General features: G+C 37.0%; 3 protein-coding genes across 4 annotated transcripts; all 3 read right to left on the minus strand.

Annotated features, from left to right (window-relative positions):
• Positions 1-4,840: 4,840 nt before the first annotated feature.
• LOC100892552 lies at positions 4,841-9,355 on the minus strand. The gene is made up of 4 exons (XM_030995304.1): positions 8,077-9,355; positions 6,821-6,962; positions 6,162-6,247; positions 4,841-5,035 (listed from the first exon to the last, which is right to left on the minus strand). Exons 1-4 carry the CDS (start codon positions 8,292-8,294, stop codon positions 4,882-4,884), a joined length of 600 nt encoding a protein of 199 aa, XP_030851164.1. The 5' UTR covers positions 8,295-9,355; the 3' UTR covers positions 4,841-4,881.
• A 4,485-nt stretch (positions 9,356-13,840) lies between these two features.
• LOC584902 (sestrin-1) lies at positions 13,841-78,676 on the minus strand. Of its 2 annotated transcripts, XM_030995229.1 has the most exons (11): positions 78,602-78,676; positions 73,923-74,338; positions 63,130-63,195; positions 49,860-49,892; positions 44,343-44,513; positions 30,136-30,318; positions 28,952-29,149; positions 27,167-27,299; positions 23,364-23,604; positions 21,376-21,601; positions 13,841-21,043 (listed from the first exon to the last, which is right to left on the minus strand). In XM_030995229.1, the coding sequence occupies exons 2-11, from the start codon at positions 74,229-74,231 to the stop codon at positions 20,957-20,959; spliced, it is 1,647 nt and encodes a 548-aa protein (XP_030851089.1). In that variant the 5' UTR covers positions 74,232-74,338; positions 78,602-78,676; the 3' UTR covers positions 13,841-20,956. The 2 variants fall into 2 exon arrangements, with proteins under 2 accessions (XP_030851089.1, XP_030851090.1); XM_030995230.1 differs by lacking the exons at positions 73,923-74,338; positions 78,602-78,676 and adding an exon at positions 66,674-67,151.
• A 2,478-nt stretch (positions 78,677-81,154) lies between these two features.
• LOC580480 (armadillo repeat-containing protein 2) lies at positions 81,155-101,814 on the minus strand. The gene is made up of 17 exons (XM_030995231.1): positions 101,507-101,814; positions 100,349-100,421; positions 99,491-99,647; positions 98,710-98,944; positions 98,058-98,146; positions 97,324-97,422; positions 96,804-96,991; positions 93,480-93,582; positions 91,975-92,147; positions 91,206-91,399; positions 89,981-90,221; positions 89,152-89,311; positions 88,377-88,499; positions 87,803-87,916; positions 86,531-86,663; positions 85,833-85,993; positions 81,155-85,296 (listed from the first exon to the last, which is right to left on the minus strand). Exons 1-17 carry the CDS (start codon positions 101,734-101,736, stop codon positions 85,109-85,111), a joined length of 2,661 nt encoding a protein of 886 aa, XP_030851091.1. The 5' UTR covers positions 101,737-101,814; the 3' UTR covers positions 81,155-85,108.
• Between the last annotated feature and the right edge of the window lie 42,365 nt (positions 101,815-144,179).

Raw genomic sequence — 144,179 nt, forward strand, 5'->3', positions numbered from 1 at the left:
AACGATAGATCTGCATTAAACAAATATGTTATCTCAAGAAATTATGGCAAACAGTTATCATATTCCTATTTATATTTTTGGTTTTGATAATGTGTTTTCTCATTCTTCTTTGGAACTATAATGGTGAAAAATACATTTCTTTCAAAGATTTTTTTTAAATTTACCTCTGCCATTATTTTTTTAGAAACAGTTAATCCGGCCCTTTTGGTAGACAGGAAAATATACTGCGTATAGCGATAAGTAGGTCTACTCTGCGTACATGTATGTACTGAAATTATCAAATATCTGGCAGAAAATGCTTATGATATAGCAGCGAGGGTGCAAGTCTGTTGCCCTTCCAATTCTTGCAGATAGACAGGAAAAGACACAGTATACCGTATAATGCGCTTCTTGACACCATAGTGACCAAAAAGGCCCCCCCCCCCCCGCAAAAAAAAAAAAAAAAAAAAAAAAAAAAAATTGGTTGTCCTCGATTGCTTTTCTGGAGTAGGGGCGGGCGGGCAGGCGGATTTTTTTTTTTTTTTTTTTTTTTTTTTTAAATATATTTTTATATATATATTTTCATATATTTTTTGTCCATAAAAAAAATAAAATCATTGGGATTGTCAAGCATTTAAACAAAAAAAGTCTATAAAACACTTTAATGTGATTAAAGACCAGTTTAATGTACAATGAATATCAAGAGCAACACAGAAAGTATTTTGGGCTTTGAAATACAGCACCTTTTAAATCTCCATTGTACTACTTACAGCTACTTGCGCCCTCTATGTAGCAAACAATGCCTAATCGGTGACCATTGGTCCCCATGATCCTCTTTATCTTATATTAACTGAGAGCTGATTTGATGGGATAACCACCTGTCCAGTGACCTTGCAGGGTGGTCTAATCTCTCCTGTAAACTAGTACATATGGGCTTTAAAATGATTTTAAGAATGCCCAGAACCTGATTTGAATGAACGGCATTTTGACATAAAAAAATAAAAATGGCAAGTTTAATAAATACCTAATTGCGTACTGTAGAGACCAAACTGGCAACGGGACGCATTTTGATCCTTGCAAATGCATAAAATGGTATGTTTGGCATTTAAGATTGCCCCCCCCCCCCAAAAAAAAAAAAAAAAAAAAAAAAAAAGATAATGACGAGCGGGCGGTCGAGGACAACCAAACAATTTGTTTGTTGGCCTAAGCGAGCACCCAATAAGGATTTCCACACCTATCCATGAAACCCATAAAATATCTATATCAGTGGGTGTTTACAATGGCCCGAAGTTGAACACCTAACAGGAAAAGAATGTTATGTTTATTTTGACAATTACAACAGATTTAAGCCCACATAATATCTGAAAAGAATAATCTCAAAATCTCGCCGATGAATTAAGGTATATTTGCCATACTCTGGATAATATTTAATCAGAAGATTATGAATGCTAAAGAAGCCAGTATGATTCTACGATCTTGCAGACAAAGATAAAAACTGCCTTGGACTGTCTTGAAATGGCACATTCACACATTTTACCCCAACCACAACCCGTTCTACGATTTTCTAGGACGGTTCTAGAACGTAGTAAGAACTAGTTTGGTGTGATACAACACTATCATGTCAAACGTGTTACAAACGAATGCGAACTTTCGCGAACGTACACCGAATTTTTCCTAAACGCCGGGCACACGTTAGCTCTATACGTTAAGATGTGACACTGCACCACGATACTACCCCACTTGCTCACTCTTTTTTTCTTTATTTCTATCCGTCTGCAGTTTTTCCTTTCTTCCTTCCTTTCCATATATATATATATATATATATATATATATACATATATATATATATATATGTTTATATATATATAACCCTACATGGTACATTAAGTGGACATCATAAAAATCCTAACCCTAACCCTAACCCTAAACCTAACCCTAACCCTAATGTCTACTTAATGACTCATTTTTTTCACTCCAAATGTCCCTCCAATGACGCCTTTAGTAAAATTACATATAGAGAGAGAGAGAGAGAGAGAGATATGTAACAAAATTGGGCCTTCTATGAGAAATAAAACGTAAAAAACGTTAAGAGGACACCAAATTGTCCTCCTAATGACAATGTCTACTTAATGACTCATTTCGTCACTCCAAATGTCCCTCTAATGACACCTTTAGTTATATATATATATATATATATATATATATATATATATATATATATCACGCTCTCTCTCTCTCTCTCTCTCTCTCTCTCGATTGCCATTACATGTTCTACATCTTTCTTTCAACATTAGCACTATTCAGACTATCTGTTTTGTTTCGAGTTACGCAACAGATTTGTAATGACTTTTATAAACCTAAGACGTTATGAAATATGAACAAATATAAAATGTTTTTCTATTTTATATCCAGACTCCTTTCATTTCGTAACTTTGTTACACATGTTGATTTTTCGAATCAAAAACTGCAAAATGTGAACATTTTATTAGCTGTACTTTTAAAATAATATACATTTAAGACACTAAAAACACTTCTTGATAGGAAAATAAGATTTGTTCGCTAAGAAAACCTTTTGATATACCAACAAAAAACACCCTTTAAATAATATTGACAGAGTTAACCGTTTCCAAACGAACTTAAATAAGCCCACTAGTGTTTAACACGTGACAATATCATACATGTGGGTAATACGTTGTTTTTTTTGGTTGTAATGATGGGGGGGGGGGGTGTAAGGATGTGGCGTTATCTTCTCTTGAATTTTGTTTTACACCCTTGAGGAGGAATGTAGGTGAAATATTTCTAAATATTCCTGGGTCTGATACTGATTATGTGGATAGGGGAATTGAACCCATGACCTTTCATATGACGGTTAAGAGCATTTGGCAATATACCACTGCACTCTCATAATCAAGGATAGGACCGAGAACTACGAATAGGGGTCACCAAATCTCTTGTCTTGATCATGTTGATCACACGGATTCTAGATTATGTTGGAGAAATTGTTGTTGCATTCCAAAATGTAGAAAGTGATATCTACAGTCTTGCCTAACCAATAAGTTGTTTTGTTTACCCAGGGGCAAGGCCTGGAAGCCTCATAACTACCAATACTGTTCTCTACGAAGACCTTGCAACTATCATCACCCTAACATTTACCAAATAATTATGTACTCCTGAGTGAAGAGTGGTACATGTAAATGTGGATAAGAGTCTTGGCAAAGAAAGTTAGGGCCGGGCTCGGATTCGAATCACGAACCGTAGGATTTAGAGTCAAGTGAATGAACTACTCACTATACTTTGATACCTCAACCTATTCATTACAACCACTACCCATTTTAAGAGAGGACTATGACTACATGTGGCTACAATGTTACAAATTAATGCAAAAACACATTACACAGGAATTCATCTCCTAGCTTTCGAGCTTCAAATTCCTGTTGCTGGGGATTCCCCGGTATGAGGAAAGGTGAACAGTTTTTATTGTTTCCATGTTTACCGCAGCGTGACCCTCATACTGGGCAGGTTGCTGGTTCCAGACAAAGGGTCTACAGAACAAACCATGTAGAATCATATAATGTGGGCAGCAACAGAAATTGAGCTGTATAAACAGGCGCGTACGCAGGATTTTTTTCGAGGGGGGGGGGGGGGGGGGGTTAACATTTGAAGATCACGCCCAAAATAAGAGCACATTTTTGTGTGTGTGTGAGTCTCAAAATTTGGGCGATCGATATTTTGTGTCGTTGGGGGAGGGGGGGGGGGGTAAGGTCAGCTTTTGGGGTCACTCATTATCACATTTTTTTAATATTTAAAAAAAAATAAAAAAAATTATTATTATTATTATTTTTTGTTTAAACAAAGGTGGGGGGAAATTATCGACATGAAAAATATAAAGAGTTTCGAAAGGAGGTCAATCATGATTGAAAAAGAGTTAAGCATTTATTTTCAATACAAAAATTTGATAACGCTATGGTTGCAATGAGAATCGAATATATTTTAAGAAATATGAAGTGCAAGAATAAAAAGAACATTATACTGACATATCACTTGAAAATAAGGTTGGTTCAAAATAAAAGTACAACCTCAGAAATTGATTGATTATTTTGTAAACATCGATTACGATTTAAGGTGAAATGTGCAATATTCTGATGTAAATTACAATTACAATGTGTATGAGTGCGTGCGTGGTTGTTTGTGTGTAGTATATGGGTATAATTGTATGTGTTTAAGTATAAGTCACGTTTTTTTATACTTAATTTCAATTTTAATGTTGTAATTTATTTATTTTGTGTACCTTTTTGCTTTGATAACCTACTATGAGCATTTATACTTTTGTTATCCCTCAATTTCGTTTGATTGTTTATGCATCGTTTCGTACACTTTTATTTCATGTTTTGTGGAAATAAATTCAAATTCAAATTCAAATTCAAATATTCAATGTGGTACGCCTGATTTACAAAAAATATTAAGTGCCTTGAACTATATGTTAATTTTCTTTCGTTATAGAATTCATTTTTATTTTTTCAAACCAATTTGGATTACCTAGAATATAAATTGCCGCATTAATGTCATATCAAACCAGGTCATATAAATAATCGAAATAACCGTTATTGCACAAACACAAAGAACATGTAATAATCGATTTGTTAAGGTTGTCTGATAACTCTTTTCGGACGTTAAGGGAAAGACTTCACCCAATCGTATTAATAACATCGCGGTATTTGTTTAAACATAATAGTAATTTTGTTTACTCAAGCCTCGTCAGTACGAGCACTGTACTTCGTGAGGGCTCTGCAATTGTTATTACTCCAGCAATTGCAAAATTACCCCTGGATAGAATGTGGTATATGTGGATAAATGTCTTGTCCAAGAACGTCCGTGCCGGGATGGAGTTTTTACTAATAATATTCACTCCGAATCAAGTATGTCGTGAAGAAGTGATTCCTCAACAAAAGTGAAATCGTCTGTTCGTTTGCCCCGAGAGACGAAGCGACGGCTTGAAAGACGTTGTTCCAATTCCCGACCTCCTTCAACTGGCTCGAGTACGAGATGATAGACGGTACTAAGGTTAGAGAAAGTATACGGTGAAGGAAGAGGTCAAATTTTTGTTGTTGTTTCTGAAGATTCATAATTCCGAAGGCTCATGATTCCAAAGATTCATAATTCCGAAGATTCGTAATTCCGAAAATGAAATAGGGTTCGTAATTCCAAAATTTTAGAAACAAATGCATTGAGAAATGAAAAAGAAAGAGATGTGAAAGAGGGTGTAATGAGTAATGTGGGTGAGAATTAGAGGAACATCGCCCGATGCATTTCAAGGAAATGGAACAGATTTAGTTAAAAGAAACGATAGAGAAGGAGAAAATAAAAAAAAAATTAAGAAATCTTAGGAGAGACAGAGTAAATTATTTCCAAAATGTATATATTTAGATAAAAAGCTGATAACAATGATAAGGTATAATAGTTGATTATGATTGAAATGCCTAAAGTCTAATTTAAAAAAAAAACAATCGTCGTAAATAATCAGTGTTCCGGTTTACCTTTTCATTATATGGGCCAGGCGCGTACGCAGGATTTTTTCAAGGGGGGGGGGGGGGGGGGGGGGGTTAACATTTATAAATCGGTCCGAAAATTTCGTAACGACTCAGCCAGCCGCTGAATAAGCGGGGGGGGGGGGGTAAGAGGTCACTTTTTTTTTTTGGGGGGGGGGGTCCCAAAAAAATCGCAACGACTCAGCCGACCGCTGAATAAGCGGGGGGAGTAAGAGGACACTTTTTTTTTTTTTTTGGGGGGGGGGGGGTCTCGAAATTTTGGAAATTTGACATTTTGCTCAGTTGGGGGGGGGGGGTAAGGTCACCTTTTTGAGGTCGGCCGGGGGCATAAGTTTTTCTTCTTTTTTTTTTTGTATACAAAAAAAAAAAAAAAAAAATCAAAAGGGGGGGGGGTTAGGTTTTTTTTTAGGGGGGTTTACATACATAAAATTACCAAAGGGGGGGGTTAACCCCAAAACCCTACCCCCTGCGTACGCGCCTGATATGGGCTATCAACTATTGCAAGAAACATGGAAGACTTTATTTAGTGTTATCGAGAAGAAAAGAAACTGCTGCTTTTATCGTGTTTTTATCTTGTTTTCTTGAGCTACTTTAATCTTTGAACTGTAATTGTTCAAAGGTCGTTGTGATATTTACCTTGCATCGTCATCTTGCACCAGTTCTTTGATCTGAGAAAGCAATGATTCCATTGTTTTGATGCAAGTTTCTGGTTGCCACTTGTCCTATCAAAAAGAACAAATAATATAGATTCATAAAATTATTATATTTATATATTGCTTACAGATATTGATATAAGTTTTGTTCATACTTCAATTCAATTCCCATATATTTATTTTTCCTCTTTCAATCGTTCATATTTACAATGATGGTACATTTTAACATATTTATATATTTATATACAAATAGATCAATTTGCACAATACAATACATTAAAAAAATAAACATGAAAATGAAAGAATACTCACAGAATAGACGTCCTTAGTGGTGCCGACAACGGTAAAAACATAAAAAAATATTTTGAATTTTGCCGACGGATCTCGAAAACCTTTTTCAATTTAGATAGAAAGGGTCATATTTCCATAAAATTTACCGACAAGACTCCAAGGCTCTTAAAAGATCTCAGGTTTTATTTTTTTTTCACCTTTGACATAATTTTAATGTCTGGTGTTTTCACCTCTGACTTTTTAACCTCTGAAATTTATCTCTTTCATTTTAAACTCTGGTATTGCTACCTCTGGCATATTTATATCTGCATTTGTATCCAGCACCATAGTAAAGCCCCTGTTGAAACTCACCTGAGCATATTCTGTCGGTAGATTATTGGTTTTGATGTACTGAAATGTTTGCACGATTCTGCGTTTGTCATCTCGCAATCCACAGACTATCTCCGGAATATCGGAAAGGGCGTTGGCAGCCCACCATCTTAAGGCCTTCATCCTGTCGAGTGAAAAGTAAATGGTGTATTTATCTGTATGCACCACGTACGGGTGGATTAATGAAGGTATACGTGTATGCGTGTCAGGCATGACACTACAGACCTTCTATAAGACTCTCCAGGATCACATTCAACTACGGCGGATGACTGCCCCCTGTTGCATAAACGTAAGCTAGGTTAGAGAGGAAAACACTCCATCCCTCGGATAGGGCGTAAAATGGAGTCCCCGTCTAGGAATCTAAGGAGTGTGACCACCTTGCAAGTGAAGGAGTCCAAATAGAGTGATCACCTTGCGAGTAATGAACCCACTGTACTTTTCGGGAGAAGGGGGAAATCCGGGTAACCACCTACACGTACATCCCCAATTAGCTATACCGGGAGGAGAGACTTGAGGGTCACAAAATGCCAAATTCTGAAAAATGATGCTGATAATAATAACAAATTAACTGAACAAATATCTAACATTAAATTCGAAATGTTGTAGAAATAAAGGATGGAGAACAAAAGAATGTAAAAGAAAATGATAAGAATGGTGGATGTGATGGAGGTGGTAGAATATACCATGGGATAAATAACAATTCAGATGGAGAAGGAAAATCGATGACATCAAGCATTGTTTTTTGGGGTCTCAATTTGGATCATGTTTGTTCGTCATGATTGCTATGCCATGTGTTTTTTAATCTTCATCTTCATCATCTTCTTCTTCTTCTTCTTCTTCTTCTTCTTCTTCTTCTTCTTCTTCTTCTTCTTCTTCTTCTACATCCACTGCCCTGATTAACATCTCACCCGCATAACCAGTGGCAGATTTAAAGAGTGGGGACGAAAACGACCTGTCATCCGATTGAACCCCAACAATTGACAAGCCTCACGTATACAATGAAAATAGTATCAGAATAAAATATTGTGATTATTATTTGTTTTGCTTTTTTTTTTGGGGGGGGGGGGGTCCGCCCTACTTATAAAGGCTACAATTTGTATTACCGCTAGATTAGGAGAGGTTATACACTCGATGAATTAAAAAAATGGGAAGAAAGACAGAGACAGAGTGATATAAACACATACAGAGAGAGAGAGAGAGAGAGAGAGAGAGAGAGAGAGGGGATGAAATTATCTTACGGATGTATAGACTGGCCGTTCGCCGTGCGTACGTTCAGGTAGTTCCACGGAGGGGACGCGATCTCATCCTTCCATTCTGCCTGCACCTCAAAGCTAAAGAGCAGCCGATGTCTGCCGCAGTTGGCGCTCATCATTGCGTAAAAGGATGCATTGTCGTTCACGGGAGCAGGGGTGTCCGGGGCGCATTTGTCATCTGATTGAATACGAATAACATTCATTAAAACAAACAAAAAAGAATTTGCCGATACTGATTTAAGGACAATTTTCTTTTCGGGCACTTAATAAATTAAAATTAATTTCGGAAGCAGGACCAACTTCTGGTATAGATCACAACACTAAACCTCCCAGTATGACCGAATGCCAGATGCATATATTTTGACCTTACATGGTCATACCTATTCATGGCGTAAATATTTTTTATTCATCAAATTTGATTTCCATCATTTTTCATTGTGGGCTGGAACACCCTGATCAGCAAAAAGTTGTTTTTCGTAGGGATCCTATACTTATCATAAGGTGAATACAACGCCCTCATTTTAAGATACCATATATACATTCGCCTTTTCATTTAACTTTACATATCATTATACGACATCGATATCATCCTTTTTGGCAATGAAAAAATGGTATAGGACAGTAATGTATTTACTAAATCTTATACTAAATGTTTGATGTAATATGGTTGTCCAGCATAACACCTACAAATTCAAGTCATGACTTAAAATAACCTCTAATTATGATCTATTTATTTATTATTTTGTAGTTTTGTTGTTGTAATATATACTTACTGTTTAATATAGAGAACTAGTATTTATTTTGAATTGTACTTACTGCTTGTTATAAATTTGAGAAATGTTTTTGAAGAAGCCCCTAGCATCCGATCATCCCTGTTTTGCTCTCTCTTTGTTTTCCAGAGACCAGAGAACTCTGTGATAAAATAGGTTCCCCGGTAAAGGGTCACCACAAGTCGGATATCAATGTTTCTGTTGCCTCCAGCTTCCAAAAAGTTCTTGAATGTCCCACGACGACCAACAAAATCCACGTCAAGCCTGATCAAAATTGGTTTAATAAGTAAATAAGCAAATACATAAATCAATCAATCAATAAATAAATATTTAACACAAACAAATCAGTTCGCGTAAATAAAAGCAAAGAAATCATGGGAACATATTGAGAATTTAAAACAAAAAGAGAAAGCAAATATTATTTTTGATAAATATTCAGATAACTTATGATGAGGGAAGTCGACCTTAGGCAACGGGATCATCGTGATTCTATGTGATGTCATAGAGGATTGCATTGGCCATGTTGGATGAGTGCGTTTTAGAATGGGTAGTGACTTTGAAAGATGGCACATACCCCGAAGTGGCGAAAAAGAAAACGAGAACAAACATGAGGAAAACATGGGGAAAATATAATAGACCTACTCCCATACATGCATCCCCTTCCCAAACCGATACCATTGCCTTGTTTTCTCGCATGTCATCCACCTTGAACAGCCGGGAGATCCCTTCCCCACGGCACCAGAACCCCCCCCCCCCCGCCCCCTCAATGATGGGGTCCAACAGTATACACCAAGGTACACAATTTCAAAATCAAATTATTTGAACATGTGTCTCACCTCGATGCCGTGGTATCCAAAATCCCACTCTCTATTAACAAGCTCCGATGATCACGCATCCAACACAAGACATTCGTCAACGAAGTGACTTTTGGATCTTCTCCCAAAGCAACATATTCCTCGAAGCCTTTCGTGTAGTCAAAGTCCACTTCGTTATCGGGTTCGAGGAAGAATCGTCGGTTTCGGTCATCGTTGCAATATTTGCGATCTGCGTCCGTCGAAAAAGTGCCCAACACTTTTTGGCTATGTATGCGGTCTTCTGGCGGATTTGACTGAAAAATAAAATATTCGTACCTTCAAAAAAATCCCGGGGGTCTCAGTAAAATATAAATACTGTAAGCATGCGTGACCAAGAAAACGCGTATAAAGTGGTGTTTTTGTTAGCTTGGACGCGGTCCGCGCGGTGTCGCATTAATAAAAAGATTTTAAAAAACGTCCATTTTGGGCCACTTTTTCGAGAAAAAGGGTAGTTTTCGAAATAGTTCAAGTCCTGCTGTATGCGCTGGTATACGCGTTTAGGGGGAAATTTCTAGCCTCCAGGGCCAGCCCGGGGGGGGGGGGGGACTGGGTAATAATGCCCATTGGCGAGACTATACCGACCGCCGCCTGCGCCAACCGGTCTTTAGATCTTCAGTAGATCAAGATGGATGCCCAATTGCCCATGATACCGACCCAGACCTACCAAGTCTCACGCACATAGCTGGACTGTTCCCTTATACATACTTAGTTTTGCATAGTAGAATAGTAAGTGTTCATTGTCACCTTTGTAAACACTAAATGTACTTTACATAATATAGATCAAATTTGAAATGTAATTTTTTTTTTCTCACAGAAAGGACTTTTGATGTCTGCCTATTAAACCCATTTGAAAGTGTACATGTTGATGTTTTACACTGTGTATTTTACATCAAAAGCCCACTTTGATTTATTTCACATTCATGGTAATCTCTATCGCACTTCAAAATGCTCATGGGGTTACAATTTTACAATATTTGTTTAGAAATACACCTTTTTTGTGAAACACCTGTTTAGGGTGTGATTCTGGGGAAAAAACGCAAATTCCTCAATAAGGTTGTATTTTGGCTTCATAAGAATTCCTCGTTTAGGGGGTGTCTGGAAAACCTACAGTCACGCATGCTTACACTATTTCTACATGACCGAGACCCCCGGACAAAAAAATCTTAAGGGAATTTGAATCCAAGCATCAAAACACGGATTACTGGCACCGTTAGGGCATGGCAGCCCTATTTTCCAGTATGCCATCAAAAATGAGAGAACGCAAATTAAGGCGAATGGTAACAAATTAATGAATTAAACCGTTTCAGGTCATTCAATTAATCTGTTATGCCATAAAAAATATATATACTTGGTAATGTGTTTCTAGAATCACAAGACACCAGGTTGAGAGGAGTGAGTAGGTAGCTTAGGGGGGTAGAGGGAGCTTATCTCCTCACTCTGGTGAAGAACCAGCCCATCACCATGCGGATGCTCTTTGAATAATGTTAACATTTTTTAAAGCTCGATTTTGATAGGTTTACAACGACACATAACTCATATTAATAACTGGCATAATTAAATCTAAGTACGTTCGGGAAGGAAGGGTGAGGGTAGCGCCCGTATCCTTAACGGATACCTTCGGTCATAATAAAATATGCTTCAAGTTGTACGACAAAAAATGGCTTTCAAACTGGTTTAAACTTCATTTATATGAAATTTCAGGATCATCATCTCGACAGAATGTCAATGTATCATTTTGTTTAGTATAAGGCCGCATAAGTCATTTATGATTTCTAACTATCTTTGCAGCCCCCCCCCCCTCTCTCTCTCTCTCTTTGTCTCGCTCTATTTTCCTGTTTCCCTCTGTTTTGGCTCTGTCTTCCCCTGTCTCACCCTGTCTGTCGATGTCTGTCGATGTCTCTCCCTTCCTCCCCTCCCACACTCTTTCTTAATTTCTACCCCGTCTCTCTTTCTTTCCAGCTGCCGTTTTTACCTCAACCCTCCTCCCCCCTCACTCTTAGTTCCTCACCCCATCTCTATTCGTATATTTTCTCTATTTCTATATGGTTTGTCCTCACATCTGTGATAATATCACTATGCGTCAGCTCGGGGAATTCCACATTTAGCCGTTCATATTTTGTTACAAAATATACACATTTCCCTTTATTCCAATTGTGTAATATGTATAGAGAATGCTAAACTGATTTAAGAAAACGCTACATTTACGTTACAATCATTTTAAAGATATCCTTTTAAGAAATTACAGCAAATAGTTATCATGGGCCTATTACTTTTTCTTTACATTCTCCATTTTCTTTCTATAAGGCGTTTTGTCATTCACCTTTGTAACTATATACTGTGAAAAATAAATTTCTTTAAAAACTGTGTTTCAACTTACCTCTGCCATTCGGGTCAAAAACAGTAAATCCTTTCTGGTATACAGGAAAATAAACTGCGTATAGCGATAAATAGGCCTACTCTGCGTACATGTATGTACTGAAATGGTCGTACTTCCGTCAAAATATTAAGATATTTCCTTAATATGTAGGATCTGTTTGAATTCTATACAGCGAGGGGACAATTCTGTCAGTCTTGCGTCACAGCAAGTATGTAGAAAGCGACATTGCGCAATCCGGGAAATTAGTGTAGTCAATCGGACCATCCACTAGAGGTTTACAAAATACTTGGCTGAGGAGAGGAGGGGACGAATTACCGTATGAATTTTTTCTTCATTTTAATCCCTTTCCTTTTTTTTCTTCTTCTAAAGCTTTCGTGATTATACTTGTTTGTTATTGATTACACTTTAACTTAAGCGAGGGACAAAATGAAAGCAAGAGAAATAGATAGAAAGATAGACAAAAATATAGATATATAGAAGGCGATACATGTACATTAATATTACATATACATAAATACACAAATAGAGGGATACATACATACACAAATACAAACATATACATGCACCAGAGAGAGCGAGAGAGAGAGAGAGAGAGAGAGAGAGAGAGAGTGAGAGAGTGGGAGATTTTATTTTGTTATTTATTTTAGTTATTTATTTTTTATTTCTTAATTATTATTATTTTTTATTTTCATCATTTTTACTTTTTTATACATTTATATATATTTTATTTTTTTGGAGAAGGGAAGCAGGCTTACACAACATCACCATTTACCACCCCTGCGTCAGCTCCTTGGTCATTTAAAATGCTTGTTCCTGCAGTTTTGGCAGGATAAAATTTAAAATTTGGTCAGGGTTCATAAACTGTTCCAGAAACATGAAACCGATAGCCCTTTCCCTTTTAAAATGACAAAACTCCCCCGCCCATCAACCCTCTCCTCACGAACAACCTATTTTCCCTTGCCTTCTTTCTTCCTGTGTGGGGGTGGTGCGTGCAGTGTATGCGTGTCTCTGTCATGCCGTCTCACTCACTGTGCCCCCCCCCCTCTCTCTCTCTCTCTCTCGATCTCTTTCTCTTTATTGTTGCATTCTCTTTATTTTTCCTTGTCTATCAGTACAAAAGCACCTTGGTGCCCTTCCACTTCTTAAATTGTCCCTCGTGGAGCACCCTATAAGTAGTAGAAGTAAAGTAATCCTCTATTGATGTAATTGTAATTGTATTGATGTAATTGTAATGAAGTATACTTATCGTTATTGTTTATATGTCCTTTTTGCAATATTCAGTGGTGACAGTTATTTGATATTTTAACTTATGTAACTTATTTATGTAATCGTTACTGCTATTTTATTATGAATACTTGATTTAAATTTTATATTGTACCCAAGACAGGTGTCAGTCTTCGGATTGTTTGTTCATGGTTTTTGATGTGAATTTGGTTTCAATAAATCCTACATATAGTACATCATCCAGCAAAGTTTTCAACAACATCCATCAGTCACGTCTATGATTCAGACAAATAACAAACTCAAGACACACACAAAATGGAGGCGCTGGCTCAGTGGTAGAACGATTGTCTAATTATAAGCAGGAGGTCCATTTGAACCGCTAGGGCCCTTTGGTAAGCCATTAATCTTCATTACCAAGTCCCTCAGAGAGGACTTAATGCATTCGGTCCTCTAGTTGCTTACTAACAATCACACAAATGCTTTCTTAGTAGTCAGGTAAAACAAACAAACAAACAAACAAATGCTTTAATTTAGTCACCATGAAGTAAATACTTTTAATGTCTTTGGATTTCAAAAAGAACAAAACAAAAAGTTCATATCATGGAAAAAATATATTCAGATAAATATAATAACTAGATCACAAGTCATTTAGTTACCATTACATCTCATTAATGGGCAACCACTTTATCAACTCAAAGTATGATTGTCAAACATGAAACACATCAAATATCTATATCAATAGGAGTTTCAAATGGCCTGAACTTGAACACCTAACGGGAGAAGAAGTCTATGTTTATTTTGACAATTACAACAGATTTTAGCCCGCATAATATCTGAAGGGAATAATCTCAAAATCTCCCCAATGAGTTACGGGATACTTGCAAAGCTTGAAAAATATGTAAAATGAACAACATGAATGCTAGAGAAGCCAGTATGATTCTAAGGTCTTGCAGAAAGAAATAAAATATCTTGCTTCCGTTGCAAAGCAAGGCAACTTTGCAGATATATATGTGTAGACTGAGATGGGGGAGAGGGGGGGGGGGCAAACATAATGTTTGCCCAATTATAGCTGATAGGAGCTATACATGTATTGCATGTACTTGTGGCAAAAGGGAAAATGAGCCAACCCTGCCCACTATGGGATGACTAACTTCAAAACAAGTACATAGATATGTATGTATCTCTAAAGTTCACAATCATCTTTATATAAGAAAAAACAAAACATCAGTGTACCAACCGTAACAGCCTAAATTAAAGATTAATTGTCCACATTTAACTAATGCCCACAATTTCATGTGAATGTCCAATTATTTTGTTGTAAGTAATACATTAAAGGAAACGATTTAACTAAACCAAGCACAAGGGATGACCATGTACACTGTAAAAGGGAACATGGATTTGATTGGGGGATGTGTTTTTGGTACTAAGTTGAAATTACAAGTACAATCAAACACCAGGGTATACTGGGTGTATCTGGCCATTGCCTTGATGCAGCCTGTGTAATTACAATGTCAGGGAAAAGGAAAGGACCTATTATGGGGCTATAAACCACTGTATGATTTGGGTGATGTGGACATGAGTAGATAGAAAACCTACAATGATAGTATCGTCTGTTTGCGGTACCGTCTGTTCGGAGCCAGAAGGGTGTTAACCCATATACTTTTGTATGTAGTTAACACCCTTTTGGGTCTCAACAGATGACATCAACTCAAAGTCATGTCCTTTCATTACGAAATACACCTCATACAGTAGAGTCTTCTTCTTTTGTATGACATTTTGTATCTAAAGCGACTTATCAAGGTTGGAGAGCCACGCAAGGGCATCATTATCTGTAGAGTGGACGGAGGGAACAGATTCATATAGGAAAACAAAGTATGCATGACAGTCTGTACCAACATCAAATTGAACATTCACAGCCAAGGTTTGAACTTGCATTCCCCCCCCCCCCCCCCCCTCCCATACTGGTTCCTATCTATACATACACATACTTCTTTCTACAATTATCAATACATGAAAAAGCTTGTCAAAGGGATTACTAGCATAACATTTTAATGACCAGGTCATTACCACTATTTTCCATTCCTTCAGAATAAACCTTGTTATCCATCAAACATGGCTGAGCTTCATACATAACATTGCCTTTAACCAGGGATACGAGAGTTACATATATTTGGTATGATTGATTTGTATATAAATTAGGTACATTATTTTGACAAATAAGGACATCCACGATTTCAGTAGCTTATAACAGTTACTGTAACTTGTTATTGATAACATGTTTTATGAAACTGGGCCCTGGCATTGTAAATTACTTCTATGTGTTCTATCATGGAAACAGAGAGACTTACAGAAAGGAATAAACAATATTATCGTTCAGATTCATCTGCACCATAAAAAAAAAGTAGAAGTTCATGCATAGAAAATCAAAGAGAAAGAACAGGAAACCAATTGTGAATGTTTTAAATTACATATAAAAGCTACCGTAAGCAAACCTATATGTCTAGAAGTTTGTGTCTCATGAGAACTTTTCATTCACAGCCCCTACAGAGAATTTTAAACATTTTAAACTTTGCTCCACAGTTTAAGACCCTAACCCCAGTTAGCCAATTGTGTTGAGCTGTGTTCTATTGATACCTTATTGTTAAGCACCCGTTTCCAATTTCTACGATATTATGAACTATGACCTAATATCTATGACATATGGTACATGACATGACCTTTTATCTTGCAAATGAGGACATTATTCAGTAATTCAAATTAAATCATTTTCAATTGCTGTCTGGTGCAAATGATCTTCAAATAACATTGGACACTCACAAATTGTTCCCTGTCTAACAGCCAGGTGCATGTGGGGTGGGGTGGGGTGGGGTGGGGTGGAAAAGGGGGAGAGGGGGGATTTGCATTTAAAAATTGGGAGAGGATTGGCCAATGAGTCCCTCTCTAGGTTACTCCAATCCTATTTCCCCCTTTTTCTTTCCTTTAGGAATCCTCGATCAAATTTACCATACTTATCACCACTACAGATCAAATCCAAAAACACAACACAGACTAACTATGAGATGTGCAAGGAGAAGGCAACTGGGACAAAATTTTGAAAATATTCAATGGCGGAGAAGAAAAGGAGATGCCATAGTAATTAGGCAACGTTCTACAACGATCAAGATACAGCAATTTGGCACCATACATTACTTCATATACAATGTGCAGAAGGATTTTTGCAGCAAACATATACATGTATATTTTGATATACTTTGTTAACAATGGTGAAATTACTTCAGCTGCTTTCATCCCTATCCTTCTAAAGGAGAAAAAGAGTCCTAAGATCGCTCCTGATTTGGTATTATCAAAAGGTATTTATCGGCTGTAACAAATTACAAAATAAAGTTGTCTAAGATTTCCTAGTAATGGGTCATCCTTTTGTTATATTGTGAAGCTGAATTGTGACATTGTCATACACCCCAGCCTACTTAAGAATCCACTTCCAAATGTATGTAAGGGCCACTTGTCAATACCCAACTTTATTACTGATTGAGACTCTGATAGGAGCTTGCATATGAGAGCTTGAAATGAAAATAAACATACAATCAGTGCATCTACAAATAGGAATAACTTTAACTGTGTATTCAATCACTAATACAGATATATGCCTTAAAAGGCAGATGGGCTATGCCCAGATAATTACGGTGTAAACAGTGTATTTGGAATCAAGATGAGTTTGACAAACATAGAATCAACAATTATCATCATGGATTTTGAGGCAGTGTTTAGCTTACATGAAAATGAAGATACAGTCAAACTTGTCTATTAAGGCCACCCAATGGAAACATAATAAGTGGCCACTGTTGACAGGTGACCTTTATAGCCAGGTTCTTCAATATACAAAGCTCCTGCTACAGAGAGCAATTTGAGTGACCAATAGTAATGTGGCATTTCTGGAGAGGTGGCCAATAAAACAAGTTTGACTGTATTTTGAAGTGGTTTAATTGTTATACACAAAATCATGTTATTATTCAGTAATGAAATATTTTCCACTGTTGGCAAATATATATATATATATATATTCAAAAAAGTATTTGTAAGTACATGCATGAAGTCTGGTTTCTTATATCTAATGTACAGTGGCAATACCATCGTCTCTTCTCATTTAAAAAAAGGACAAAGGCATTCATCACGGTAAAAAGACAAACACAGCCGAAAACATTGTACATAGCAGACTGCACACACAATGTTTATATTGATTCAACGGTATTTTACTTTACTTATAACTTTGTGGAAGAACTAACGTGACAGTATTTTGACAGTACAGAATGATGAAAGTGTAGTGAGGTATGGGGATTGCTATCGTCTATTTCATGCCCATAACATTGTATTTTTCATTTACATGTATATTATATAAAGAAGGGGGAGGGGAGGGAGGGGAGGGAGGGGGCACAAGAAGAGAATGTCCAAGACTTCTTCACTAAATATTTCTACACTCAATATCCATTACAAACAACTTACGAAGTACCATAAGTTAACACAATTTTTGGCATATACAATGTACAGTTGTACACACATAATATCAATAATGATGATCATCATATAAAGCGTAAGCTCAATAAACAAATATAGGGCAAGCGAACAAGATCACTTTCACAAGGGATCCCAGCATTATTAATGCACACCTTCACGCGAAAAAGGGGTTGCACACGAGTAACAATTGGCACAATTTAGCAGCAACCGAGTACATGGACATGAAATGTGTGAACTGTCCCCCTATTAACGAACAAACCTCAATCCTGAACTCAGTCGCCAAGCATCAGACTGTAAAGTGAAGACTATTAGGGCCTGGTGAACCATGTAAAATGTACAGGTATTGTATTTTACTTTGTTACTTAAAAATACGGCCTGTACAAAAAGGGGTGACCAGTTTGCAAGTATAAACATGAATATACAGTTTTCTCTTGAGAAGTGATGAAAGATGCTTTAATAGTTTTACAGCGCGCTCATATCAAATGATACATGACTTTCAATGGCAATGCCCGTTAGTGTCAAATACTGAAGGTTAAATGTTTGCAAACAATGGGTTTAGTTTTTATACCTTGGAAAGCTCATAATGATGCAAGACTTTGTTCACTAGAGGATAGACGCTATCCTACGAAACAAACACATCTTGTCTTTTTGGAGCCAGTATGGTTTAAACTCTTATACAGTCAAACCTGTCTTAGCAGCCTTCTCTCTAGAAAAAGCAACCTGTCTATATTGGCCAGTTTTCCTATTTCTCTTTGGCGGCCGCAATGGACCATCAGACAGTACTTTAACACAAACTAAACATCCTTCTGGCCTGGTTCTGTACAGAGTTACAGACAATCTGCCCAGCAGATCGGGGGGGGGGGGGGGGGGGGGGGAGGGCAATCAGATGCCTGAACAATGGATGTGCCTTTTGAGAAGAAAAAAAATCTAAATTTCGATGGTACTTGACTACGGTACATCTATGCAACATATTTAGGTCAGTACATCTTCCAAGTTATAAAAGTAATGTTACGTTAATACTGAAGCAATAAAAAAATGAAGCACAATAGATATGTGACAAATTCCCGTCTGCCAAATACAAAACGGTATGCATATTTCCTAACTTTTCAATACCCTGCCCGATCAATGAATAGCCAATAGTTTCAATTTTAATTGACCATTACATAGATCACATGAATTCATGATGATATAAATAAAAAATAACTAAAGAAATAAATTAAAAATGAAGAGTAGTATACATTTCATCATCCCAATGTAGAAATGATATGCAGTCAGAACCAAGATGTCCTCTTTGACCCCAATGACCTTTCCGGGACCTTTCCGTGACCTCTATGACCCTTCTCCACATTGTGCACTACAAGTAACAGGATATGAAGTCCACAAGAAACCCTGGCTGAGCCAAGTTTGGCAGGACTTACAAATTGAACATTGTAATACTTGCAGGTCCAATCCTCCTCCACTTCACCAAACTGTTGCAGCATGCGCAATATAGTCTTTGTATCAGCTGCCTTCTGCTTCTTCATAAGAGTTAGAAATGTACTGTACATGCAGCTGGGGTGAGACTGAGTGCAGGGTTAGACAGAGAATTGATGGTCTGACTGCATTCACTAGCTCGCCCTCGAATTCTTTGGTATACAGATATGGTGGCCGGTATTACATCCGCTCGTATCTCTCAAGCAACTTCTTAATATATTTAACAGATTAAATACCACTACACTCGCTTTTTCCTGACAGTTTGCATTGTGGTGATTTTACTAATCATAAACGCTATGCAAGCCAGAAAAAGGGCTAGTATCAAAAATTCATCAGCACTGTTTGACTTTTGATTTGATTTGATTTTTTGTTTGTTGATGAAAGCACTTCTTTGATCCTTTTTCTTAATTTTTTGAACTTGTTGAACTTGTAACTTGTGATAATATCAAAATACTTCTAAAAAACTGTTTCATAAAAACCTTTAAATACTGCAAAAGATATTAAATTCCATATAACAAAGCCGTAACAGTACAAACATATTATGTACAAAGTTCTCTTCTTCTTCAGTCTCTCTAAAGCTCCATTTGGTTGCCTTTCACAGCCCGGTCGATGTGCACACTTAATAGCGACAATGCCATATATACATACATAATGCTAAACAGATGCAGAACTTAGTCAGCGACTTTCATTTGGTTTGACAGTTGGGAAAAGAGCAGCAATAGAAATGCATTAAGCTAATAAGAAACTTTGATAACCATCAGCAACATCATGCATACAAATGTATGTCCACATACATAGAATTTTATTGGGTTATGGGATTCCAAAACGTTTTGGAAATGACACCTAATTCTGGCAAATATAGCAAATTTGAAGATTTTTTTTTCTATGTGCAATAATCAACATGATAAGAGCTGACACAGGATGGATAGTAAAAGGTAAGTTTTGCACAAAGCTGGGTTGAAAATGAATTTAGTGATTGCGAAAAGTAGTCTAATCATTTAAGAGGTGGGGCACCAACTACATGCCCATATATTGTAACTTTTTAACGGTTATTATCACCCACAAGACTACATGTATATTGATAATGGAGTGATTACTACAGACAGTGAACACCCATCAGTTCAATTCCTGCTCTTCACAAAACCATCTCGACCTCCCATGCAGCATTAAGCACACTACTTTCCATTGTGTTTTGAGTACACATCAGCAATCGTTGCCAGGCATGGCCAATTCAATACAGCACCGCGCCCATCACAAGTTATTGCCAAGTTCTCACCAAGTCACTCTCTGATCAAAGCGTTCTCGAGCACTCCAGTACATCGGTATCCTACACACATCATGAGACTTGATATACAGGAAAAGCACCGCTACAAAAATTTGTTCAGGGCACACGTTTGTTTTCTATACAGGCTCATACACACAGGAGAGAGCAGATAGTGGTCCTCGAGCGTTGCCTACACTGGCATAAAGACAAGCGGGAGTACGACAGCGAGAGTTGCAGGGGCACGGCATGAGTACGGGACGGACAGCATCAAATGATACAAGAAATATTTATGCAAATTGTTCGGTACTTTGCACTGTACAGAGCATCATGAAGAAAACTTCAGAGATGTATCTGACCTATAGCTGCTGTTGACCTCAAGGAGGTCAGAAGGTCATGTCATGTATCTCATGATGGCTCGTAAGCAGTAGAGTAGACTGGCCTGTATTCTGGCTTCTAACACCATCACGTTGACATGGACCTGACACACAAAGGAAATGAAGAAAACAATTAATACATTAGAAAGAACAGTCTTCATATTTGAATGCCATAAGTCTCTTTTGGGAAAAGGGTGCATTAATAGCTGCACGAACTGGTCAATTGCGGCATGAACTTTAAAAATGATTGCAAAGATGTTCAAAAATTCAACTTTAGGGTAAGTTCAATGCTAACATATAAATAACAAAAATTTAACACGAAAATGATTATTATAACCAATAGAATACGTTACTGAAATTGCCAATTAGTGGATTTCATGGAATTCTTTGCGAATGTTATCTTTAAGAATTCAGGCCACAAGGTTTCATTGCTCACCTTCTCTGAGTGCTTGAAATCAAGCCAGAAGCTGTCGTAATCATGTTTGGTGGTACGATCTGGATAGCAAGCGATCGTCTTGATGTACGTCTTTAGTTGCCTATCGAGCAGTTCGTTGATCTCTCCGTAGTCGTAGTCGTCGTGCCGTATGCCATACAACGAATGGATGTAATTCCAGATGGCTCGCCTCAGCAACGATGTGTCCACTTGCTTTTTATGGCCCATTCTAGTGAAAGAAAGAGAAATATTCTAAATCAATTTGTCTGAATTTTTACGAGTGTCAAATCAATAGAAATGAAGAGTGCTTATGTCAATTTGTTTTGCAGCCCAACCAAGTTAACACATTTGTGTAGATTGTCAGTTTCAAAAAGATGAACAACAAAAAGGAATTTAGTATTTCTAAACTCTTGTGTCTTTTGTGATTATACAAAGCTTTTACCATAACAACTCAAATACCGGTGTGTTGGCTCAATCAGTAGAGCGTCCGCCTCACAACCGGGAGGTCGTGGGTGGAACCCTGGCTGATTCATACCAAAAGACGTTAAAAGACGGGAGTTGCTGCTTCCTTGTTTGGAGTTCAACAATAAGGGATAGAGCGACGTCGATTTGGTGCTGCTCAGTGGCTGCCGGGCTCACGATCAATTGGGCAAAAAGAATTTCCATTTTTGGTTTAACTTAATAAAATTTGGAGTGGACTTTATTAATAATAATAATAATATTTAATTTGTATATAGCGCTTAATACAAATGTCTCTAAGCGCTTATTATTCTTATTATTATTATTATTATTATTATTATTATTATTAAAGTAAGATTCTGCAAGATGTAAAAAGCATTGTGAAAGTTGCCAATCTCTATTGACAAACAGAAGCAAATTTTGTTCAACCTTACAGTGATGCCTACCATGCATTAAAGCATGGGTGGCCAACCTGCGGCCACGGGCCGCATGCGGCCCGCGAGCTCTTCTGGTGCAACCCGCGGAGCAGTGAAAAAATACTTCATAAATGAAATGCAGCCACATATAGCAGCGATGAAGTAGGGTAAAACATGTACACGCAGCTCTAATATTTCCATAATTTGATTTCATCTTTCACAACGCATTGACTCGTTACTTGGTGATACACTGACTCCTCAAATTCCCTCTCATTACATTATATTAACGACATTAATACCCGCATTAATATCACTCGCCGTGTAAATTTCAGTTTCTAATTTCCACATGCAGTAACAACTGTTGTGATACACTGACTCCTCAAATTCCCTCTCATTATATTATATTAATGACATTAATACCCGCGTATCACTCGCCGTGTAAATTTCAGTTTGTAATTTCCGCACGCAGTAACAAATGTTGTGAATCAAGAAATAATGTTTGAAATGCCATACTTGTTTTCAAACTTACAACTCTTTTCTCCCGCCGTACAATTTTCTCATGAATCTTAATCGTAAACTTTATAGTCAGTCCCCTTCCCTCTACACCGCATTCAATTAGATGTACAGTGTACAAGTAATACATTTAGGATATTCTTTCTGCTGTGTCCTTGATTTTGATTGAAATAACAACCAACATGGCAACGACCTCGAGACCTGCGAAGAAAAGGAGAGTTTCTGATGAAGGCAGAAACTTTAAATCAGATTGGTCTCTTAAGTATTTCTTCATAGAAGAGAAAGGTGGACCACTTTACCTCATTTTCACCAGAGTATGTAATGGAGGTTAACAACATAGTAGAAAAGTGCAAGCCACAGAAATCACACTAAATATAAGCCTGATTTGTTTTTCTCTCTGATCTTGTTGTTTGCTTGTTTGTTTTTGCAGAATTTCAGGTGTGTACACGTATTGCATGAGTGTGTGTGTGGGGCAGGGGGGAGACTAGCTACGGCCCGCCAAGTTATGACAATCGTTAGCTGTGGCCCGCGAGCTTTAAAAGGTTGGCCATCCGTGCATTAAAGCACATCCAAGAAAACAAAGAACAGAGCTTCTAAACTCACGTGTTGTAGGTCATGTTGTAAGCCACACCGAGCTTGTCATCCATGAGTTGACTGACATCTGGATAGTACCTATTGACCAGCGAATAGCCCTGGTCCTCCCAGGTGTAGTCCTGGGCCCGGAAGGTCTGGAACTGGGAGTTCTCCCCCCGTCTGGCAAAGTCCTCGTAGAGGAAGCTGGGATCCTGGACAAATGGCGTGATGTCCTCCCTCTCCCCGCATGAACCAGGACTCCTTGGCAGTACTAGGGTTTACAATGAGAAATAAACGTATATACTTTTTGATTACTACCAATACTTTTCCCCCTAATTGCATGTACTTTAATAATAGCTTTTTGTATGTGTAATTATGTATACAAATTGTGATTATTTCCAATGTTTTTCCCGCTACCTGTGTGTACTATAATAGTAGCTTTATGTATATGAGGGGTAGTGTTTCATATTGAAGATCAGGCAAAAACATTATTTTTTTAATTCAAACCAATTGAAAAAACTCTGAAATTAAACTGTATAAAAAAGAATCATTACACTACTAGTCAAGTAACTTCAAATTTCATAAGAAAACTCCCAAGATGGCACAATTTTCAAGAAAAAAAGAGAGAGAGAAGATAGAGAGTGAAACAAATTGAGAGAGAAAGAAAGAGAAACGGGGTGGGGGAAGGGGGGGGGGGGTACAAGCAACTTATATCATTAACAGATTACAAATCCTGGAAACAACCCTCCACAATGACCACATTTTTTCTTTCCAGTTTCCACTTGTCCCATGCATAGTGATGTAATCCTGTAAACACCATATCCCCAGATTGACACCCACCATTGCACCTGTTACCACACCAACAAATGGCTTAAACCACTGGATTATCATCTCTTTGAATTTCTTTCAGTATTCATTAATCCCCAAATTTGTTTTCCCCTTCAATTTGGAGAAAAAAGTGATTAAGCTACCTCCTTTTCAAGTCAATATTTTGACAGCAATATTGTTGCCATGGGAAACGGCAACCACATGAGGGTTAAGGACCAATTACGGTTGAAAATTCAATTTGATGAGCTTGGTTTTCCAAGCATTTATCCACTCTCGTTATACTAATTGGACAATGCCGACTGTGAATCATGCACCCTTCATATACCCTCCCCCCCCCCCTTTTTTCTTCAAATCGTTACTTTCTTTGTCTAGGTATTACGATCAAATGATATGGTACACCAACTTTTTAAATGAGAAAACATTTAAGTACACCGATCTTTTCCAGTATGACATCATAATTCATGAGCATAAAATTTTGATCTACATTTGCCACTCTCCACCCAGGGGTTAAATGATACTGGTAGGAAGGAATTCCTTCAATGAATGCTGTGAGCACTATTAGTGGCAAAGCAGGAGCCAGTTAATACTGCAGTGCCTTGAGCACTAGCATGGAGAATATGAGCGCTATCAGGAATTCATCTTGTTGTTCACTGTACCACCCTCTAAATAACTAGATTTCTTTGTTTATGTTGATACATACCATTATTGTTGTTATTGTTGTTACAGACCATTATCTTTTCTTGTTCATTATCTCTTTCTTTCTTTCTTCTTTAGTTTTCTGTGTTAATGTTGGTAAATTGTTTGATATATTCCCCCCCCCCCTCCTCCTCCTTCTATCATTCTTTTTTGTCCCCCGCTTTTTTTTTTTGGGGGGGGAGGGGTATAAATATTTAGGCCTAAGCCATGTTTGTAAACATACACCAGGTGAGGTGCTACACTTGGCAAGCCTTCAACTTCAAGTAAAACCGCAATGTTTAGGAGACCACAATGATACAAAGGGGAATTAAGGATGAGGTAGGCTGAACAGGCAGCCAATGCCCTTGGTACTACACCGCCCTCTCTTATTGGCTGCCTAGACACTTGCACAAAGATGCCAGGTAGTTGAGGATTAAAGAGACGTTGAGTTCTGGTTAAATTAAACAAATAAATTTGTGAGCCTTCTCATTCTTTTAAATTTAGTTTGGAAGAATATCATAGAAGTAATATTCCTGCAAATGGTTGCTATTCATATGCCCCTATATTTGGATGGCGAGAAATACAGGAAAAATAGATGAAAATTTGGACCAGACATTCCTGACACATGTGTGCATATTACCTCCGAGAGGCTTACGAACAAGCATTTAAAATGCTTTCTTAGCAGTCAGGTAAAATAACCACCACTCCTACTCCTACTTCCATGTAGCTATTACTGTGTGCAGTATATGCGATATAATAGAGATTGAGTTGATTTCCAAAACCCTAAAGTTTATACCGATTCCTATGTCCTACATGCAACCCTTCCAAATTGCTTTTAGACAGTTCCTTTCACAACCTCATTGCATGGCCAGAACTTAGATTCATCTTTAATGGCAGCCTAGACACTTGGTCCAACCAACATGCCAATGGAGGATTAAGCAGGCATTGAATGTTTTGGCAGCTTTGAATAAACAAGTCAGCCAAATGTCAAGTGTCTAAATGCGGCTCAGGGTCTGGATGGAGATGCTCAGCGCAGGCCCCTGAGGCGATTTGCGGCAGATAGGAATATCGATTGGAAAACTTGGCCATTGGCTATTTGTACTGTATATCATGCTTGATACAATTTTAACAATGTTCATGCATGCTACTTCAAGAGAACCAACCTTATTGATCAATTGTCACTTCTCTATATATCTCTACATAATTTTTCAAGAGTAAATGTACATGTATGGATGATAATTGCATCAGGATGATAGGAGAGGGCTGTTCATATTTGAGATGGAAATATCAAATTAAAATGCACTTTCAATATATAGTTAAAGCATGATTCCTTCTTGCTTAATTAAAGTTTCTTCATTTATCTGAGCTGTTATCTTAATACTCATACAGTATGCTCATGTTCTGTTGCTAATGGTGTTAAGTTATGCTGTTAAAGCCTTTTCAACTATATGATGCGGCCAACTGCTTTAAAGACCCCCCCCCCCCCCCCCTTCCCGGCATAAATAACATGTGATGACCATAGCGCAAATGCAAATCTGCATGGCATACCACACAGATAACAGAATACCCACCCTGGTAGGTGCCTTATTGCCAGCAGCTAACTCAAATGCTTACAGCACCACTTGCGAAGCACTTACAATGTACACGGGACGGTGAAATGCTCTTTTCTTTTAGCCGGTTTACAGTGCTATATCTGAACGAGGCGGACTGGTGTAGCTAAGTTTACATTGCCAATGTTTTGATGCTAGTAATAATAATACTAATGTGATGTTGCTAGCCATGTGCACTCCAACAACCTCCCTTGTACTTTTTCAATCATGACTTCACAGATGACATCATCATGAGTCGGCATGTCAACAAGGAATCCTTTTCTTCTTTATGATGCAGAATATTTTATTCAATCTTAATCATTCTTTTCTGTTAGGTCCATTGCCAGGTTTCCGTCTGAGCTATTACGGAATGACTGACAGGTGTTGCCCTTCCTCAGATTTAATCGATAAAAGTTTTGTCCATTCATCCTTTATTCTAGATGCTTTACTTAGCATCTCCCTATCTTACCTTTAAAAGATAATGAAGGCATCTTTAACACTCTTGCTTTTCCTTGCCTTAGTTACTAATTACATGTAAGGCTAAATAGGTTCGAACAATACCCAATATTTGTAATAACATAACTATACATTTGGCTTCGGGGCTACCCCTCCTCCATAAAGAAATAATAAATAAATGAATAAATAAATAAATAAAAAGAAACTACCCACATAGGGCTTTACCACCAAAGACAATCCCCACCGTGGCCAGCTACACCTACAATGTATGATTGATTTACTTACATTTGCCGCTCTGTTCCCTGACTTTCTCAAACTTCTTGACTTTCTCCTCTTGAGAGTCCTCTGTATCGCTCTGCTTCTCAATGTTCTTCATCTTCTGAACCAGCTCCTCTACATTCCCTCCAGCTGACTCCTCCTGAAATGATTACAAAAATTGGGACGGTTATTTTATTTATTTTTATTTATTTATTGTGGTATAAAAAAAAAATCGTACATGGCAGCCTATCGGCCGAAGTGAGTGCAATTTTATGATGATAAAATATCATTATTCATTTGCATTGCTTTAATTTTTCTTTTATATCATACATGTACATGTATGATTGTTTCCAGTTTCATCTCTTTTAATTGTAAACGTTATCTATGAATGGACAAAATGCCCTATCTCAATATGTCATATATATGTATTTGTTTCTTATTCCTGTTTATTCCTGACAATGTTAATGGCAAAAATGTTGTTGTTGCGTTTTTGCACATTCATCTATAGATATTGATTATCACTTTGCAGATAAACGTAGGTCCCAGTTTGGAATATGTATTTCTTTTCGAGATACCACAGAAAAAAAGAGGTCATCTCAATATAGGTCATGACTGTTAGGGCAATGCTATAGAAGGTGGCCCTTTAATAGAGAGGGGTGGCCACTATAAGACAGGTCATTCTGACACACCATGATTACTGTTGGGTCATAAACTGTGATAGCACTTCTAAAGAAAAGCACTATCAAGCCATAAGTGTCTGCTACAAAAATAAGGTCCTCTTTAGAAGGTGACAATTCCCACAGCTCTCTGGTAAACCTCCATCTTTCATAGGTGGCCTTTCTAGAGAGGTGGTCACTATTTAAGACAGGTCTGACCACTTGAAACTATTCTTAAGAACAGCGTGACCATGCAATGATGACCAGCTACATATAACAAGGTGACGATAGAAGGCGAACATTTTCAGAGCCCTCTGGTAACTCTATATCTGTCAATAGATCATTTGGATGAGGGGAGACTGGTGTTGAGTTTCTCCCGTTGAGCACGTACACGCCCCAAGGGCGATACTCTCCCACCTATTTTGTGCACTTCAAGGTGGGGAAGAGAAGGGTTGACTTGTGGACCGACTTCTCTCTTCATATTTAAAATTGTGAAGCATGAAATATTATAATGTAAAATATGTGTTTCCTCTGCCAATTTCATGTGTGAACAGAATATGTGTATAGAGAATGTGATAGAGAAACATGATCAAACATTGAGACCCATGATCTCTTATTTCTGCATGTACATGTACAAGTATGTAGCACCTGAATATGATGCATAATGATAAGAACAACACTGTAATTTTGAAAATGATTGTCGAAGCCACAACCATCACTTTAGCAGTCTTAACTTCTTGAATTTTAATTAGTAAGAAAAGCATTCAGCCTCATGTTTTGTTTTCTACAATGATGTACACACAGAAGCCTATTTCTTGATCACTGAAAGCAATTTATAAAGAAAGAGATCAAAAGAACGTAATCTGTATACCTTGTTCATATAGTAAGACTAATAATAATAGTAATACATGTAGTTGCTTTCACACATGCTGTGTAAATGTTGGAAACAATTGATTTCTCTTCTCTTCTCTAACAACTAAACACTACTTTTTCAGGGATGCCAGTTAGAATTGCTCAGAGGGCTTGAAAATCACCTAGAATGAGCTATGGTCTGAAAATAACTCGCCAGGGACTGAATTCAGGCTATTGCCTGAAAACTGGCATCCCTGGTTTTTGATGAGATTTCTTTACACCAAACTTTCTACTTCAGACTTACATTTGGCTTATTGTTATTTGAAAGACCGGACTCGTCCGTCAGAGAGGGCGGTCTCAGCGTGTGACCTCCGTCCATGTCGATTTCAGGGTTGATGCCGCAGCCGTAGATGAAGCTTGGTAGTGATGTGAAGTGGGAGATGAGGACACACGCTTGGACTAGTTCCGATAACGTCCAATTGTGGGGACCTTTCAGTAATTTCTGTCGGAGAGAGAAAGAAATTATAGGTATATTATAATGTTGTTATTATGCATTACATGTATGTTTACTTTACACACATGATAACCTCTTTAAATCCCTGAAGAGTTGAATGGGGAATAAATGCTCAAACCTAGTGTACATTGTACTTCATCTTTCTCCACATAATCTTTAGAAATGCAATCTAAATAGACCAAATGTTGTGTTGACCTTACTAAAATAATAAAAATGAATAACATTTTGCATAACAATCAAGTACATATCGTCTCTTAGTCTTTGGAGTCATTAGAGTAGACATTTTATGGGCAAGTTTATTTGGCAAATATATGCCTACATACACCTGTACACCTGTATATGTTACAGCCTGTGAATAGTCAAGGCAAAGAGGCCAGACACTTCATTTCATTAGCTGAAGAAATATTTGGTAGTAGTACCTCTCAAGGTTTAATGAGTGTTGGTAAAAAAAAATCTGATAGAAAACCGAAGCGCTACAGGCAGCAAGTGACAAGAGTCTTTAACATCATACCCGTCACTACTATGGTATCAAACAGCAGCCCCTAGTGGTGTAATAATGTTGGTTGAATCCTGAAGACTTTCACAGGTCTCATGGTCGGCACTTTGCATTGCTATATTTAGACTTGCTGTCTGGCAGGTACACATGGGATGGGTTTTCACGCTAGAAGGGAACTCAAAATACTGCTGGGTTTATCAACATATGAACCACAGCGCTAGACTCCACACATGTATATGTTTCTATTATACAATCAATTGATAAACTGGAATTCACATTTGTTCTTTTGTTTTATATCAATTTTATTTTTACATTGTTAACCTTTTTTAATACTACATGTTATACATGTAGGTCATAAATGATAAGGGGGGGGGGGAAGCTTTCCTGAGGTATTTCTATCGTACCTGTTCATTTCTTTCAATAGGTCCTTCACAGAGGATAGGTTTTTCTCTGGAGATTTTTGTATCATAAAATTTACCTCTATTAATTCTTGTGTGATGAGCCACGGCCGATGTGAAAGGAGTTTGATGAGCTCGTAGAGGTCTTGGATTTTAGGAGGTACATGCTCCAGCCCCTGCAGCCACTCCCGATCTCCGCCCTGCGACAAGAACTCGCTCTCTTGTAATCCCATCACGTACGAGCATCTGTGACGAGCAGCTGTCTGCAGGGGGTAGATGAGAGAGAGAGAGAGAGAAAGAGATAGAGAGAGAGAGAGAGAGAGAGAGAGGGAGAGAAAGAGAGAGACAGAAAAAAAAAAGAGAGACAAGATGTGTAAAAGAAAGGAGAAAAGGACAGTGAAATGAAAGAGAAAGAGAAAGAGAGAAAGAAAGTTGGGAGAAATTATCAAAACATAGATTTTAGTCAAAGTGAGCACAAGCAAAAAATACATACCGGTACATACAATAATAACAACAACAACTGTTTATTGAAGCTGCATGGGATTTAATGAGATGTTTCATGAGGGGAAAATTGAAGTGTCTGACATGTCCATACCATGCATCTGCTTGAGTGGACTCCCCAACAACTAACAAACAAAAACAGAACAAATCAACTCTTAGCCATAAATAATCTAACTTATAAATATGTCACGATAACAGAATAATATCTTCTCACCCACCCTCCTTCTCTAAATAATATCAGATAAAAAGCCCTGACAAACAAGATCAAACCACACGTACAAATACATCAATCAAAATAATCACATTATCATTAAAAAATAAAGGGCCAAGTGCATGCTTATATGATAATACATGTACATGATCCACTTGATCTTAATAGCTATTTGCCCTGTGAGATAACAAAAAGAAGCTCTATGTCTAGTAATCAGTCCTACTCCTTTATATTTTGCTGAGATATTAGTAACTCCATCAGTATATATCATTGCAGCAATAAACAGTGTTCTTTTTTATTTCATAGTTTCTGTACAATGTCTAAATTCTCTGAAGCAGCTAAACTACAGAGCCAATGCAAGGTTATCAGCATAGTGATAGACTCAGTGTTTTTTCTTGAGGGTATTTATAATTTTAAATTTATGCTTTTATGGTGAGGTTTTCATTATTCCAAACTGCTTGATGTCATAAATGGATGATTGGCAGGTTGAAATTGCCAAAATGAAAATTGGCAGGATTGCATATGGACAAAGAGAGTTACATGAGCATAAGTACCTGGCGGATACCAGCACTCACTGTATTAATATCCATATTTAATGTAGAGTGATAGATTCAATACTGAAAAGCTTGTTCACACTATGTGCTTAAAGGGATACCGTAACTTTGTCTTAGATCCTTTACAAAAATCCTTGATTTAGCTCATGCTGCAATGATAATTATAAACCTTTAGGTCAGTCAGGAACACCATGACTTTTTACAAGCCGATCGCCTGATTATCAAAATATTTATGATAGAAAATCGAAATCAAATTTTGCGTCTGCCAAACGGTTTTCATAACACTACAGTCTATTAGGGAAAATGAGTATGGTAAAACCGGTCACTCAAAGGTTTTTACTTTTTTGAGGCACTTCTTGATATTTTGAAGCGCTTTTTTAGGGCACTGCATGATAACACGTAGGGCCATGCATCTCATACTAACATTGTTAAACGATCCCTTTAACAGTGGCATGCTCTTTTTTTCTAAAATGTAAATGAATGGCAAGTCGGGATGAAAAACAGTGGATGCAGTGCAACCAAAGATGGGTATATGTTTTACCACGATGCAACAATGGTCTTATGTGAACCCACTTCTGCATGTTATAAGATACAGTTGAAGCTCACTACGTTTTAATATTTCATCCCAGAAGTTTAGCAAGGCCTACAGTATGTGAACAGGGCTTCATATACTTGACAGCAATCAATTAAACTAACTCCAACACCCTCTCCCCACCTCCAATAAAAAGCCAAATTTTGCTTAGTCATGCTACACTGTATCTGTAGATTGCTATGCAGGCTGTCTTGACGATTGTTCACTGTTTGAGTAAGTGAGTAAACATTCAAATGTTTGCTCACCATAAACACAATTGTCACTCTTGAGCTAAAATAGCTCATTATCTGCTTCATCATGCAAGATCATATTACAACACCACAATAATGCTGATTCAGGGTCCATCCTTTTAATTCATTTATTTCGATTTATTTCTATTTATTTCAATATTAAGGCATCAAGTAAAAGCTAGATGCATGCACATAACTGATTATTAATCTTGACAGGTGTTTGAGGTATGACAATTTAATGATTTTGGTTAACGCCCTTCTGGTTCCCGCAGAAATAGAGTAACACCCTTCTGGCTCCAAGCAGTTAATACTATAATCATCTGAGGCCAAATATAAAAAAACATTTTAAGCGTCCCGTTTTGGAAAAATAGGAAGGAGGAAGCCCTTTATTTTTTTTCTTTCAAAGTGGCCGCCCAAAATGTCCGCTCGGTACATTTTCCCTGTCAATCAGGCTATTTTTCAAGACGACCGCTGACATTTTTTTTTTAAAATCAGAAATAGATCCATTTTAGCAGTGTTTTTAATGTTTTTTTTCTTTTAAAAAAATAAATAAATCCAAAAAAAATAAATCAAAAAAAAATCAAAAAACAAAAACAAAAAATAGGAGGCGGCCCCCAAAATGGAAGCGGGCGGGGACGCTAAACATGTATATTTTTTTACATGGCCTAATCATTCTTTTGTTGTATACAATGTACATATAATTACAAATCAATACACATGTTGTGTTAAAAACAAACACTGTTAAATACCTCAGCATAGCACTGCAAGGAATAACAATACATCATACATGTATTCAGGCAAAACAGCATGTTGTCTTCGAGTCGATTGCCCTCGCATAAAAGATGATTGTTAATGTACATGTAACTGCACTAATGAAGCCAGTCACATGTGCAATATCAAATGTGCCGTGTAAATACACATTCAAGTTCATGGACCTGTGCGCATGTTTTTGTCCATTATTTTTGTCGTACGTACACCATGGATTTTTTCTTGTGATTATGTACTCACAAAAATGAATTTGAGATACATGTTGGTGTGCATGTATGTATATGAATTCACTTTATCAGACTTTATTTGTTGTTTCTTTTGCTTTGTTTTATTTTGTATTTGTCTTTAATAATGTCAGAATGCATGTTTGCACACATTTAGTGCACAGTGTTCGACACCAACAGGAATCATATGTCAAATGAATATTGAGCTCTTTATGAACCTGCTGGGAGTTAGAGGAACTTAGAGAAAATAAAATGTAAAACTGTAAATGCCCATTGGTCTCTATAATATAAAAACTATGACCATGCAAAAAGACCCTACAATTTTAACTATAGTTTGATTAAAAGAAACAAGAGGACCCTTATATTTGTACTGTATCTTTAAAATGAGCAAATAAACTATTTTTCCAGTCATGTACTACATGTGTTGCTATGTCAGGTCAACATATGGCATTTTTCATATAATAATGAAAAGCAATATTAAACTCATTAAAGCATTGTCTAATCTGTAATCTATTTTATTTATACAGAGAGAAACACATGTGTATATTAATTGCATTGGTATATGGAGAGGCATCCCGAAACTGATAATACACCTGAAAATGCAAACTGAATTGCCAAACAGGTGCAAGACATATGCCACAGAAAAGAAGGAGAGAGGAAAATTAAAGATCACACGAATCCCACGTGAATGTGATTGCCCACTTTATGGGGCTTCTTCATTTAGAAAGTGGTTGCCGGTATGGGAAAATGAATACCGGTACAGAAAATGAAGAATGGTTTTATTCAAAATAAAAATGAAGTCCCAGGTTTATTCAGGTTGATATCTTCTGTTGAGAGCTTGAAGGGTGCTGTAAAACCAGATTTTTGTTGGTGTGTGACTTTCGCGAGGAGTCCAGATTTGCGAAAGTTAAATGCTGCAAAAAAGGCTATCGCCTATCGGCTCTGATTCTCGAAGTTTCAGGTCGCAAAACTTTCTGGTTTTACAGTACCTCAGCCACATCAAAAGACTAACCCCAAATTGACTGATAACCGACAAGTGATTGGCTTTTCAATAACTGTAGGAAGGGGGATGGGAGAAAGGAAAAGGAAGGGGAAAAGAAAAACCCCAAAAGAAGAACATGATCGAAGCAAATCTAGACCTACGTTTACCAACAAATGACACCAGGGATATAAGAATATAGTAAAGCAAGATATTCAACCATAAACCTACAAAAGAAGTATGTACATGTACGTGAACCCGACTGTGACTCATACTGCTCTCGAAAGATCAGGTGATGGGGGGGGGGGGCACAACACAGGAGGCGTGTACTGGGCCGGGTCATTGCCATCCAATAGGAATAGAGAGCGAGAGAAGGGTTGCCCTGATCCAGGGCATGAGGGTAGAAACCAAATATTGTTTACAGCTTCCAAACATTGGAGAAGTGACTCCATTGTATACAGTTGGCCTCTCGTGTTTAGGAGATAACCCCTTTATCTCTTTATTGAATAGCGATATTTTGTCTGTCAGACTCTGCTAACAGTCAATGTTTGGTTAATGCTGGTTTCATATTTCCCACTTAAGAACACAGATTGCTGACATGACATAAAAAGTTGATGATAAAATATGCACCGTCTCTGATGACCTACTTGCAATGTGATGAAAGGGGGTTGAACTGTGAAAAAAATGAAAATGACGAAGTAAAGAAAAATAGCAAAGATATCATAAAAAGCAGGTGGTACTCAAAAGGACAATACCAACTGCAGGAAAATGCAAACTAATATCCCAAATTTACAATGAACAACAACAAAGAAGGTGCCATTTCGGCATATAAATAGCAGAGATTTGTTCATAATATTTCTTTCTAAAACTATGTTCTTATGAAGTGTAAATCTAATCTCAATTCAGGTATTATTTGACTGCTTCAACTTCAAGAACAACTCTTGAGACAAAGCTGGTACCCCCCCCCCCCTCCTCCTCCAAAGAAGAATCTAGGCTGTGTACATTTGATTTTGATGCAAGCAATTTGTGTTCATTTCAGTTGATCAAAACTTTGAAAGTTGACACTTCACATGGCAACAGAGATTGGTGGAGGGAGGGAGGAGAAGAAAGAGATGGAGAGGGGGGGGGGGGATAAAGGATGTCAAAGGTTACACAGGGGTCCATCAAGGTCCCTGGACGTGTTGGCAAGCTCATCTATCACCTGGTGAGCCTGTTACCTTGGTAACGATGTGTGACAACCTGACACTGCTGCAAACATCAACTGTGTGGATCAAATAAATGGCTCAGTTTACACTGACTTGAACTTAGCCGCTTTCAGAGAGACTTTTCTTAACTATTTTTGGTTGTTATTACCCAGTTACCAAGGCTCCAACAGATCCTATAAGCCTACAGTATGTGTACATGTATGTAGGCCTATATTATTTTCAAGTAGGCCTTCACAATACCATCTCTACATGTCCATACACCCTGCAGGTCAATTTGTTGTAGATTTCTTTCTGAAAAATAGTGAAAATATTACGATCAATTACCAATGACACTTAACTCCTATTATATTCAACTACTGTATGTATTGCACTACATGTAGCCTTACTTATCAATGTTCCTTTATTAACCATGCTCAAGTTTACTATCACCCCTGAACAGTGCAAACATTCAGTCTGAGCATTTAGACTAGAGTTTTAAAGTAAAAACAGACCCTTCTGCATGCATCTGAATGCTGTCTTAAAATAGTATAAGCCAAACACCTTGGACTCATTTATTTTTATTAGAAATGACATCCAAACATACCTATGCTCCTAAAGGTGATAAGAGCTGTCTGTCAAACAGTACAATAATAATCTTTTTCAAAAGGCCAGCAATTACATATCAATATCATGTCCACGAGCCAGGCCTAGATGTTTTATGCTGGCAGTTCCCCTAGGGTATGTACATGTACATCCATTCTCGACATTTACCAGATATAGAATCGGAAGGGAATGAATTTTATCCCTGAATGGAAAAGTACCATGTAGAAAGATTTCATCCTGCACAAAGTTCTCATTTTCAATGTAGTTCGACAATGTCAGGTATGGACAGAATTGTTATTGATTCCAGGTCATGGCTCCCTAGGTCAGTGGGGGATTTAATTATTCAAACTGTACTCCATGAACTATTAATATGTCAGTATATCTTGCGGCAATTAGGAAAGTAGTGACACGGTGAAGCTACTACATGTAGTACTAGCCCCTCCCCTTCATACAAGCAACAAATCAACACTGTTACACACTGATGTCCATGTATTCAAGCCACTAAAAACAGTGGAAATTTCCACCATGCATGCCACCTATCTGACTTATTTGTCCTGCAAGCGCCTGCAGTTGCACAGGCATCTTCAGTACGAATAATTCTAGTCTGCCGGTACAGACTCTATTCAAGTTAAGTCTAAGTCAGAACTTGAGCCAAGCCTAAATAAGACAATTAATAGATTAATAGATTAAATTAAGAACAAATCAGTCTATACAGTCATGTAGTAATTAGTAATATAGATAGTCTACAGTCAATACTGTTCAGACCCTAAAACGACCAACAAGACTTTACTGGTACCACTCACACTGAATATGAATATTACTGTTTCTTCGCAATGCCTTTATGTCATTATAGCAATCTTTTGTAATATTTGTCAGGGGCAACGTGTCCAAAAGAAAAACAGAGTTAAATACAAGTAACAATCTAAGGGTGCGTTTAAGCTTAAATTTTGAAGGCAGAATGAGCGATTTGTAACGCTCATCATAAACGCTCATCGTAATCGCAGTTCCACGGTGTACTGTTTATGCTCACTTTTCAGGCTCCTCTAGGCAATTCTCCCTGTGTGGCCTTAATTGGTCTTCCAGCTGGATTCGCAAACCTTCACTGTGCATGCTACGTAGACCCACTAGAGGTCAGTGCGTTGACCCCATTTAAACGCGTTTACAAATTGTAAACACATCTTTTTGTGAGTTTACGATCGGGGATAGTGATCGCCGTTTTTTCGGTGATTCTACAAAAGTGAGCATGGATGCAACCGTGTTTTAAACTAAACGCGTAACAGATGCCTGATTCTGGCCAGAAAAAGTTAAGCATAAACACGCCCTAAGTGAGGGGGCAGAGGGCTTCCTAATGGCTATGTATGAATTTCATGAAACTCACTGAACTGCTTTGTTGACAAACATATTTTCATTAGCTACATCTCTTACGAATAAAACCAAAATTGGAAAGTTAAAGAACTTGTTGAAAATTGAAGAAAAAAGTACAAAGTTTTGTGAAACCAAAAGAGACATAGCTAGATTTGTTGTACTCTACCAATAAACATGCTCAATGAAGGATGGGCAAACTCTTTTAGCCTGGTAGTCAGGCTATCCCAAAGTGTTAAATACCTTATGTAAATCCAAAAAAGGGGTTAGATGTTAAGCCTTTGGGCAAATATTTTCGATGATACCATCTACACCTTTGCTAGAGTCCAGTTTTCAATACCAAAAGAAAGAGAAGCATCAATCCTTGGAAGTACCAGTGCTTATGCATGTTGACAGAGTCACAAGCATTTGATTCATAGATTGTACATGTAATTTAAGAAAATGTCCAAACACTAATGAAACAGCATTAAAAAAAAAAAAAACTGTGACATTGAATTGCCAACAAAATATAAAAGAGACATGCATACATGTGCTAGTAGTATAGTAGAGCAACTGTGCAATACCCATTCTAAACATAATTCATCACACATGTACTTAATTTTGAATATAATTCGTCATTCTCTTATTCCCCGTTTCGTATGTACTTTATTTGTTCCTTCATTCATACATGTACTTCATTTTTAATAGATGGGACTTTATCATTCTCTATCTATTATGTCAATCCCTATTTCCCCCACTTCACAATGTAGCAGATCTGCATTCATATTCACTACATAAACATTTTGTACGTATGTACAGGCATGCTAGGCCTGAACAACAACTTCACAGGAGGTTATTAAATCAATTTAAACCCAATGTCAAAATAATCTGTTCACCTAGTGGCCTACATTGTGATCATTATACTTGAGATAAGTTTATGACAATGAATGATGGCTGACCGATGACTGACAGACAAGCTTGACCAACTGACCTATTTCTATGCAGGCCCAGATATGTAGATGTATTCAAAATATACATCATGAAGATAAAATTATAACATTGAATATTAAACACAATATTTATTACTCATGAAATAACATTATATAATAAATACTTTTTTTTAAAGGAAAAGAAGAAAGACAATTCAATGGGACTACAAAACAATCTACATGTTCATGTAATCTAGCATTTCAGAGCTCATTTTTTAAAGCAAATAAAAAATAGGAAATACAGAACAATTACAATTTTTACTCCTAAACTTAAAATAGGTACACACAGCTTCCAATAGTCAATAATGAAAGAGCAATCCTTATATTCTTACAGATTTATATCACAAAATTTGTCCTTTCTTTTTTACGAGGCATTTAAATGCCTGCAATATTCAATCCCTGTTCCCATTGTAAACTTTTCATCCAGGGCAGTTATAAATCCCAGGTTTAACTAATATGTTTTTCACAAACGTTAAAAGGTACATATTTAAATCCCAGGGTGCATGGAATCTGCTGTTCACACTTCATACAATACATTTTTTTAGTTCTTCTATATTTTTTTAACTTGGTGAACATAACCTAATTTTAAAAAAGTTCATGAATCAATCACTTTTAATGATGACCTTTAATCAATAAGCTTATCTCTTTGCAGTCGTGCATTGGTGTTTAACATAATTGTGTGCAGTGTTTGAATGCTGATCAGCGTCTTTACTATTATCTTGATTATTGAATAACTATTCTATAAATGTGAAACAGTGAAATGCACCTTCAGTCAACTATGCCAGTAAATGTTTAGACCAGGGGATTATTATTATAACTGTTTTTTTTTAGGAAGTTACAGTCAGTTCAGCCTAAAACTTCCACAAATCGTTATACCAAATCTAAACCCCCCAAACAGCCATATCCACAGCAATAAACTTGCAAAAGTGTAGTGATTGTGACTTAATTATTTCACAGCTAGAAACTCTATTTGACCACTTCAAACAATTGGACAGTTTCTGGAATGATATTTCTGGTTTTACAGAAAAACCACTCCTTTTGTTGCTATATTTTCAACATAATCCTCCCCTCCTTCATCCTCATATTTTCTTCTTCCTTCAACATGATACAAGCATATTTTATTCATGAATGTTTTTTTTCAATTCTACTTTTTTTGTCACTCAGGAACTTGAGGGGCCTTTAAGTTCCAGGTTGAAAGAAGGTTATTGTCCGACAGAAGCTTTGTTCGGTTTAGATGGCATTCACATTGAACTTGTTTGTAACTGATGAGAGGAAATGTTATAGCACGTGGATGTCACATGCAACTTCCCTCTACACATAACAGCTAATGCACAAATGCGCTCCACAGTAAAATGGGGGGGGGGGGGGGGGGAGTTAAAGAGCAAAGACATGAAATAAACTAGTGCTGTAGTCAAACGTTTAACCGTCCGGTATCCGACCGCCCATGGCGGATTCCGTTTTCAATTGGACGGTTTCGTTTTCCCGATTTTTTTTTTTTTTTTTTTTTTTTTAATATTTTTTTTTTTTTTTTTTTTTTTAATTTTTTTTTTTTTTAAAGTTTCGATTTATGCCCCTCCACCTGGCACTATGCCTGGCAATGTCTCCCAGCTCAGTAATCCGTGTGTTGACTCACCACTCTAAAACTAGAACAACACTCCAATTTGTCTGTCATCTTGGTTTGAAAGTAATCTTTGTAATAGATCTCATCATCTCAATATGTAGTTTATAATAATAATTCATCCAACTTTTACACAAGGTTCTGTCCTAGGTCCTCTACTGTTTTTAATTTATATTAATGATCTTACACATTCTTCTAAAAACAACATTGTTACTATTATTTGTGACAAGTTCACAAGCACAAATCGGCCCCTTTAAATGCACCTCGCAGTTAAATGAAAGTTGCCGACAGAGTCGGTAAAAAAAAATTAAAAAAAACGATTTTTTTTTTTTTTTTTTTTTTTTTTTTTTTTTTTTTTTTTTTTTTTTTTTTTTTAAATTTTTTTTAAAAATCGTTTAACCGAAAACCGTCCGGTTTTGACTGGCGGTTAAACGGAACTGGAGATATCCGTGATGTTACAGCACTAAAATAAACAGACAGTTCTTTCTTGGCAGAGACTTCATCATAGAGGAAGGGGAAAGTGCCTTAAAGATAAAGACCAGTTATGGTCATGCGATTGCATTGTGAAAGAAATGTTGTGAAATTGATCAGAAAAGGTTGATCATCTAGCATACATGTAGATGTACTGCAAGGTTCTGGAATCATCAAAATGATAGGAAATTTGGCCCAGTCTTCATAAAGTTACAAGCACGGTACACAGAAAGATGGGACTACGCACACGTGCGTTTTTTATCTCCCACATACCAATAGATAAACTAATTTACCAAATATATCAATTAGTAGGTGGTTTCCCGGCAAACTTGTTATCATCATGTATTATTCAAAACATAGTCTTTCACATGAATGGTAATATATAAGAGCTTCCATTTCTTTTTTTGAAATTGGGGCATTTCCAATACTGGTTTTTACCTTTAAAGAGGAGAAGAAAAGAAAAAGGAGGAAGAGAAAGAAGAAATGCAGAGGGGGGGGGGGGGGCAATGTACAACAGAAATAGACTAAACTAGAAGAGCTAACCAAGCAAGACAGGTTTTATATCCAGGCCTGTGTGTATAAGCTGCATCTCTTTTACATACAAATATCAAGCCTTATCAATGTTGGCTGAATTAATCCAGCTATTAAAAACCCTTTGTCTGACATTGCCTTCATCAATTCATCAATTCATCAATCAATGCTTATCCTGGACATTCAACTTGCAAGCTGCAGTCAACATACCATATGGACCTCCACTCCATGTAACTTGATCTACCATGTAGTGGAATATATTGCTTGTGAGGAGCGCTTGCTGAAAGATTATAAATCTAAATTTTGCATCTAGTGATAATGATGCATCCAGTTGAGCAACTCTTAATTGCCAGGGCTTGACAGGCACACTACCTGCAAAAACTGCAAGGACTTATTTATGTTCTTTTTCTCTAACGCTTTCAAGGCTGACCCAGGAAGGCTTGTAGGAGTTGGTGACCTATATTTCCCACATATCTACATTATGCAAACAAAAATCTAAGCTCAAGTACATGCATGTACATGCATAATTTGACAGGCTTGTTGGCATAAGTTTTTAAACTACGTGTGGGCCTCCATGTCCATGTACGAATGGACTCCCAAAGTCAGAGATAACCCTAGAATATTTTCATTTTGACATAGAACTTTAGGATACAGCACTGAAAGTTTGCATGTATATGTAAGCTGTAATCTCTGGTAAAAAAAGGGCTAATGTTTAAAGGGATATGACAGACTTTAACAGGAAAGCACAACTTCTCTACATGGTTTTGTTTTGAGGCATCCTTCTTGTGGGTGTGACTTCAGTATTAGGATTAGGGTTTAAGGTATTTGGTCCACTACATGTCCCCAAGGCATGTGTAAGTGTTGTAGGCTGGCCGGCCATAATAACCCCCTCCCTCCCCATCCCCCACCCTACTCCTCAAGTTCACAACATAACCTTGACCAAACTAAACTTCACTAATAACTAGCTGGTAAACAGTTAAGGTCACCAGCCTGTCAACTGTTCAAACACAACATTCCCGGGCAAAAAACCCAGGGCAGCCTATTGTATGCCATCCCCGAGAGCAATACCCTGCTACAAATTACAAATTGCTTGAGTAAGTTACCAAAAACCTATGCAGGAGTGACACGTGATGTGACAGATAAATTAGTTTAGAAGGATTAATTGACTGTGTTTTCTGCAATAACATCATTTTCACCTTTTTTCAAACAGAGAAATTTCTTGAATATACACGTATACAGTATCGAGAACTGGTGCATTTTTATCTAATTTCTGGAGAATAGATGACTTGAATATCACATGTATGGATGACCATATATCAAACTCATCATACATTATCTCTAGGCCACATGTAGCCTAGAATCTACAGTTTAATGTTTTTAATGATCATTGATATTTATGTGAAAGTTCACTATCAATGCACTTTGTGAAATCCTTCATCGATATCCTTGCACAAATGGGCCACACAAATATGACTATCCAGGCACATCGACCTTCGTGAACTACATGTAGATGCAATCTTGCATGAAGCAATATATTAGTTGAGTACTTGAGTTGAACGAGATCAAAGCGATACTAAAAACTGGCATTGAAAAAGACCTTGTCCAACCATGAAAAACTGTGCCCCATTTCATACAAGTTGAAACCAGTATAAATTTTTGTGCAAATGCACCTATAGAAAATCATAAGAGAAGTTCATATTTATAGGAGTTTGTTCAGAGCCCATTTTCAAGCTGTACTTATCCTGTGGTAGATTTCCATACATTAGGTTTAATACCAAGGTGAGAGAATATATTGTTGTACTGTTATCTTTCATATGAATTTCATCCGGTTTTGTTCAGATCTGGCAAAAAGCTTGCTGAACCCCTTACTTACTAGACCTTTTTTTTTTGGGGGGGGGGGGGAGGAGGAGGAGAAGAAGAAAAGTAGATATTCCCGGGGAAAAGATTGCCACTGTAAAAGCATCTAGCAGAATTCATATTTTTCACTTGAGTGATGGCAGCTAGAAAGGGGCTTTTAATACAACTTATAATTACTCAAACTATTCACATCTTCCTACATGTACCTCTCTCTCCTAGCTCCTCCTTCTACTCCTTCTCTCTTTTTCCCTCTTCCTCTTTCTCACCTACTCTCTGATCACATCAGCTTGATGGTAGCTAAAAAAGGGTTATAATTAACCCTGTAAACGATCATCGGATCGGTCGCCGATACCGATCCGATCAGGGGTGATCTGATAATAATTTCCGATCGCCGATCAATTAAAAAGATCGGAAAAAAAAAAAAATCGGCATTTTAATGCATACCTACATTTTAATCCAAGATCGCATGTTTTGCCTCTGCTCTTAGACCAATATTATTAATTTCAAAGTCATGAAAAGGCACTAAATATCAACAAACAGGGTCTACAACAACTCTAAATGACAAAATAATCCCAGCCATGATTTTTTTTTAAGCATTTGACAGCCAAAAACTTGAAAATTTTCGTCATAATTTTTTTTAAAATTTTGTCGATCTTCCGATCCGATACCGATCAAAGGTGCAAGGGTGTCGCTCCGATCTTCCGATCCGATCAGAGCCCCAACTTACAGGGTTAGTTATAATTACTCCCACTCTTTCCCTCTTCCTACCTCTCTCTCTCTCTCCTCCTCCTCCTCTTCCTCCTCCTCCCCTCCATCTCTCTTCTTCCTCTTCCATTTCACTTTTCCGCTCCTTTTCCCATATCCTGATCTCTACACCTTCCAACATCGATATATGCCCATCGGAGAGGCATCTAGCTGAGCATTCTTTCACTGCGCTTGTTATTAATCCCTTAAAAAGCGGCAACAAATTGTCCAGCCATGGAGCCAGGGAGGGATTTTTAATTTCCTCTCCATTGATTGGCCTGGATCTAGGTTGTATAGTGGCAAAATGTGAAAATAGTAACAGGGAAATGGAAGTGATGGAGACGTTTCTACTAGAAAAACAGCCTGGAAGGGATATTGTATTTTCGTTAATGAAAGAGAGGAAATTATCTTGTAAAACATTCATTATTCTCTGCCATAAGTTATTGAGCAGAAAGAAATACACAGCGAAAGACGTTCAATTACATTGGCCGACATGTGTAGATGCACCGATACAAATTTGTGTTGAGTCTTGATTTGATGTGTGAACTGTATTGTGAATAATTCTTCTTCCTTTTCTTGTTTGAAATCGTATAATGCAACGATCAAAACTCTGGAGATTAAAAGTTGAGCTTGCATGTACCTGCTGGACTGTGTACAGAGTAAAGGCTCTGTAGGCTAATCATTGTTGCCATATCAGGTAATCCTAAGGAAATATTCAGGTCATCTAGACCAAGTCTATTCAAAGAAGCACGCTTTTCATGAAACTACAAAATAGTACACTACTAAATTGGTATTTTGTAAACCATTCTTTTCTCCAGACTTCGGTGGTAAGCACTTTATAAGCACTGTTTATTATCGTTTTCATTATTATTACATCATTAGGCACTTACCAGAATGGCAATGTAATTCCTGTAGTCGTAGGGAAGTGGTCCATTCCCTCGCAGCATGAAGTCTTGAGTGCGGCAGAAGGCAGCTAGGTACTGCGGGTGTAGGCCCATCACCGCCGTCAGGTGGTCCAATCTTTGGCTTTGTACAAATACATCTGTGAAGATCTCCCGCACCTACAAGAGATATAATGTGAGAATCAATTTAAATCCCCACTGTATTACTTGTAGCTACTTGCTCCCTCTATAAATATAGAAAGCTTCCCTGATCGCTTCCTGTTAATACCCCATGATCCTCTTTTTCTTATGTTAATTGAGAGCTGAGTTGATGAGATAGCCACCTGTCAGGGACCTTCCTGCGTGGTCTAATCCCTCCTGGCCAAACTAGTACAGACAGCCTTTAAATAGAAATGGAACTTGCAACTGGATCATTGATTCCAGTGATGGGTTGTACCACACTTCTCATGCGACAATACTTCTGCATAAATTTCCTACACTAACCAATTTCTTAACTTCAACTCTGAACCCAGCTCTGTTCCTAACACTATCCCTAACCCTATACCTGTGATGAAATAAAGCCAGGAGCAACTGCAGCAGGCCGAGCAAATGTCGGGTCACCCAGTGAAGACTTAAATGTAATAAAAACACAGGCAAAAGTATGGTGAACTAGTGATGTGGTGAGTGACTTAGCATTGAGGAAACCCAACTTTGGTAGGAAGTTGCTTTGAGGTAAAGAACAAAAATATGAGAAACAGAAGACAAAAGTTTGCAAACATATGACCAATAACAAGGAAGATCTCAAATTGAAGAATCTTTGAACCTACACAATGTATCTCAGAGACCATTGCAATGGATTTGAATTGAATGTAACTTAAAGAGAAGGTTGAGTTCTGGGAAGAGGTGTAAAATAATTTGTGAGCATTATCATTCTTATTATGCAAGTGTGGAAGAACATCATATAAGACATGTTCCCTGAAAAGCATGGCTCTTCAAATGCCTTCATATTCGAAATATGTCATGTAACATCGTAAAACTCGGGGGGGGGGGGGGGGGGAGGATTTTTACGCCACATGTTCGTGTAGTCCCATATACATCTTTCTGTGTACAGTGTTTGAAACTTACCAAGACTTGGCCAAATTTCTTATTATTTTGATGATTCCAGAACCTTGCAATGCACACAAATTCTTATATGCTAGATGATCAACCTTTTCTGGTCGATTCCACACCGATGCTTTCACAATGCAATCGCATGACCAGAACTCAACTTCATCTTTAACTCCAATCACAACTTAAGATAGGAGATGATAAAGTAACTTGTAATTGACTGCATTGAGGACTTGATATTGATTCAGATCAATAACAACATTTGGTACTCTTTGTAAGACAGAGCCCAATATTTTCTATCAAAGTTTCTGTCATCAATCGTTGATCTTGTTCCAAATCCTGACAGAAAAACATTTTGGTCACAGATACATGTAGGCCTACGACCATATCGCCCATCAAGGCCTACGACCATATCGCCCATCAAGACCTACTACAAGTCCTCTATAAGACTATCTTTTACCACTAGTAGACCAGGGAGGTGATAGAGAAGGAGTGGAAACTCTTGTAATTTATTCAAACGCATGCATGAGTTCTAAAGCGTAACAATGGTAGACTGACCACAGGCTAGTATTTCGCAGGATATTGTAGGTCTCAGACACACGTACTGCTGCTTGACAATGCAGGAGCAGGTAAACCTTCAAGCAACTATTCTCTATTACTTTAGAACCAATCTATATGCCCCCTTCTCTCTCTCTCTCTTTCTCTTTCTCTCTCACCTGGTAAGAATCGTCAACTCCCATGTCTTGTAAGGAACAAAGCAATGTCCACTGAAAGTTTTCTTTGAGCAAGAACTCCTCTGAAAATTATGCAAAGCTATTGAAAATAGCACTTAAAGAGGGACACTATAATGCAGCAAAAAAACAGACATCACCTAAAATACTCTCTTCCCTATATCAGTACGCCCCAAACATGGTATTGCAAAATCCAATGTTTCAAAATCCCCTCCCATTCAAGAATGGTACAAAGTCTGTCGACCATGTACCGATTGCATTATCTGGAAGAGTGTGAAATATAAAATTGTGAATAGATATCTGCTATTGTGTGGATCTTATAGTTGAATAGAGAATGATGAAAATAAAGGCAATAACATTTTGCAATTCTCTTTATATCATTGATCAGGTACTTCTATTTTGTAGTTTTTATTCTCTTCAATTTCTGTTTCCAGAATGATACAAATACATCACAACATACACTGCAGTTTGTGTGAACTATCAAGTCAATTGCCAGATTTCAAGAAAGAAACACAAAGTTTTGGTTGATATCCATCTAATTTGTAGGTACAGGTACAGTTCATGGATGTGTATAGAACAATTATAATTAACTACATCTGATGGATAGTAGACGGACCTCCCCCCACACAAACATGAAAGTAATACATACACTAAAATAGACAGGTCTCACTTTCTTTAAAATAGATTATACACTTTCTATAGTTTTGTTTTCTATCACAAGCTGAGTCAGACACAGAAGAGATTAAAACAGATATTGGTCACAGTATGCAGGTCATGTAAAAATAAATAAAGAGAATCTATGTAAAGTGTACATACTTCTTATTCGAAGCGGATATCATAATCAGGCAAAAGAAACATGTGTTCTTTTACAGATCAAAGAGAGTGAGTTTTGAAGAGGAACATGACTGTCATTTGTAACTTTACCGAATGTGTGTAATCTATCCGAGGAGCAACAAATCTTGTTTTATGACAGATAGGTCTTACGCAATGGTTACATAATCTACAAACCATGTCCGATTGTTATTTCAGGCAAGGATGTACAGAATCAAGTGATAAGCCAGGCAACCACATATCTGACTATTTTTAGAAGTCTCCACACATGGGTCTGTATTAGAAAGTAGGTCCATGGCATGCTTCAAGCTGACTGCAAGATCTACATGTACATGTACAGTATGTGTTCATGCAGGAATGGCAATTTTACAGTCTTGTGCAAGCTAATTGAAAGTGAAATCTTTTGATACAATCATTATAATCATGTTTCTGTCTTGTATCAATCCAACAACAAAATCATCATCACCAAGTCCCTCAGAGAGGACTTAAAGCTGTTGGTCCCTTTGTTTACTTACAAGCATGCTTTCATAGCAGTCAGGTAAAACAATCAAACAAATCAAACAACGAAGTACTCCCTAACTTTTCTCCTTTGGAACATTTTGTTTTGCTGTAAAAATATGACAAAGAAATAAAAAGGCTATAGGCAGCAATGCTTCAACAAAGTTTCACTTAATTGCCAACTATGTATTCATTTAAATAAATATACAAACATGCAATGATAAATGAGGAATATGTATGCGATGATTTTGACCACCTACCATATTCTGAAACTTGTACGATTCATTGCAAATTTCCCAATTCACCGGCTCTGTTTCAGCCTCTGTGCCTTCCATTTTTTGTTTTGTTATACTGACAAAACCCACAAAGATTTCATCAAACTTCAAATGTTTTTAACAAAATTACTCTTGCAGATGCACGACACAGGATGCAGTATAAGTGGCCTTCATCGAAATGGGTTTGTTGTGTGATGTTTTCAAATAAATAGATTATCTCAGATTTAACGATGCAGCAAAAAACATAACAGTACGGAAGTAAACTTTGTTCATTAACATTGCACAGTTATGTCCTTGATAACGATGGTCTATTTTCAAGAGTTAGACAGATTAAGCTCAGGGAGGAAATGTCCTAAAAAGTTGGAAGATATAAAGATTCACAAACTATAGGTCCTTCCCGTTAGAAGTTTCAATAAACCATTTGTTTATATCGATCCAACTACCGGTAGAATGAAAACCTGCAGCTAGCAGCAATAGTAGTATGGAACTTCAGCAAAGTAATTGTTCGTTGCTATGCTAATGAAAGATGTTGGGCCATATATCCTAAGATGACTGAAGACAGTGCCTGTAAAATACCAAACACGGAATTCTTTAGTCGAAAGAAGGTGTTCTCTTCTTTAAACGGCAATACTTGGGCCCGTCTCACATTCACTTCAATTTAGAGTTGATTTGAGTGGCTATAAATCAACTTAAATGATTCAACTTCAAAGACATCACTGAGTCCAAGAAAGACGAGTCCATGTCCGTTGTGCATGTGTGCTTACAGTACTCTCCTCTAATCTACGAGACCAAAACGTGACGACTCTCAACAACACCGATGTACAGTACATGTAGGCCACTGAGAAATAGATCTACCTCATGGCATGGAAAGATCTAGTGGAGAGATGTTGTTAGATCTGTTACAATGTCAGCAGTGAAACCTGACATCGTAAGACAAATAAACATTGCAGGAACTTTTGTCATCCGCGATGATCCACCAACAGAACACTGAAGCCCAACGTGTCCGGGTGGCACGCTTTTAAATCATTGAGTAAGATCATATACCAAAACATGGCAAGACAAAAACAACGAAGGGGGGGGGGGGGGTTAAAGGGGAAAGAGAGTGATCGGCATGTAAACTGTTGCATTCTTCGATCAGAGTGACAACTTCCTCTCTTTCTGGGACAGATTGACGCAAACTGGCGACTGCTTTCTCTCGTAATTCTGGTTTTGGGTAAATTGTGAGTGACGCATACTGGGCTACCCTGGATCGAATCCCAAACTCAGTTTGGAAAACTGTGGTTATTCTGTGAAACCCTTTCAGAGAAAGTCCCAGGGTGACACGCATTTGTATAAAGAAAAGTTTTTTATTTTAGGAATGGGTCTTTACGTAAATCAAATTGGATGTAGTGATTTGTTTAGGTGTGTCATTTCAGAAAAATAGAAAGAGAAACCATGACATTGATATATATTTATATTCCCTGAAACAACACTAAAACAGCATCGGTCATTTCAAACAGCTGGGCATAAAATGACAGGTAAAAAAGAGAGAATCTTCTTCACTTGTATCATGCACATTTACTCAATTTCTTCCACATATTAAACATAAAGATATACATTGATGAATTCTGCCTAAATGTAGCTCTAGACCGACTGGCAATTAGAGTTAGACCAAACGTGCGATAGACTTATTAGAGATTAGACCAAATGGAAATTAGATATGACTATAAGCCTAAATGGTCATTAGACCAAATGATATTAGATAAAATGATTATGAGACCATGTGGATAGTAGATTAGGGCCGGGTGTAAAACACATGAGACTAGACAAATTGGTTGTAGACCAAACGACAAATTCACCTTTGTATAAACTCTACATTCATATCATATTTAGAAACTTGATTTATCTTGTTATTGTAAAAATTTGGTTTTGCATCAGTTGTGATGAATGGATTGTGAGGCATTATACTGTTGCGAAACTGAACCATTCACTTAAAATGATCAATCAGCATTCATGTCCAAGAAAGTTTCTTATGTTACAGTACTTAGTCCTAACTTCTATTGCAAGGCAAAAACATTATTGTAAAGAAAACAAAAATAACTAACCTGTTCATCCGCTCCATTCTCAACTCCTTGTATCTGTGAAGAAAAATAAACAGAACAGAGAAGCACCATTAGTAATATTGAAATTTGAATTTGAATTCGAATTTATTGTCCAATAATTGGAAATTTGTTTCGCTCACATTTTACAAACATACGAAGAATCAAAATAACTGTACATACATAATATATATCGTATACGGTACACGTACCATGACATAGAAATCCTTCAGAATATTGCTGTACAGTTGTTTTCTTACGTTAAACAAAATAAATGAATTATTTTAAGCGTTTGAGTGAATAGGATGTGTAAAGACGTAAAAATACAGTAAAACCTGTCTATAGAGACTAATCAAGGGAGACATATCGTCCTTGGTTTCACGAAGTGACGGTAGTGAGGAAAATCGTAACACAAAGTGAATGCAATTTTTTTTCACTACCGTCACTTCGTGAAAACAGCGACGATATATATATATATATCTGGTAGTCTCTCTGTATAGGTCACTTTAGAACAGGCTTAAATGAGAAACATAATTTCATTCTTTTGAAAGGAAAACATAGCAGAAAGAAAATGTGGTGATCTTTCTGCGAAAATGTAATCAGAAGGGCAGCTTTCACAGCGCATTACAATGTGCTCCGAATGATGACTATTTAAATTATTGATAATTTATTCATGGGTCTTCTGATCCTGGAAATTTGATTTCCATTTTCCGCCAGCCGTATTCTGAACGATAATGAAATCGGGAGGAGCTGGTATCAATATGATTGTGGTCTAGAAATCAGTAGCTCAGACCAATTCATCATTATCAACTCAACATGATTGATTCTGTCTCTGTACACGTTGCAGATGCAGGGGAAAGGGTATTGCACTTCCAAACCACATTCTCCTATGGGTTATGGCTACAAGGTCTGAATGTTATTCCTAATGATATGAGGGCTGGCAGGACGATGTGAATCATGTGATAAAACAAAACTCTTAAGAACGAAAACAAAATGGCTACAACCGATCCTCACTGTAGCTCTTTCCATCAACTCTTACATGGAAGGTTATTTTGGTGTGAAACATAACTGAAGTTTATAAAGTGATAAATATGAGTAATAAATATGCAGGCAGCAATTATTCTAATGGCTCGACACATAAACAGCTTTATTTCATTTGTTTGTTTTCTAGGTGTGTCTATGTCTGTGGGTGTGTGTGGGGGAGGTGGTGGGGGAGAGTTTATATGCATTGGGAAAGAGATTAATGTTTTAATATGAAGAAGTTAAAGCAAACAAGTGATCTGTATAGAATTAAATGGTTTACAGCATTGAAATCCCAAAATATATTGCCAATTATAAGTAATTAAAGTACATTGTTAATCGGTCAAATTGTTGGTCTGCTGTTGTGACTTGGGTATCAATTCAGCTTTTTCAAACCACATTGGAAACTTGGAAAATTCAAGTTATGTACACATAGTCACATACAATTCGTAATGGGTATGAATGTTTAAAAACAAATTCCTTTATAATTCAGCCTACACTCGTAAATGTCAAGTATTGGGATACTGTAAATAATATATTGTTTTGATGACCACGTCATTGTCAATAGATGAATAGCATGTATGTCAATCATCCCAACATTTGGGATTGAGCATTGTGACGTAGGACAAAAATTGTAACTACATCTTAAAAAGCATTTTCTTTGATTTTTTGAATAAATAAATCCCTTTAATAGCCTACAACTGGAAATGTCAAGTGTTGGGATTTATTGTTTTGACGACCAACGTCATTGTCAAAAATGGAATTGCATAGGTCAAGCATCATATTAACAAGACACTGTGGGTCAACTCCCACTCAAAGGGCAGACCCTCTGGGGAAATCAAGCCAAAATCACACCTCAACTATTTATAATGGAGTTATATATCCAGTGAGCGCCAACTGTACATGTTTTATTGGGCTATAATTGATGCATTACAGTCGTATATCATATGTACATGTACCTGCCGCATAGGCCGTCAATATATTTTATCATAATTCATTAATTATACAAATAATGCCATCAGCACCACCTTCATAATGTCGAAGGAAACCTTGAGTATAATTACAAATGTATCTAAAACATGTAATTACAGAGCTATGTTACATGTAATTCTATGTACCTTTCAAGGATATGTTTAACATCTTTTTTAATTGGAACTGATTTCCCATCTGTAAACAAAGTTTGACATGAAGAATAAAACGTGTAAATGAGTGGGTGTGTATACGCTGGTATTTCTATACCAGCATGCAACAAGGTCTCCAGAGCGTTCTCAATTGTCTGTTTTTTTTTAATGAAAGCCTTCAAGAATGTGAAGCACTTGACAAAATGTGGAATTTTGTATTGCTATGTAGCATCTGAGGCAGTTCACTCCGTCCAGTGTGAAGAAAGCTCTAGCCGGCGGTCCCATTTCAAGGAGTGACTTGGTAATTGGAGCATTAACAATGTGATTTAAATTAAGTGGGGAAAGGCATTGGATCGCACTATGGTCAACCTGGATATCAGTAGCATTACAATATTGTTCATAATCCAACTCTACTGTCCCGATAGGCCATCACGCCATCAGCTTCTATTCAGAATCAATGCTTAATGCATATAAATCTGAAGGCTATTAAGGCCAAACATATTACTCCAGATTTGTGGTTTGGAATACTGGCATATATTAATCGTCCTTGATTAACTGTCCTAAATTTGAAATACCTACTGTACATGTACATGAACATGTATAGGCCTACTATAAATGAGCAGAGAAAAAGCAAGATGTCTGAATTATTTTGTCTCCATCTGAATTGCATTACCAAATACTGTTTTGTTTTGTTTAGTTTTGTTCTTTGGCCAGGAATTTGAGAAGAATTATCAACATCAAGAATATTAAAATTGGCAATATCATATTGAGTTATTGACAGATTGAAAATCATTGACTTCCCATAAGATATACCACTCAGATAATACTGTTTTATGTAATCTAATTCGTATCCAACTTTCTGGTAGAATAGTCATCAAATATGGCATCTCTAATGAGGACAATTCATCATTCAAAGCCTTAATAAAATCCTGTGTATGAACCCCATGCTGTGCATCCACAATGTGTACATGGTGATATTCTTCAGCTGATCTGGTTGCGTTGTATCCCATGCAGTGATCTTTATCATCTTATTGACAACTCTATAACAGCATGTGTTTGCTATCTCCCTCTGATGTGAACAGAGTGGCAGTGAAAATGCCTTTCAACCCCTAGGTTTGCTATCTATTATTCAAGGAACCTGTCCACACTTGGTAAATGTGTTTGTTACAAGTTATGACTAGGATATTGCCTCCCCAGGATTAACATAAATGTTGAAGAGAGGGGGGGGGGGGGGGACAGAGAAACAGAGAGAGAGAGAGAGAGAGAGGGGAGAGAGCTAGGGGGAGAGAGAGAGATAACGAGAGAGACAGACAGGTGGAGAGAGAGAGAGCGAGACAGACACATATAGAGACAGACAGAGAGACAAATAGAAACAGAGGGAGACAAGGACAAAGGGGGAGCGAGACACAGAGACAGAAGGGGGAGAGAGAGATACACACAGAGACAGACATAGGGAGAAAGAGAGACAAACAGAAACAGAGAGAGAGAGAGAGATTGAAGGGAGAAGAGACAGCCAAGCAGAGCAGATGGACTGAGAAGAGAGGGGTGGGGGATGAATAAACCCTACAAGACAGGATTGCTATCCACAGATTGCTCCCCCACATCTGTTGAATGAGTGTCGAAAGTTATGACAAGTATGTTGCCTTCCCTTCATGTGATCAATCATTAGAAGACATTAGAAACCCTAATGGTTGACATTCATTACTCATAATTGCATAAACACACCAAGTGAAAGTTTAAACAAAGAATTACGACCATCGTGCTGTCTTCAACAGATGTGAACAGAGTCACTGTCATGCATTGTAAATCAATACAATTACTGTTCATTATGAATGGCTGCATTCACATGCAGTTGTATTCCCATGATTAAGACAATCTTCAATCCCTTGAAGTTGCTAATCAGTAAAATAATGGCTATATTTAAATTTCAAACTCACAGGATATACAGTACATACTGCATGCACATGTGTAGCTGTACAGTCCTTGATGAGAATACAAAGGCATCTCATCAGTCTACATACATGTAGGAGTGTTGTTGATTAATGATTACAAGTGACTGCAATCACTGAATAATCACAATAGGGGAATAGTTCGGTTGAAAATTTGACATTTATTTTTCGCTTGGTCATAACAGAGGGTCTTATCAACACACAGGGTGACTGTCCATTTTGGACATATCATGCATTATTTGTTGTTACCTGTAAATGTGGCAGTATCAATTAAGGCTTAATTTGCAGTCGGTACAAATTAGCTGAGCTGTCAATCTTAATTGCTCACAGCTCATCACATTTAAGAAAATGTAAGAGGAAATTAATGTGGTATTTTATTGATGGGAATGGATTTTGTGTGCTTGGATCACTACATGTCCTGTACCTACTAAAAAACTGTGGCAGTACACTTGGCTACATAAATTGACACAATATTCAATGTTTTTGAAACACCTGTATTTGTTTTTTGACATTACGGGTAATTTTTCAGTTTCCCATAGCTTTTACTGTAATAACCAACCCAATGCATTATCATCTTTATTACTCTTAAATTTTTTCAGTACATGAACAATACATGTACATGCATATTTGAGAGAGAGAGATCATTTTAACTTACATAAACATACTAAACTGAAAATGTACCAGTATGTAGTTTTCAAAGGTGATGATAATGATGCATTTAACATTTCTAAATGACTAAAACTAAAAACATATTACTTTTTTTCTTCAAACAGGTTACAAAGTTTTAATAATGCTTGTCTGAATAGACCTTCAATGTAGCAACTTTGGCCTTTCTCTCTACTCAAATCAATAGCATCTTCTATTTCCATCCCAACCTCGAATTTGACACAGACAATGAATAAATCTCGTCTAGAGTTTGACGCAAGAGCCGACCATGCCGTGCCGGGACAACAGGACCCTGTAAATTATCAGCCCACGCGATTCATTAAGGACGAAGCGCTTCCGGATGCAGTTACGGGATGATGAGGGCAGGGCGCATTGAAGCGGTAGTGCTACCGTTAAATAGGATCCCGTAATGGTTGATTGCTCGGGGATGGTTGTTTGTAATAGAAGCACATATTGCATTACCTAATGGAAAAACAGTGGTAGGGAACGGAAAAACAGTGGCAGGGAATGCGAAGACGGCCGGGCTGACTAAACAATTTGTTGATGGGTTCTATTGGACTCTAGGTCACGATATAAAATAAAGAGAGGAAAAGGGAATCAATCCTGCTTTGAACAGTGTGAAGGAATGATGGTATGTTCATGTGGATATCTATAGATAAGCTTTGGCTTATACACATGCTCCACTGATGATTGCTCTGGGCTTTACTAATTGTCTAAAGTTATAGGATGTTTGCAATTGGGTTTTCAGCTAGGTGATGAAGTACTAAGATAGGATAAGTGTTCAGCTTAGGGTACTAGTTAGGTTTAGTGATTGATCAAGGGTTGAATCAAACTAAGAATTAAGTTTTAAAAGTACAAAATACTGACAGGAGAATAATTGTTGCCGGAGCACGTGATGCCCAACTTCTATTTACTATTTACTTTTTTCCCCTTTGAAACATGTTCAAATGCCTTCATATATGACCATTTGATAAAATAGAGGGCATGCATGTAGGGGCTAAAAATTGTTGAGGTCGCCGTGTTCATGACTTGGAAAGAAAACTGGGAAATAGCTGATGGAATTATTGAAGGAATGTTTTTTTCTATCTTTATTGGAATATTTATTTCAGTTGATAGTTGAAGTGAGGAGACAAATCATGCTGGCTTTCAGTTGATTCCCATCATTTATTTTTTCTTCTTTTATTGGGTTGGCTATTACTGCCTTTCTGTAGGTAAACAACGAAGGACCCACTTGCTGCCTTTTTAGTCTTGTAAGAATAAATTCATTACACGTAGGTCATCACACATTAAATGCTTTATTACTCATTACATAATGAAACCTTTATTGTATCAAAAGATAAGCTTTGTTTTTTCAGGCCAACTTAACTTCCACAAGCCGAATTAAAACATTTAACACATGTCTTCAGTGACTCATTACTATCACATCCTACACCTGTACATGCAATGCCTAGATAGAACCATTCAAAACAAGGAATAGATTACATCAATGCCAGGTTGTCATGAAATCAACAATCCTACTAGCAATTGCATGTTTACATTACCTCTAAAAAAACAATTATTATGGTTCTTGTTTGCTAGTGGAAAATTACCAGCCCGACCCCTGGGTATCGTGCAGCCTGACCTGGATGGGAAAGCCAGGAAGTAGTTACCAAATCCCTACACTCAGAGTGAAAGCCAGAAACAATGACAGAGAGGGCGGGTGAGGTAATGGAGAGAGACTGGACAGAGAGGGGAGAGTGAAAGAAATAGAGAGACAGGAACGGAGAGGGGGAGAGTGAGGAGAATGGAGAGTCAGAGACAGAAACTGCAAGGAAAAAAGAGAGAGAGAGAGAGAGAAAGAGAGAGAGAGGGGGGGGGGGAGAGGGAGAGAAAAATAGACAGACAGACAGATGGACAGACAAACTGAAAGAGAGAGAGAGAGATGGGGAGAAGATGGGAGAGAGAGTGGGGAGAAGGTAGGAGAGAGAGAGTGGGGAGAAGGTGTGAGAGAGAGGGGAAGAGAAGTTGGGGGAGAGGGGGAGAAAGGGGGGCAGTAGGGAAAATGGAGGTACATGTGTAAGGGTAAGACACTGAGAGAAAATCAAAAACAAGAAGAATGGAGGGAAGGAAAATAGAGATATAAATGTACATGTACATGTGAAGACAGATTAATAATAATAATAATCTGTTTTTTTATATAGCGCACAATACACCGATACAACAATGTGCCTAAGCGCTTTACAGATATATTATTACCCCAGTCATCGGATTCAGGCTGAAACTTGAAAGACAGAGAAGGAGAGAGTATGATTGAAAGGAAAGGGGTGCAACAAATTGTTCTTGAGTTTGTTTGATTCATCATAATTAAAAATATAATAGGCATTTCATGTTTCATTATGAAAGCAAAAGGCATACTAGAGATTTAAGAAACTTCCACTGACATTTTCTTCATGGTGTCTACAGAATAACTTGAAAGAATCATATGTCAAATGCATGACATAACTAAAAAAAGACTAAAGTCCGTTGACAGATGAAATTGTACATTATAGAAGTAGGTCACAGTATGACAGCCTTTTGACAGTCACATGGTCCTAAAGCATGACAAAGCTAGAACCACTGTGGTAAACATCGTCAAACATAAACATGAAAGCAGCAAAGTAGACCGACTTAATGACTATTCCAAATGGATTGTTCTTTCCTGTTTATCATGTGCAAGCTCGGACCACCTGGCCTAAAAACCTTGGTATTTTTCCCTTCATGGAAAGACATGAAGACATCAGGACATTGTGATAAGAATTAAACAATAGCATACAACATCCTCTAGTTGATATCTTGTACCGGCATTGCCAGGGTAACGTGTCACATGGGTCCAGAAATGCATTCCAAGATAGGGCCAAAGTTTCCAAAGAGTTGAATCTTAAATCGCCTATTACACCCTTCATTGGAAATAAATAAAATTGTTTCAAAAATCATGCCTCCCCTGCATGTGCAGGCATGGGAATCGGTTACTTGTGTAAATGAATTGTAATCAAAATTGTAATTGTACATGGATCATTAATTTATCCTTGCCTTGCCACTGAATCATTCAACAATGTTCTTTAAATAGTGCAAATGAACGTAAATGAACAATGATTTTCATTTTCCCCTATTTCGCTTGTGCTTCTTTAGCATTCTATAATCTAAAATCTCAAAATTGGGTATGGAAACAAAAGGCACATTTTAAACCATGGGTGAAGAGAAAAAAACGCATTCAACTATTATGGTGTATCTGCTCTATTCCTGTACATGTACACCTTCCTTTTTCCTTGGGCACCATGGAAATGCACCCATCTCCCAAAAGATCTACTTTGATAAATTAGAAATACTCCAAAATAAGGAATTTGCAGCAAAAGTTTCTTCAACTATCACCTATTCGTTTGAACTCCAGAAACAGGTATGCACACACGAAAACAGGTTGCGGTATTTTAACTGGCCACTCAAGCCCTGTTTACCAGTAAGTGGCTAATCTCTCGTTCACCCACTTAACTTTTCCACGTGAAATTACACAACTTTTCCAGGTAGCGGGACGCTCCTCTTCCATTGGGGGGCCTACCGACTCGTACCGAGCGGGATTGGTTAAGTGCCTGCTAGATCCGTTCAATTTCCAACAATATCCTGAACTGATTAGAGCGTGCAAATAACGCCCCCAACCAGGCAGAAGCATGCCGCATCAAAGCAAGGAATCTCCGCAAATATCTTGGAAGTGCAACAGCTTGTTTAAGGATGAGGATCTTTCAGATGCCTGATATAGAATTCATTTGATCTTAGGAAACATGTTTTCTGAAAACTCAGTTAAGGATGCTTTGCTATTATGAGGAAACATGTTTTCAGTTTGTGCGCTTGAAGATCATTGTGTTGATTAACGGGGGCTATCATACTGAAAGGGTATCAAACCATGATCTATAATTGCTCAAGAGCTAATCAATGATCTCTTATGTGTTAATGTACAAACTACAAAATAATCTGCAAGCTCCAGAGTGATACTCTTTGTTTTTTTTCTTTCAAATAATGTTTCAAGAATAATTATTTGCATTAATCCCAAAAGTAATGGAATAGAAATACAGGAAAAAAGAAAAGAAAAGCAAATACAACGATTAATTTCACAAATTTGACAGATTCAAGACAATGCTTGCAAGTAGTCTGGGGTGAAAGCATGGACCTACTTGTCCATGGTGAAAGGAAGGAATATTTTCCTGACAGCGACCTTGTTATCACATATACGACCATGCTACATGACAGTGACATAGCAATAGGAAACATTGAAGTAATTCTAACTTCCTCATTGGGTCACCTTATACTTGAGAGTGACACTCGTATTACATCACTCGTTTCATCATATTCTCACGTCCTCTCTACATGTACCGGCACTTCCAAAATGTTCCATTGCCCTTTCTTTAATTGTAGATTTAAAGGGAGGGTAAACCCTAACATACATTTTAAGAGACCAGCGCACTTCATTTTTGTTTGTACATCTTGTTTTGTTTTAACATTTAAAGGGATGGTAAGCCCTAACCTAATAGACCAGCACACTTCACTTTAGTTTGTATGTCTTGTTTTGTTTTAACCAATACTGACGTTGATCTGTACAGGTGAGAGATGACTTTTCTAAAGAAAAGTCAGGAATGAGAAATTGAACTTTAAAGGGATGGTAAGCCCTAACCTAATAGACCAGCGCACTTCACTTTAGTTTGTATGTCTTGTTTTGTTTTAACCAATACTGACGTTGATCTGTACAGGTGAGAGATGAAAAGGATAATCTCTAAAGAAAAGTCAGGAATGAGAAATTGAACTTTACACCGGTCCGTTTGATGAAGGTAAAGTTACCAAAAGATCTGGGCTTAGCTTCTTTTTTCCTCTTTTCATTTCTACACGCATTCTGCCCCTTGAGAAATTCTTAACCTTTTCTCAAGATAAATGATTTGCATAGGTGGGCACAGATTCAATCTTCATGGAGCCCTGTTATAGTGTTCCACAATATGACTGATGTCTATCAATCAATTATTAACTTCTGAGAAGATCAATTCCAAGAAGATCAGTCACTCCCAATATGCAATCCTTGCACGGGGCATCACAAAGTTCTATACACTCCTTATTTCCCCTTTTTTACTGTTTTTTTCTTCCGGTTTTCTATTTCTATTGTGCAAAATGTATGTCTCCGGAGAGTCTTTGCATTTAAGAGTTCCTAGATAATATGCTTTCCATAAGACTTTTCAATTCAATGGACTTGAAATTTCTCTGTGCATTAACCTGTACAACTATAATTACTTTTACCTCATTTATCTCTAATCTTTTTTTTTTGAAGAGCACCTAAAAAGATTGTAAAATAGGTGTTTGTAGTAATATTTTAATCATAAAGTTTGTATCGTTATGCACATAATCAAGAAACTAAGGTTACCTGTTTACGATTCTATTCCATATGGTGTTTTAATTATTATGATAATCAGAAAGGTTTGATTGTCATGCACAATTTTATAATCAAGAACCTAAGGTTACCTGTTTACGATTCTATTCCATATGGTGTTTTAATTATTATGATAATCAGAAAGGTTTGATTGTCGTGCACTAATCAAGAACCTAAGGTTACCTGCTTACAATTCTACTATTCCCAACGGTGTGTTTATTGTAGCTTGTTTTATATGCTAAGGAGTATCAATCCATCGGAGTGAAAACATGATTGGAATTAATTACAATCCATGATTGTGCAAATCGATATCTGGGGGCAGGCAACGTTCGGTCAGATTTTAGCTTTATATTCAAACAATGTTTTGCATAATTTTTTAAAGTTTTGTTAACAAAAAAAACAGACGCCCTGTACCGGAATATATTTGAAATGTTGGTTTATTTTGCCGAGAGAATATAAAAAATTGTTGCTGAGACATGTTGAAGAAAAATGGTCTAATGGAAAAAGGAATAGATTACACTTTTCTGCTCATTATTGAATACAGGGAGGGGAAGTCCACCCTGATATTAAGTTAGCTTCATTAGAAGCAGAACAATAATTTGGGTTTTCTGTTGTACGCAGATTTTTGTTTTATTCTTTCATCAATATTTGACTTTAAACGCATTTGTTTTGAAAACCCTCGCAGCAATATGTCTTAAATTAGATCCTCTTTCACATTATGATACAATTTGAGTCAAGTTTTACCATCAAACTTTGGGGCTCCCAACGCTTGAGAGGCTCTACACCAGGCGCGGATCCAGGATTTCTTAGGTGGGCCCAAATTTGAAATTATGCGACCCAAATATCGGTATGTAATGGTGACCTGCATTGACGTAGTGGGGGGGTGCAGGGAGGGGCGATTTCCCCCTCCCTCCTCCACAAAGCACCGAAGCTTTGACGTTTCATTAAATTATTAGACAAAGAAGACGATTCGTTGTACCGTTCTCGAAAATAATCCTGAATTCAGTTTACCCCTCCCCCTCCCGCGCGAAGCGCCCAAGCTTTTACGTTTCATTAAATCATTAGAGAAAGAAACCGATTTGTGGTACCGTTCTCGACGGGGTTCAGGGGGCAGATCCCCCCGGAAGCTCAGGGGTTTTAGGCATTGATTACGGTCAGATGAACATATTTTTATACCTTATTTGTGCCACTGGCAAGACACTAATTGGCGTGGGGTTCAGCGGGCGGAGCCCCCAGAAGCTCAAGGGTTTTAGGCACTAAATTACGGTCAAATGAGTATCAGGGGGCCCGCCTTAGGGCCGTTGGTTGAGTCCAGGGGGCAGAGCCCCCGGAAGCTCGGGATTTTTAGGCGTTTAATTACGGTCAGATGAACATATTTTTATACCTTATTTGTGCAACTGGCAGGACACTGATTGGCGTAGGTCCAGCGGGCGGAGCCCCCAGAAGCCTAAGGGTTTTAGGCACTAAATTACGGTCAGATGAGTATCATCATGATACCTTATATTGTTGTGACACTGGCAGTTAACTATTCTTTCTTTCTTGCTCTTTTTCTTTCTATTTCTCTTTAATATACTTTGTCAAAAAAGTGTGAGGGGGGGGGGGTTGGAAGCTCCCGATCCCCGCTGTTTCGCGGGCCCTGACATGTAGGCACCTCAAGAAGCATATTTCTTGCCTGGCTGTAAATTTAGGAATTGGTCATTTTACAACAAACGCATAAAAATGTATAATTTACTAAAAAAATGAGGAAAATCTAAGAAAATTATGTCATTTCAGCATTATGTGTAAACCACCACCGTAACGGTTATGGAATCAGAAATAAACCCCCTCCCCGATGAAGACGCCAGAGCACCCCCGGTGAAAAAAAAGTTCCCAGGGCCCTGCACGAGCTCCCCAGTTTACCCGCGAGTTCGCCACGAGCTCGCCAAGATTTTGTAAGATCGTTACTAGCGTCCTGGAAGCGTGTTACGAGCTTAAAGCCTAAAAAACGATCTTATTAAGCTTACCACGAACTTAAATTTGTATAGGGGCTGTGAGAGTGCTTTGATGTGACTGATGGGGTATAGGTAGGATTCTGTCACACCATCAAATAGGCATCAATGGATATTTGTACAGATTGATATTGTCTCCCTGTAATTGCTGCCCACTGTGCACAGTATGACGTCATATCAAATCTGATTATATGGCATGAAAAATACCATAACAAGTAGGACGCACCAATATTTCTGAAATGTATCGTAATTTCATTCACAACAATGTGGCAATGACACATCAAGAACATTTCTGAGAAAAATTAAAGGATGCAGTGCACATCAGATGTTGCTACCGCATTTGAAATTTCTTTAGGGCTCTTGATATATCCTGTTTAGTTTTTTTCCACAGGAAATTTGTTTTCTTGTATATGAATGTACTGTAATGCATTATGTATTTGAGTACTTTATACCCATCCTGTTCCCTTATCCTTTCATACAGTACATGTATGCAATTTCATACAGCCCTTGAATGCTTTAAAAAACCTCAAAATACAATAAACTTCAACTATGTTTTTGCTGACAAGATTTATTGAAATAATCCCAAAACTTTTTCTTATTGAGTGCAAAAATTTTCATTGAAAATTTCAAAGTGAGAGACTTTGAAATGAGTTCCCAGAGACAATTGTGATATTTTAAAGTTTGCTGATCTCAAGCAGGGATCTATGACAGATCTCTACTTTCCGAGCAGAGTATTAAGTTTACATCCTTTTCTCTTGCTCCTAAAGCAAATGAGAGCTAGATTATTTAGTCCGAAAACTATATTCCCCCCCCCCCCCCCCCCACATACAGAGTGTGGAGAAAACTAGGAAAGGTTGATATCTATAGACGTGGTAATTTTCTTTCAATTTATTAAACTCCTTCTGATACTGGAAGTTAGCACTCACTGGACATGAGTTGGTCTAGTGGCTGGCTCTCTGGTCTGCATACAAGATGACCCAGGTTCAAGTCCAGGTGCAAACATAGGATGGTGATTTTAACCCTTCTCTAAATCTTGATAATACAAATCTGAAGCCATAATAACACTGAACATGGCAAAAACAAAAAATTTAGCAAGCAGAGCAAATATCTTACCTCTGAGTTTGGAATGAACGAGCTAGGTCCGGTGCCACACTGTCGTGGAATTTTCCCTCCTTGCTCCTGGAAGAGAAAAGGTGAAGGTTTTGTTATAATTTAGATTGAAATGTTATGACAGAAAGTCGTTCTTTCATATAATGTACATATACATGTAGGCATACTTGTACATGTCTTTTGTTGGGATATAATGAATGCAAAATCCAAGTGACAAATTGAAAAAGAAACTTTGCAAAGTTGCAAGTGAAAGAAATACCCCAATCATCAACAACTTCACACAGAGGGTAAATACTCTACATACGATTGACTATTCAATCCAAATCCATAAAAATGACATGTTTTGAAAGAGAATGCACACATGAGTAAAGGTGCAACTAAGCAAAACTAGTATTTTTGCATCTCATTGTTCGACACATCAATGTAATGCAGTACAGGCAATGTCACTCGGGTCATTATTTTTTAAAGTCAATGTAAAATACACAATTTTACTCTGCTTCCAACAATCTAAACATACAGTGTACATGTAATTATACATTTTTAAATTTCAATTTCTATGAATCAACCCAAGTAGGCCTGCTGATAGGCCATCTACAGTATGAACATGTAGTCTACATGTACATGTACCTGTATAGTGGGGTCCTTTTACAAGCCCAAGTTTAAAAATAACCCCTATAAATAGAAAGATAAGCTCCTATTACAGAATGCACGGCAAAGGGTTGTACTGTACTTGTTACATGTAGGTATTTAACGAGGAGGCCAATTATAAAACAATCATGTTTACCTTTAATAGTCACACACAATTATAAATTGTTATTGGGAAAAGTGAATTACAGAAAGTAGAGAAAAAGATATCTACATGTACATTGTACTGTATTCTAAACTGCTAAAAGTAAGAATATTGCCCCAAAATGTGACAATTATAAATAAAAATAGTGAACTACTTGTACACAAAAATATGTTCTGCACATGTAGAAATGTATGTTCATGTACATGTATTTAAAGCAAGAAGGACCTCCATGAATGCAAGAATCCATCAACTTCAACTTCAACATCAAAGGATGCGAAGGATGCCAAGGTGGCATTATGCACACAATCTAATGACTGAAGTGATTACGTGATAGGGTCTCTATTCGGAATGGCTGACGGAATGAATGAATGAATTAATGAATGTCATACAGCTGCTTGATAGTCTAGAAACCAGACACAAACTAGCTCACTTCTGACACCATTCGCTGTTACCATTCACTGTACACATGTAGTGAATGGTGACAGTGAATGGTGACAGAACCACACAAAGAAACAAGTCTACAATCAATGTAAAAGGTAATTTGCTACATTTGTATGAAGGCATACTAACATTAAAATATTTTTCTTACTATATACCCTGGTACATGTATTATAATGCATGTTGTGTAAATGTATAATTTTGTCAATTGCATATAATACATGATCTGATACTGGAAGGTATTTGTATCATTGTTCACTAATTACTAGAGTTATCTTTCCAGCAATCTAGTTCATACAAAATACAGCATACAATTACAAACCACATCGCATGTGGAGGATTACAATGTACATGTAGGCTTACACAATCCCATTACCTACATGTACATGTACGTGTATGCCTACATGTACATGTACAGTTTATATCAGTATAAATAAAAGGATTTCCTCAAGATTGTCATTATTTTCTTTCAACAGTCTTCTTTTGCAATAAAGCTCATTTCGTTTCAGAGATCTGTGTGTAATAGAGGGAGTACCAGTATGTCAGAGAATATGTGGACTTGTGCCCCCCCCCCCCCCCCCCACTCCAAAAAATCCTTAATCCGCCACTAACACTGTGTACATGTACATGGAGTAAGAAAGTGATTTGTCATTTTGTTATGATAAATCTGCCAAACTTGTCCATGGAGATAGCGAAGGCCAATACCACAAAGTTTTGACAGTCGTTGTGAAATGTTGACAAAAGGAAATAATCCGAGTAGATCCTAGAGGTGGCTCACCTCCATATATCTTACAAATAATAATAAACACAACACTTGGCTTACACAAGTCGATTCTTGCCACCAACTTGAATAATAATTAATAATTAATAATTGAAATATATTCATTTTGAGAACACATTCATGTAATATGAAAAAGGGTTTCTGGTTCTTTGTGTGCACAGGGCTTGACCCTAATAGGCGCCTGGGACAAATGGGTGCCCAAAATCGAATTTAGGACCCACACAATGTTTACATTTTAGAGGCTCATGCATACCAGTATCAAGAATCTTAATCCGGACACCAAACAGTATATGAAAAAAGTTAATGTGGAGCCCTGGTTTACAATGTTCAGTGTACAGGTGTACGTGTACATTTTTGTAATACTATTTCATCAAACAAGGTATTCTGAGAAACAGAGTGTGGTTATATTGGTTAGTGAATAAAGTGTATTATTACCAATTTGTTTTCTTTTTTATAATTAGAGCATATCATATCCTGTTCTAACTTCTTCCTCCTTGGAAAATAGTTTGAAACTTACTTTCTTGGAACCACATACATGTACATGTACAGGTAGGACTGTGGTTTTGGAGTACATGTGATCATGACTATGAGTGAATTTTGAAAAAAATATATAATTTTTTTTGTTCTCTTTTCTAATATAGTTATTCATAGTGTACTGTACATGGCAATAACATATTTCCCATGTACATTGTACATGTAAATGTGCATGAATACAGGACATAGATTAAAGAGGCATTTCCTAATTAAATGTACAGTACATGCTCAAATTTGCCCTTTCTGCGAGAGATAAGAGAACAATGCCAGAGGAAGATGACTTGCTTACAAGTGACCACAGCCAAGGACCAAGGTCAAACCATGCCAATTATGGACAATGACCGCTAGCACATGACAAGACCGCAGATACAGATATCATGGTCAAGTATTGCTGGTCAGGAGTGCAGTGTGAGTACTCCTAAGTAGTTCAACCAATATGCAAATTTTACACTGGAGAATTTAGTGATTTTATCAAAAAATTTGAGTAAAAGATAAACGTCTATTACTATACATTGTACATGTACATGTACATGAAAAAGTGTACCAGTATTTGTATTTTCCAACATGTCAAAATACACACATACAGGGCTTAAATTAATCCAAGGCCACCTAGGCCATGGCCATGGATGCCCCTTTGATTGGCCTCAATGCCCCCATCATTGGCCTTGGAGATTGGTTGTGCCCTTTCCAATTCTTCCTATTTGTGCTGTAATATAGGAATGTACCCTACAGAAAAGTGGCCTTGCCCTAAAAATACTGAAATTTAAGGCCTGCACATAATGTACATGTGCACATACACAATAAGTAGGATACTACATGTACATGTCTTCATGTAATTTGATATCACAAATTCTCTTAAGCACAATCTCAATGACACTTTGGCTGACAAAAGCATCCTAAATTTACTAGTACAGTACACACTGAACATCAAAAGTTTGCAATCGTGGGCTCAGTGCCAAGATTTTTCGTTGAGAAAGGACCCCCAATCTCTGTGTCTCACTGACCTGTGTGGTTGCCGATGATCTACAGCGTTTTCCTGTCATTTTGGTTTCTGGCACCACGTCTTCCGTCGCTTCCTCCTCCCAAACTTTCTCCTCCATCTCCCGAACGGAGAGCAGTTCACGCCTTACACAGTCAAGACTGGCATGTTTCCCCATCGTAGCGTCGCTGACTTTGGACGTATTGGAGAGGTTCAAATCGCAACCATCCACAGGGGCACAATAACAGTTTGATTCACCAAGCATTTGGCTGTTGTGTTTTGGTTCCATGGGCCTAATAGTAGAAGCCTTGGATAATAGTATGGCTTATGCAATCGCAAATGGACACCAATAACAAATCTTCCTCAACAACAGATATCACGCCTGTACAGTACACCTACATGCAGTACATGCAAGTACCGGTGCATGAGACGGTAGTATGTTGCATGCAGCAACTTCTCTAGGATATTGCATCACACTGAAAAACAGCTGCCTGCAGTAATGAATATGCATGATCTGTATTCACACACTTCACTGGCTTGCACACTGTACGTGTTGTGCACTGTAGAGTACTAGAGTATGAACAGTGAAGCACACACACACAAATACACACAGTCAGCTCATACCCAATCTCAGCTATGATTGGCTACTGGATGGGGGTAAGTTGAAGGTGTGTCTCCTCATGAATATGCATCACTTCCTTTCAGCAAACCATGTGTAGTCTATACTCCATACACTTCCTGGCCTGTTCTTACATGTAGTATAGAACATAATCATGCCAAATTCATGTATTTTCAAAGGTTATCATTACATTAATACAAAAATTAAATATACCTTCTTGGTAGTCTTATTCTAGTCTTTCCTCAGGAAGGTCACACTCTGAACAAAAGCGATTCCACAGGATATCCATCAACTTAATCACAAGTACTGTCCTTCAGAAGACTATCCTAAAACCCTGAAAAGTCACCTCTGGGCGATGTAAACACTTGCTGGTGACGTCTTGTTGGCCAGAATCCCAACACAAGAGAGATAGGGTATGCTAGCTTGGCTTGAACTTGATCAATAATTTCCATGTAAACATAGCACATACCAAGCCTGGTCACGAGCATATTGCTTGCGTCAGAGTGGCCTCAGCATGCACACTTGAGTAAAATGAGGCATGTTTATATTAAAACTATATCTACAGTACTTCAAAGAATTTACCACATGAACTTGATAACTGCTACATGTGAAAATCATACCTGGAGCAAGAAAGAGAAAGTGATTTGTTGTTTTGTTTTGGTTAATCTTTGGACATGTGCACTATAAGAAGCCACAATTATTATTATCAGCAATAACAACTATGCTTTTAATAATCAATACAGTCTCAAGATTATCACTGGTATCGTTTACTCCATTCTACATACCGGTAGTAGAGAATGGAGAGGCAAAAATGTACCAGTGTATGATTGAAATGTAAAGAATCTGCCTACTTGACCTTTCTATCTTGAGTACCACATTCTGAGTTCTGACAAGATTGGGTTTGATCATGGAGGAAGTAAAAGCTGTCATGTATAAATATTGAAGTTTTCAGTATTATTGAGAATTTAAAAATGTCATCTGTTCAGAGCCAGAAGGGCATGCATCTGTGTTAAACTTAAAGATAAAGGTGAGTTCTGGTAATGCGATTGCATTGTGAAAGAAAAGGTGTGGAATGGATCAGAAACAGTTGATCATGTAGCATGTAAGTATTGGTGTGCACTGCAAGGTTCTGGAGTCTTCAAAATCATAATAAATTTGGCTGAGTCTTGATAAAGTAACAAGCACTGTACACAGAAAGTTATATATGGGACAACACAAATGGTGTCGGGGCTAGTACTGCATGTACCTTGATTTCCTTGTCTTTCTATGCTCATTACTCAGCCAGTATACATTTTCTTCCAAAATTGTTTGGCACATGTCATTTATTTTCAATCTTGAACATTCAGTGTAAGTTTCGTTTGATTCTGTGAGATTTTAATTTTCTTTTTTTACCAGAACTGGAGTTTATCTTTAATGTATGTGTATTGTATTTATATCCTTCTGGCTCCAATCAATTATCCTAAAATGATACTTGAAAAGTAAACTATGATTCAATGGAGGTGTGGATTACATATATGGCCTCATAATAAAGAATTGTATTTTTAAAATGGGGTCTTGACTCCAGTCACACTGTGAATGGGTGAGAGGCATGAGGCCTGTGTACATGTACATGTATGTATTGTACATGCAACACATGTGTGTAATATGTAGAAAGTGCATGCCTTCGTCACATGATCCATTGTACCGTTGTGAACATTGTCACTATTTATCATAACATTTGGCCCAGTACATGAACCAATACAGTAGTTGAAACTGTTTTTAATGATCTGTTCCATGTGTCATTCTATGCCATCATCTGTCATCCCTTGACACCTATTATTTAATTCAACAATTATTCACCTTTTGTTTAAAATGTCTCTTGCTTTACAATATTTTTGTCATACTACATCAAAAGCATTACCGGTATTGATTTCAATTTGATAAGATACCGGTATTGATTTTTCTCATCCCTGGAGAACTTTCATTATTCACACAGCTGATGCTTCTTTTTCAGAGGCTCTCATTGTGTTCATTCACATTGTAGACATTGTCTGCTTCTTCCTTTTATTCCTTAATCACTTAATCTTCTATTGTGAAAAGTTCTCCTTTCATTTGAGAAGTAGCCTTGTATCCAGACAGTGTACTGTATGTAAATGGCAGGGAATAATTTTCCTGGTATCGCATCGCAATTTGCTATGCATTTTTGCATGACTGCTATACAAAATATCTTTTGTGTAGCAGTTTTCTTCCATAGAAATGTACAGAATTTCATTTGACATATTTATCCATGGCCTGAAATTGCTAATCAAAAAATTTGAGGAAAATTATTCCCTGAATGGGGTCAGGGACAAACTCACTCTCTGAAATCTTCAATAGCGAGAACCCCTAAACACAATTTCTATTTGTGACCGAGTGCTTCAGAAGTTTTAAGCTTGAAGGACCTACAACATGTGCATGTACTCTATGTGTACTGTACATGTACACATGTAGATTTGTGAGCATATTTGAGTTTGATTTTTCATTGAGCAAGCATTATTCATGCTGTACATGAACACTCTTTTTTGACAATCATGTACATGTCCAGTATGTGTATACATGTAACTTTTCTTGCTTATTGCTGGTCAACTATTAAAAACAAAATCTACTTTTACAGCATACAGTGCCGTACATAATGCACATGTACATGTATGCCCTCATAATAATTAAAAAACCAAACTTAAAATAAAAACAAAACTACATGTACAGTACATGTATATGTACTAGTGTATTTATGAAAGCTTAAACTATAATTTGTTTGGTCTAAATTGAAGAATAACAAAATACACACAGGTAGACCTACATGTACTTCATTAACCCCCATCCCCCTCCCCCTCCTCCCCTCCTCCCCTCCCCCTCCTCCCCTCCCCCTCCCCCTCCAACCAACAAATTATCTCTCTCTCTTTCTCTCTCTCTTTCTCTCTCTCTCTCTCTCCATTTTCATCAACATTTACATGTACATGTACATACTGTACAATATACCGTTTTTGCCTCTGTAAAGGCCGCAGTATTTTTGGAAGAGAAAATATCAAAAAGTCGGGGTGCGGCCTTTGCGGCGAAAGAGTAAAAAAAAATATTAAAAAATCGCAAGTCAAAACAATGAAAAACAGCACAAATCTGTACATGTGGGACAACAATGAAAGGTGATGGACATTTCTACAATAACTGTCTAGAATAACACATGTCTTACCGACAATTTTGTGTTATGAAGGGCAAAGTTTGTCAATCTCGTAAATAAAATTCATAACTTCCCAACCAAACTCTACTGGTAGTGGTAGATCTAGATTTAAGTTTTTGCCATAGCTTAAGCAACCTCAATCCTCTCAGCTCGCGCGAGCAAAGCTATGGCGCAATACACAAGAGAAAGCTGAAATAACCGGCCATCTGGCTTGTTGCCCATGGTGTCTCAAAAAAAATATATCCATATTTAATAAATATTTTTAAAATAAATGTTGTTAAAGTCTAAAAAATGTCAAAATCGGGGGTGTAGCCTGTGCAGCCTATGCGGCGCAGCAGCCTTATCAGGCTTCCTCCTAATCCTACATTTGTATATCAGTGTAAATGGGCTTCAATATCTGAGAGCAAGACTAAATGTTTTTACCAGTACAATAGAACAAGAAGCCTTTTATGATGTACCAGTATTGCTGTCAAGCAACCACTTGTTCATGCGACATGTAGGACTGCTGACTTGATGATGCAATAACTACCCCCCTTTATACACTGTAGACCCAACCCCTCCAGAGCCTGGGCAAATACAGTAATGTATTGTATTCGGTGAAAGTATTGTTACAGTAGTATTGCCGATATAATTCATCAAAGGCACTTCAAAGTGTTTTTGAGATACTTGTAGAGGTACATTTACAAGACACAGGTATACATGTTAGTATATAAATGTCATGTACTGTACATAATAATAATAATCTTTTAAAGTCCACTCCAGATTTTATTAAACCGAAAATGGAAATACTTTACTTGTACATGTACATGTACATGAACTTGTGCATCCAGAGTTTAAGATGACAAGATTCCCTCTACTTCTTGAGAAAGAGTTGTCTGGAAATTATGTCTTTAACATTTGACAGTTCTATTATTATCGGATAATGGACTCATCTCTATAATGATATTAAAAACTCAATTTAAAAAGGTAATTGTGTTTGAAAGAAAAATCCAACGCACCATTGCATTTCCGTGCGGTGGGACCTGCAAAAACATTTCCCCAAGTTTCAAAGGGGTAACAAAGATTATGTGCAAAACAAAAGCACACCTACATGTATAAACACATACAGTAATGGAAAATTCCATTGTGACACACCACCCTATTTCAGCCAATCACAGGTGAGTATCGGTACTGCTTGTGTTCCAAGTGCACGTACACAGTTTGCATCCATAAGCGACACATTCAAGTTCATCTGATGTCATAGAAAGTGCATTACGACAAAGTATTGCACTCATAAAATATCCAGTTACCAAAAATATTGAATGCATCCCTCGATCAGTCCCTACTCCCTCACCCATTGAATCTTTCTATTGATTTACCCCATACTGTAAGTAGTGTACAAGTACAAAGTTGTATTATAACTAAACATATAAACCTGTAAAACGTATAAACCTGTAAACAAAATGTTACAAATCAAGGATATCATTTCTAAAATCATAATTCAAATCATGAGAATCCTCATTTGATCTTAATGCGCAATTTTTGATCCCCCCCCCCCCCCACAAAAAAATATATATTTAAGAAAAATGAAATGTGTACATGTACATGTACATGTACAGGTGTATGTATACAATTTTTTTTTAAATGTAAGAAATACACATACATGTAAATGTACAAGTACATGTAAGTGAATTAACATACTAAATTTGAAACCAGTTGCCTGTCCAGGTGCCTACATGTACATGTACATTGTAGATCACCCAGGGGTGCGAGTGGAGCATAACAAAAGAAAGATTACCCTGTTTTGTATTAAATCCATGATCTGAATGGCTTTTGAATGGAGACTGGGTACACCTGCAAATGAGGTCTGTGATTAAAGGTTACTCGTATTTAATAAGGCCATCATGCAGTTTAAATGACCTGTGTCTTTCAACTTCAACTTCATGTTGATTTTAAATTTGAGGTGTTGTGCGAATGTGAACATCTCAATCACAACAACCCCTTTATACTTGTGATGGAGGCTGATTCCTTTAGCTTCCATTCACTTCCAGCTTCCAGTCCACCCCTACCCTCATACATGTATATGTACCGGTACAAATGCACACCCTTTGCTTTCGGTCTGACTTCATACGATGATGGACTTGCTGGTAAAATACTGTACATGTGTATGTACATTTACATATGCACATGTATGTACTGTACATCTCACTACAAGCATGACAATCATTCAAATAAATACAAAGGCAACAAGAAATGAGAATATTTAGGGCTTTTCACCCCCAACAGTCCCATACAAATTTGCTCAATAAATGCTAAAAAAATATACTATTGAAAACATTGTACATGTACATGTACTGTACATGGTGATGATATCAAGCATGAATAAAATGACCCAAATGCATTGTACATGTTAAAATGAATATTTTCTTCTCTATTATGATGATTATGAGTGCACCTATTGTTACATGTACATAGTGAGCCCCATACCGTCCGCCTCACAACCGGGAGGTAGTGGGATCGAACCCCGGCCGCGTCATACCAAAAGACATTAAAAGACGGGAGTTGCTGCTACCTTGTTTGGCGCTCAACAATAAGAAATAGAGCAACGTCGATCTGGGGCTGCTCAGTGGCTGCTCGGCTCACGATCAATTGGGCAAAAAGAATTTCCAATTTCTGTTTAACTTAATAAAATTTGGAGTGGACTTTAAAAGATTATTATTATTACTATTTATCAATTGCATATACAGTCCATGTATATTTTTATCTCATTAATTTCCCTTTTTTTCCCCAAAAGATTGATTTCCCCATGTCTTTGCCCAGGTTATACACGTATGATTTTTATCATATTGTAGAAAACAAGCATACATGTACTCCAACGTTTCATAAATCTTTATTTCTAATATTATTGTCTTTTTATATTGATTTCTCCTATTTATAGTTTATTCCTGTAGCTACATGTACATGTACATGTACACGTATCACACTTCACTGTCTGTTTAAAATGAAATACAGGGCAAAAATTTGTGAATTCTGACACTTGGGGTAATTTAGGGACAAACATTTAGAAAAGTTTACAGAGATCATCTTACAAAAATCCATAATCATCAAAAGAAATGATCATAAAAAATACATAATCATCAAAAGAAATGATCATAAAAAATACATAATCATCAAAAGAAATGATCATAAAAAATATATAATCATCAAAAGAAATGATCATAAAAAATACATCAAAAGAAATATCATCAGAAGCAGGGTGTGCATCATTGCATGACAGTGACTCAAAGTGTCATGTAAAAAAAACTTTCCAAATCTACATGTACATGTAAAGTAGTTCCCAATCATTCTGTTTTAGGTACTCATGTGTTTTCTGAAAAGAAAACTTAAGTAAATAATGAATAGCTTGAAATTGATATGTTTATTCGTCAATGATATACCTGAACTTTTAAACCCTTGAAATGTAAAGAATATTCGATAGCCTACCTTCACTCCTTGCAGTACTGCTTTACATCGCTCCCTAACATCACTGAAGGGGCACTGGATAGCCAGCCGCAAGATGTGAGCTAGGAAGCGGGTGGAAGTCACATTCTTGCTCAGTGCTGATTCAATAAGCGTTCCATCGGCACAGTGATCGTTACTGCCGATTCGCATACCGTCCCCTGTGCCATTCGGCGATCCATTGGGCACTAGTTCGCCACCGGTAACTTCTATTTCGGCCAACGCCAGGGAACGTTCAGTAGCGTCTCTCGTTGCTAGCCGAGTAAATAACCATCTCAACTCACTCTCTTCCATTCCCAGAGTCGGTAGTCCTATCGCTTTGCTATCCAAGTCTGTCTCTCCTTCTGTAATGCCCAGGTATCATGGGGATGAGAATGAAAGCACAAAAATCTATGGGGTCACTGTAAAGAAAACAAAAGAGACAAGATTTATCAAAAAATGCATATTACAATGTGGGGTCTACCGGTACAGACTAGTGCTGTAGCCAAACGTTTAACCGTCCGGTATCCGACCGCCCATGGCGGATTCCGTTTTCAATTGGACGGTTTCGTTTTCCCGTTTTTTGTTTTTGTTTTTTTTTTAATAATTTTTTTTTAATTTTTTTTTTTTTAATTTTTCGATTTATATCCACCTGGCACTATGCCTGGCAATGTCTCCCAGCTCAGTAATCTGTGTGTTGACTCACCACTCCAAAACTAGAACACTCCAATTTGTCTGTCATCTTGGTTTGAAAGTAATCTTTGTAATAGATCTCAATATGTAGTTTATAATAATAATTCATCCAACTTTAACACATGGCGTACCACAAGGTTCTATCCTAGGTCCTCTACTGTTTTCAATTTACATTAATGATCTTACACATTCTTCTAAAAACGACATTGTTACTATTATTTGTGACAAGTTCACAAGCACAAATCGGCGCCTTTAAATGCACCTCGCAGTTATTGTCCAACCCAGCCGACAGAGTCGGTCAAATTTTTTTTTTTTTTTTTTTTTAAATCGTTTAACCGAAAACCGTCCGGTTTTGGCTGGCAGTTAAACGGAATTGGAGATATCTGTGATGTTACAGCCCTAGTACAGACATGTACAGTACATGTACATGTACTATGTAGTACACTCAATATTTTGCATTAAAATTAGAAGTATAACCAGTAGAAACTAGACTGGACTACATTTGACCTTCTGTGTACAGTACATGTAATTCTGTTTAACTCCTTTTTATATGAAATTCTGATTCTCTCAGCATGCTCAGTATCATAATTCACTCACAGTTCCATTTCAAAAATCTGAAACCACCAATGGAAAGAGGAACATACAGGGTGTACATGTAAAATCACTAATGTAGTGCCAAAGTTTCCTCTAGAATAGGGTGTAAAATTATGAAAATATTGACAAAAGATCAGTAAATTGTACAGTCCTTTGCATCCATTCTGAAAAGGAAAAACATGTACTTGCTGGCAAGTCAAGGTCTGGAAATCTTCATTTTGAGAAAAGATGTCTTCAAAATTGGTGATGCCGGCCAATCGTATATTTTGCCTAGCAATTTATGCAATTACAGTGTACATGTATGATGGGTCACCTTTTTATAAAACAGTCACAGGTCTGTAAAACTAATAGAGTAATTCAGGCCTTAAATTTAAATATTTTTAGGGGAAGTCCACTTTTCTGTAGGGCACATTCCTAATTACAGTACAAATAGGAATAATTGGAAAGAGGACAAAAAATCTCCAAGGCCAATGAGAGGGGCATTGAGGCCAATCAAGGGGGCATCCAAGGCCATGGCCTTGGTGGCCTTGGATTAATTTAAGCCCTGGTAATTTAAATCTCTTGAATGCAAATTTAGGGCTTTGTGTTTTCATTACTGGTAGGCCTACTCTAAATTTCTTATCTTGTTTGCAATTCTGATCTGACATTGAATTTTTACATCTCAATATCGTTGGAATAAAAAATAACACAGAAATATCTACTCTGACTTACGATAGCTCGCTCATTTAGATCCGAAATTAATGATTAATTCGAGAAAGTCTCGTAGTCAACATGATTCATTGTCAGCCATCTTGGTTTTAGTAAATGAATATTCATTTTTTCTTTGACCCTGTGATATACAGGTGTATGAATATTCATAAACCCAATATTAAACAAGTGCTCTGATTGGCCATTGGCTATGTTTTGGTAGGTTGACCCGGAAATATATCGGACGGGTCATGTCAAAAATTAGATCAAATGAATGAACGGACCATTTCATGGTTCTGAGATAAAATTGGAAAACTCATACAGAGTAAAGGAGGGGGTAATCGACCAGCGACAGTTTTCGGCCGGTCCGTTGGATGCATGGTAAAAGCCCTTTAAAATACATCGCATAATAGCATATCACATATCCCACACATACCATAACATGCCATAGTCACTGAAGAACCACATTTGCAATGGAAAATATATCCTTAAATATCACATTTTAGCGATGTAATCGGCGTTCCCGCTTCCCGAATCTAAAAAAATCTAGTATCTTACGCGTGTCTGTAAGGAATATGGGTATCATAAAATGAGCTTCATTTAAAGTATTTTTCAGATTTAGAGCCCGATTTTGTGTGAGTCGCAAGCTCAAAAGTATCTCATCGCATGTATTACATCAATGCAGCCGGACACCGCAGCGCACACACGATGTCTCTGTCTAATTCAGATTCCAATTTCCGATCACCGCAAAGATAGTTTTCTGCAGGCGAGCTCCGAGAGCTCCGAGAGCTCCGGTGTGGGATACCTGCTCCGCCCGCTAGTGCTATAGATCAGCGGGGAAACGCACGGTGTGCATGCACGCTTCCTATTGACTTCCTACATGCGGCCTAAAACTGTCTCCCTATGCCGATAACTGTCTCCGAAACAGTGAAAATTGAAATGAATTATTGTCATGGCAATTCATGATTTTTTTTCTGGGATTCCTTTTTTGTTCAAATAATTATAATATTTGCTTAATGATTTGAACAAGAAATGATAATAAATAGGAATATATAGGAAGTAACAGGAAGTGGCCGAAAACCCCCTCCTTTAAAACTATATTGTACTACTATGTAGGCTAGATCTAGACCGAATTTTCCGTCTCTTTCGTTCGTTAGCCTCTTATTGGGGTAGGGTCGGCTCTCTCTTTAGAGACGGACACCGTCTATACACATTCCCTTGATAACGCCACGGCCATTTCAGGTCGTATCGTTATGCCCCCAAAATCCCCCAAAATGTCATTTTACCTCGTGTATATCCAATTGTAAATTAGGCCTAGGCTACAATACATCGGTTCCACTTACTAACTTGACTGAAATAATCTGTTTAATAGTCCCTTTTAAGGAAATTATGGGTCAAAATCTACATCCATGTTGAAAATCTTGCAAGCCGTGTTAAAGTGGCACGTTCCCGCCAGTGTAGTTATCGCTGCTCTAGTCATCGCCATCTTGGTTCCGAAGATCGACTTCTAATTTGCATACAGCTGTCAAGTACGCGCGGCCTGGCCTGCCTTCGCCAAGCCAGCTGATCGCTGACGATCGCGACGTCACGAAAGTGGGCGGAAACAGCAGCCGAATCTTAGAGCCGAACTGCGATTGGCATTACTTCGGCACATGTATGCGATAATCGGTATTGTCCGGGCATTCGGAACATGCCATCTGCGTAAGAGCCGTATTCTGTTGGTGTCAATAGGCAGCTAGCACCGTCCGCCAGCGGGTACGTATTTTGAACGCCCTCTGGAATACGGGGAACATGCCTCTTTAAACTCTCGCTGCGCATGGAGTCATCTAAATCAATCTCATCCCTTCTAGTCTACGCCGAAGGCAAAATGATTATGAAGGGAAAACTGTGCGCCATCTACACGTTCGTAATGGCATTATCACAGTTTTTCCTTCATTTATTATTTAGTAGGTTACCATTTGTGTATGGGGAATGTCAACAAATGTCAGACGGTTATTTTTGTCTAAGTATTAAAGGTCTCATTGTTTTTATGACTATTTATTTTAGTTGCAGCTTGCTTGCCAATAAGTGATCCGATGTCAAATTTTTAATTTTAGATCGGGATATCTCTGGAATCCTTAGACGAAAAGTTTTCTAGTTCAACCAATAAAATTTGTAGTTAAAAAACTTTGCCTTTCATTTGGTAATAATTGAAATAAATAAATTTGTGTAGAATATGAGAAATCATAGATCGAATATCACATTCTCTGATAACATTTTCAACATCTCAGATCTCTCATTTATTCTCTGTGAACTTTGTCATCTTCATTCATCCCTTCATCATCATAATCACCGTCCTTCTTTCACTCTGTGACCCATTTCATATTTAACAATGTAATAAAGGGTCTACATTTATCTAGAAACTACGTAAAGGAAAACATTAAAGTAACAGAAAAGGAGTGCCCAATTGCAATCTGAATCTTTGAGCAGGCGCCGCGCACTACCCTGTTTTTGCAGTTGTGGCTGCCGGAGCGGAGTGGGCGCGAAGAGGCTCATCGCTCTCACAGTCCGACTCCCAGTTTCTCTGTTGTCGCCGTGCTTAACAAAACATATCGCAGTCAAATAACACATCAGAATATTCGTATATTAATTGATTCAGGATGAAATGGAAGTCCATTGTAATATCATAAAATGAAAATGTAAATATATAGAAATATCCTTCAAATACTCACAAAATATCAGCATTTTATCAGAGGTATTTAGTTATAATTCCCACAGAAAATTGATTCAAGATCGATTGTTCATCACGAAAAGCTCGATTAATATTAACCTTTACAAGAAAGCGTTTCTTACACAAAATTTATATTATTATAGTAAAAATTTCTGTGTTTTGTATATTTTATAAATTTAAAGATTACCTTAATCATTAATAAATTATCAGAAATAAAATAAATGATTTTTGTGTTAACTCATTTTTATTACACACCGATTTATAATATTATACAGACTTGTGTAGAGGCTATGATAATTTGTGCAATAAATTTCTTTATAAGTATTTGGTGGTGGTTTATTTGTAATTCCTACAGATTAAAAAATTTAAATCACTGATCACGATGATACATTCCATTTTCCACTTAAATATAATTTCCAACTAGTTTATTCTAGTCATATGTATTCATATAGAGTTGGGAAAAGTCAAAAGAGTTATTTTTTGATAACCTATATTAGAATAACCGATTGTGCAAAATGAATATTCATTTTCTCTAGATTTGACCAATCAAAGCGGTTGGTGCGGGCTCCTGGAAATTTCCACTCGTCTCAATTCGTCTCAAGTCTGTGCGGTTAGAAATCGGCACTCGACACATCTCCTCCTCCTCTTCTCAAAATCTATCTAAACAACCATCCTATCTCTATTCCTCTATCCATATTCCTCTCTTCAATCTAAAGTAAACTTGGAATGGTTGACAAAACGGGAAGGGGGGGGGGGTCCAACTTTTAAAAGAGTGACAATTAAGACAAAGGCAGACAGACACAGAGGGCCGGGGATAGACAGACAAGAAAGACTAATTAAAGAAAGAATAATTAATAGTCAACCTCCAGTTTCGTCCATTAAAAAAAATGCAATTGTTATTGTTGTTTTAGAATGGGGGTCTTCCTCATCGACAGTCCAAATTATCATGTTGTCTATCTTAAGTTTAAAAAGCACATTTTGGTCAACATTTACATTCATGTATTATGAATTTCGAGTCCAAATTGATAACAGTGTGCCTTGCTAACATTAGTTTTGTTCCACTGAATGGCATATTTACAGTATTGTACAATTTATTTCAACAAATAAAGGCCCATTTTTGTTCATCCACTACTTTTGTTCAATGATCTTGTTAATCTCTTTAAGTTGCTCGACGAATTTTCGAACTTTGTCATAAATAGTATAAAAGGGTAGGCAATCGGGCCTATCATTATGTATCGGCTCGAACTTGTAAACCTTTCCAGAAATACCAAACTGTGACAGTTTGGAGAAAAAGAAAATTGTATCAGATCGACATAATTGTGTAATTGTGTCGTTTTATTTAGAATAGCAATGAGCTTTCAATTTGATTGCAACATAAAACCCAGGGATAGGATCAGGCAATGATTTATTAAATATAAAACTTGAACTTAAAAAGCTTGAATATAAAACTTGCGCTTTCTAGTATTGTGTCTTGTACTGTAGCTCAAGTTGTATTTCTTTTAAAGTTATTAGTTGTTTTTTGTACTTTCAAGCATACTGTAGAACTGGCAACAATAGTCAAATTTGAGTAATAGCCATTACAATACCAAACGAAGAAAAAGAAGCTATGGATTGTATTTTTTCTGTTGGATATTTTCCCATATTTTGAATCTAATCAAAACCGACTGACTCACGTATTTCCTTATATTCATATTTCAGGCTCAGATCATTTTGTCAAGTAAAGAAAAAAAAAATCGGTTGGAATTCTGTCAAGAGACAGAGAGAGAGAGAGAGAGAGAGAGAGACATGAGAGCAAGGGAGGGGTAAGAGAGAGAGAGAGAGAGAGAGAGAGAGAGAGAGAGAGAGAGGAGGAGAGATAGGGTGAGATTTAATAGTTGTCATCTTTCAACAAACTAGAAAAACTGTACTAGTGTTTACGCAGTTGAACAGAAAAATTAAAGTCAAAAGAAAGAAAGCAATAAGAAGTAGGAAAGATATATAGGAATAAAGGAATGGAAGGGAAAAAAAGGAAAAAGAAGTGAATGAAGAAAGAAAGAAGAAAAAGAAAGAAACCTCAAATATGTTGTCAGAGATGAGTTTGAGATTTGCCGCCCCCTTTTGGTAGAAACAATACAACTTTGATTATTTTCCTTACAAAAATCGTAAGATACGCATTCTTTGTGGTATTTCAGAATTCTTGAAAAAACAGTTTAGTCGTTAATTTATACAAAAGCGTGTTTCAAAATCATATTGCATTGACAAAGAAATGATAAATGATTGATTTCAGAATCTCCAACTTTGTTTCTCGATCCCCTGGGACAATTGGCGGGTGATAACGGACAATGAGATCAAAGAGACAGAAGGGGGAGACTGAGGCAAGGGGGTGGAATGATCGAGAGAGAGAGAGAGAGAGAGACAGAGAGAGAGAGACAGAGAGAGAGAGAGAGACAGAGAGGCAGACAGATAGACAAGGGGAAACAGGGAGGGGAGAAGAAAAAAAATGGAGATTTAAGATTCGTGGGAATGATGAACAGTGGAAAACAATACATCCATGAAAGAAAACCATGACAACAAATTCCTTTTCTACCCCTCACTTTGGACGGTATTTATTTCACAAGAGATTGACAAATTCAAGAATATTTACATATTAGAAGCGACACAATGCATTCCCTATTATACAAGTGGGCAAGCTCACACACAAAACATGATAATATAGATACATTTTCTATTTATTTTAGTGATGTTACAATGTTCAGTACTCAAAGGCTATATAATGTGAAAATTGTAATAAATCTAGTGCTGTGAAGTTCAATTTGCAAGCTGCTGTAAACCTGGATTACTTGCAACCTTTGAAAATTCTTTGAGTACTATAAAGCTGCATTTACAAACATTTAATATTATCTGTACATATACATTACCTATAACATTATCATCTGGTTGAAGTCAGATAGAGGGGCGTTAACCCTGTGTAAAATGATACAAGTCAAGTACCGTACCTCCTGGTACAACAGCAATTAACACTTGTAAAACTACTCAAGGTTCAAGCACTACCATGTCATGTAGTGTAATTTTGTATTAAACACAAGAGGTCATTGACATTCAAATCACTGTCTGAAAAGCTGAGCCTAACTAATCAGTTCCTTCCTGTATCATGTCTCTATTGAATGAAGGATCAAGAGCGATTATCTATCTAATCCCCACTAATCTCTACCCATTTGATACATACCCTAATCCCCTCTCATATTGACAATGTTCTATTGTTGAATATTGGCATATAAAAGAGAGACTACAAGAGTTGAAATCAACTGATTCTCCAATATATCTCTACATAATTATACATGCATATTCAGTTATCGTCCATTGTCTTCTTCTATGGAGGGAGCAAGTAGCTACAAGTAGGACAGTGGACTTTAAGATATCTAGATAACAAGACACTTGTAGTAGAGAACAGGTGTAATGATAAACAGAAAATACAGAAATGCCTCCGCCAAGAACAGACAGATAAAGGAGAAAGAAAGTATTCAATGATTAATTAATTAGTTAAGTTTTGGGCAAAGCGTTTCTTTCTTTTCCTTTTTTGAAAAATAATGATATGTGCAGACTTTATGTTAATGTGTTACAACTTACAAGACAGTATTTCTGAAGAAAAAGCTTTGTTAGGTTCTTCAGATTTCAGATGAATAATAATAAATATTGGCAAAACAAACTCACACACACATTATTTACCATTAAAAATCTCTTGATGCAACTAAACACATAACGACAGTGCTTATTCAAACTTTAACATGAATAATTTCATTTGTAAAAGTTACAAACTGCTTCATAGGCGTTCAAATGTAGTATCCACTATTTGAACATGTTCTTATAGTAAGGGCCTTGCTGATAGCATTACAATAAATAGAGACAAAAATAAGCTGAAGTCATTCAAACAGAATACAAATATGTAGTTCGAAAAATACTAAGCTTTCTGATTTTTTTTCTAGAAACCTGTACAGTAAATACGCTTGCATGAAAATCTTTTCATTTCTACCTACCGGTTGTATAAATGTTAGCTCAAACCCCAGAATGCTTACACTGGTTAAGCCATTGCACACGGTTATAATATTTATATTCACAAATCTTGATAATGGGCAGTCTATTTCATATATACAATGCATAAACTTGCAAGTTACTTAGCCTTAGTGCTTAAAGTCACAACCAATGATATATACATCTGAAATATACTGCATTCTATCATGTGCAATAATGATGAAGAAAATTAACCAAATTTTCTATGAAGGAACTTCAAATATTTTTTCATTATTCACTCATGTCATCATTCATTGTGTTAAAATCACACTTGGAAAGGGGCAATCTTTAAAAGAAGAGTAAGCACAGTTTACCCAAGTAATCACAACTTTTGTTACAATTTCGAAGAAACCGATTTTGCTATTTACCTCTCCCATTTCATAGATGCAGGCTGTGTTACAGTGGAAAAACACTGTCCCTTGGATAGGATGTTAAATGGAGGCCCCGGTTAGAGGAGAGTCACCGCCTTTGCACGTTAAGAACCCAGTGCACTATTGGTATAAGAGTAGGGGGATACCTTGGTGTTGTGATCCACCTGCACACCCCAAAACTCTTCTACCATAAAGACAGACCCAAGGGTTACAGTGACTCAGTTCGCTTTTCACCTCCAAAAAGAACCTCTCACTTCACATTTTAATCGTCTCAGAATTATGTAATTTGGAAGGTGCAATATATCTGTAACATTGTGTTATGAAACCAATGAAGTGAAGGAGGAAACCATAATCTACGGGGGAAAAGAGTATGATTTTCCACACTTGTCTACTGCATACTGATTTTCAGCTAAGACAAGGCATTTGAATCGTACCTGCATATCTTTATTCAGGTTGTGTGGAGACATATTGAATCCCCCTCTCTTCTTTCATAATGGTTGGAAGATATGAGATTAACATAAGTAATAAAACATGGGTCCACCATATCAAGACTGGATTATTTAGCAATCCAAAATAACATATATATTTTTATTGATATTATTATTATCTGCAGACGAGTCGAAAAAAGACACAGAAAATTAACAAAATCTTACATTATTAATAAAAAGAATACCTGTGGAAATATGGTAGGGCATTTCACTTTTGTGCAGCAAAAATAATCAGCTTTTTATCCATGATAGACACCAAACTGTCTTAATACTGCAAAATAACAACTCATAAGGAAGCAGGTGTTATAAAATGCCATGTTCGTTTGCTTCTTGCATTTGAAATACATAAAGACTACAATAAATACCACTTCAATCAATCAAATTCTTTAAAAAGCAAATACATTATGAACATGCAGTGCAAAATAATCAGGCCTTATGTCATCCATACAGACTGTGTGAAAATGTTGTCACCAACATGTGCCATGCCGTTTCACAATTCGACACGTATGTATACTTGATATCAAAATTTGCAACTGTGCTTCGTGTTCCACCAAATGTGCAAGTCAATCCAAAAGAAAAAAGTGAGCTTTTTCCTAATTGCATCACTCAGTTTACCCAAAAATTGTTAAGAATGATGAGATACAAAGGAATAATGAGGAACTGCAATCAAGTGTGGCCTACGTGTATATGCCATTGCCAATTTCCCCCACAGTAAATGTTTGCGAGTGTAAAGCCAACCGCACACTACATGATCCTCCTACAATCCAATTTTCAAAGAATGGTAATTTAATTTAGCAAGGAAAACTAAACAAACATCATCTTCCTGATTTAGCTTCTAAATAATGAAAGGCCCCGTACTAAGAAAAGAATTTTAGTGCATTGAACCCTTCTATTAGGAATAACAGCCAAATCAGCTTTAAATCATACACAATACACTACCGGTCTCTTGAGCCGATTTAGCTATGATTTTATGTTGAATGATGGTATCAAATGCTACAGCAAATTCATCTAAAATCGGATCGTAGTAAGATTGTGTAGTGCGCATTGGTCCTCTGCTCATGCAATAGGTGGCTAGTTGGCTGATTACTGACACTCATTCACTGCCGTTAGTGGGTTTTAACAATCAGCAACTTCTTACAACGCTTCCGGGCTCCGATCCAGTACCTTACAGTGACACATGCACCTAGAGTCTGTCCAGGCATAGCGCTCCCTCTATCAGAAAGGCATTTCCCAAACTTTCAATCTATCAGGAAAAATTCTTGTGAAGTCTTCCAGTTTTGGTTTACTCCATGTCTTCTGTTCAAAGATAGCTCCTGTCTTCTATCTTGAGCAAGTTCCCCCTACCTTTCCTTTAAACAAACCATTCAAGAAACTTTCTGGTCTTCAAGGTGATCTTTTAACTCTTCATTCACTTTGGATAGAAACCCCAGACTGTCACACTGTTTTGATTATAAGATGCATATACATGTACACTGTATGTGTGACAAAGGTCAACCGTGGCAGTCCGATATGTTCTATTGGTCGACGAAAGCTAGTAAAGAGTTAAGAAACCTGAACATTTTTAGCGATCCCAACAATACCCCTAGACGATGCCAGCAGTTCTCATGATGAAGACATTGCGACGTTGGAGGGCGAGTCTATGGGTATCAGGTCTGAATGGTGGTGTTCTATCCGGTCCAGGAGCTGTGAAGCGACGGGACAGAACTCGGTCTTCCAGTAGGACTTCATCAGCTGCTGGGTCTCCGCGTCCCAGTCTGCATCCTCAGGAACCTCGAGGGCCACTTCTTCATCTGAGTATGGAGAGACAAGACAGAGATTACGTAAGATAGTAGAATTGCAAACATTTTATGTGGAATAGAACAACCTACATTGAGTCCACCAGGACCTACATACCAGGCCACTCCCTCATATCCAAAAGGAAGAGATAGAGACAGACAGACAGACAGACATGAAGAGAGTGAAAGAGACACACAGAGAGAGTGAGACGGAGAGTGGGAGAGTGGGAGAGAGAGAGAGAGAGAGAGAAAGAGAAAGAAAGAGAAACAAAGAGAGAGAAACAAAGAGAGAAAGAGGGAGAGAGAGAGAAAGAAAGGAATGAGAATAAGAGAGATCAACTCGAAAGATTTTTGTCATCAGAAATACACAAAATTACATTTAAGCACAGGAATAGAACAATCTATGTAGGACTTAATGGAATAGGTCAAGAAAGAAAACTGTACAATCCCTCAGTGAATCTCGTATTGTACAGAAGACTAGCTTCTTCAACACAAACAAACAACGTATCAACAAACAGCAGTAGAAACTTGAGCAATTTCTGTTGTCTTACCAAGGTAATCCACAAGAAGTTCTGTGAATTCCCCCGTCTCCTGTTCTCCGAACGTCTCATTGGAGTTGAGGATGTTCTCACTGTAGTTCCACAGGGTCATACACACCATCCCAGCCAGCTGCCAGTCACTGCGCCCAAAGTCTCGTAAAACATCTATCAATCTGAAATAACAACATTTTGTAAGAAATACAGTCAAACCTGCTTTAGCGACCACCTGTATAGAAAGACCACCTGTCTACAGAGACCACATTTTTTGTTTCCCTTGAAAATGGTTTCTCATTGAAACATGTACTAGAGGAACCTGTAGATAAAGATCACCTGCCTATAAAGACCACTTTTCTTGTCTATCTTGGGTAGTCTTTATTGACATGTTTCACTGTATAATGCTTGTTACTTTTTTTCTTTTTTTTTTGTAGCAATAACAATTTTTCACCACAATCACAATAAAGGGGAAATAAAGTACATTTTAAAACTATTGCAGAATACAGTTGCATTCTGCTACAGAGGTTGTAGTAATATTCACATAGTCACCATGTGCTGTTGTAATTTAGTGAATATTGACTGTGCCTGCAATAACACTTCAAACATCAAATGACAGAGAACTCATACTTCAGTCTATGGAAAATGTGTTTATACGAAGATCAAAGTATCAAATGGGTTCAATGCAATTTGTTATGAGGAAAATTGGATGGACTTACTTGCTGACACCACCCTCTCTCTTGAGCATTGGCCTCCTATCCACATCAGCCATTAGGTTGATGAGTACACCGCACGATGTATAGACAAACTCTCTGTTACCGGAGTCTAGTAGGGTCACCATCATCTCATCAACTGTTGATTTAAGTGGGAGATAAACAAAAAAAATGAAGAGTATAATTCCAAAAGGAGCTAAATCCATTTGTGTAACTTCAGAGAAAAACGGTTTACCAGATTTTGTACAGGCGTCTATGGAAAAGTGATATTAGAAGGTTAATTTTTCATAATTGCTCCCAAAATTTAAGTAAATAATTTTGTTGTAAGACAGGTACTACAGTGAACAATGTTCTGATATCAATAACTCAATTTTCATCAAAAGTGAATTTAGCTCCTTTTGGAATTAAGCTCTTCATATAAATGTATTTTTTGATTGATAAATCCACCAAAACAGAGTCAGGGACAGAGGAGGAAGAGAGGTAGGGGTGAGAAACAGGGATGGGTGTGGAAAGATCAAGACAGACAGAGTGGGAGATTGAGAAAAAAAGAGAGAAAGACAGAGAAAACAAAGAGAAAAAGAGAGAGAAAGACAGAGAGGGAGATTGAGAGAAGAAGAGAGAAAGACAGAGAAAACAAAGAGAAAAAGAGAGACAAAGACAGAGAGGGAGATTGAGAGAAGAAGAGAGAAATACAGAGAGGGAGATTGAGAGAAGAAGAGAGAAAGACAGAGAGGGAGATTGAGAGAAGAAGAGAGAAAGACAGAGAAAACAAAGAGAAAAAGAGAGAGAAAGACAGAGAGGGAGATTGAGAGAAGAAGAGAGAAAGACAGAGAGGGAGATTGAGAGAAGAAGAGAGAAAGACAGAGAAAACAAAGAGAGAAAGAGAGAGAAAGACAGAGAGACAGACAGAGGAAAATAGAGAGAGAGAGAGAGAGAGAGAGAGAGAGGAAAGAGAGAGAGAGAGAAAAAGAGAGAGAGAAAGAGAAACAGAGAAAGAATAAACTGAACTGAACTGGAGAGAGAGAGAGAGAGAGACAGAGAGAGAGACAGAGAGGGGGAGTATAATAGAGGACAGATGAGGAAATATCAAAAGAGATGGAGAAAGGGGTGGGAGCAGGGTGAGAGAAAGAGAGATAAATAGAATACGTGAAAAACAATCGCAACAGGAATTGCAATATCAGAGTTCTACTGGATTTGTTATTCTAGTGAAATCTAGAATTGTAAGCAAACACATCTCTCAGCAAGTTACAAAATTCTACATAAATTACTGAAACTCACCCTTTTTGGCAGTCAAAAAGTTGCGTATATCAATAGACCTGGAGAGATTTCCAAAGACCCTAGATGCTTCTATCATCCCTTCATGATGATCAGTTACTAACTGCTTCAGTAATACTGAAAAAAAAAAAAAAAGAGTAACATTATTACCAAATACATGTATCTTGTAATTAACAAATTTATACAGTGAGATATATGAAATCTTTGATTTGTCTTGCCGATGAAAACATAAGATCATACATGGCCATGACCATGGTCACCTTACGCTTTTATTCTAGGCTATAGTATCATTTTTCTTGAATATGTCTAATCCAAGATTAATCAATGACAATTCTATTCAATAATATTTTTGTATATCATATAATGCTAGCATCTTATATCTCCCCTTCTTTGGTCCATTACCCGTTTTGCAATGGTATCTTTCATCTTCATTTATCTCTTATTATCTTTCCTTTTCTTTTTAAATAAAGTAGTCTTGAAGAGAATTGAAACTATGTATGATAATATCTGCTAATCTATTCACTCAGGTAAAGTAATATCAATCATTGAACCAATCATATGTACTACATATACTCACATCTTGCTATCTGAATCTGTCTCTCTACTATGGCACTATTGATGATGTCATAGAATGATAGATTGTTGATGGTGATCAATGCGTTCAGGACCAACTCCTCATTCTGACTTATGTCTTTGGATTCTGTGGATAAAACACAAAAGAAAATTTGATAACCACTGGGAAGAGAAACAAAATTGAAAAGAGAAAGGGAATGGAGAGATAAAATGGATGCAGAAAGAGAGTGAGAAAGAGTATGACAATGTATGATGATGGTATTTTGCAATACATACAGGCCAAAGTATTGCTTTGCATATGCAGACTATGTAATATACCAAAGGAATGTATGAAGGGAAAGTAGCATATGTCCTAGTATTGTGTAATGAGAGAGAGAGAGAGAGAGAGAGATAAGAGAAATGAATGAAACATAGTTTTGAGATCACAATTTGTATCGCAATAAGGCCTATTTTGTCCCCTTTTTGGCTGATATTTTTGGTTTTGAATGCTTAAATACATATTTTTTTATTCATTAAACATTTTTTTTCTAAACAAACGGTTTTAAAAAAAAAAACTTTAATAAAAGCAGGCTATAGATCGGTTGCAAAGGGCAATACAACAACTTTTTTTTTAAAGCCGAATGGAAAAACACCACAATGCACAACCAGGTCATCATTTGTTAGAACTTGTTCAATCTAACAACTTCTACAAGCATTCCAAGATCGGGCAAGTTAAGAGTACATGGATAAGTATGAAGATAATCATGAAGATGAGTATGAAGGTATGTATATATCCTCACCTAGAACCTGCATGAGAAGATCCACACACGTCTCATTGGCTGCTATAAGAGGTCCAATGTCTGGATTGATGGAGAGGTTAGCCACGACACGGATCAGCTTGATAAGAACATCTTCTGTTGTGTTGTCCTGCTTCGCATCACCAGACTCTTTCATACTCTCCTACAATTGATCATCGAACAGGAAATGTAGACAAAACATATTAATATTGAAGGAGGCATGATGGTTCAGTGGTAGAGCAATGGTCTTGTAACCGAGAGGTCCCTGGTTTGAAACCAAGTTGATGCGCTAGTGCCCTTTGGTAAGGCATCAATCCTCATTACCAAGTCCCTCAGAGAGGACTTAAAGCCTTTGGTCCCCTGGTTGCTTACTTACTAGCACATGCCTTCTTAGCAGTCAGGTAAACAAAAAAAATGCACAACCAACCAATATATTAAAATACATTAAAATACACAGATAATACATGCAAATGAGTTCCTTATGTGATCTACATGTATCTAGACTTTGATTGAGGCTGTATGCATCTACAGAGTATAGTACGAAGCCGTCAGGCTAAGTAGGAAAGGTGCACAAACGTCATTAACAGCAGTGGACAGATCTTGTAAAGAACAAATGAAAACATCCATCATTTTTTTTAAAACAAAATAATTAATTTCAAGATTGTTTTGCGCCATATGGCTGACAAAGAAGACAATCATTCGCATGTATCCTTCTATGATATTCTGCTATTATCAAAAGCAACTTGATACGAGGGTTGAGTTCCCCTCAAGCAGAGTACAAGTTCCTCTAGCGGAAACTGCTATGACCACAGTGAATTTGAACAGTACTCACCCTAAGATCCTTAGCCAAGTATCTCCTGATGGAACCCTGCAGCACCTCCATGGCACCCTCTGTGTTGAAGAGGCAGTAGCGGCAGTCATCGTTCCTCGCAGTCAGGTTACCCAGGACAAAGCCCACCCTGACCACAAGATCATTTCTGTCAGGGTGCTTGTTGATAAGGGCTAGAAGTGACTGGAAGGCTGTAGGGTGCTCAGCTAGAACAGCTGTACAGTCGTTGTTCAGGGTCAGTTTACTGTGGAGAACAAATAATAAGAATTTCATTTCAATGTTTCAGTTCATTCTCTTCATTTCAATGATTCTGTTCATTGATTCTGTCGGGGTGCTTGTTGATGAGGGCTTGGAGTGACTGGAAGGCTGTAGGGTGCTCAGCCAGGACTGCAGTACAGTCATTGTTCAGGGTCAGTTTACTGTACAAGAACAACAAATAATGTTCATTATATTAAAATATTTGCTTTATTCTTTTCATTTTAATGTTCCTTTTATCATTCCTGTCATGAGGTTTATTGATGAGGGCTAGCAGTGACTGGAAAGCCGTGGGGTGTCGGTCGTTAAGTGTCATTTTACTGTGCAGAACAAGAAACAAGTATGTACATCTCAAGGTGTCGGATCACTTTTCTATTAGCTGTTTCTAATATTAATTTCAAGGCAGAGTTCAAGGGGTACAAGTCTTTCGTGGGGCACTCTTCTGCAAAAAAAGAATTACTTGCATGTACAGTCAAACCTGTCTATAGCGACCACCCAAGGGAAACACAAAAAGTGGCCTCTGTAGACAGGTGGTCTTTGTAGACAGGTTCCTTAATTACATGATTCAATGAAAATCCATTTTCAAGGGAAACAACAAATGTGGCCTTTGTAGACAGGTGGTCTTTGTAGACAGGTGGTCACTAAAGCAGGTTTGACTGTATCAAGAAAACTTGCATCTACATAATCCACATTTTAAAAATGAAAACACTGTTCATACTAACAAGTGTGTGGGTAATTGGGTTTTTACAGACGTGTATCAATCAGATATCATTATTTCCGTCTGGGGACCGACCTTTAACATCATCATCCGAAAGACACGACTCAGTTTCGAACCGGGGGTCGCCTGAGTCAGCTTGTAGGCGAAGACAGAGAGTTGACCAAGTGAACATGCCGCTAGACCAACTCACAATCTCCCAAGTTCTACTGCATAATGATCTAAACAATTTTTTGGAGTGATATGAAATGGCTATACCTTAATATCCTTGAGACATGCATCATGAGATCGCCATCTGATGTGAACAGCTCCATGATGCCACATAGATGGTTGATGACTTTGTTGGCCAAGAAGTCATGTCTGTTCTCACTCCTGTCCGCAAGGTGACGAAGGGTCCCCACAATCTGAAGCAAAAGGTTGGAGACGTTCTTGCTCCGGGACTCTGATGAAGTCTGTAAGAATTAAAGAAACAATCATCAATTTATAAATGAAATGAAAAGCACAAACACACTTGATATGTAACAGAGATGCTGCATATTAATGCCCCCCCCCAATCAAAAAAGAGAATCCAATCGAACACTGATATTTAAAAGTCAATACAAAATTGCAGTATATGAATTATATTTATCTTGTGTAATCGATTGGGTACTATAGACATGTATCAACACTGAGTATGGAACCTGGCCCCCTGCCCCCAACCACACCCCACCTACACACGCAAACGTTCATATGGAGAAAGCATTTAACATAATATATTCATAATTACAAGATGGCAGAGCTTTAAGTAGTAGGAAGAAAAACAATAGTAACTGGATTATTGTTTCATTCACATAGAGATAGAATAAAAAGACACAACAGTTTGAATGGATATAATTACTTAACGGAAAGAAAAAAAGTGGGAAAACAGGGGCATTGTACCATGTAAGCTCCCATGACATAAATCAACAGTACAATATGTACAATCTCCACAGATTTATGTAAAACAACATTGTACAATAAATCGATCAATTATAGTTTATAGTCTCACCGATGCATTGACCGACTTGAGGATCCGTCCGAAGGCTTCAATGAGCCCCTTCTCAGACAGGACTTTATTGAGCTCTGTGTTAGCAGACAGACACTTCAGACCTCCTACACAGTACACGAGAGCCTCGCAGTTTGATATGTAGTCCGTCTTTGCAATTAATGTCACGATCAAATCTGCAAAGAAAGAAATAAAGCGTAATAAGTTATGTAAAATACTAGGTAAGGTTGATCTTTCACAGATTGAAATGCAAACAATATAAACCTGTAAAAAAGTTTCCTTTATATATTTTGAGTATGGCCCGTTATCTATCAGAATATGGATTTCTGTTTTTAGCATGCAGGGTTCCATCACAGAAAAGACTGGCAAGTGATCAAAATTTATCTACCCGGTGGACTTCAACGCCTCCCCCCCCCCCCTCCCCTTCACCCCTCCCCCCCCCCCTTTCTTCAACCTGTGAAACTGCCCTCTGACAAATTTAGCCTAATTAACCCTCAGACAACTACCAAAGAGGTAGTTGTACAGACATATATTGCCATGTGGTAATTGTCCTTAAAGGGATCGTTTAACAATGTTAAATCTGAGATACACGGCCCTATGTGTTATCAGTGTCTGTGATATGGTGTAATATTGAAGCCTTAAAAAAATTGCGCTTCAAAATGATCAAGAAGTGCGTCAAAAAAGTAAAATTCTTTGAGTGACCGGTTTTACCATACTCGTTTCCCCCAATAGACTGTAGTGTCATGAAAACCGTCAGGCGAACGGTTTTCAAAATTTGTAATTACAATCATAAATATCTTGATAATCAGACAGGCGATCGGCTTGTAAAAGTCATGGGGTTCCTGACTGACCTAAAGGTTTATAATTTTCATTGCATCATGAGCTAAATCCAGAATTTTGTTTCAGAATTTGAGAGAAAGTTACCGGATCCCTTTAAGTCTGGAGTAATAATATTAATTTTGTTAATTAGACATTAGTGCTGCAGCGGGACTCGAACCGTGGACCTTGTGATCGACAGTCCGGTGCCCATAGTCACCGTAAACAATTTAGGTCTTGAATCTTGTGTGCCCCTTCATCTAAGCTTACCCAAATCTAATATACAATAAAACCCAAACTCTAACAGAGGATTGAGAATCTGTTTTCCATTTTGAAGATGCTAAATCAAATGCAACTACTTTATATTCATATAAGCTTTTGTCATCTCCCATCACCCCTTAACATATTGTACAATGAGGAGGCGTGATAGCTCAGTCGGTAGAGCAGTGGTCTTGTAATCCGGTGACCCAGGTTCGAAACCAAGACGATGCGCTAGTGCCCTTTGGTAAGGCATTAGTCCTCGTTACCAGGTCCCTAGGAGAGGACCTAAATCCATCTGCCGTCTGGTTGCTTACTTACAAGCATTTATGCTTTCTTAATTAGCAGTCAGGTAAAATAACCACCACCATTCAATTTACACATACATGACATGTGTCATATGTTTAGGTGATGAGAGGGTTTATAGTACTCACCTAATAAGTTCTTATCAAGAAACAGAGAATCATTCTTCTCATCGCGACTGAGTTTGAAGAGAAGTCTACACAGAGCCTTGAGATTACTGCCAGTTACATCAAGCTACAAAGAGAAGAAGATTACTCTTAATTCATCCAAGAAAGAAAAATGTGCATTCACGACAGATAATAGTATGGTGACCGTGCCTTCTCTTCAGTTATCCCACGCCTCTTGAACTCCCTCCCTCCTATTCTTCCTGACACTGACAAGCTAGAAAGCTTTAAGTCAGGCCTCAAAACCTATCTTTTCAAGCAAATGTGTAGTCCATGACTATTGGAGGAGCGGGCGCCTTTGAATGTTTGAAACAGATACATGGCGCCATACAAGTGCTGTGGATCATCATCAACTTCTATATTTGAATAGGACCTCATTCAAAAGGTCTGCTTGCTAGACTACCGGTATGTGTATCGGAATAATACATTGTTTTCTTTGTATTTCTCCTTAAATTGTACAATTATAGGTCTTAAATAAATTAGAATACAGCAGGGTTCTTGTTAATTTTTCTGATAGCAGGCTATTTATGATTTACAGGAGGCTACTAAAATTGCAAAAGAAAAATCTCTGTGCGCATAGCGCACATCACGAGCGCGAAGCGCGAAGTCCCTTGCGGCCGGGGTCCAGGGCCCGCCCAAGGGCCCTGGAAGCTTTAGGGTTTTAGATGCTCTCTGGTGCTATCTTAGCCTTATTTTTGAAGATATGACCACACTGTATGAGCCATAGTTTAATGATAAAGATCATGAATATTTTGGCTGAATAACTTACTTTTCATATGATATACAATATGAAATGAAAATGCTCCATTATTCAGGGTTCGTACACTTACACATTTTTAAAATTCCATGACTTTCCATGACTTTCCAGAGCAGGTTAATGTAAATTTCCATGACCATTTTCAATGATGAACATGTCTTAATTTAAAGCGTACAACTAAACATCATCGCAATACTAGGAAGCAAATCACTAAACTATAAGGCGCACCCTCATTTCGAAGATTCCCCCCCCCAAAAAAAAAAAAAAAAAAAAAAAAAATCTGAAAAAAAATCTGAAAAAAAATCTGAAAACAAAAAATCTGTCATCTTTAGTTTAAAAACAACATTGTTACTAGACCAAGGTCTAACTTAGTTCAAAAGCACCTCAATTTGCCTCGTATAATGAAAGTGAAAGTATTTTTTGAACACTGATATAAGACGCGATCTGATCTGGTTAACAAAAAGCCACCAAAAAAAAAGCCAACATTGGTCTTTTTGTTAACATCAGATCGGCTCTTATTTCAGTGACAGTGTTCGAAAATACTTTCATTTTATTACGAGGCACAGTTGTAGTGCTTGTGAAATAAGTTAGACCCAGTAACAACGTTGTTTTTAAAACTAAAGATGACAGAATTTTTGACCCCCGAGTCCAAACAGAATTGTGGACAGGCTAGTGTTCGCGTGGTGATTCGTTATCCCCTGTGTAAGTGAGCTGAAGACACGGGAGAGCTTCGGCCGGCAAAGTGCCATGCGACGGGGCATAATTTATCGAGACTGAAAAAAAAAACTGAAGACAAAAAACTCTCTTCCCTTCCAATTAGGAACGTAGTTTAACTTCAAATAGTAGATCCTATTCTTTATTTGCATTATGTAATTCATGTTGAGACACAGAGATTTTTGAAAACCACTAAAAAGTAGCATTTGAGGACTCAAATATCGCCCGGCCTGTTCCTGACTATATAAGGCGCACTCCCGACTTTCGATATTTTGCTGACGGAAAAAAGTGTGCCTTAATTGCGGACGTTGGGGAAAGCAGCAACCACGAGGCTAGGCTAGTTAACTACTGGAGCTGGCTGTATGCTCGCACTCGCACAATGGACGTCAAATGTGGAATCAAATGCGATTCAGGGTTGCGATATTCGAGTAAAGAGCAACACGATTTTTAAAGGGGTTCTTAATAAAACACGAGTGGCTCCTGATGCATAGTTATTTACATTTAATTTATTGTTTAATGAATATTCTGTGGTATAACCCCGGGGTAAAACACCTTCATTCAAATTTTTAATAAAAATCAATGCACAAGCCCGATCAAAAAGTAATCGTACAGCGTGCATGCAGCATTCGTGCATGTACACACACCGGCAACACGCACCGCAACTGTCAATGCAAGTCATTTACGCACACAAACATCTTGCATACATGTATGAAAGACACACTAGTAGGTCCTAAAGATATTGCGTGTAATTTATTACGAAGAAGGTCCTGTGAACCACAGATTTTACAAAATGTATTTTCCTTTGTTCACAAGACAAATTAAATGCCCTTTTAACATCTTGAAGAAAAAAAAAATTTCCCTGACTTTCCAGAAGAAATGGACGAATTCCCTGACTTTCCCTGACTTTTTGCTTCTGGAAAATACATTTGTAAATTCCCTGACTTTCCAGAAATTCCCTGACCCGTACGAACCCTGTAAATTCACTCAGCTAGCTCAGCTCGGCTCACAACGCGCGCTTTTCTTGCGTAAGCTAGCTTGCCGGCCTGCGCTTGGCTCTGGCGCACTGGGCATATACTAGATAGCTCTGCCCCCGCGTGCGCCGCGCCGCAAGTCCATATTTAATAGGGTTTTATTTTACGATCGTTTCGGAGACGTTTCATCTCATTTCTTTACGACCGTTTTCACAACCCCGCGCTATGAAAGCGTGTCTTCGTGAAGCTTGTGATAACAGAAATTTGAGATAGCGACTTGACCGAATATGATGTGATTTTTGTATTATTATTATTTTTTTTTGGAGAGGCTTACAGCCGGCTACGATTGCCGTTACAGCCGGAAAAAATAGCCGGTTGCCGGCTATTAACAAGAACCCTGATACAGTCTATTAAAAGTGGATGTAATACCAAAATCGAAATGAATGGGTTTACTTGATTAAATAATAACCTTACCTTGAAAGTATTATATGCTAGTGGTCTACTGAATAATAACTGTAACCCTTGTTGAACATAGAAGTCTTGGGACTTAAATGATTGTACTGAACATCCATCAGTCTGATTACAACTTTTAACAAACCCTAATATGGTACACAAGTAGAACCAATAACATGTAAGACTACCGAGTCTTCCCCCGATCACCAATGCTGAATGCATTTGAAAAAGTCTGATGAATATTCAAATACATTTTCATATCTGGTCCAACGAAGAGGACCGAAAGCCGTCGGCCGTCTGGTTGCTGCCTAACAAGTATTTATGCTTTCTCAGCAGTCAGGTAAAAATAACCACCACTACTATCTAGTCTAATCAAGATTAAATGTTGATACTCACAGCTAGTACTATTTTGGATGCCTTGAGGAGTAACCCTGGATCTGACTGGTCTAGGAGTTTGAAGACTGTCTTGAGGGCTGAAGATCTTCTCTTGGCCCCTCGACCTAACATGTCTCGGGCTTCTAGAGTGCTGTATAGATCATTGCACAGACCACAGGCTCCTAGGACTCCCTCTTGGTCTAGTTTGACTGCAGGTGATGGGAGAACAAACCGAGAAAAGAGTAAAAGATAGAACAGAGATTTCCCTATTTAGCAGATCATGCCATACCCTCTCTTGAAAATTCCACATTAAGCATTCATAAGATATGAAAAGATCTTGTACATGTTTATTCAATGTATCTATGCTTTTACCAATTAGTTGGAAGATTCATGTTATACCAAAATTGACCCGTATCCAAAGGGTGACACCTTATACATATATTTTGCTATACTGTCCTAAATGAAAGGGGAAAACAAACTACATCAAAACACTATTTCTGCATTATGGTTTTCATGAATGAGTTTTTGAAACTATACTCACCTTTAGATAATGATGCTAATTTCTCCAAGATGGGACTGACTCTCTCGTTCCAGTAGAGGGCCTCCTCCGGTGTTTCGTCTTCCCTTTTTCCACCACTCCCTAGAGGCAAATTAAAGAAGGAAATGAGATGCTACAAAAAATATCAGATAACTAAAGTCCAATTTGAGGTCTTTTATAGGGCACTATCACCCTCATGATACCAGATACACTGTCACCAGCATTTCTGTTCACAAATCATTTAAATTCAAATAATGTTGTTTGATGTTTACCAATTGACATAAGATGACATATTGTTATTTTTTCACTTGAATCACAAAAATGACAAGATCATGCATTTTAGCAGAGTGACCAGACATTACTGCAGAATCTGCATTATTATTATAACTGAATCATGGAAGGCATCTTTTTATCCAGTGGAAAAGGCGCACTAACAACTGGAACTGTTCAAAATTGGCAACCTAAATATATTCAGTCAAGGCCACACTATTCTCCCTTAAAATATCAATACTTGCGATTAATTTGGATCAATCGCAACTCTTGTAAGACAGGGCCCTGGACTAAAGAAGTACTTTCTTAAACAGTATGGATATTCCTGGCCACCAATTTTTTTTCAAAACCGCTACACTGCAAGAGGATTGGTATGGTCAAATGAAAATATCAATGTTGCTGATGCGAGGAGGAAAAACTGATTCTCGCATTCATTTAGACAATCTTGATGCATTACTTAGACTCACCAGATCTGCTGCTTGCTGAATGCCTATCACTAGAGTAGCCACTTTCTGATCGCTCTGTGCTGGTACTACCTGTGCTACCGGTTGAAGCCCTTAAGGAAAAAACGTGAGAAAGTCGTTGAGTCAGGCGGAACATAATCGTGTTTTTGAATACTTTTCATCTTTTGTAATGTCATCTTTTTAATGAGATTCTATACCTTTAAATCCTACAAAGGTGACACTACCCAATAACAAACATAGAATGAAACAAATCAACTGTTGAAATCATTTGCTGTAAACTTCATGGGTATTATTTGTTGGGTTTAGAGGTTTTTTAATTTATTGGTTTAAACTCCTCGATTAGAAGTATATGGATATACATGTAACAATATGTGGAGATTTAATAATTTCTCTTAAAAAGATAATGTAATGGCGATCATTAAAAAGATCCCATTCCAATCCAACATGATCTCATTTGATCTCTATACACTTTACTTTGATCTAAAGTACACATCTTTATCAAGAATTACATCCAGGAGCCATTAAAGTCATTCTGGTCACAAAAGTCACCAACTTCTACATTCTATGGCTGAGTATTTGAGCAGTCTTTGAACCGATGTTTACAATGACATGCGGTAAATTAGACTCAAACCTAAGGTAAAATCAAGAAACTTACCGACTGCTACTCGTACTACTGGTCTGGATGCTATCTGCCGACCTCACCCTGGGTACCCCACTGTCAGGGGACGGGCGTGTCAACCCCTCGTCTCCAGTTCCTGCGTCTACATCCCCGTCATCCAGGAGGTGCTTGGTGCGCTCCTTGGGACCACTCTGCACCCTTCTCTCTTTCCCCGCACTGGTCGTCTTGGGGGCGGAGTTCTTCCGCTCCATAGGCTTGGGTAGGACTTGGACTAGGAAGGTGAGAAGAGATGTGGTCCAGGTTTAGTCTCATTTGAATTGATTTTAGACTTAATTTGATAGTGTTAACGAGATGACAAGGGTTTGAATGTAAAATATTGACAAGAGGCATAAAGAATCTGAGATGAGAAATACTTATGTTTCCTTCCAATACCATTAACTAAAATTGTGACAGAATTCTCATTATCTCGTGACAACCATATTGTAACACTATGGAATATGGCACTCAGCATTATTCACAAGTTTAGCAACTTGTGATATCATATGACCTCTCTTGGTCAGCATTACATTCAAGGTTTGTTCACATTTACTACAGTAAACAGCTGCGTTTTTTGTTGATAAAAACTAAATAAATGGCAAGTGTGGATAAAATAAAAAGCTGTGCGGAACTATGGCCCTACAAAACTCACTTATCTGTGTGTAATTAGATTTAGAAATTAAAATACAAACAGTACACTGAAGTATGCTTTACAAAAAACAAAAACAAAACCCTGCATTAAACCGCATCCTACGTGAACAAGATAATTGAATTCACTTACTGGCACTTCCATCCTGACTTAGGGCACTAAGCAGCTTTGGACGAGCTCTCCTCTGACCCGAACCTCCCCGTTTTGGGTCAATGGTGGGCGGCTTGGGCAGTTTTGGACAGTGGTCATCTATAGAGATCTTTTTGAGCGATGGTGGTGGTGACGGTTTCTACATGAAAATATGGAGGAAGTGTGGTTGGATTAGAAATTATTATTTTATAAATGCTTAGTTAAAAACTTTTTATTTCCCTTCTTCATAGATGTACAGTGGAACCTCATTATAATAAGATATGATATAACAAGGTATATGATGTTATAACAAGGTGGTTTTGCTGGTCCAAGCTCTTTATATTCTTTTATTTCTTACCCTGATATAACAAGGTTATAACCAAGGTTCCCAATGACCTCGTTATAACGAGTTTTCACTGAATGTATCAGGATTGACAGTAACATGGAATAATGTTATCCTTTAAAATGGCATTTTAGGTGAAATTGGTATTGGTATGTATTTCCCAAAAAATGAATTAGTGTTGCTTTCTATACAACAAAAGTCTATGTACCTTCTTGAAATTTAACAGGTTCATAAATATTATTACATTTTCATGGACCAGTATTTGTATCCAGATGAAAAGTGAAATCAAAACATTTCTTTCATAAATCTATGATTGTACATCTGAGGGCACAGTAAGGTTAAAACCTGCATTTACTAAATTAACACAACGTGATTAAATGGATACAATCCCCCCCCCCCCAAAAAAAAAAAGTACTGTATGTAAACAATTGATAACATAGATGATAACAAACAAGAGCTACAATCAGCAATAACAGAAGTCAAAGATTTTTAAAATTGAATAATTTAAGAGTTCTTACATGATCCAGAGGTGAGAGTCTGGATCCTGACGGAGGTCTAGAATCAGGTCCATCAAAGTGCCTTGAACCCAAACTGGAAAGCAAAAAAGGAAATGATACATACACTACATTTATACAAAGACTTTCTATAGAGTAAGTCTTGTGCTATCAGACAACTGCTGCAAATGTGTGCAAGTCAGGGAAATAGATGTTTGAGGGACACTTTTAAAGAAACCTCCTTGATGATAAACCATGATCATTTTGCCAGGGTCGAACAATATATTGGCCTAAAGTTCAATAGTTGATCATGATACTCTTGGGTTTGCCAGATTTCTCTTGATTTACCAAAATCTCTTTAAAAGCACTCAAAAGAGAAACTTCTAATGAACACACACATCGATCAAAGATGTTCCTTGACTTGAGTCACGCTTGAAAGGTTATCAATGTGTTATAAAGAGGACCTTCACACCCAATATAAAACACAATGGGAAGCTCTTCAATGAATGGAGGGTGTCTGTAAAGCATTATGCACTCGGGTATAGGAATATAGTGAGATAAAAGGAAGGGAAGATTAATCTCTTTCATTCATGAACTGTTAATGAATGATTGCAAGGTGTCAATCACAGTCTATTTTAAGAGATACAAAAGCTTGTAATCCATGCAGAGATCTAAGAATTTGTCCATTAAGCCTTTTTTCATGTTAGAAAGGGTGCATGTATGGTATTAAGACCAACAAGTCATGGGACTAAAGTCAAAGAAGGTTATTGGCAATTCCTGTCAGTGTCAACTGTGAAATTAAGGATTGCTGAGGCATACATCATACATGTACTGACGGCAAGCAAGAATGAACTTCTCTTTGCTTTGCAGTCTCTTAAAAAATGTACTGTAAAAAGAAAATCATAGACAGTATTAAAAAATGTATTTGAATATGATTAATTAAAGCAAGACATGAAAGTGAATGTTTTGTCAAAATCATTATTTATAGCAAGATAGCAAGAGAAAGTGGAGTATTACAAAAGGAAACAGACCGTAGACTTGGGCAGTAACTACCTGATGTGGTCCATTGCTGTATTTTTTGTAATTCATGTCAATTTTTTACACAGTACAGTAGATGCAAAAGAAGCTTTTTACTTCTCTGTATCCTAAATATAAACAGGAATTGTGGAACTTCAAACTTACCTGAATGCAGAAGGAGGCCGCTCAGTTGGCGCCCTGGTGGTGCTTCCGCTGAACAACGTCCTCTTGTCCTCTCTTGGGGTGAAAGGTCGCGTGGTCCGAACGGTTCTCAAGGCCGCCCTGGCATCAGCGATGATGTCAGCACTGGATTCCTTGTTGGTCTGCTTCTCATAGAAAGCCTTGTCTTCGGCTTTCTTGCGGGCTGCCCTTCTACTTCCACTCATTCCTGCCATCTTGAATGTTCATCGGCAAAGAGGGAAAACTCTTTCGCTATCTCAGTGCTTTGTGCTGGAGTGGTCCTACCGACTGAGAATGTTAATTAAGGTCCGTCACCCGATAGCCGTTGTATAAGATGCCTAGCTACGTGTAGGCCTTTTGTGCAGTTGGAGTTTCAACATGTTCCTGATGATTTGCTAAAGCTGATAAATCATCCCTTCAGTCTGAAAATAATATGATTGAAAAAAACAACTTTCAAAACTAGAATAGTGGACAGTTTGATGGCGATTCTATTGATGCACTGTTAGATAAGATGCCTAGCTACATGTAGACATTTTGTGCAGTTGGACCTTCAACATGTTTCTAATGATTTGCTAAAGCTGATAAATCATCCCTTCAGTCTGAAAACAATATGATTGAAGAAAAAAAAACTTTCAAAACAAGAAGAGTGGACAGTTTTAGAGCGATAATATTGATGCACATTATGTGATTACACAATATATTGGAAAAAGATTACTGCACGGGTATTAACGTCTCTTGGAAAAATCCATTTTGAAGATCTGTGTGAGATAATGAGATAATAATAGTAGTGGATATCACTCTCGTTACACTTCTCTAGTCGTTTGGAGGTTCCATCAAGCTGGACCACGAGCAAAAATTCAAACATGTAAAATTGCAACTTGGAAGGTGTATGAATGATGTGATTGAAGCGCAAAGTCAGTTGTGACTTGGTAAAGGGCTTGCTTGCAGGCTCTAGGGTTCTTACAGTACATGCTCTATGATGCATTCTCTGCCATATAAAATACTGTTTTCAAACAAATTTGTGACCAATATTTCTTGAATAATTTTTTTATAGAAATAAGGTTTATCCTATTGTTGATTTTCAAAGTATATCAATACCAGCTACCAATACATGTATGCATGTGACTGTGCAAAAAAACAAAAACATACACACAACATTTAAAGTAGAATCACCATTGCAAAGTGGACATCAAGTGAAATTTTGAAACGATAGCCTGGTGGGAGTGGTAAAGAGATGTTTAATAACTACATGTACATTTTCCCTCAACTATATTCATATACTGTATATCAAGAGAAGAAAAAAATACTTGTTACCATTTTCACATGAAATCTGAATATATTGTTCAAAACATCCTTGAATATTCCCTAAAAACCTGTGTGCGAGACATGTGAAGCTTAGCCTTTAGGCATGTATTTGTCATTATGTCTTAAGTCAAGACTCAAGGTTGGGATTTTGTGGAAAAGTGCTTTAAAGAACTTTGTTTTATAATCATTTCTCCTTCAACAAATTAAAAAAGTCTAAATTTGAAGTTAATTCAAAGATATAGAGTATCCTTGCTTTCTCTGGAAGACTCACTCACTATTTAGACAATAATTGATGAAGGGGCAGTAGGGAAACATTTCATTATTTTCATTCCTGGCAAGCTGTGCGCATCGTCATTATTAGTATTACATATTCATATAGACCCCTATACCACCAGAATTGTTCAACATCATCTTCATCACCGTCGGCCGTTGTCATTATCCTCATCATCATTGTCATCAACATAGTCATCATAATCATCATCACACTGATCACCATAACCCACATGTCAGGCAGCATGTCTTATCACGACATCAGCACATCAACTGTCATCAACGAGACTTGATTTTTATTTTTTATTGAATTTCATTTGGACTGATCAGGTAAACCATCAATATTTTGACGTTCTTCCTTGATGAACGGCTTATGACACCAGTGGCTACCAAACAATAAAATCTTAGGAGGAGCAGCTCACATATTCTGTTTTCATGCCCCCCCCCCCCCATGCCCCTTGTCGTTATTGTCTTTGATCGAGTATAGAAAGTTGCAACACAGTATTTCATGTGTGGGACTGAACAATATTAACCTACCAACAATAACACAAAAATAAATCACTCGAAATCGATCTGCTAAACGAGGCCTATTTGTTACATAATTAAGGAATTCACAAGGTGGCATGGTCATGATAATGTACTGAAAGAAGAAATACACTCACATAAAGATGTCTAAACCAAATCCTCATAAAGATATGGGATTAAAAGTACATTTTCTAGCTTGTTTTTCGGCCAAAAATGTAGCGTCCCTTTTCACCTTGACAGCGGCCACAACGGAATTGGCAAACTCAATTATGCTATCAATTAACGCAGATGGCGCTCGACTTCTTTGCTCAATGCAGAGCTAGTTGGCTGCTACTCCAAAGAAAAACGAAATAATAAAATATCCGAAATTTTTGTTGGTGTGTAACAATTATGTACAACTAATCTTTTGGATAAGTTTTAATACTCACGACTATAATAAATACAGACAATGTAACGTTTAGCAGACCTAATGAAAGCGTAAAGTTATTACCAGTTAGATGAAAATAATAATAATAATAATAACAAAATGTGTTAGGCATCGTGGAGGCTACAGGCCCATTTTGTGCAATTGCGCCGAGATAACTGCCGGGGGGTAATAATATTTGTGTTTTCTTCTGTCTTACCTATTTTTCTAATACTCAATTAGATCCGCCAATAAATTGTGTAATTTGACGTATGCGAGTGATGATAGTTTCTAAAGTAAAGCTAATATTCCTGAGATAAAAAGCGAAAATGAAGGGTCGGATGAAAAACATTGCTCGTCCTGAATGTTTATGTAACATTGGTAACTATACATGCGTGCGTGTGTTTTTTTTTTTTTTTTTTTTTTTTATAGTTTAAACAAAATTAGAATACAATACAGTTATAAGGTGCATTTTAATTCACAGATATGTTGTTATACGAAGATACGAATGATGGGTAACTACTTTTCTCTTAGAATTTGTACGGAGCAATCAGCCAATTACACTGGCGAGTTAACCCTAATAATAATAATAATTTTAATTAGCACAATATATATATTGATAATAATAACAATGATAATAATGGTAATTATTAGAACAAAAATTATGATAATAATATTGGTAACATTAATAATAACAATATAGAGATGATTGGTACCAAAAGATGAAAGAATAACAACGAAAAAAAGGCATACTAGATATCCTACTATAACTGCTATGCTACTTATACAGTACTATACTACTACTACTACTACTACTACTACTACTACTACTACTAATAATAATAATAATAATAATAATAATAATAATAATAATATTACTACTACTACTACTACTATTAATCATAATAACTCTCTTATAATAATAATGATAATAATAATAATACTATAATTAATGATTATGATGGTGATGATTGTCATAGATAGGCGGATTCAAGGGCGTGGGGCTGCAAATATAAAGAAGGGATGGGTGACTAGGCCTATAAATCAGGAACCGATAGGCGTCGGCGACATTAGGGGGAAAGGGATCAGAGAGAGAGAGAGAGCTCGGAGAGAGAGAGAGAGAGAGAAAGATACAGAAAGTGAGAGAGCGAGAGAGAGAGAGAGAGAGAGAGAGAGAGAGAGAGGGGAGGGGAGGGGGATGGTAGAGAGGGGGAGGGGATGGATACAAAACAAGCAGACATTGGTGATAAGAAAAGCAGGCACGCGATGTGTTCCGTTTGCTTTTATAATAAAACTATAGGCCTACATGCATGAAACGTAAATTTCCCATCAAATCGCCTTTGTTAGCACTAGCTTTTCTGATTAAATCCACATTTCCCTCTTACAAACCGCATGATTACATAATTATTATTTCTTACTAGTAATAGTAAAAATCCAATTTGCTTTCACGGTACAAATACATGAAACATAAACTTCCGATCGAATCTCTTTTGTTGGCACTCATTATCTTGATTAAAACCTTATTTTCCTCTTGGCAAACACACGATTACATAGTTTTCATTCTAAATTACTAATTTCTTTCGAACTAATAATCAAATCAATTGTCTTCAAGCTCACAACAAACAACCCGCAGCGGACTAATAACACTAATGAATGGCTATATCAATTATAATCCGGTTTATATAAGCCTAGAAACAATCAAATATAACACTTCAGGTGATGGAATAAAAATACATGACGTGGTTGGCGAACTGATACAGTGTGACAGACTATTATACTCCAATAATTCATCATCTAATACACATTTCTGGTATAGAATAACGATCGTAAAATAATAATAAGCGTTAGTCGCGCTCGGATGCATGAATAATTTTGTTTGTGAAAACCAAGGTTCATCATAAATAAATAATATTTTGGTTTTATACAATGCTCTATACATTAACAATGTCTCTATAAGCTCTTTACAGGAATATTATGTACATTCTCCACTCCCTGGGGAGCATGAAATAATACAAATAATACTATTGAAAATGTTGTTGCACATGAGCCTTGAATAAGTCGGGATCTTGAATGTTATCTATGGATGGTGGAAAAGAGTTACTGAGCAGTCTGTAATTTGTTTTCGGAAGGAATGATTGTGTGTTTGTTTGTTCGTTTGTCCGTTGATTTATTGCTTTTTCAAATTTTGACATAAAAAAGATCCAACTCCGAATGTCAATGACAATTCGGTTTCACGTTTGATGTTGACATAATTCGGGTTTATTGCATGTGCGAAATGATGTTAATATCTTCTTCTTTTTCAAGAGGGACCCAGAACCTATTGAAAAATATCGGTTTTTACTATAATTCAAATGTTAGGATGACATGCTTAGCCATTCCCCTCAGCAATTACCTTTCATCTACTGATTTTGGAAGATCAAAATTCAAATAATTACCTCCAACTTTACCCGTAATGGGTTGAAGACATTCGTTTCATTTAATGATTTGAGACAGCCAATTTAATGTCAAAATAAGAGGGGGGAATGCTGCGACCAATACCTAAAAACAAAGGTTAAGCACGCAAACCCACGAATCAAACGTTCCTATTAAGCCCCTATTTCAGAAAAGTACTTAGAAGCCTGAACCGATCACTTAGTATTGATACGAATCTGTTATGATTGAACACGATTATGCGATGTGTAGAATAGCGCATGGGGGAGGGTTTACTGTAAAAATATCAATTGTGATTATCCACATTTAGATTGATGAACGAGATCATTTCGTGTAAGTGCGCGACCCTTATGACCCTAAATTAATGATGAGTTCTTTTATGCGACGTGACGTATGCTATGATAATCCTGTTAGGAAGCGCACGCTCATAGCACGACGTCGAGTAATTATAATAAATTGTTAAGAAGAGGGTTTCAAATACTCGTTTGTCCTTATTAGAATTGACTTCTCTCAACATTGATAGAGAGAAGGAAATAGAATAATCTTAATTGTTTGATTGTCAAAAGATTTTGACATTGTTCATTAGTTGAGGTACTTAAATGATTATGCAGCGATTACTTGATGAAGTCTGCCAATAATTCAATATTTGAAAATTCTATAGAATAGTAAAATATAATAATAATAATAATTGTTAACTGCTCAAATACATCTACCTATTAATCAACAAAAGACAGCCATCTAAAACATGATTGAAAAGATATTCAAGGCATCCACTTATTAAAGAACAATTGTAATACCCTATTTTAATGCCTATTTTAATGTCTATAGAAATTAATTTACTATTGTGTAATGTCATTGTAATGTTAGACATTTCGTTATAGCTAACGCCCAACGCTCTTAAAATGGCCCTTAAAGGAGCAATCGTGTTCAGTTTCAGCATAATAATGGCTCGTCATTCAATGCTGATCTACAACAACAATACAAACAAAAAAGAGTGTATGAGTGATTGTTTGTGATTGCCTGTGTATGTAGCACTAATTAAATAATAATAATAAGAATAATATGGATATTATGACTTGTATGCTGATAATAATTTAGGCTTCGTGGCAGCATTGACAGAATATACAGTAGTACATGATTTAACAGTAGTTGGGAGACTATTTCATAGGTCAGATCCATGGTGTCGAAGAGATTTATGCGCAATTAGCCATTTTTTAATGAAAGTTCTGAGAGTTTCGTGTCGGATAAGAATATAGTGTGTTGTTTATAACTAAACGGTTATAGAATGCCGGAGGAAGTAGTTTATTGGAGCAGTTGAACATACAGATTGCAACTCGCCAAGTAATAATACCAAAAGCGCTTAATAGACATATCATCATCACGGCCATTGGGTTCAGCTTAACTGCATACAATATACGCAGCTTCATTGCTGAATTTCGCCTCCTCCCGCCTCCTGGGTTCCTGTAAATAGAGAAGCAATTTAGACGAATAACTTGTTTAAGGAAAAAGTATACTATCACGCTATCGAAAAGGCTATATATTGCCTACATAAATCAGAATCATGTCATTGTACACACTTTTCTACATGTGAAGTGAAAGGCTATTCAATTTACTATGTGTTTTTAGCAAGCTATGAGATCGTGTAATAAATTATTCGATTACGTTAAAAGTAAACGAAGTATTCAAAGAACGATTTAAAGTACATACTTAGATGTAATTTTCTTCATCTATCTCTTCGGATTTTGTGACAGATCAAGGTCTCACAGTGAGATAGGGGCATACATGATGGGCGTATGCCCCCTGGGAACCTTATCGATAGAGACATGTAGTACTTGGGTAGTGGATTTAGAAGTTCACGGCCTTTATGAAAATTGCGTCGTATATTAGGGGCATAATGGGGGCGGGGGTTACGGTGAAATTGATAAACAGGATGTTGCACTTGGAGTGAACCTCTATTTAGAAGCAATGGTGCTCTGGAATGCAGCCTTTTTCCACCTTTTATCTTTTTCGGAGGTTAGGGGCTATGGTTTGTGCGCGAGGCAAAATAAGGTGGGTAGGTTGCACTCTTTTTTCGAACATTGCACTTTGTGTGAATCTGTAAAGATGAGGTGGATCCAGGTTTCCAAATATTTCAGGGTGCTTTTTGAGGAGGGAGGCTTAAGTTGTCACTGGATGGAGAGGGCGGGGGCCACAATGGGGGCAAGGGGCAGTGTCGGATCCAAATTCCCACAGCATACCTTTTGGGGACTAGCATTGCTATGGAGGCACGAAGGAGGGAGGGGCATATTTTTTCTTCTACATGTACCTTACACCTGCCCAATGGGTTCTATGGGTTAGCCAGATGCTTTCCTTTTTATGCGCGGGGAGGGGTGTCGTACACCCCCCCCCCCCCCGTGTCGTCCCCTTGGTTCCACTACTAAGAAGTTAACAGGTAAAGGTTTGCATTAGAGCGAAGGGAGTGATGACGTACGCCACTGGAATAGCTAATGTTATGGATCAATACTACATGTATTTATTTAACAAAATAGTATCATGACAGGGCCATACGTCCAAAGTGTTTACTTCCAGGTCGCTTGATTTCAAGCCCGTCAGCAATTTGAGCAAGCATTATGCAAGTGCTTCATTGACATGCGTGCATTCATGCAAGGAAGGGACCATGGTGACAATCAAATGACTTTCTGGGTTCCTCGCAGGTCCCCCATGCACCTCCTGTGTAAAAACTGACAACAAAAGTAGGAAGTTGCTCTGGAGCGAAGTAGAAAAATTAGAGAAAAAACGGTTATAAGATAATTTAAACGAAACCAGGATACCAGTAAACGTGTTAACATAGAAAGATATGAATAAAGCAAACTCAAAAGGTAGCAAATTGCATCGAACTATGAAGTAAATTGGAAAATGAGCGATTGGCTTTATAATATGTCCATATTTCGTCATAACGGAAAACTCCCCTAAATCTTTCAAACTACAACATTATAGGTTTTCTTTGTAGCATTGCTGAGCAGGACGTTTCTTATATTATAGATACATGCTGCATAATTTATCTTGAGTACTGCCCCGAGAGTAAGATAGCCTTGGGGGAAAAAAAAATGGAAATTCACTATTATTTAATGTCACAATGGGATAAATTTTCCGAATAATTTCAACATGGTCACATGGTCAGAGTCGAATGATTTGTGATGCATACAGATCCAGTACCGTACCCTTAGTTCTAAAACTTTCACAATTTCTTGTTCTTTGTCCAACATCTCCATAATTTCACCTACCAGTCAAATAATTTGTGATTTCTACTTTTAATGTTCAAACTTAGATGTTTTTAAATTATCACCGACATTTTCCCGATTTCTTTTCTTCTTTCATACCATCGAAGTTATCGAGAACGGTTGGATTGTCGAAAATCTAAGACGTTACAGTAATTTAGTATCGGTTTCAAATTCTTTACACACTCTACCAAGATTATATATCACAGGGTAATATATTCACTGGACCAGGACCCCCTCCCTCTTCTTATGCAAGGGGGGAGAATTATATTTAGCCTATCTATAATACATCCACTTAATATTGTGAGAAAAAAGTTCATATTTCAAGTACCCCTTCCCCTCACCTAAGATCTATGAAGGATTACATATTATCCGCATTTCATTTTATTTAGTCTTTATATTCATCATTTCAGATGGATTTGAATTAGTTAACTAAACATATTTTCTTTATCTCACACCATTAACAGCATTTTACGATGCTATATCAAATTAGGTTTGAGAATATACTCGAAATGAAGTACTCTTTTAATAATTCACGAGGAAAGTCGAAAGGAAGTGAACAAAAACGAAAGCAAAGCGTCGGATAATTTCTGCGTGTCACCACAAAATGAAACAAATGAAAAGTGGTTCCTCCAAAAAAATAATCCAATGCAGAAGGGGTTTGTAGTGGTGGTTTTTTTAATGGGCTTTTAAATGTTTTTAACAGAGCTATGGAGCCACATGAATGTAGTGAATCATCATCATCATCATTATGATCGTGGAAATAATGGAGTATGTAATTGCCAGAACCGAATGGGTTCCGAGCGGATAATCTAATTGAATTGAGGTACATGTACAAGAGAGAGAGAGAGAGGGGGGAAGAGAGAGAGAGAGAGAAATAGAGAGAGAGAGATAGTGAGAGATAGTGAGAGAGAGTGAGAGAGAGAGAGGGGGGGGGGGGAGAGAGAGAAAAATAGAGAGAGAGAGAGATAGTGAGAGAGAGAGAGAGAGAGAGAGAGAGAGAGAAAATCGACTCCTCTATGGCAAACAGGTAGAACGCAGACAGATTTAAGTGTGAGGCATTGATTTTCGTGCCCTCTATTTTCTGCCCAATTAGCCGCCCAATTGGTGATATGATTATAAGACGTGCCCTTGTTTCTCTCGCAACCTCCTCCTCCCTTAAACATCCAATTTTATCTCTATCTTAAACACAACGCCACATACGCACAAAAGTGCCCTCCAACAGCGATTAACTTGAATGTGTGCTTTTGGGAGAGTGAATGGCGAGAGAAAATTTGGGAGAGTGAATGGCGAGCGAACAAAAAATTCGCGCGGAATGCTTACGTCTTCAGAATAACAAAAAAAAAATATGATTGAAAAATAATGCAGGAACCCTCTCAAGAACGTTTTGCTAAAATACTTTTCTCTGATAAAACTTGTATTTTTTCTTGAACTCCATTCTTAACTTTTTGAGAACAACATGGAAATTGACCAGGGTAATCCTCTTTATCAGATATGAGATTTTAAAAAAAGCAAATTGCTCTTTTTATGGTGATATTTGTGCCTGAAACTTCTAACATGTATTAATCAATCATTAAGAATCATTTCTAAAATGCTACGGTATCTTTAAGCAACAAACATGCCCCGGTGACACACACATAAACTAAAAAATAAATCAATGAACAACAAATGCAAAACAATGACGTAAAAATCTTTGTCACAGAGAGAGAAAGAGGGAAACATAGATACATATATACAAAGACAGCTAAATGAAGAAAAGAGATGTGAAGGGAAATATAAAGAAAATGATAGAGACAGAGCGAGGAAGAAAGAGAGAGAGAGAGAGAGAGAGAGAGACCGGGAGATAATGATTGAGCATGAAGGAGAGGGAGAGAAAGAGAAAGAGCGAAAAGGGGGAGAAAAAGAAAGACAGAGAGAGAGAGAGAGAGAGAGAGAGTACATTTTAAAGGAGGTAAATGAACTTATATCCAGGTGTCGCAAGCGGAATGAAATGTGTCTTTTCTGCCACTTTCATGCAGGTTTTTGGCGCCTAATTTGTCTGCACGAGCACATTTACGTGTAAATAATGGCACGCACACACACACGCACACGCACGAACGCACACAAACACCCACACACACCCGAACACGTGTTCGCTACGCCCCAAAATCAACGCATTGAGAGTTACTACATTACTGTAGTCATCAAGAGCCTATAGTAAGCCCACCGCACACCATACCAGTCGACTGCTTTTCGATTTACAAAGAAATTTAGATAACAACAAAAATGGTAATAAACAAATGGATATAACATTCCTGATTGACGGCCTCTGATTTATTATATAGATATACACAATTAGTTTGGGGGCATGATATAAGAATTCAAGTTTGTACATGTTGTGCATAGGCCATCGGCCTAAAAATCGTGAACAATCGCACGACTTGTAACGTCATATTACGATTCGGAGCCGAATTGGTGTATTATTCTGTAGGAGCTTTTGCAATAACCCTTTTTTTTTAAATTATAGGGCCTACTGATAAAAAGACTATTCATAAACCTCACTTAATGATGTTTTTACATCTATGATGTTGGAATTTTCTTATGACATGAAATAGACAATTCTTAAAAAATCAGAGCGCAGTCAGATGGTTCGTGAGTGGTATGCTTAAAAGCTAGTGTTATACATTTTGTTTCTGCCTATTACAATATAGCCTACATGTTAAGCCTAAACAGAATAATCTTTATAAGAACAGCTTCTCATCTTCAAATATGAATATACCAACATATTTTTTATATATTCATTTTTTATTGTTTTTTATTTTGTATATATACATACATTTCATTTAAACGAAGTTTGGTACAAGATCTGTAATTATATTTTCATCACTCAATTAATTTGTTCACATTGTTTTCTTAAAAGGATCCGGTAACTTTGTCTCATATTGTGAAACAAAATTCTGGATTTAGCTCATGATGCAATGATTATTATAAACCTTTAGGTCAGTCAGGAACCCCATGACTTTTACAAGCCGATCGCCTGTCTGATTATCAAGATATTTATGATTAGAATTACAAATTTTGAAAACCGTTCGCCTGACGGTTTTCATAACACTACAGTCTATTGGGGAAAACGAGTATGGTAAAACCGGTCACTCAAAGATTTTTTACTTTTTTGAGGCACTTCTTGATCATTTTGAAGCGCAATTTTTGTGGGGCTTCAATATTACACCATATTACAGACACTGATAACACGTAGGGCCGTGTATCCCAGATTTAACATTGTTAAACGATCCCTTTTCTTAAAGGGGTAGAGACATAAAATGCATTAGCTCGAAAAGAATACAAATCGTCTCGTTTTACATTATATGAGCGAAATGAAAATAATTATATAGGCTCTATATTACATCCTCTTCATTCCGCTTCATTAAGTTTACCATGAACATAATAGTAACGGTTCTAATTCTAATAAAACTTTATAGATTTGTTATAAATAAGATTCGGAATACATATATGAAGCCCCTGGGCAGAAAAAAAGAGAGCTAACCACACAATGCCAGATTAAAGAAGAAAAAAAGCATTGAGTAGCGAGCTATAACTACAGAAAATCCTTATGAAGATTACTATTTATTCTTGTTTTTTTTTACAGCGAAAAAAAAGAGGAAAGCTAATTCTTATAGGGGTACTATTTATCCTCCTTTTCACAGTAAAAGCTGTCATGTACATCATGTGCAATCTTCACGTTAAACGCTTTGATGTAAAGATAATTATTAGAAAATAAATAAAGGGGGGAAGTATTATTTTATTCTCAAACAAAAAGAAAATACAAACAAAGCAACAACAAAAAAGCAGGAAGAATTCTCTTTTAACATATCAAACAATATTCTTCGAGTCTAAAACTATTTTCTGATATACTTGTAGATACCTTGCCGAGTAAATTTTTTAGTACAGATTCGCACAAATTTCAACTATTCTCATTCTTTTAAATAATAACCACTTCTTGGCACCTTTATTTCTTCCTTTTATATATACATGTACTGTTCATTTGTTACATTGCAATCCTTTGTTCCAATTTCTGTTTTTATGATTGATTGCGCTTCCATTTGATGACAGTAATTCATCAAAAAGAACAGAATATCTTATTTTAAATCTTTTTTTAAGTGGTAAAGAGTGCATTATTAGAAATTATATCAATATTATTTTCCTTTTTTAAAACCAAAGTCGAAACCATACATTTAATTGACAATTAGACAAGAAATATTTTTGTGTATTATTTTTAACCTCTTTAAAAAACAAAGCAATTTTTGTTTACAAAGAAAAACAAACACGTATGCAAAGAGTTTACCTGGATGGTGACAATTACAACATACATTATTGGTTTTTACCTTTAAACAAATTAGTTAGCATTACCAAAATATTGTTCAAGAATTTGAAATTGTAATATTTTTTTTAAAGCCATTGCTATTTTACCTAGTTTTTTGGGGGGGAACTGTTCTATATATAACGTGATTATTTATAAGCAATGGGGTAGAAGGGTTGGGGCACATTTTTACCACTTATATTTTTAACTCGGAAAATATTTTAGTTATACCGTTAAAGTCAGACATGAATGCGGTATATAAATATTTCAGCACAATTTAACCAGGTTCATTTTAATGTTTTTTTTTGTAGATTGTCCCTTTAAAAGTCAAACAAACAAATAAGGCAATATTTAAGAGCATTTGCTTGGTAATTATGTCTTTTCGATTCGTTGGGAAATATAATCCTCTGTCATATAAAGACTTCGTTTTGTGCCTTCATCTTTGTATGGTCGATCAGATCATACGGCAGAATACTTACCAGATAAAAAGGATGGGTTTACGTCGAGATTCACGAGCGAGATCGGAAGCTATTGGTCGTTATCTCCGTCTGATATCGATGACCAAGGCTTCAGAAGTAAAGGAATGAAGTGGCGTTTGGATAATTTCGAGGATAATGCAAGGATATTGTACACTGTACAGGTCGAAGAACCACTTTTATTTCTTAATCTTCAATTATTTTCAAACTTGACGACAAAAATACCCCAAAAATAAACGGTTTTTAGATACACATATACTTACGTTTGCAAATGATCACCTACATTTTATAAAAGATTTGGCCAAATTACGTACGTTTGCAAATTATCATCGAATTTAATCGCACGCCCCAATTATCAAAATTGAATGGTCTTTTCCTCAAACCTATGTCAAAAGAGAGAAAAAAAAATGAAATACTTATTAGATTAAAAAAAAGGAAGGTCCGTTTGAAATGTACAAAATGAAATAAATCACAATATTTTATTTTAACAAAAGAACTCAAATCCAGTATTTAGAAGGAAATTGGCCAATCCGTCAATGAAATCGATGTTGACAGATTATATAATGTGAAATTCTCTACATTTGATTTAGAGCTGAAAGGCAGAAGATGTCATGTGCCCCGATGCATAAGACTTTATAGCTTGGTGGTAGCTTTACCATTAATGCATGGTATCTTCCATGGAAACCTTGATTTGATTGGCTGTTCAGTGATGAAAAGCTGTGCTTTTTTAACAGACCACCTCTTTTTCCACATTTGTTAAAGTCTTTATAACTGTTTCATTGTTAATGCATTTATGCTAGTTGACGATGAACTTGTTACTATTGTTCCTGAATGAAATGTTTTTTATGCAAGTGGAAAGAAATAAATAAATCTTGAATCTTGAATGATTGGCTGTTGCCAGTGTAGTTAACATTTATTTATACATGTAGTATGTTCTAAATCTTTTACTATTCAAAAAATATTTGACTTGATTGTATTATGTAAAAATGGCTTAAATTATCCTAAAGGATAAGGACCATCAAATCAAATCAATCAAGAAAGTGTTACAAATAGGTCATAATTGAACAGACATATTTCACTATAGTAGCATACAGGGCCAAGAAAAATGGATTTGTCAAAGCGAGACATATACATAAAACATACAATTGTACAGATATCAAGTTCAAGTTCATGTTATATTTTCCACATTCCATTATAGACATACCATTAAAAACATAAATAATACGAACACTAGCATATGTATATATTAACAATACATTACAGTAGAACGAAACTGACAGCAGAACCCTAACGAATATATTTAATTGGACAATATGTATAAAAGTTAACAAACCAACAAAGTAAAGTCAAACAGAATAAAGTATAGTTCAATGAGATTGTGAGTTAATTAACATTTCAGGTATATCAATTAAATATTACAAACTAATACAAACGTAAGTCTGCTAAATAAGAAGAAAAAGCAAGCATAAAACAATTCTATATTTAGATGAAAGGAAATGAGTCCCTTTTTTGAACGATTATGAAAGCTGGATAGAAATATATTGATACGGGGAAAACAAGAAAGTAATTTCCCACGAACAAAAACGAGACACACAGCATCGATAAGTAGCCTGGGATTTATTTTGTTAAAGCCTTCCAAATTTTCTTCTCCACATACTCTTTTCGAAATTGCATTTTCAATACGCGTTACCGATGCCGTCATACATCTTGATAGCAAATCGGTTTTGTAGAGCTATTTTAAACGTAGTGCTATTAGGAAATATAGACGTTGGAGAGGCCGAGGACGTGAGAGAATGGACAAAAGTGAGGAAGATATACACATAAAGAGAGAAAGGAAATAGGGGGAGGATATGAGAGAGAAAAGAGAGAGGAGAGAGAGAGCAAAGAGAGAGAAGAGAGAAAGGCTAAAGGGAGAGAGAGAGAGAGAGAGGGGGGCGAGGGAAGGAAGTAACAGCAAACGTCGCTATACAAGGAAAGGAGAGAATAAGAGGTTGGTAAGAGATAAAGAGAGAAATGTAAGACAGGACAAAAATCGAATGAAATGAAGGGCGAAAGAGAGAAGAAATAAAGATCAGCCAAGAAAAAAATATAATGGCCTTAACGAAAAAGAGAATTTAGTATCAGACTAAAGAAGAGAGAGCGAGAGAGAGAGAGAGATGAAGGGATATGAAATGAGTTGAAAATCGTATTTAACGCAGTGCATGTTTTATCTAGCAGGCACAAATATCCCTCAAAATACCGGCAATACTCTATCACTGTGCTCATAATTCTTCGTATGATATACATTATCCCCTTTCAATTCAGAATATAATTTTCAATTCGATCGAATTGAGGCGTTATCATTGCCGAGAAAGATGAACGGAAAAAAAAGAGAAACTCAAATCGAAAGTTTAAAGTAGCTTTCAACATGTCGTTTTCAGTTCCTAAACAATTATAAGATAAAATTAAGAATAATAATATTCCGCTTATATAGCGCTTAATACAATGCCTCTAAGCGCTTTCCAGATATACTACTACCCCGGTAGTACAAATCATAATGCATAATTTTATTGGATTCTATTTCGAATCATAATTGTGAAGCCCTAATAAGCCGATGTTCTTTGTCGTTAAAAGTATCCACCACAGGTTCAGAATAAAAACAACAACAAGATTCTGATTTATTTTAAAGCCATTGATCTAATCTAATTATCAGGATATCTGGTCCCTAAAAACCGAATTGAATAGATTTCCCACTATAGGCCTATTCATAAACGAGGTGCATGTTGGTATATATATAGAGTACACATGTTTCACCATGATTGATGGTTTAATTTTTGTTATGAATCATTCTTTTATGACTTTCTTTCATCGTTATGTTTTCATGTGCTGAGTCGCTTTTTGTTATTAGTTGTCGATACGTTATTCAGGAACCATGAAATCACGTAAATATCTCTTAAATTAGCTTTCCTCCTTACTTACATGACATTCTTTTTAAATTTTGATTTGATTTGATTTCACTATACAATAATAAACAAACCATGTTGTATTTGAATGTGTTTTTATGTACATGGTTGTTATGTTAACCCCCGCGTTCATATTGACGTTACAGCGATTACATCTTGAACTTAAATCCTTTTAAAAAGAATTCAAGTTGTATGACGAAGGGAATGTTATCTCTTCCTTTCTTATTTCTATTTTAAGTTGTAAGATGGGGAGTAAAACCAGACAGAAAGGAAAAATAATCTAAAAGGTGCAGGTGAAAGAAAATACGGAGAAGGTAAGTAGACAGGAGAGGAAAGAAGAGGAGATAATGACAAATATCCTATGGAGTTACAGGAGGTAGGAAAAGATGATATTAAGTAGAAAAGAAAAAGGTGAGGTAGAAAATATGAAGAAAAGAGAGAAAAGACAGAGAGGAGTAGATATATAAAATAGAGAGGGAGATAGATGGATCGATAGTTAGCAATAGATATAGATAAATAGGTAGATGAAGAGAGAGATAGGGGAGATATATATTAAATACAGAAAGATAGATAGATAGATAGAGAAAAGAGAGAGAGAGAGACCAACAAATAAAACGTATGGAATATAAGTGTGAGGTGGAAGAAGAGACAAGACAAACTTTAAATTGACCTTGCCCTTTACAAATTGAGGAATACACCTTCAACCCTCTGGGATTAAAAAGGGGTAATCATTCTGATAAATTGATTAAAAATGCATATAATTATTATCTTCTATTATTCCGCATGAAACAATACACCATCAGAAAGCTCATTGTGGATGCATGAGTTGAGTATTAAAAGCATTGCTATGGCAACAACGATGTAAGTCGTTCTAAGTTTTCAGAAAGGTCGACGAGATATTTGTTTTGTGAACAAATCATTTTCAAACTCATAAATAAGGAAATTTATGCCAATTGGCTCGATTGTAATTATACCTTCCAGCAACGGTAATATTCTAAATGGCTGAGATTATATATTGACAGTTCATTTTTCAAAGGTCACATTTAACAATGTTGTTGTTGCAAAATATCGCTATTTTCATTGATGGAACGCTTATTCAACCTTACTCTTTTGAATACATGTTTATCGATGATACCTTGTGCTGTGGTTTTTGCATTTTCATTGTAATGCTTATGTATTCATTATTGCAGAGAAGTCTATCTCCTGAAAATCTGCAGCATGGCATGTATTTTAGCAAGTAATTGCTAGAGGGTCCTCTATTACAATGAGAAGCAATTAATTAAAAAAATTACAATAATCACCCATGTATAAGATTGATAAAAGACACAGGGCCGCATTGTCAAATGGTGGGAAATTTCTTTAGCAACTCTGCCAGGATGATATACAACATTTTTAGACGGTCACGGTCGAGAGCACCGCCCTTTCGTTATATTCCCCTTCGGCCCTTGCCTATGAATGAAACGTCAGACTTCTTAGGGCCGATTTACGCAAATCAATTCGTGAATATTTTACAAGGCACGATAGAAATTCCCAACTGGACTCGTCTGTTGGTCATAATGAGTAGCCATTACTGTATTAGCACGTGCCCGGCTCCTCACAATAAATCTGACTTGGCTCAGATGGAGAAGAAACCACGCACACAGACCCTTTTCTTCTTTCTTAGTTTTACTTCTGGCAACTCACGTTCGTGCGTGATTATGCAGACATTTTGTAAGGTCTGCGAGAATAATCCTCCTTTGTTGATCATATTTCTATTCCTTTATAAAGTGATTTGATAGTTTTCACAAAATCTAGATTGGATAACGCGCGTGGCAAAATCTCAGCCGAACCAATAAAGTGATCTCTGTTACGAATTTACTGGCAGTAAACATGTTAAATACAACGAAAGGGCGCACAGGTCGTTTATTGTTATATTTACCCAATTGTCTGTTATTTGAGATATATAGAAAAGCATGCGATATTTGGAGTCCTGAGTATTTTTCTCGAAGGATAAACAACGACAAATATATTTGTTAGCTTTCACAGTAGCCTTATTACATCCACTTGTTGTTGATTTGTGAATGTGTGATGAGGGTTGCGATTAGAATATTAAATAATCTAATTATTATCAATTAGCACTGCTATTATGAAGGATACAATAATAGTTGATCGCTCTATTCTGATTCCGTAGTCGGCAATGTAGCCACCATCAGATGAGGAGGGTGAGGGGAGGGGTGTATACCAGGCATAGATGAGAATGGTAACTTCTGATGGAGCTGAAAATGATTTGTGACTCTCTTTGTTTCAACGTGGAATACAAAACAAGCTCACACGAAGGATTGCGAATCCTCTTCTTCTGTCATAAGTTGGACAGCTATAAAAGGGCGTCATCTGAAACAAGATGCCCCCGATCCTGGAAACCTTGTCGGCATACTGCCGTTGATAACGTGCGACAAGGTCTGGGACCCGTTTCACAAAGCCTTTTTTCAATGACAAATTACAAACATCAGTGATAAATCTGCTCATAACCAATCAGAAGCAAGCATTTCATTAGCTTACATAAAAAACTGTCATTTGTCACTGATGACAAGTTTTGTGAAATGGGGGCCCAGGTCTGGATGACCGCAGGATTGTGCTCGAAATGCCTCATATTCTAAACAGGACTCGAAAGTAGCATAAAACTTGGATTTATTTTTGCTGTCACAAGTGTGTAGTATTTTCAATACGCAATACTCTAAAGGCCTACACGTGTTACTCTTCACATTAAATTTTTAGTATCGTTATAAGATAAGGTAAATAGGCTTTCTTTACATTGCCATTAGTTACAATCTATCAAAGTCCATCTGTTTTGGTGGGAATATTTCCGAGAAAATCTTTATTCGGATGTAATCTATGGAGATGAAAACTAAGTGAAGGCTCCGATTACGGGAGGAAATCCCAACCCAGCAATAAACAAACAGTAATCTGGGTATCGAACGATACTCTGGTGTGATATTTCATGTTCATCAGAGGAGCCATTTTGCATAATATTAATATATGAATAAAATCTAATTGCTTTGCGATGTTTGTTTTTCCTATAATATTGGAACCAAGAATGTTAAAGGCAGTACCGCTGTCAATATTAGCTTTGTCAACCCGTGTGATCGATGTACTTGTAGTATTTGCATCACCAGAAAATACTTGCTTGCATACCTTTTTGTCAAATAAGTCGGTCATTTTTATGAACCTGCGGAATGAATGAAAAAATCAAACAGAAATAAATCAGTTGAACCTAACGAATTGCAATATCACAACTTGAGAATGGAAGTAGTATTGTTTGTAATGGACTTTTTAAATATTTAAGTTTTTTCTCCTATCATTTTTCTTTTTCCACTTCTTCTTCTTCTTTTTCTTCATCATCATCATTATCTTCATTATCATCATCATCATACTCTTCTTCTTTTTCATCGTCTTCTTCTTCTTATTATTATTTTGTTTTCTTCTATTGCTTTTACTATTACCACTTCTACTACTACTACTAATAATAATAATACAAATACTACTACTAATTCTACTACTACAACTACTACTACTACTACTACTACTACTACTACTACAACTTATACTACTACTACTACTACTACTAATAATAATACTACTACTACTACTACTACTACTAATACTAATACTACTACTAATTCTCCTTCCTCGTATTCTTTGTTTTCATTTCTTCTTATATTCGTCTTCTTCTTCTTGAAGTTTTGTGACACACGTCATTAAACGCCGAGTACATTGTTATCTGCTGCCTATATATCTTTGAGTATAATTATATCTAATTGTTACGATTATACAATTTATTATAGACAAGTAGTTATTTTCCTCCGCTCTCTTTCGATACTGCCATATTTCCAGTCAGATTTCTATCAGTTTTTTTATTTTTCCGAATTAAGAAAGGAACGCAAGCTGTTAGATCCATATCAATCCCTCCAGTCTCCTCTTATTGATAGGTAAGATGAAAATATTTTCAGTCAATGTTATAGTTGAAATTCCCCCCTTTTAGTTGCATATGAATCTCTTCGTATCGATTCGCTTCTCCCTGTCTTTGAAGTTGAAGTCGTTTCTAGTCTAGCATCCGTTCATAAATATGTGGATTACACAATAATTTTCCCGTTCCCATGGCGATATTTCGGATGTAAATAATACCTAAACTGTACATCAATGATAGAGCGGGAAATAGCAGAAAATAACTATAGTACACCATAGTCATTCAGAATGATGAACAGATGAATGAGATATTTGTGAAACTTAGGTTCACGTGTATTCAATATTTGTTCATTGAAGGTTGAGGCGGCTGCACCAAGAGATTGTAAATGAGGCAGTTTTTATTTATAATTGTCTCTTTCGACCCATGGAGGAGAAGCGGTTTGTATAAGGTTCTCTTGATTGCTGCAAGCACTGTGGTGTTAGCAACTTAACGTGGCAAGCGCTAGAGAGTTACTGGACAGCCTTTAGATTCTCGGCGATGCAGACTTGAGCGAGAATCAGAGAACAAAAAGAATTATCTAATAACATGATCAATAATGCATTCACAAACATAATCTGCCTCTAATGTCTCATCGTATTAACTACACCATCAAAATCGAGGGCTTTCGCCAGGGCAGTGATGAAAATATCTGATGATGATTTATCATCTTTTTTATGACTCCATATTTTATAAGACGGGCATTTACTATCCGAGTGGACGTTAGGGTTCATGAAGTATATTTATTGATGCAAATTGCATAATGTCTTAAACTCGAATGCGATTACTACCCTATGTATATGCTACGTTGACTAGGCGTTAAGTAATTTAAACAAATATAATATTAAGGGTGATGATGATTATAAAAGTGGAACTTAAGAGATAATCGAATTGTTGATTCATGTGACTCATTTTGCAAACGGCATAGAAGGCACATGTTAATCAATGCTCTATCTTCAAGTATGTTTAGTTAACGATAAAATCACATTCAACAAATATAGTGAACATACACCAACGCACGCACGTAAGCCCACCCCAGACACATCATTTCAAGATATCATCTGACTACAATGAGTTGTATAGACAGTTTATCAAACACAGTGATTATCTTTCTTTAATCATAATTATTCTTCACATTAAAAAAAAAAGAGTTTTAACATGCTTTAACGATTAACGAGAATGTGGTGAAAATTACTGGAAAATCAACGATTGTTTGTACGGGATTTGTTCAATTTGAGTTTTGAAATATTAGATGTATGAAGACAAACGGAAAAATTTATGGTGACGTAGCTACAGGAGGGAGACTGGACAGGGGCACATTCCCCTCACCCCAATGGGAGAGGAAGATAAGGTATGTAAGAACATATGAGACGAAGGAAACGAAAGGAGGGAAGGGAATGTGAAGAGAAGATTAACACCTCTAAAATCCTCCCCTAATCAATGACAATGGGATTGACGATAATTATGTCATACTCCGTCCATCTAACAACCCCACCCACTTAGCCACTCTCAATGCAGTTTATATTTTAATATGAATGTTATAGCCTCAGTGGTTTGCGATTCAGACGCCTTGATGCAATCCAGATTATCTTTTTCGTGCGAACACGATAAGCGTCAGCAGGGCAAAACTAAAGCGCCACAATGAGCAGTAGATTATCCATTGCCGTGTGAACAAGATAGCTTCAGACAATGTGCGATTGCGGCGACAGGTTGCAATGCAGATGTTCTTTTTCATGTGAACTGGAAAGCCTCCATGGTGTACGATTGAGGCGCCTTGGTGGTGATAAAATGCTAACCGATTGCATATTAATAACCATTTGTTTGAGAAGGCGTTCATAGCACATCTGCCTCCCGCTATCGCGTTACCAACCCTCTCCCCGATGATCATCTCGGATAAATATTCATCATCAGCTGATGTGATCAACAAAGATTTATTAGCACATTGGCGCTCATGAAAGAATGATAATGGGTGGATGGTGACAGAGGAATAACATTGTAATAGAATAATGATCTTACATTGTCGCCAATGGGGGCAATAGCAACATAGTAATAATTAAAGGCGCGAAAGGTTTTTCGGTCAGTATACCACCGAGTTATGAAAGCCCCTTGGTTTTACCGAGCAAATTTTGTTTTTAATGTTCGAAAATCACCTGTTGCAATATATTAGATTCTTGAATACTGATTGAATTGTTGAATAAATTGATGGAATATTATTTTGTAATGTTTTGACTCTAGGGTTTTGCTCGACTAAACCGTACGTTATGATGCTTCAAATGATGTTCTAGTGTATTATGTTATACACGTTCGTCTGGCACATCAGTGGTCATGGTGTGTTTGTTTGCATGATTGTTTGTTTGGATGTTTTTATGTTTGTTTGTATGTTTGCTTGTTTGTTCGTTTATTCTATTTTTAATATCAGCATTACCATTGATTCAATTGGAGGATTTCCCAGTTTCATTGAATGTATCAAACAGGTTTTGGAATAAAAGAAAACGAGTGAAAGGGAGAAAGGGAATAATGGGGGGGGGGGGGGGGCTTGAACATAAATTATCTTCTTCTTTCCTATATCCTTTCCATCGTTTAGTCCGGTGGATCGCCTGAAACCTTAAAAATGACGATGGCCGGACTCACTCTGCGCCTCTTGATATCATAAGCTATGAGTAGAGGTGTCGTGGTCTAATGGATATGTCACCGCACTGTGGATCAGATGGTTCGCGATTCGAATCCCGTCGCGACACTAATGACCTTTGGCAAGACTTTAATCTCTATTTTCCCCTCTCCACCAAAGCGTTTAAAGTGTATCCGGAAGGATGCGAACTTTAAGTTGCTGAATTGGCTTATGTGCGCTTGTAAAATGGCGCTTACAGGGAGCGGAGCGTGTGCACTTATCAAGTCCGAATTATCAATTGAATCCAATGACTGGGGAAAATAGTCATTACAATGTAAAGCGCTTTAAAAGCAATGTAGTATTAAGTGCAATACAAATGTTACTATTAGATGTATTATAATTCGATTCGATTCAAATGAACATTTATTTTCTTCCATTCAATTTGACAAACTTATTTGACATCTGTTCAAAAAATACAATTTATATATACGTAGGAACGTAAATATATTTAAAGAACTTGTATTACAAGGAAGAAGGCGCGAAACCCGATAAGCAGAGGTTGTAATGGGTACGCCCGAATACACAAATACATAATATACATTATAAATAGAAGAAAGGAAGAAAGTAAGAAAGGGATAGGCAAAGAGGAGAGAAGGATAGAGAGCTTGGAGAAAAAGAAAAGAAGAGAGGAAAAGAAGAGGACTGCAACATAGTAGCAATGGAGTGTATGGCATGCATAGACAACATAATGGCAAGATATAGGTGAGGGTATAATGTTGAATATTTGACTGCATATATATATATATACATATATATATACTTCGTTACATTACAATACAATACTATTAATAAACACAATTCAATCGAAAAGGATAACAGAGATGAGATGAATTTTGATGCTATTCCGGCAGACGTAGTCTATGTATAAAATAATGTTAAGAACAAAACATAATTATATATTTGTAACCACCGGTGCACGTTATCAAATAAAACAGACACACATGTAAACAACCCTGACTATCCGTGAAAAAATGCATTGCTATCCTTTCAATCGTAAAAGTAGGCCTAAGTAATATTTGAATTCGAGACCAAACTGTCCTTTTACCGCAGCGACGTGACAGCTGCATGCTGTTGTCATGGGTTGCATCGCGATGTAAGTGCATAGCTGGAAAATTGATGTCAAATGATGAGGATATGGTCAAATAAAAGACCATCGAAGAACGATTAAAAAGTTTTATTACGTCTCGCCATAGCAACGGCTACGGCTTATGGGTGCCAACTGCTTATAAAGTGTATTTGTAAAGAAAAGCATAGCCAAAAACGCGGGAGGAGATTAAAACTTCAAACGATAATACCAGGGCTTGTTTCCAAAGCGCCTGTAGGTGTGGATCATTGGCGCTGAGAAGTAGCGAAAATGACGTGCAATAAACAAGAACACACTACATGACTGCTTTAATAAATTGATCATCAAGTTTGACACGGCAGAGCCATAAGTCTTGAGTATAAATCCTCTTTAAAAGTTTTACATCACAAGAGTCGAGCCATTGAGAAGAGAAAAAACGAGACTATGTGCCAACCGTGGCACTGTGTTATGACATAATCACAACTTCAGAAAGTAATTATGGAGAGTTTGAATTCAAGTTGGTAACATGGCTTATTTGGACGGGAAACTATCAGAAACGGAGGACCCCTGTCTTGACGTTATTCTAAATACATTGTCATATTTAATCCGGTAAAATGCCAATAGCAAAATTAAAAGGTTAGCCTCGTTTTGTGTGTATGTGTCTTTTCTAAAATAAGGAGTTTTTAAAATGCAAGCGACATTTTGGATGTAATGCCAATTTCAAAAGGATTATGGTTTTTCATTATCAATTAGGTAATAGGGTTAATTAGGTCGAATCCTCCCACGCAATATCTTTAGTTTGTCATTTCAATCCTAAAACGTATATTAATGAAGCATACAAGTTGATCTGGTGCTTCCAAACCGGAGGTGGGGGGGGGGGGGGTGGACAGGAAGCACAACATCCGCTATCGTTTGGCTGACTCCCATACAATATACATTTGACTATACAGTGCGTCCCAGAAAAAAACGAAACCGAGAATTATCGATGTTTTATCATAACTTAGTCACACTTATATTTACTAAATGACATATATTTGGAAAGCTTAGATCCTCCTTTTATTCTGATGCAATTCATATGATGCATATTTAACGCATGAGTGATTAAAATGAACTTGAAGAGAGGAAACCAAAAAGTCATTTGGCGGACGGTATCTGAATTTCAAAGAGAAAATCATATTTCTAGAAAGTTGAGGTTCTGCCCTTTCATATGACACCTCAATCAAGAAAAATGAGCAAGGAATGACAAAGTTCTGTTTGTTTAAATTAGTGATTGCATTTCCATAATTTCATCAAACGAATTCGTTTTCACTGGGTGCCTGCCATAACAACATGCAGTATTGACAACAGACTTAACTCCGTTTCGTTGACAATCAGCCATGCATGAAGTCTTTCGTCTACGGCTGATTGTCAACGAAATGGAGTTAAGTCTATTGTCAACTCTGTTTGTTGCTACGGCAGGCACCCAGTGAAAACGAATTCGTTTGATAAAATGCTGAAAGTTATAATAAAACATTGATAATTCTCGGTTTCGTTTTTTCTGGGACGCACTGTATACCGGACTATAAAGGACATGTTGTTTAACCGGACAGTTGATTTAAAGAAGATTTAAAGAAGATTACACGCAATATTTCATAAATCTTCGAAGACCTATGTTGGACATTATTATAAAGGGCAAATATTCATGATAGTTAGTGCTATTTGAATATGATTTAAGGTTCTATTTGAAGGCAAAACGAACGAATTTATGTTTGTTAAGTGTCCGGACACCAAATCCCCCATCGTACGATTTGTTGGTGGGCGCGCCTCTCTATACTTCAAGTTTCTGAAGGTGCATCTGAAGGATTATGCCTTCGTTTTTCAGATATCCAAACCAATAAATAAATTATTTTATAATAAAATATATATAAAAAGACATAGTAGATACAAATTTATCCTTACAAAACAGATTGCTATGGGGTTTTGTTATCATGTTTTCTCATAGAATCGTTCTGCTTCAGCAGCAATATTATTCTGCTGTAGAAGTGGGAATAGCAGAACAATCGGCAAATGACAAGGGTATCTAAACAAAGCAAAATTGAGCAGTTTAAAAGGATGATAGTGATGATTTGCTCAATGTGCTAAATCAGAGGATAAAATGATTATCATTCAACACTAAGGCTGTTCATTGATGAGAATTCCTCTTGTATGATATGTCATGGGTTTAGTTCAAATACATATATAACAAAAGTGCTCTGACATTTTCATTGGGTGTTATACGGAGGCATAGTTGTAGAGTAACCAAGTCCCACATGGTGGTCCCACAACTGTATTTTCGTGGGAGGCAGTAACCAGTAAGGATGATCTAGTTTCACGATGCATTAAGCATAATGGTCGAAAGCCGAACGTGTGAAATATCAGAAAACGTGCGGTGATTTCGATACCTTCCATTAAAAGAAAAGAGGGCTGAGCCCTTGGGGTATAGCTGGCATAATGCCCAGGGAACTCTAGAATTTATAACAGATTCTGTTAAGAATACTTCAGCGGAGGACAGTGTCTGATTCAGAGTATCATCGAGTCCTCCTTTGGGGACAGGGATCATTGGTGTTACAATGTGCGCCACAGTACTGACATCATTCACAACGCATGGGACTGTAATGCCTTATGATTGATTCTGTAGTTGTTCTGCACTGTCAAGAGGGCACTGCCCCTCTTTTGTAGAGATGTATGATATTGTATTGACATTCCTGCCGGGATTTTCCCTCAAGTAATATATAACTTGCATTTCGTCGAATTTTATGTCATGTCTGTTCAAATAACGCAAGGTGTTAACTGAAAAGGTGAAACAAGCATAGTTGCACCTCTAACACAGTGAACGTACTTCCCTTTGATGTTGCTTTTACCCATCTGTATCCATTACACTGATATTATACAATCTTCCAGATAAATCCAGCCATAGTCTGTCAGATTCAACTGTGTACAATCATTCAGAAAATCAAAAAACAGCCTGTGCACATTATTCTATATGAAGCACGTACTCGCCCCAAATCTATAATTATCTTTCTCATGAATCTGCACGTTCCAAACAAATAAACAACAATATTAGGAAAAAGATTTCTATACCTTTCTGTATGGAATATTTCAAAAGGTTGACTTTGCGGATAGCCTTGATTTTTTTTTTATTGGAAAGATGTGCCGATGTTGCCATTGATAAACTTATACCGAAAAACATTGCCTGTGGATAATTCATGTATAAACGAACCGCGTGCCTGATGACAACCTTCAAGCTCAGAAAAGTTATATTTAATATTTATATACCTATCTTTAGTATGTCAAATATATCTAGTCATCTGATTTTAGCCATGCGGTCAATATTTTTTTTTAAAGGATGCCCCTTGCCCCGGGTAACGGGCCGCATAATTTTGTTTTTGCTGAGATCCCCATTGGTTTACGTGTAAACAGTTTCTTTGTGCGAGCGCGAATACCATACTGTGCTGTTTGTCTGCGGTTCCCGAATGATCGTAACATTCAGGCAGCTTTCTAGCGAAGATTAACAGACAGTGTCCCAGATTTCTGTAATGTTTTAAGCGGTCTTTACTCAAGAAAATGATAAGGTAAGAATTCTTTGTAGATTCGTTTGTGAATTCGGTATATAAAAGATATATCGACTGCTTTAATCTTCGAAGCATAGCTGTTTCTATACTGGCTCTCGAGGACGTTACAGCCCCGGCGCGCCTCGGGGTCATACCAGGATGTAACGTCCCCTTGAGCCTATAGAAGCAGCGATGCCTCTCATAGTAGTTAATACAGTATATCTATACTATTACGTCAGCTCATTATATTACTTATTGTATATAGGCTACGTTTTTGTTTATATCAAACAGAGATAAATATACCATCAAAATATATCCTGCAGATTTGTTTGATCATTCATCTGTTTTTCCAAAGAAATGTTTTTGCACGCTTAGATTTTTTAGAGTGACGCGGTTTTGTATCTTTCATGTCATGTTTTGGTTACATAGCTATTGTATTGTTTTGACTGCTTGGAGGTTTTAATGTATTCTAGTTCAGGTTTGCCATGCATAAAATATAAATGTGCAGCTGCAGTTCTTATTGGGGTCATAATCAGCCTAAAGTCCAGTAAGCAAAACAAATTTCTTGATGCCAAAGGCCTCTCTACAATATTCAGGGTAACTCGAAGATTTACGCATTTCATTATGATCGAAAATTAGAAACTACTAACGCATATACATGAAAAGGGCAAACAAAAATCCGTGGGCGTCGCCTGATGAAATGTGCGAACATGACAATTACATATTACAGAATCCTACCACTATGTCAATAATAATAATAATAATAATAATAATAATAATAATAATAATAATAATAATAGCCTAATAGTCCACTCCTAATTTTATTAAACCGAAACGGAAATTCTTTTTGCCCAATTGATCGTGAGCCCGGCAGTCACTGAGCAGCGCCAGATCGACGTTGCTCTATCCCTTAATGTTGAACGCCTAACAAGGTAGCAACAACTCCCATCTTTTAACGTCTTTTGGTATGACGCGGCCGGGGTTCAAACCCACGACCTCCCGGTTGTGAGGCGGACGCTCTACTGACTGAGCCAACACTCCGGTTATGCAATCCAATGGCAGGGTATTAACATTGGCCTTATTTTGGTTCCTTGAAAGTCTTTGAGATCGTGTCGAAGGTAAGTTTTTAAAAGTAAACCATCTGCTTAATGTCTACTTAAAAAGATTTTCATAAAGATTTGTTTACAATTTGTATAGGTTTAATTCAATGAAATTAAATAAATATTTATACGAATTCTGGAAAATTATTAAGGATGTTGTGAAATACAAAAATATATACTTCAATTCAATTCCATGCCATGTATTTATCCATCATTATGACATGTTTACATTTTTTTCCAACCTGATTTTAAAAGAACCTGAACAATTACTACTGATGTTAACAAAATGATGAAGAAAAAATTCCACTGGCACGAGACCGAAAGAAGAAATTTACTTGATGAGTTCGATATCAAGTAAAACAAATATTGATGTTTGCATACAAATAAGTATCAATTCGTGCAAATATATTTCTATATTTAAACTAACAGTCGTGGATTATCAAAACGTACTTAGAGATAAGTTCAACTTAGGATCTTTGTGAAACACCCCCCAGGTCAATTAACCATCGACGATTTTATGCTGTTAGATCATTTCGATTTCCAGGTTTCGATTACAACAATATAAATATAGAGGAATTGATAGAGTATTGGGGTTAACTCCAATCGGAAATCATTAATCATTACTTTGATTTCGGATGTGTTCAGCAGGTTTTCGTAAGGTGTGGCATGTTTAGAAAAGCATAGGGCATTTCTGATATTCGTTTTTTGCAAGGGTGACGTTTCATTACATTACTGGTTGTGAGACACAATATGAGGCATTGTGCTGGAAGAAAGATTCACTGGGTTGTATACACAGAGCCAGACTAAATCAAACCTGGCTTTAAACAAAAAAAATAACTGAATAGGAATGCTAAGAATTAAGCCATTTTGTTTCGTACAAATTAGTGAAATTCTGTTACAACAAAACGAAACGAAACGAGTCCTGCCATGAAAGGAAAATGAAAATTGACTTTATAATAACATTTTCGCTTATTAAGTCACAGAATTATGTGAAGGGTATGTTCAGGTTGACAACTACAAAAACACGAAAATATGCCTTTAAGATGAGGACGAACCCCAAAATTATGTTACAACAAAAGGAAATGAAGCGAAACCTGCCATGAAAGGAAAATTGAAATGGACTTTATAATGACCTTTTCGTTGATTAAGTCACAGACTTTACATGTTAAGGGAATGTTTAGGTTGACAACTAGAAAAAGACGAAAATATGCCTTTAAGATGAGGATGAACCCCAAAATTCTGTTACAACAAAAGGAAATGAAGCGAAACCTGCCATGAAAGGAAAATTAAAATGGACTTTATAATGACCTTTTCGTTGATTAAGTCACAGACTTTACATGTTAAGGGAATGTTTAGGTTGACAACTAGAAAAATACGAAAATATGCCTTTAAGATGAGGATGAACCCCAATATTATGATAATAACGCCTTAGGAAATGTCAATGATCGCCTTTCTATACAACTCCTATTCTGGGGGCAGTTACAGCACACAAAGAGCAAATAGGTCGCCTCATCAAAACAACATAAGAATGGTAGGAAAATAGCCTTCTGACTTTTGATAAGGATGATGAGTAGGACAAAATAGAGATTTTTATACAGTAAAATTGTTGTGATGCATTGATACTTGTTATTACACGAGTTATTAAAATGTCACCATCAGGCTGACTTTTGTTCTTTTTCACCGTTTCGGGTAATATGACCTTTGATTAACGCATCCTACGCATACCTGTGGCGAATGTCAAATGTCTTGTTCTTCGACTATCGACTTCAACAATTGAGAACTATCTCCCGTAGGCGTGTTGCAAAGACAGAAAGACGACACTAAATCTATCTTGGGCAGTTCAAAGACACTATAATATGATGGAATGTTGCGGCCCATTTAAACATGCCATGCAGTTAATTCATTCCAGGTAGTAAAGAAATCAATATATATTTATTTACAAAGGTATCAATGTAAAATGATATATATATATATATATATATATATATATATATATATATATATTGTCATTTTTTATAGTTTTGTTGTTGTTGCAGGAAAGCAAGTTTCCTCAGAAAGATGCAACATCGAGAACACACAGCCTGAAAAGTTTGGCATTCAAGTATCATTGGGACTATTGAGTTATACGTTCTTGTTGGATGATAAATAATTACTCTGTGTAGGATGTAAATTTCACTGTGTTTTTGATTGACATGCATGCGCCTGTAAAATTGCCGGATTGTTCTTTACAAAATTAAACGTAGATCAATTGTGATGGGATTTATTGATTTTAGGTTCATATCGGGCTGAAAAAAACCAATACATGCTTGAAAAGGTGATTACGAACAATCACGACCTCTTCACGAAGTGTCATGTACTTATTACACAATTCGTATTTTATGTTTTGAAAATTGAATAGACACATAAGATGCGATACTGCATAATATTGAAAGGGGAAGAATGAAGTAAGAGAGAGAGAGAAAACAAAGAAAATAGAAGGAAAAGAAGGGGAGGAATAGGTCACGAAAAGGGACAGAACGAGAGAGAAATAGACGATGTTAGTAGCTGAATAAAATGAATAAGAAATATAGGAGAAAAACAGATATAGAGAGTGAGAGATAAAGACACAGACACAGAGAGATAGAGACAAAGAGAGAGAGAGAGAGAGGGGGGGCAGAGAGAGAGAGAGAGAGAGATAGACAGAGAGAGAGAGATGGGGAGAGAGAAAGAGGAACCAATAGTCAGAAAGTGAGAGACTTTGGAGATCTTGGTAGATAGAGAAAGAAAGACAGAGAGAGAGGAGAAAGATAGTGAAAGAGAGAGAGACAGAGCAATTTGAGTGTGTGTGTGTTGGTGTGTGAGAGAGAGAGAGAGAGAGAGAGAGAAAGAGAAAGAAAGATAAAGAATTTGTTTGTGAGGGAGTGAAAGAGAAAAAGAGAGAGAAAGAAAAAGAGTGCATGAGAGAGAGAGAGAGAGAGAGAGAAAGAGAGAGACTCGAGAGACAGTAAAACTCATAAATCGAACAGCTCCTCTTCTGAGCATACACGCCAGTCCATCAAACCACTTCGTAGGCCAACTGAATCACGCTATAAAAGCCGCTAAAGTCGACGCAATCAACCCAGAACTCAGCCGCAACCGCTTGTGTGATGCCAATCCACTATTCGTACAAATCCACCGCTCACTTAAACCGAAAGCCGCTGGCAATTAATGAGTTCAATACTCGACTCTCATTATAAAACCCCGCATCTATATCCTCCGTACGAATTCCGAGTGTCAATTTCATATCTAGGCAAAGGAGGAAGAGAAGGTGTTGTTGTATGTAGATAACTTTAATTCCTGATAACGATCTACGGCTTCAGGAGTTCAGCACCTATCGCCAACATCCCTGAGGAAAGTCCGACCTGTTGTAATTCAATTACCGTGACATCTACTAAAGTCTGAGGTAAGATTCGTTTCTAAATGTTAAGAGCAAACATAGAGTATGTGATATTTTATGTGTCTGTCCTTGTTGATTCCTGTCAGATATTTCGATTATGTACCTTTTACATTTCTCCCTGACCAACGTTACCATAAAATCGCTACTGCGCGCGGCGGGATAAAAAAACAACGAAATAATATCGTGATTGTTGCGGCTTACTGCAAAATGGAGAATAAAGCGACATTTCAATCTATATCATTTCCATAACAATGATATATATTAAGTAACAACTTCTTCTGCGCTTTTTCCTCGGGATGCACAACGCTTTGAGATATGCCTTTCATTGGCTATTTGACGCAAATTTCACTTTCCTTTCTTAAATTTATGAAACTTTAGAGTGAAGGAATGGATTTTGTAAGTGCGTCTAAATTTGCCGAATGGTCTGTAATTTGCAGTTTGGGTGGGATAGTTTTTAAATTGTTTTTCTAGCCTCGTTTCTATTCGAAGACCATAAAACGCCTTAACTTCTTTCAAGCAAGTCCTACGGGGAGGTTAATTACAAAGAAGCAATTCGGCAATGGTCACATCTTATTGTCCAAATGTTTTCCGGTTTTTGGAAAAGTGCTCCGGGTATAATCGGGACCATCGACACCCTTAATGAGTTTCGATTTCGAAGCAATATATAAGCAATAGATAAGAGTTAGAAGAGAACGACCTTAAGCTGATTAATCGCCATCTTCATATCGGGTATCATGAGATACATGGGTTCATCTGGACAATTCACCTGAAGCTATAACTACGACATATTAAACAAAGTCGCCTAAAACATGACCGTTACTGTCTTCACGGAAAGCTGTCGGAAATCAAACAAAATAGTTTGGATAGGTTAACGAAGGTCTTGTCCTTGAATTTGGATAATTATTTTTGAGAAATCTTTTCCCCTACGGTACTTATTAAAAAAGGAGGGGAAGGCAGAGTTGCCGTTACATCACAACGAAATCTCTAAACAAAACTATTTTTAAAATAAATCAAATAGTATCATTTGGAGGAGTTTTCACGGAAATTAATCAAAAGTGTGAGGGCAATCAAGCTAGCAGGGCAAACATCCACCGGGGGCATAATATTTAAAACGTTAACAAGTAAACGAAAAACGGATATTCCATGTTACACTGTGGACAAATTATAATAATTACAAAATAGAAATGAAAACAAAAAGGGCAGTTTACCTTTTGACACAGTACTTCACTTGGAGCTTTTTAGATACATATTTTTCAAAGCACATGTTGATGACGAATTCGACGGTTTTCAAGGTTACTCAAACAGTTAGGAGTTTATGCCCTACCTTAAAGACTGCGACAAAATGTTAGCATTTATAGATTTCAATCTTGATAATCATCATATTTTACACAATTTCTTTAACGATTGCGTGTTTCCTGGACTGAATAATCTTTCAACTACGTTCGATTCTTCATTACTTTGCGAAAATGTTGCCTGAGAACGGGGGGTTGGGAGGGGGGGAGCGAAAAGTCGGTTCTTTTGGTGCTATGCGTCCCCCAGACATCTTTCAGAGAGTAAGAAACGTGCCCTGCCTCGCACAGTTGGAATATCATAAACTCATATACTTGTTTTTTCTAAAACATATTGTTATTACGCCCTTATTGATGAGTCTATATAAGTTTTTATTGAATGATTTATAAAAGATATCTATAATTTCTTAGATTTAGTCCGAGGTTTATCGGATTCTTGGATTTATCGTTATCATCTTCAATGCATGCATTATTAAAATGGCAATAAAGAAGAAAATATCAGTGCTTTGACATTTACTGCCAACGAAACAATGATCTCATAAGCCCATCATCTGAAGGAGTAATTACTTTCTGGAGGGAACACTGCCCTATTACCCATTCATAGACTCTAATACACTAAGGGAAATAGAAACCAATAGGAAGAAGTAAGTTTTGTCACTGATTAATACATGAAAACGGGTAACTTGATATCAAGTAAGTAGGGCGACGAAATGTTATTTGATATCATCCAATATTAAAATTAGCTTGCGTAACATGTACTTGTTTGCCCTACCAATTCTTTGAACTACTCATGATAAAAAAACGAAGGCTTAGCAAAAACAATCATAACAATAAAAAAATTGCAAACTAAAATTGCCTGAATCCAAATTAGGAATGTATACCTAATCTCCGCCTGCACTGGAATATATTTAACAATTAGTTTGTACATGTATTATCTGAAAATCTCATTAGAACGCTTGCTAATTATCCTAATTGGATAATGGAAGTGATATTTTAGTAACCATAGAAACACATCTTAATATTTGATGAATCTCTACCGCGTATGTATCTTAAGCTTTTAGATATATAATATCTGTACATCCGTAGGAACTGAGCTGAAATAGCAACATTATAGAATTTTTTTGCGACGTAGTGAGGCGAGGTATTTCATTATGGTAGAGTGTTACCCTTTGTGATTGAGGCAGAATGAATATACATGTAATTGGCACTAAGAAAAAAGAGTCACTAAGGAAAAAGAGCCTTTTACTTTCGTTCTTTAAACTGTGATTTAGAAGTTTCGTGGTCTAGTGGATATAAAATTCGAACTAAGTATAACTTGCAGCCTTTTCACACAGGGTTAAAATTCATCGTATCTAGAGTTGATTGAAGCCCGTATCTAGAGAGCAAGACGTTTTGTGTGTGAACGGATACACGTCCTTCACTAGACCGGGAACTGCTCTTCAAACGCTCAGTAGGGCCATTGCGCATTTACGAGCATGCGCAATGGCCCTACTGAGCGTGTGAATCTCGAACGACCGCAACGAAATTTTCTGTGTGTGAATGATGTTGTATTTAAAGCTGATTAGTTTAAAGCTCTTTAAACTAATCAGCTTTAAAGAATTTTACCCATGTGTGAAAAGGGGGTTGGTTAACATTTCGAATCCCAGCAGAGGAATCAAGATCCTTTGCCAAGACATTAATCGGCAGTGCCAGTCCACACCTGGAAGATCATGGGTATACCTGTGGCATGTGTATAGGATATTCATCGATGCGACTACTTTTGCCATTACCTAACATTCATGCAAATGTTAACGGTGCAAAATACTCCCTAAAGTCTCGTGTAGATATGACGCGGCACCCCGACGCGGTCATTATTTTTGTCAACGTTCTGTGCAAATTAATGACAACTGCGCGCAACAAAGGTACTACGCGTTATCACGTAGCTCTGTGTTAGAAGCTAGATACAGATATGTGAAGCGTATTGCATTTTACGTCATCAGAAAAGAAAAACCGCCGCGATTTACCGCTTTATATTTAGACAAGGCTTAAGAAATGGAGAAGGTGCACACTGTGTACAGGTGTGAAATCCAGTGACCAGGCGCAATTATGATATATATATATATATATATATATATATATATTAATACATTGAGTTGAAAAAAGTGCCTTTATCCTTATAGCTATACGGATACCACCATCTTTCATATCGTAATGTAGCTGATTGCATCCCTTTTGTCCTATATATCTGATCTTTATTATATCTTTTTATTATGTTAATTGAGAGCCGATGAGATGAGATAACCACCTGTTAGTGACCACGCAGGGAAGTCTAATCCATCCTGGCCAAACTAGTGCAGGTATGCTTTAACTAACATTTCGTGATGAACGAATTGAATGGGTGTGATCATTTAAAACCTCATTGGTAGTGTGAAGAAAGAAAAGAAATTTTTGTCGTGTAAAAACTCGTTCAGATATGACTAGGCAAAACCGCGGCATTTTTTCTCATTATGATGACTTAAAGAAGTAATAAGCTTCATAACGAATATGTCTGTATTGTATAGCAAAGATCGCCCAGGCGTGACGATGTGTAATTGATGTAACAGGAAGCGGATTCATATCATGAATTAATCGTTGTGAAAAATTGTGAAAGAAACATAATAAAGTGCCACAAAGGGATCCGCTTGAAACAGGGCTAAACAGAGTTGTGAAAGGAAGACGAACAGCACTAAACATGGCTTATCCAAACGGAAGGGGAGGGGGTGTGGCACACAGCTGAACTTCAGTCTACGTCACGTGCCGTGGACATGGCAGCGTTTGGAGTCGTGGCATTGAAAATACGGGCATGCTCTCTCAGGCATTAAATTGTAGACATTTTGTACATCTGCGGCATATCTAATGCTTCTAAACTATCATATTTGAAACACTTATTTTCTTTTGGGGCTTGCAAAAACTAGGGATGGGGTACATAATTATATTTGATATTTTTCTTGGGCCTCTCTCTATGTTTGGAGGGGGACATGAGTTGGATACTTCACATTCATTTGTTAAGCAATATGACTTTATAGTACACGTATCAGTACGCATGGCATGGGAACAGGACAATCAAAGACATCATACATCAATAATACTCCCAAAGCAATACCAATGTGAATGCGGCTTTAATCTTTGAACAGGTAATGTCGCGTGACTATGTGAAGCAGCGTAGAGGGTTGTCGCGTCTATTAGGCCGAAAATGTCGAACGTAAAAAAAAATGGCTATCAAGAGCCCAATTACTCTCCTTGGGGGTACATCTTGGTTTTAGTGGCGGGGAAATATCTTGGCGTAAAAGTGAATGATTCCACATCCTGTCTGTTGATATGTTTGATCCTATATGTATTGTATTATGCATCCGCCCTCAGGTTATGTAATTTGAATAGATATGGTCTCTAATTTATACTATAATGTTATAATACAAGTTGTTATTAACAAGATTTAAACAACGCAATTCTATTTTCGTTTGCATTCAGCTATGATTGTAATGACGAAGATTTGAATTGTGGAGACAGTCATCAGTTATAGCTCGACATTATGATCACAATTTGTGAAGCCCACGATCAGTAATGAACAGTTTGGGATGTTTACTGTATACTAATAGGGTATGCCAATATATTTATGACAGCGGGGGTGTGGTTGAGGAGGAGGTTATATCGTGTCCTTTATTTTAGCGGAGTGCATTTTTAATGCTTTAAATAATTGTAAAAACACTAAGAATTTTAAGCTTTATGTCAGTTTCTTTCATCAATACAATCGTTGGTCATCACAACAATTTTGTTTTCTTCTTTTAAATAATTCTGATTTGATAGAAAATACTGGATGATAGAACATACAATGATCAGTAAGCAATTTTTGTTGTTGTTAGTAGATGTTTCTGCATTTATTGAAAAATCAAGTAAAAAATATTCAAAGAACAATAATGGTAATATACCGTGTGAGTCAAAAAAAAGTTTACACCTAGAAAATTGTTAATTATTTTCACTATTTTAATGAACAGAAATTTATTATACATCTTATGAAAGAGTATTTTATCCCAAATCGTTTGATACCATTTTTGTGTGGTATGTGTTCACGCTTGGATGAACATGAGGCATTGTTTGCGTTAGTGCAAAAATCGACTTGCGCCAAAGTGATGCTTACGTCATGTATTATGTTGGGATTTGCGGAGTGAGAGAATGAATTGAATGTATCAAATGAAATGCATTGCATAATATGCTTTTTTGCAAAAGCAAAGTCATACACACACACGCGCGCGCACAAATGTTCGTTGATATTTGATATTAAATATTTGATATGTGTGGCATGATTAATTTTGTTAGGGATGTTATTTGGATCTGCAAAGACTGAATTAATACCCAAATCCCAATTGTTTTATTCAAACATCACACAAGCAACTTTGGCGCAAATCGGTTTTTGCACTCTCGCAAACAATGCCTCCTGTTCATCCAAGGGTGAACACATACCACACGAAAATGGTGCCAAATGATTTGGGATAAAACACTCTTTTGTAATATGTATGATCATGAACTGTTCATAGATGATTTTTAAAATAATTAACAATTTTCTAGGTGTAAACTTTTTATTGACTCACACTGTATATATAATAATCTTTGAAAGTCCACTCCAAATATTGTTAAGTTAACCCGAAAATAGAAATTCTTTTTGTCCAACTGATCGTGGGCCCGGCAGCCACTGAGCAGCGCCAGATCGACGTTGCTCTATCCCTTATTGTCGAACGCCAAACAAGGTAGCAGTAACTCCAGTCTATTAACGTCTTTTGGTATGACACGGCCGGGTTTCGAACCCACGACCTCCCGGTTGTGAGGCGGACGCTCTACTGACTGAGCCAACACACTTAGGCCTATATACAATTGAAAAATTTAAAGTATGGGGATAAATCAAAGAATCAAAATAAATGCAGAAGCCAAGTATCATTAGCATGAATGTTTGGATGGATAGCAGGAGGGAGGGGGTACGGGGGGGGGGGGGCTACATGACGCTGTTAGTTGTATCTAGGAGAGTATAGTGTCACTTATAAATGTTTTTCTTCATAAAGTATCTAGATAAAAAGTGGAAAGAAAGAAAAGAGAAAAAAAAGATGCATATATAATCAAACAATTACGATAGAAATGAGAGAGTGAGTATTTAATGCAAAGAAAGGGCAGAAGTCTTATGGAAAATAATGTAATTCTATTATTATTCAATGCTGATTAGGTACGGATAGTTATGATTATAGGCTTATAGATAATCATGAATATATGCTCACGTTAATCCTCATTTGAAATGCTTCTCATTGTTATGAACATGCCCACACAATTTGCAAACGATTCGGTTGTGTTCCTATTTGCTTTTATCTCCCTATAGGCTCGTTCAGATATGGCGAGGTAACCATCTATGAATTTTTAATATGTAAAATGAATGGCAACTGCGCGTTAAGGCCCGGTCACACATAGGAGACGCATGGGGATACACGGCCCGCGCATTGAAAACTTGCAATGTTGGCCAGCGCGTTGTCGTGCGTTAGGTGTGCGTCTATGACGGGTGGAACGTGCCATAAAAATGACAACTATACAACTATACATCCATCGAATGGATGTAAGGTTTTAACCAATCAGAACGCAGGAAAGTGTACAACTATACAACTATACAACTATACGACTATGCAACCATACATCTATAGAACGCATGTAAGGTTGTTACGTTTGCGGGCCGAAATGCCATAATTGCGAACAACCAAATTCCACCCAGCTCTATGGCTGGCTGTACGGTTTTAACCAATCACAATGCAGGAAACTATATAGACATTCTCGCCGCCATGGCTGTATAGTTTCCTGCATTATGATCGGTTAAAACCGTACAGGTATAAAACTATACAGACATTTTCGCCGCCATGGCTGTATAGTTTCCTGCATTGTGATTGGTTAAAACTGTACAGCCATAGAGCTGGATGGATGTATGGTCGTTCGCTATTATGGCATTTCGGCCCGCAAACGTAACAACCGTACATGCGTTCTATAGCTGTATGGTTGCATAGTCGTAAAGTTGTATAGTTGTACAGTTTCCTGCGTTCTGATTGGTTAAAACCTTACATCCATTCGATGGATGTATAGTTGTATAGTTGTCATCTTTATGGCACGTTCCGCCCGTCGTATGCGCCATCCTTCGTTACTCGTTCGTCGAGTGCGCTGGACCAACGCTGGACTAACGCTATGCATTTGTCGTCATTTGATGTGTGCGTCGGGAATTGTTGAGTATGCTAAACAAATGTGCGCGGAGCTGTATACGCGCAGCGCGGTAGCAACACGCTATACATTCGATGTCAACTCGCTAGCTTCTCTCAAATCCTGACAAAAGCCGGGCTCACGACTTTTTTCCATTTTCAATGTGCCGGCCGTGCGTCGTCTATGTGTGACCGGGCCCTAACAAAGGATTTGCGCGTATTCACTGAGCTCTATGTTATGGGATTCAGAAATGTTAAGCGTATTAGACTTTACGTCATCGTACCAAAAAACAAAAAAAAACGTCATGGTTTTGCTACGTCATTTCTGAACAAGCCTTATCTCTTCCACGCAATGATCTGCCCACAAAGTGACAGAGAGCTGCCCCTTTCACACAAGAGGAATTCGGGGATTGAGATTTTTCGAACCGTTTGCAAGCCCTGTTAGCAGAAAACGCCATTAGGAACACTTCGAGCTATGTTTATATTGTGATGTATTATTTAATAGTGATGTTATTCCTTTCCTAAATCTGAAAAAAATTGTTATGGTTGAAAGTCTCTAATCTGATACAGCTCCTGGTTATTCCCAATATTAAGTGATTTAACACTATCAATGAGTTATAACCCAACAGCTCATAGCCATTCATGACTTTTTTGTGATAAAATTGCTCAAACGTGTAGGTTTGTAAATTAATTAATTAAAGGAAAATTGTAACATTGCTGACATTTCGCTTTAAATATTATAGACAAAAATTATGCACGCTTTTGCAACTTCTTAAGTCAAAGTCAATTTTCTACCCCCATGTAAGCCTAAATTTGAGCAGCGGGCGAATTTCTATGTGCATGGAGCCGCGCGCAAAAGTTGATACCAATGTACAGCTTAGACCTTGGACATTTTGATACTTTAATTACGAAGCAAAAATCGCCAACAATGATTACATCCCGCTACTTATTCCCTCTTCTCGGATTAGAAGTCTCTGAAGAATGTGGTGCTTTGTCTCCCGTGGCAGCAAAGTTACAAAGAATAATACAATTAGTTGGAAAACTAGATCATATTTACGTAACTCTAATAAATTCAAAGGTCGCAGAGGATGTAAAGTATTTTTTTCCTTCAAAGCTACTATATTTGGATATACTTTCCTTTCATACAATCTCGACAGATAGAAATCGAAATCGATCTGTTGATGAAAATAATAAAACCGTCACCAAGGAAGAAGTGAGTGAATTGGATAGAAATAAAAGTGGGACGATAACATGTCTAAATAAAGTTGATTGAACCTTATAATCGAAGATAAAGAAACCATGAATATTGTATAAGGGATAACCCCTTATTTTTCTTGTTTTTTGTTCTCCCCTAATCCCCAGCCAGAATTCTATTTAAAAGGTTATACACCCACCAGAAATTCAGTACATTCAACATAGTGTCATGTTAATATGAATAATATACAAACGATACCCAGCAGTAAGGGAATTAGTAAGAATTACCCACACAAGGTACCTTTGGAACAGTCTAACACGCCCGAGGTACCGAGTGTCGGTAATTTTACTAATGCCCGGACAAAGTGATGTATATTATTTGTTTTATAAAATTATGTTTTATTATATGACGTGTTATAAGATGATGACGTGGATCCTAATCAAATGATTGGTTGAAAGCGTACACGTGACCAGGCATTTCTTTTGCCTTACGCGTAATTTAAATAATGACCGTTCATTATCCAATTCTAATGACTGGTCATTAGTAAAATCATGTTATATAACAAATAGCACATTATCTTATACAACAAATAATTCACATCATTTTATTCGGGCATTAGTAAAATTACCCACAATCGGTACCTTTACAAAAGCCCAAACACCCTCGGCTACCGTCTCGGGCGTCTTGAACTGTTCCAAAGGTACATTGTGTGGGTAATTCTTACTAATGCCCTCACTGCTGTGTATTATTTGTATATTAATGACCGGTTATTAGTAACATTACGTGTTAAGTAAAAAATAAATGCCCGGTAACGTGTACGCTCTCAACCAATCATTTGATATTTATTATTTATAACATTTATTGTACTGTATATATTAAACTTCCTTGATGAACATCATTAATCTATTTATAAACATATAAATTAATATAAATCGATTTACAATGCTTTTTAACAAATCAATATCCTGTCTTCAAACGTATCATATAAATCAATTTGATTGTATTTTTAATTTTTTAAAGGTTCGGTGTTTATTTCCATTATTTGCATTCTGCCCCAGACTTTATCTATAAGGAACACCAATAGTAGGCCTAATACTGACGATTTATGATGTAGTGGTTCGCTCACATTACTCTCAAATTCTCAATCCAAAAGCTGTGGTTTTGAAATTCGATGCATGATAATTCCTGGATTAATAATAGGTGCAGGGCTCTCTTGAAGAACAGCAGACTCTTGTTAGGCTACCCTTGGTAGATAAATTACCATTATAATAATAATAATAATATAAAAGCTCATTTAGATTTGACGCGACTAAGCGGAGTTGCCTTTATAATGATGAATTGCATTGTAATACACATCACATTTCTATATATTTAAATGATAAAAATAATAATGATACATTTTTAGAGCGCAGTAACTATCCAACATTAAATATATATTCTACTGCGCTACGAGAGCTCCTGATATGCTTAAGATTTACTCTTTTTTTTAAAGATGCGTTTTCAGTTTTGATGGTGATTTTCCTGACTTCAAATGGCAAGTTATTCCATAGTTTTGGGGCTGCACAAGCTAGTGCTCGATCACCTAGCGTTATTTTTTTTGTTGATAGATGGGATCTGCAGCAACAAAGTATCTCGGGAACTCAGCAAAAACGCACAAGAAGCGCGCAGTTGCCATGAAATTAAATGTACAAAAATGACCAAATAAGAACAAACAGTCGCGGTTTTTTTTATTTTGCTGCGGTTTACCACGCCATATATATCTGAACAAGCCTTTAGATTTAGAGCTACAAATCTATGCTGGCTTTTCGTAATATTCGTGAGGCAAAGTTAGATAGACGGAATTAGGAGTAATCCACCATCCGATGGATCATTTTCTCATCTTGTTTTTACCTTATATTCTATATATGAATTAATCATTATGATTACGCATGATATACAATATCACCACCCATATTTTTCACGTAACCACGAAGAAAATGAGTTTCCTGACCCTCAGGCTAAATGTTTTATCATCAATCTCACGCCTGTATGTATGTATAACAGATATAACATCAAAGTGTATGTTTGTTTAGGAGAAAGTTGAAGCATTATCTTGATGACGGGAATTTGTTGCGGCGCAAACCCCTTGGCTTTAACAGGTTGCTTTTTCATGTTTACAAAAAGGGCTATTCAACCATTGAAAGTAGTTTATATGCCTGAAAGC

This window comes from Strongylocentrotus purpuratus, unplaced genomic scaffold (genome assembly GCF_000002235.5).
Source record: "Strongylocentrotus purpuratus isolate Spur 01 unplaced genomic scaffold, Spur_5.0 spur5_scaffold_21, whole genome shotgun sequence".
NCBI classification, from domain to species: domain Eukaryota; kingdom Metazoa; phylum Echinodermata; class Echinoidea; order Camarodonta; family Strongylocentrotidae; genus Strongylocentrotus; species Strongylocentrotus purpuratus.

Coding starts and splice junctions, on each gene's coding strand:
- LOC580480 (XM_030995231.1), bottom strand. CDS start 101,736: ATGGCAGGAATGAGTGGAAGTAGAAGGGCAGCCCGCAAGAAAGCCGAA. Junction 100,422..101,506: donor CGGCCTCCTTCTGCATTCAG/GTAAGTTTGAAG, acceptor TTTGCTTTCCAG/TTTGGGTTCAAGGCACTTTG. Junction 98,147..98,709: donor AGTAGTACGAGTAGCAGTCG/GTAAGTTTCTTG, acceptor TTTTTCCTTAAG/GGCTTCAACCGGTAGCACAG.
- LOC584902 (XM_030995229.1), bottom strand. CDS start 74,231: ATGGAAGAGAGTGAGTTGAGATGGTTATTTACTCGGCTAGCAACGAGA. Junction 49,893..63,129: donor CGTTCATTCCAAACTCAGAG/GTAAGATATTTG, acceptor TTTTCTTCACAG/ATACAAGGAGTTGAGAATGG. Junction 21,044..21,375: donor ATTTCAAGCACTCAGAGAAG/GTGAGCAATGAA, acceptor TTTGTGTGTCAG/GTCCATGTCAACGTGATGGT.
- LOC100892552 (XM_030995304.1), bottom strand. CDS start 8,294: ATGAATGTTATTCGTATTCAATCAGATGACAAATGCGCCCCGGACACC. Junction 6,963..8,076: donor AACGGCCAGTCTATACATCC/GTAAGATAATTT, acceptor TTCACTCGACAG/GATGAAGGCCTTAAGATGGT. Junction 6,248..6,820: donor TACCGACAGAATATGCTCAG/GTGAGTTTCAAC, acceptor TCTTTTTGATAG/GACAAGTGGCAACCAGAAAC.